This window comes from Boleophthalmus pectinirostris, unplaced genomic scaffold, assembly GCF_026225935.1.
Source record: "Boleophthalmus pectinirostris isolate CB_2022bp ecotype Guang Dong unplaced genomic scaffold, ASM2622593v1 HiC_scaffold_7, whole genome shotgun sequence".
NCBI lineage: Eukaryota > Metazoa > Chordata > Actinopteri > Gobiiformes > Gobiidae > Boleophthalmus > Boleophthalmus pectinirostris.
This window is the reverse complement of record NW_026571473.1, coordinates 19,518,785-19,640,680: the sequence shown is the minus strand read 5'-3', so window position 1 is coordinate 19,640,680 and position 121,896 is coordinate 19,518,785. Positions and strand designations below refer to the sequence as shown.

General features: G+C 39.0%; 11 protein-coding genes across 14 annotated transcripts in view; 4 read left to right on the top strand and 7 right to left on the bottom strand.

The window, feature by feature from the left end:
• Positions 1-22,403: 22,403 nt before the first annotated feature.
• Positions 22,404-29,266, bottom strand: tmem59l (transmembrane protein 59-like). Its single transcript, XM_020940050.2, has 9 exons — positions 29,256-29,266; positions 28,691-28,973; positions 27,507-27,612; positions 26,881-26,975; positions 26,475-26,627; positions 23,413-23,518; positions 23,220-23,331; positions 22,995-23,112; positions 22,404-22,636 (listed from the first exon to the last, which is right to left on the bottom strand). The coding sequence occupies exons 1-9, from the start codon at positions 29,264-29,266 to the stop codon at positions 22,478-22,480; spliced, it is 1,143 nt and encodes a 380-aa protein (XP_020795709.2). The 3' UTR covers positions 22,404-22,477.
• Positions 29,267-29,488: 222 nt separating this feature from the next.
• Positions 29,489-38,901, top strand: crlf1b (cytokine receptor-like factor 1b). 3 transcript variants are annotated; one of them, XM_055165232.1, is made up of 8 exons: positions 29,489-29,766; positions 31,264-31,542; positions 32,775-32,904; positions 33,093-33,265; positions 35,829-35,986; positions 36,531-36,699; positions 37,530-37,711; positions 38,584-38,901. In XM_055165232.1, exons 1-8 carry the CDS (start codon positions 29,709-29,711, stop codon positions 38,605-38,607), a joined length of 1,173 nt encoding a protein of 390 aa, XP_055021207.1. In that variant the 5' UTR covers positions 29,489-29,708; the 3' UTR covers positions 38,608-38,901. The 3 variants fall into 3 exon arrangements, with proteins under 3 accessions (XP_055021207.1, XP_055021208.1, XP_055021209.1); XM_055165233.1 differs by having other exon boundaries at positions 37,530-37,715; XM_055165234.1 differs by having other exon boundaries at positions 29,705-29,766; positions 31,287-31,542.
• Positions 38,902-39,034: 133 nt separating this feature from the next.
• rex1bd (required for excision 1-B domain containing) lies at positions 39,035-41,307 on the bottom strand. Its single transcript, XM_020940151.2, has 5 exons — positions 41,116-41,307; positions 40,756-40,838; positions 40,414-40,618; positions 39,643-39,731; positions 39,035-39,388 (listed from the first exon to the last, which is right to left on the bottom strand). The coding sequence occupies exons 1-5, from the start codon at positions 41,116-41,118 to the stop codon at positions 39,316-39,318; spliced, it is 453 nt and encodes a 150-aa protein (XP_020795810.1). The 5' UTR covers positions 41,119-41,307; the 3' UTR covers positions 39,035-39,315.
• A 51-nt stretch (positions 41,308-41,358) lies between these two features.
• fam78bb (family with sequence similarity 78 member Bb) lies at positions 41,359-44,434 on the top strand. Its single transcript, XM_020940155.2, has 3 exons — positions 41,359-41,383; positions 42,980-43,247; positions 43,912-44,434. Exons 2-3 carry the CDS (start codon positions 42,982-42,984, stop codon positions 44,432-44,434), a joined length of 789 nt encoding a protein of 262 aa, XP_020795814.1. The 5' UTR covers positions 41,359-41,383; positions 42,980-42,981.
• A 1,918-nt stretch (positions 44,435-46,352) lies between these two features.
• On the bottom strand, positions 46,353-51,757 carry slc35a3a (solute carrier family 35 member A3a). Its single transcript, XM_020940089.2, has 8 exons — positions 51,363-51,757; positions 51,082-51,296; positions 50,777-50,931; positions 50,583-50,705; positions 49,511-49,685; positions 47,865-47,983; positions 47,241-47,374; positions 46,353-46,818 (listed from the first exon to the last, which is right to left on the bottom strand). Exons 2-8 carry the CDS (start codon positions 51,269-51,271, stop codon positions 46,728-46,730), a joined length of 987 nt encoding a protein of 328 aa, XP_020795748.1. The 5' UTR covers positions 51,272-51,296; positions 51,363-51,757; the 3' UTR covers positions 46,353-46,727.
• Positions 51,758-52,098: 341 nt separating this feature from the next.
• Positions 52,099-84,166, bottom strand: notch2 (notch receptor 2). Its single transcript, XM_020940126.2, is given in 36 exon segments — positions 52,099-54,088; positions 54,090-54,914; positions 55,000-55,097; positions 55,167-55,314; positions 55,397-55,716; positions 56,132-56,285; positions 56,351-56,432; positions 56,512-56,716; positions 56,827-56,969; positions 57,064-57,399; positions 57,476-57,984; positions 58,217-58,329; positions 58,412-58,663; positions 58,746-58,878; positions 58,964-59,154; positions 59,258-59,411; positions 59,495-59,696; positions 59,782-60,010; positions 60,117-60,269; positions 60,362-60,481; positions 60,555-60,668; positions 60,762-60,907; positions 60,993-61,185; positions 61,283-61,393; positions 62,012-62,245; positions 62,762-62,875; positions 62,950-63,063; positions 63,146-63,331; positions 63,412-63,567; positions 63,824-64,057; positions 64,850-64,972; positions 65,787-65,917; positions 66,255-66,462; positions 67,097-67,374; positions 77,650-77,731; positions 83,806-84,166. Coding segments are annotated over 36 exon segments (7,440 nt in total). The 5' UTR covers positions 83,879-84,166; the 3' UTR covers positions 52,099-53,512.
• A 10,062-nt stretch (positions 84,167-94,228) lies between these two features.
• Positions 94,229-97,446, bottom strand: sec22bb (SEC22 homolog B, vesicle trafficking protein b). Its single transcript, XM_020940106.2, has 5 exons — positions 97,224-97,446; positions 96,152-96,261; positions 95,911-96,071; positions 95,584-95,730; positions 94,229-95,177 (listed from the first exon to the last, which is right to left on the bottom strand). The coding sequence occupies exons 1-5, from the start codon at positions 97,296-97,298 to the stop codon at positions 95,023-95,025; spliced, it is 648 nt and encodes a 215-aa protein (XP_020795765.1). The 5' UTR covers positions 97,299-97,446; the 3' UTR covers positions 94,229-95,022.
• A 298-nt stretch (positions 97,447-97,744) lies between these two features.
• ttll9 (tubulin tyrosine ligase-like family, member 9) lies at positions 97,745-101,553 on the bottom strand. Its single transcript, XM_055164795.1, has 14 exons — positions 101,539-101,553; positions 100,922-100,965; positions 100,745-100,840; positions 100,558-100,669; positions 100,305-100,490; positions 100,159-100,227; positions 100,003-100,084; positions 99,568-99,608; positions 99,392-99,479; positions 99,158-99,216; positions 98,835-99,031; positions 98,636-98,749; positions 97,977-98,101; positions 97,745-97,896 (listed from the first exon to the last, which is right to left on the bottom strand). The coding sequence occupies exons 1-14, from the start codon at positions 101,551-101,553 to the stop codon at positions 97,820-97,822; spliced, it is 1,305 nt and encodes a 434-aa protein (XP_055020770.1). The 3' UTR covers positions 97,745-97,819.
• A 224-nt stretch (positions 101,554-101,777) lies between these two features.
• On the bottom strand, positions 101,778-104,931 carry npl (N-acetylneuraminate pyruvate lyase (dihydrodipicolinate synthase)). The gene is made up of 12 exons (XM_020940015.2): positions 104,771-104,931; positions 104,551-104,629; positions 104,344-104,417; positions 103,858-103,945; positions 103,716-103,773; positions 103,293-103,368; positions 103,098-103,190; positions 102,854-102,999; positions 102,696-102,742; positions 102,541-102,625; positions 102,420-102,459; positions 101,778-102,350 (listed from the first exon to the last, which is right to left on the bottom strand). Exons 2-12 carry the CDS (start codon positions 104,619-104,621, stop codon positions 102,196-102,198), a joined length of 933 nt encoding a protein of 310 aa, XP_020795674.1. The 5' UTR covers positions 104,622-104,629; positions 104,771-104,931; the 3' UTR covers positions 101,778-102,195.
• Positions 104,932-105,405: 474 nt separating this feature from the next.
• On the top strand, positions 105,406-112,400 carry edem3 (ER degradation enhancer, mannosidase alpha-like 3). Of its 2 annotated transcripts, XM_020940013.2 has the most exons (21): positions 105,406-106,288; positions 106,361-106,406; positions 106,500-106,600; positions 106,732-106,771; positions 106,886-106,998; positions 107,122-107,275; positions 107,380-107,514; positions 107,832-107,937; positions 108,066-108,163; positions 108,305-108,430; positions 108,538-108,621; positions 108,724-108,807; positions 109,254-109,378; positions 109,476-109,647; positions 109,718-109,863; positions 109,950-110,094; positions 110,189-110,380; positions 110,495-110,660; positions 110,820-111,005; positions 111,260-111,307; positions 111,597-112,400. In XM_020940013.2, the coding sequence occupies exons 1-21, from the start codon at positions 106,200-106,202 to the stop codon at positions 111,959-111,961; spliced, it is 2,721 nt and encodes a 906-aa protein (XP_020795672.1). In that variant the 5' UTR covers positions 105,406-106,199; the 3' UTR covers positions 111,962-112,400. The 2 variants fall into 2 exon arrangements, with proteins under 2 accessions (XP_020795672.1, XP_020795673.1); XM_020940014.2 differs by lacking the exon at positions 111,260-111,307 and having other exon boundaries at positions 105,407-106,288.
• A 391-nt stretch (positions 112,401-112,791) lies between these two features.
• Positions 112,792-121,896, top strand: part of zgc:92140 (uncharacterized protein LOC447854 homolog) — a 28,516-nt gene continuing 19,411 nt past the window's right edge. The window contains exon 1 of the mRNA XM_020940111.2: positions 112,792-113,270. The gene's annotated coding sequence lies outside the window, so the exon portion shown is untranslated. The remainder of the gene's footprint in view (positions 113,271-121,896) is intronic.

Below are 121,896 nucleotides of genomic sequence, written 5' to 3'. Positions count from 1 at the left end.
GGCTGCGTCTACCGAGGGGGAAATTCGGCAAACGCTCACCAGGGCTTCTCCTACATCCCTGCCACACTTTCAATGGAAGCGTCTTAAAATAAAAAAAAATAAAAAATGAAGTTGGATGTTTTTTGTAACTGGCTGTATCTATGTCTTGTGTGAAGGGGGTGTGAGCCTTGCAGAAAATAGGTTGACGTGACCTACATATGCAAGTGGCTTCTTATTAGCATACGCCCATATTTTACATAGACACACTGTAGCATGGCAGATAACACTGACTTGTGTCCTGGAGAAAGCCAAGAAGGAGGCTATTTACATTATTTGCATAGTGTCCTTTGTTTGACTTCAACACCACTAGGACAGATGGCAGTCCCGCTCTCTCTCTCACAAACCTAAAAGTGGATGTAATGGGTGAAAATATTGTCAACAACCTCCACTGGTGAGGATTACACGGTAAACATTGTACAGCTAAACAGGATCGTCACATGTTGATACAGCATGGGCAGCATTAGAACAGATTAATCCATATTAGCGTGGTTAATGCTACAGATGTGAGGGCACACAGAAATATGGGCCAAAAGTCAGTCAGGAATCACATCTCTATGAGCGGCACACAAGGGGATAGGAGAGTTGAAATGATGCCCCTGTGATTATCTGATGGAGAAATTCAAAGTAAACATATAATGACCTCATTTAAATAGGCACATTGGGAGCAATTATTTGAAAATATGAGCACAGAATGTATATGCTATCATAATTCAACCAAGATAATTGATTCTGAATTTCTACATTCCTAAAATCTGCACTGTGAAACTTTTCTAGTGAAGGGTCTGCCACCTGCTTGTTTCCATGGAGATGTTATTGCTTTGCCTTTCATGTGCTGAGTATTCTTTTTGTCACACAGGAGTGTTTATTTACCTGCTTTACATGTTTCAGCTGCTTTCTGTAGTCTTCCTCAGAAGCGTTACATAATGGTGCAGTGATGTATCCTGACAGCAGAGGAAACATATGCCCCTACTGTCTAACACCTCCTTCTCGACTGCATCCCATGGCCATGTGTGTGATAAGTTGCAGGCTCCCTTATCCCGATTTATGCTGCTTGGACCTTGTTTGCCAAAAAAAAAAAAAAAGAAAAACATATCTAACTTCTACTTAAGTTACCTTTTTTTTTGCTAATGTGGTCGATATCTCAATGGAAACAAGCAACAAGTGACAGATCAGGTCTGTGGAGACATGACCCTGCTCATAAGAATGAATGTTTTTAAGGGATTTTAAGTAAATGAATGCAAGGCAGATAAGTAAAGGCTGTGGTACATTTCAGGGCAAGTACATCTCCATGGTTCTGTTGGATCTTATACGTGCAACAGAACCATCAGCTACCTCATTCTTCCCATCTGCTAACCAGGCAAGACCTAAATTCTCAAGGAATCTTAATTTGGGGCAGGCCAAAATAATCACATATTAAAATGCACAAATATCAACATTTTGAGCATTGTGTAAAAGCAGCTCAAAATGGAGTAGGTTGTCAGTGAGGAAGCTGATGGTTGCACATATCTTTGAAGGGCCACTTCTTCCGATCACGTACATGTCTGGAGAACGAGTCAAACGTATCTGTATACTTGAGACAGTGCATGATTCATTTCAATAGGTCTGCTCTATTTATAAATGCCTTTTCCAATCCGATGACTCACGATGCCTCTGGCCAAAGTCTTTTGGAGAGAATCTGCACCAAACAATGACCACACACTTTTCATTGTAGCAGCTTAATCATCACCTGGTGGTGCAAGGTGTTCGAAACTCACATAAGGGGACAGGCTTCAGAACAAAAACAACCAAAACAAAAGGTGCCAAGGAGAATGTATCATATTTAGGAGTGGAGTCTGCGTCATCGTCTCTGGTTGTTTACCAAGAGCCTCAAATCTGCCTGTGTGTGTGCAAAATGAGAAAAAATGTGTGCCCTTTTGAGCCATTGGTCCCTCTTTTCTTTGTGAATAAATATGCACAGCACATCTAGTGTTTGTACTTAGGCAAAATAGATGGCATTGCTGGTGAGCAAAACATCTATCATTTTGTGCCTCTGATTAATAGTTGTCCTGGGGATGGCTGCACTGCAATGAGAGAGAAAGAGGATAGAGAGAGAGAAGGATAGAAAGAGAGAGAGACAGAGAGAGAGAGAGAGAATACTGAAAAGAGTGAAAAGGAACAGCAGTAGAGCAGGAATACGTGAAAATCACCTCCTGCAAACATCTCTGAAACTGTTGAACAAGTGAAAGGAAATTTGTGGATGTTGTTGTTTTAAAACATTTTTTTTTTTAAAGGTTTAGTTATGAATGTTGCTAATGTCTTCAACATTGTAGCTTCTTTGATTCATAAACACCACTTGAATGCACAGTATTGGTCATTTAAATAAGAGGACAGCAGACTCCCTGAATTTAATACATAGTAAAGTCATTGCTCTTCTATTCTAGCTCATGAAACAAGACACTAAGAGTAGATAGACAGATCATGCAGGCATAAATATTGCTTAATTTTAAGTGTATATTTTGGTCACTCACAAACCTTTTGAGATGCATCTGATCCTGCAAATGTGATATGAGTTGATTCATCAAATTACTATTGCTCTATGATATCCTGATAAAGATTAGATTAAGAATTATTACTGAAAGTTATTGTTGCATATTACACATTTAGATTCATATTATAGACTTTGTCCTTGATATGATCACTGATGATGTAATGCAAAAAGACTTTGATGGATAGATGTTTTATTTTGAATTACGCGTGTTAGCATGCACATCCTGCAGAACAGTCCATCATGAGGGAATGGATGTTGTGTTCTTGCCTTACAATGTCAGGGTCAAGGAGACATCTCTACATCGTTGTTTTACACATAAGATAACAAATCACACTAACTTGTCTTACATTGTTTTCTACATGTGAGCATAAAGACAAGAGAAATACAGTGGTCAAATACTCATGGCATTTGTGGAGGAAGGGTGCAAGAGACAAATTACAAATGTTGGTAACCATTTTTCCTCGAACCATATATGATGAAATGTTGTTTCTTCATCATAAACATACTTGGAGCTGTATTTTGTTTCATTCACACATGTTTAACACACAAACTCTGCATATTTAGGCCAAGTTCTTTTCTCAAACAGAAAACACTGTTCCATTTTGTGATGTCATGTAGTAATACATGAAGTACTCCACTGTGTTTTTATACTCCATACACCGTCAATAGAATCATTTGGATGATTTTAGCCCTGCAATTGTCATTGTCTTTGAACTATATGTAAAAGTGAGCTGTTAAGTTGAAAAATACCATTACATGACATCTCAAAGTGGAACAGAGCATTTTGAGCTTTGGAGATGTAGACATACTAATAATAAAGGATTACTCAAACATGTGTGAATGAAACAAAACACAACTCCAGGTATGTTTCATCATTAAGCTCACATGAGTCCATTTAACATAATATAGGACCTTTACACTGCTTCTTAAAGGCCATGTTGAAAACTCTTCAATTTGAAATGCTACATACACATATGGAAGCCACATAGAACGCCAAACTAGTGCTAGAACAGGAATTTCTGTTATATAAGTTATTCATTTTGATTTGTTCATTAACATGTTTTTAGTTTGTGTTTTTGGTTAGTATACAGAAGCTTAGGCCATGGGCTACATAATGGATTTACTCATCACATCCAATCTAAAAAGCTCAATTGTATTTAAAGACAAAATCAAGCCATCTTTTTCTATTTTAATGACCTACTCACCCATGAACTCATTTACATGAGGGAAAATCAGCCTTCCTCAAAAGAAAAAACCCAAATCAGTCACGCTTTATAGACCCTACAAGAAGATGGAGGGGCATGTCTTCGGCGAGCTGAGAGTATGAGCCAACATTATTGTAGGAATATATCGATAATGAGGAGAAGACTGTGGAGTTGAGCTTCCTATGCCAGCATTTGTCCATGTAGATAAATCAGAAATAATTGCCCGGATCCCAGGATTTCCGAACTGCACAATGCAATACTATCAGACATCAGTCACTTTGCAGTCTTCGTGGGTCACTGGTTAAAACAATGGGAGACGTAAGCCAATTATTAGGCATGATTTTGGATGCAGATCTAATATTTTCAAGTATTTTTTCATAATTTGAGAATTATTGAAGTCATCCTGTGGGCTATTGTGGTCTGTTTATCATGCATTTGTCCAAATATTTAATTTGTGAAGATGACTCCAGTGAAAGTTGGGGAATATCTGGGTTCTTGGTTTCAAATCTGTAACGCAGTGTCAGTTGTAATGGCAAACAAGAGCGTGGTTGAAGACAGTGTGTGCCTGTTAGGGCCCTCCATGCTTTTTCAAACTGTCAAAATTCTTCACAATGTCACAGAAGATACAGAAAAGTGTCTCTTGAAACCCAAACAAGAATAAACCAGCTCGGTTGTGTAACAGTTGTTGAACAAAACCATAAATGGGTGTGTCTACAACAAAAGTACGAGTGAAAGTTGAAATGCAAAATGGTGTCTTATTCTTGGTTATGCAATGATGTTCATTTTAGTTGAGGCCTCTATGGACAGCAGCAATAAAAAGCACTACATTTTTTGAAATGTTACAATAGTACTGAACTGTTTTATCTGCAACGTCTAGAGCTACATAGAACAAGACTCTAAACTGAGATTAAGTTTAATGACATTTTTGCCCATGTCAGGACAAGATCTAATGTTAAAATGTGATCTGACAGGTTATCCGTGTGACTGTGTCTGATTCAGTCTATTTTTGTGTATAGACTGTAAATCTAATTGATGTGTTTGAGGGCGAGCCTGAATATAATGTTTATAACCAATCAACAAAAGGATGCATTGTGGGTATTTTGTATGTTATTATAAGAGGCATGCTTGCATGCAGACTAAGTGCCTGCGCTAAGCTTGAATAAATGGCCTATGACGTGCAATACTAAATCAATAAATACATGCTGTATACATGCTTTGCTGTTCAATTAAAAACTCAAAAGAAAACAGAAACTTAGTTAAGATGAAGACATAGCTTTTTGAACATTTTACCAGTTATACAGTTTTTATTACTTTCATTTGCAGCATAGTCCATTATTTCTATAAAAGACTGAGAACCCAGTTACGTCAATATATTGCCTAAGAACATCCATTATGCCTCAAAGGAGATGTGTGCCTGGTGTATTCTTCTGCTCCTGACTGATTTCATTATTTATTAGCTTGACTCAAGGACACTCCACAACTTCAACCTGTTCTTAATAGGCCACTGAATGTTTTGTGTGGAAGATACAGTATGTGTCACTAAACTGCTTGGCCAGAGCCGCAATGAACACTTTGTTCTCATGTTCTATAACGCGCTACACACTTCCTGTGCATTCCTGTAATAATCACTTCAGCCAGTGTGATGTATAATAGCATTATATTTAGTCTTAAAAGCAACTTTTTGATATAAGGTGGCAGCTCTTGATTAACACTGACCAATATTTGAACATATACAGTATTTAGATATAAAGAGAACATATACAGTATTTAGATAAATAGAGAACATACACAGTATTTAGATAAATAGAGAACATATACAGTATTTAGATAAATAGAGAACATATACAGTATTTAGATAAATAGAGAACATATACAGTATTTAGATGTGGTTAAACCAGCGAAGCTCGCAAGGTTGCTGATGCTAACACAGAAATGTCTAAAAACTAAAAAGTAAGAACCAAAGGGGGACATTTACTTTCATTTTACTTCTCTCAAGCTCATTATTATGAAAAACATAAATACATGTTGCCTAATGTTACTTTTTCATTGTGGTTGGTTTCTACTGGCAAATTTTATTAGAAAATCTCAGGCACATAGTATGCTAATGCTGTATGCTAACAGACATACGATCACTCTTTGTGTTTTAACACTATGGGCAGCAGCTAAACCGATGGCGATTCGTTAGTGTTAAGTTAATTAGTCGTGATTTGGTACAGGGTTCAGATGTGGGGGGAGGAGTCATGCTGATGAAGGATTAGACCAAGGCTCATACGCTCTTACCTTTTGATGGGATTATTATGAAAGGGCAAAAGGGGGTGGCTTTTAATGATGGGGACTAAAGTGACATTAGAAACAAAAGAGGCACCAAATGAGGAAGAGGGCAAGAAACAAAGACATAAATTAATTCTATCACATATCATTAAGTGAACAATGTATTGCAATTGTTTATTTTGCAAATAATCCTTTAAATGCAACTCTAACAGTGGTACAGTGGGTTAAGAAGGCTACACCAACTAGAGCAGGGGTGGGTAATTATTTTTTTCATGGGGCCACATGAGAAATAGAAAATATTGTGCAGAGCCAGGCCAAAATGCTTGACCCAATTCTGCATAATATTAATTGTATTTCTTTATATTATTTTTAAATAACATTGTTTTGACAAGCTGGTAAGACTGGTAAGAGTATGTTATGACTAAGCAATTAAAAAGTGAGGTCGCCTTTAAAAAATATCATTAAAAAATACATCTAAAACAAAAGCAATGCAGCTTTAGTCCATGCATGAGATAAAATTATAAAATATGTTTATTTTGTAATTCCAGATGATCTTAAAGGGGCTGGTCAGAGTCCACAAAATGGCCGCATATGGCCCAGGAGTGGTACAGGAGTGGTACAATGCCTATGTCTGAACTAGAGGTTTTGGCGGTTCAAACCTTGCTATGTTCTGTTTTGTTCTTGCAAGGTGTCCTGTATCATTTGACCCATGTGTGAATAACAATATTCAACAAACATTTATACATTTTACTTCTATACAGGTTTGGTTCACGGCTATTGCCTTTGTTTTATATAGAAGCAACAATTCATTTAAATAATAAGAATAGTGCACTGTAACTGCTGCTCACTGCTGTGATCAAAAACACCATAAATCCCACCAAAAATCTAAAAGAAAAAATAATATCACAATAAAGAATGAAAAGACAATGTGTAAAGACAAAATTGTATAGGACCCAAAAGCAAAACACAACAACACTTATTTAACAGGTGAATTGGGAGCTGGGAGGGTCCAGACAAAGGAGCAGGTGGGTGAGTACAGAGTTGGAGGGGCCACCAAACAAACAAGTGAAGACTGGGGATGGATTTTATACACACGGTAAAAATCTGTGAGGAGTTACAATCAGGAACAAAGAAAAACTGTGGAGAAACTTGTTGAGGTTTATTTAGGCAGAACTGATCTCAGATGGAGGATATGGAGGAGCAGGTGAGTAACTGTTGTGGACCGATGGATCCTCACAGGTGAGACTAAACACACAAAGACACAAGAGGGACAGGGACAAACGCATAGGATCAACAGACATATATTGTGAATCTATGGCAGTTGTCATGGCAGCTCTGTTCTCATTGATATGCACACCAGCTTATAATTTCAGCTTGACTGACTCTCCAAACAGGATGAGTCACACCTACCAACTCCACTCTGCAGATCCCAGAGACCAGGAGGGACAAGTTTAAACCAATATTTTATAATAATTTAGTTTAAAATTTCATAATTTTCTTCTGAGATATCTGAGCTGTATATATTTTCAGTGCCACAATCATAAACAATATTGTGCTGTGTTTTAGTCAATTTTGTTCAGCCAAATATCTGATGCCCTTGCAGTAGTTTTACTCACCCACGCTTGAGACATTAAAACATTTCAATTTTAAAAGAGTTGTTTTGGTACTTGTAACAATGAAAAGAAACAAAAGAACTAATAGAAAAGACAGATTTACCAACAAACAACTATCCCTTTATTGTTACTTTCTTATGAAAATCAAAAGTTTACAGCCAGATGCTTTCACAAGCATCTGCAAGTTTGTATAAAAAGGCACGTCTTTTTGCCATAAACAAGATATGCAAAATTGGAGCATTTAGAAGTACCTATATAATATTGTACATTTGTAGTCTGAAAATATCAATATTTGATTGCATTATTCAGTTGTGCCACTGAACATGTCAAATCTCCGCACACTCTCCAGATACAAGCACAAGCATAAGACGGATTAATGCTACAATGCATTGTGGTAGTGCCATAGCAACCGTGACAAGCTCCTCCTCCCACATGATTAAAAAGATCTGGATGCTGTGAGTAAATGGACAGCAAACACCTTTAGCTCATACACAATGGTGTACAGCTGGACTCTTTGGTTTGTTTTGGGGGCTTTAATTTTGCCTGTTGTAAAATTACCCATAATTGCCACTTGCGATCTCTCCTCTGTCACTCACCATTAACATGCACAAAAAAATAGGTGGTATAAAGGCACATTTTTGTGCTGTCATATTGGAACATAACTAGCCACACATGCAAAGCACCACAGTCACCCTGAGGTTCATAATGAGACGTGGGAAACATGATTTATGTTTCAGAGTGCAATCTAATTGATATAATTAATCACATTCTTTTCTTGACTAATTAAATTACCACAACAGATTACAGAATATTTGGCCACAAACATGCCCGGCGGCCATGCTGTTTGCTCTCAACACAACACTTTACACTACATGTTTCTGAAGAGCTGTGATCAATGGATTTTATGGCCAATAAATCACTCAGGATCCACTCCTCGGGCACTAACAAAACGCACAGCACACAGAGGTCTTTGAAGGCAGCATCCAGGCCAGCTCTGGTGTAGGACGTGAGGCCAGTCAACACAGATGATGCAATGTGTTTGTCACGCTGCTTCCACATATGCTCCCAATAATGTACACTGCAACATATTAGCATAGCGGAGGGTCCAAAACATCACATCTCTGCAGCCATTTTCATTCACCTCTTTGTTCTCTCTTACTCTACATATTTTATTATTTTATTTGTGTTGTTTTCAATATTAAAGCTTGTGGAAGTGATACACATGTTTATAGAAAGGCCACAAACAAATTCTCATTCTCCAACAAGTTGCGAGCATAGCAGAGTGCATACCTCTGCCAAAACCTACTCTCTTGCAACGGCAAAGTACTAGCTGAACTTTTGAAATTACTCAACTCGTCCATCGGTAAATATTCATTATCTTCACAAAAATGTATGATTCAAAAGAAATTTGTCAAGTTAGCAGAACAGTTGGGCCATATTGATCTAGGAATAGTGTATAGTTACCCCATAAAAAGAGAGGAGTGAGAATAGAAAAAGAGTCACACAGTAACAGTAAACTATATAGAAGACATTATGGTCCAAACTGTATAGGAGAGAAAGAGGAGTAGATGGATGCAGAAAAGAGGGAGATATTCAAGAGGAGAAGAATAAAGAGGTCAGTCAGTGGTTATGAAACTAACTGTGACCTAATCTGGCACATGTTTATGACTGTGTTTTTGCAGGAGCTGTGATGCAGGCTGGAATTAGACAAGGCTTATGAAACAGTGAGATCAGAGCATGGAGTGTCCATTTGACTTTCAGCCATTGTTGTCCTAGATAACACAAATCTGCCTCGAAGAAGCAACACAAAAATCTCTTTAATACATATATAGGTAAGAACAGGGTTTTGGCAAGATAGCTGAAGCTACTAGAGTAATGTAAATGGTTTAGCAAAATTTGATCTAGAGTATTGATGGCAATGTTTTTTAATACATTTTGGAAATTTTATCAGTATAACAACATAAAAATAATCAACATCATTGTTAGAGAAACTGTAATTCTATGCTGTACCAAGGACACTCAATGCCAGTTTAGTCCTTGTTATCTTGGCCTGTGTCATCAGAAGTATAATACTCCCTACAACAGAAGTATAGCCAGACTGGATTGAACTTGACTGAAAAGGACAACACTATCACGATGTTTATGTCTCTAGGTGCTGGGTCCTCTACTGATGGCAAATAAACTTCTCCAGCATTAGAACTCCAGCATCTTGCCTCTTCTCTTTAACTCTTGGACTACTTACATTTATTCTACAACAATGATTTTATCTGTGATTTAATCAGTAAACAAAATATATATTGAAATTGATGGTTTATTGACAGGTATGTATGCAGGTATTAATATATAATTGGTTGTAAATATAAATAATTTCTAATGCATAACAATTAATTATAATACATTTCTTTGTTATATATAGGCATCCAGATAAACATCATAAGTTCTTTAATGTATATCCTTTGATTCGCATATCTATACTGGCCTGTTGTTATAGAAAATAAATGTGAAATCTCTGAACAGTAAAATGCACACATCTCTCCAGTCTGTCGCGTCCTGCTCTTACCTTGTGCTTTTGTCGAACGCTCTCATGGACTACTCCAGCAGGCCTTTACAAAGTGAATTATAGATTTAACATCACATTACAGTTGACCTGCTGTCTCCCACTTGGACTGTGAAAAGTGCTGCTTTTTCTGTAGGCTCATTGCTGCATATGGACCAGAAAAAGCAGTCATTGATCTCTTCATTGTGATACGACACTAATGCTAATCTAATGCTCCTTAAGAGAAAATCCACCTGAAACATGAGGAAGACTGAAGCACAAATATGCAAATCTGCCACCGTGTGTCACTGGTCTGTGCTATAGGAGCGATTTAATAAAGCTAAATGTCAAGGATGGCATCATTAAAAGCTTCTGAAGTTAGCCATAGGTACATTTTATAAATACTGGACAACACAGACTGAAAACTACTAGTATCTTAAAAAATGCAGAATGATGCTAAAACATCTATTTTCAAATCAAGCTGTATTGTAAAAATGCTTTCTTTCATTCCAAGTAGAGTGCACAGATCTGAATAGGAGACAGAAAAATGAGAGCGGACAGCACTAAATTACACTGGCTTGTGATTCTCCTGTTAGGCTCTAAACTATATGCTTATCAATTATCAAGACTTAAAGGAGCATTGTGTAACTTTTCTGGTGAAGGGTCCATCAAATGCTTTTCACTGTGGAGATGTTATTGTTTTGTCTGGAATGTTTCACAGTATGGCATTAAACATTTCTATCTACATGGAGACCAAACCAAGGTCAAGTTACAGGTCAGATATGTGGAGTGGCAACCCCACTCACAGTCAGAATGCCTGTTTTTTGAACTATAGAACCATCTGTAATTGAATAAATTTAATGCAAAGTTGTTTAATGTCATACTGTGGAACATTTCAGACAGTGCAATGACATATCCATAGAAACAATGCACCTTTAAAATGGTAGATATTAGAGATGAAACGATATCCAAATCTCTCGGTACGACATTATCACGATATGCATCTCATGGTACAGTACTAATTGCAATATTTTGGAGACGCAAATATAAATGTAGATACAACTTTTTTGTTTTTAAAATACATTGACAAGATTTTGGTGTGAATTATTTCCGTCATAATCCCAAGAATTCAAGTAAAAAACATGTCTTCATGTTGTCTGCACTGAAATGAATCATGGGATATGTAGTTTCTGATGTCCTTAAGATGTTACTACTATAAAACCATGCATTTAAGGAAAGAAACTTGTAATTTGATATATTTTGACAGCCCACGATATTATTGTGAGACTTCTGACGATACGATCACAATATTTCAGTTATTGTTTACATCCCTACAGATTACATTTTGCATCAATCCTCAGCCTTGTTATACAATTTTGCTGCTTCAAGTTGCATCTAACTTGTAAGTTTTGCCAGACTGGTTCTCGTCATCTTGTACAACAGATGGATCTAAAAACATTCAAGCACATGTCAAAGTTTAAAAACAAGTTTGAGCAGAATTGTTAGAGGGCAGTAGTCCCAGTCTGTGCTCTGTGCAGTAGAGGAGCTCTCCTGTCTGTGGTTACTCGTGCACATACCACTAGAGGAACAGAGGAATGTCTGCTTATGTGTTTCTATGTGAATGTGGCCTGAACCTACAGAGCACAAAGAGCACAACACTGTGACTGCAGTGTCTGTGTGAGACATGAGATGAAGAGTTTTTGTGGAGAAGGTGGGGTCGAGAGGCCCGGAGAGGGAGAAGAGGCAAACCTGACTTTAGTTAGTTGCTCTGTTGAAAATGCATGCATCAATAAAGGATGAAGGAAGAAGTATGTTTCGATTAAGAGAATAGGGTGGTACTGTCAGTATACGCAAAATGTGAAAAATGTGTTTGGATTTTTCATGGATTTTCTTAGGTTGCATTTTTTTCTAACAGTGATTTTTTGTTTTTTTATGTTTATTTTGGAGTCAAGGTGTCAGAATCCTTCCAAAGATCCATCTGTAAAGTTGTTTTCTTTTTTGTCTGTTTTTAAACTAAAATGAGCTTCCTTTAGGGTGAAGATAGGAGCTTAACATAGAGCTGCTGCTCCATTATACTATGGGGGCACCAACCGCTCTCTGTTATGGATGTCTCCTGGACTATATTTTTGGGGTTGTAAATATCCATTTGTGTCTGTTAACACAATTTTAAAATGGATACAAGTAACCTTTTTTTTTTTTTTTATGCAACCCTGACTTATATTTAGACTTAAACTTAGACAAACTTTTATGATCTACAAGGGAAATTATTTGAACACAGTAGCTCAGACATCACAGTATATTATAATAACAAAGAGCAAAAATATAAATAGTAATAATACATTCAAAATAAGTAGCAAAAATAACAAGAGACTGGTGTCAATAAGGCATAATTATATTTTACAACCAAAAATAAATTCAAACTTTGGGTATTATGCATATCAAGCAATTGGTAACCTAATAACAAACGGATTTTACTGTGTTAGAAGTACTTCACATTCTTCACCTTGTATGTAAAAGTGTCACTTCAAAACCAGGGACAGCTTTCATGCATGAAGAGCTTTACCTACAGACTCAGTTAGGTCACAGGACAGGACAGATTCATTAAAGCAGACGTCACCGTGCCTGGGTTGTGTTACAGCAGCTTGGCATGATCCCTGGGCTGATATGAACGCGATGAGAGGTTGTGATGACAAGTCAACACAGAACATTTGGTGCCTCTCCAAAAATGTCACTGTTACGATAACCCACTTAACATGATGCTCTGATGATTTAGCAAAAGCGCTTATCGTGTCATTGCTGTCTGCTAATAAATAAAATACTAGAATAAATAACTAGAATACCTTTTTATCATTTGGACCATGGGCAGGTAAAATTCTGAACAGTGGAAAAATAATGAAGTAATATAATGAGTCATTGGAAAGGTCTGAATGGCCATAGAGACCAAAGAAAGTGTATCTTTTGTATAACATATTTATTGTGGTAACTTTGGGTATCTAGGGATTTTTCAGATAATCCATGACTACATTTGCACATTGACATTTTATATAGTCCACCTACACAAAGCTGTAATTTTAATTAAGCTAATTGTAACTATGTATGAAAACAAACATTGTGGTTTACAGACCTTTAGAATAAGTCCAGATGACTCAATGGAAGTCTTGTTTTGTGTTCTTTGAAACATATTTATTGAGCAATTATTCTTACTGCTTATTCTCTCTGCCTTTCCGTCGACATATTCTTGTCTAACTTTGCAAAAGACCGATACTGCTTCACACAGCCTCACTACAATCTCTATGCAACTTTTCCTATTTTGGTGAAAGGCAAAACTCTGGAGCTTGGCATCATTTAGGATAATGCAAAACTGAAAAACTCTCCCCTATTTGCATGTATATTGCCACATAGAGATGCACATAGCCTACAAATTTCTCAACTTCTAAACCTATCTCCATCCTCTGCATTTTCCACAAAAATGGTAGCAAATCTCAGTGCCGCCATGCTGTCTGAAATCCTTTTTGTTCAAAACATATTAAGACACTCCTCCATCTTTCCTCATTCTTTCACTTCTCCTAATGCAGCTTTTATCGTCAGTCCTGTGCGCATTTTATTAGCAGTCCAGAAAAGCGTGACATTTATGTGAACTGGCATTGGCTCTATTGTCTATGAGCGGAGACAAGCCAGTGCTGTGTGTCCGTAGAGGGTCACTTTTTGCCCCCTCTTGCCCATTCATAATTCTCATATCAGCTGGGAATGAAACTTCATATCTGCGTATCAGTACATCAGTGATCCGTGCCTTTTAATAATACAGGAAATTGCTGGTCTAGGTAGCCGCTCGCAACGAATTATCTGGATCAGTTGCATTCATTAAGTCAGAGAAATGAAATGGTGCTGTGTTGTTTTAGACAACTGTGAGTTTGTGACTATTTTCTTAAGTTTGACATGCAACTTAGCTAGATAAACAACAAAAAACAACAACAAGATATTCTCACTAAAAAAACAGAAAATAAACTTTTGCTAATTTGGTTTGTATAACGTCATGAGTGCATGAGTCCAGTTGATAAACGGATAACATGAAAAATCAAACTGAAGCGAACTACAATGGAGAGTCTATCTTAAAGTAAAAGGTAATATTGAAGTCACACACTTTTTATTTTGTAGATGTGTTATACAAAAACATGATAACTAGGCCTACAATATACTATACTAGAATATTTAAGAGAGTTGCCCATAGGAATGAAACAGTTTGTATGAGGCCAAAAACAATAGTTGCTATGAGTTTTCAAATGATCCTTCTTGGGTTAGGATTATTCAAATGTGTGAATGAAACAAAAACACACATCTCCATAATAAGAACATTATAAGAACATTACAACGTAGAAAAGAAAAGTTGCACATTCTAGCTTTAATAGACTGTGCCTGTGACTGATCTGTTTAAAGACACACCCGGTGCACTGATTACCTACTTCATAGCCCGGCCATAAATAATGAGATTTAGCTCAATTAGTCTCATTTTGAGGTGTTTAACGAGTGGAGAGGCCATAGCGGGTGCAGTACTCTGTAATCCACATAGCTTCTGCGCGGCTCGCTAGTGGATTACAACCCCAGGTCAGTGTTTATCCTTTAGGTAAACTGGCCCCTGTGTGCACATGGCTCAGGCAGACACCTCCAGCTCTGATAGCATCGGAAATCACCACCACTCCATGACATACTTCCACCTTCCCCCAGTAACATGTACCATCACCGCACAACCACCATCCATCTTCCTGCTTTACCTCGGGATCTCTGTCTCAGCGGCGTACACACAGATTCAGGGAGGGCAATTAAACCTCAGTCATATGGGCTGAAAAATGGTAATACTGCTTGCTCTGTGCAGTGTGTGTGGCCACTGGTGATTTGTGCACAAGAATACCAGACAGAGACAAAAAAGGAGATCTACACAAACCGTAGCATGTTTTAAATGGTTGACTGGAATATGTGCACGTACCAAATGTAGACTTGTTTCAACTTGAAAAATGTTTATAATTCTTTGATGAAAATGCATGTTATGTATGGATATTTGGTTATACTTTTACTTATGTACGTGTCTTTACGATCACATTTGAAATAAAAAAATAATTAATCAGGACAATTCACTTGTCACGAGTCTTTCACACAGCATGGAGAAGGAAGTTCTTCTGAAAAATATGTGATCATCTTATTGTGAATATGAATATAATTAAGATATATCATTTTTTTCTTTTTAATTTTATTTTTTGTTTATTGTGTAGTCATCATCTTGCTTATGTTTTTGGCTGTTTTTAACTGCAATGAGCTTCCTTTTTTCTGAGCTCAAAATAGAGCTGCTGCTCCGTCACACTGGGAGGTGCCAGCAGTGGAGTCTCAGTCTGGCCTCTGTTTTGGATGTCTCCTGGACACTGTTCTCTGGGAAAGAGTGGGGACACAAATGAGAACTATATCTCTCCAGTCTGGCAACACCTCTGGACCTGTGGAAGAGCTGAATGAAGGGGCCTTTGCTTCAGCAGCTTCTCCTGTGACCTGGGTTTTGTCTGAGAGAATACTGAACTGTGTTTCCAATGCAATAAATGTATCTCCTTCTTGTGAGAATACAGAAGAAGCTCCAACAACATTACCAATGCTCAAGTTACATTATAAAGAATCACACGGATCATCTGGCCATTCCACAAATACCACTCAACTCTTCACATGTACAATACTCCTCATCCTCACTGTATACTATATAGTGTACTTTTGCAATAGGAAAGGAATGTCCTGTACAGAGGTGTGGTCTGCCTGGGTGCTGTGCTCAGGGCCTGTGTTTTATGGCGTGTTGGTGAGGCCGGCTCAGATATGGTTTCACTCGTCTTGCCAGTGCTTGGACGCAGCCACGCAGGTTTTATTTGATGTGGATGTCCAGTGTTGGGTTACAGCGCTGGCTTCAACATATGATCTGCATTATGAAGCTGGGAGAGCTGGTGGATGACTGGTGACTGGGCCGACAGACAGGAGAGAGAGTGAGAGAGAGGGGGAGAGAGAGAGAGAGAAAGAGAGATCAAGGGAGGGAGAGGGACAGGAAGGGGCAGAGAAAGACAGAAGGGGGAAAGAGATAGAGAGAAAGAGAAGAATGAGAAGAGAGAGGGGGGAGAAGAGAAAGTGAGACAGTGATAGAGGGAGAGAAGAGGGAGGGAGAAAAATAGATAAATAGACAGATAGAAGATGGTATGTATGGAGGGATGCCATAAGAACTGTCAAGAAGATAAAGAAAGAACAGATTAGTTGAAAAATAGAGGAAGAAAATACAGAAATATCAGAAATGTTTATTAGAATCTCCATTAGCTGCCCACCTCCCCAGTTTTTTGATAATAATTCATCACAGTGTAGATAACAGTTTTAATAATGATTAATTATTAATAATTAGTAATTATCATAATGTAGTAATAGATTACAGTAGCCTACATTTTTACAGAAATCTGCATGAGCATTTGTTACACCAGTGATGACATTGGACTGGGCCTCCACCACAAGCATGGTTTTGAAAATGAAATGTCCACCTCATCCCACATTATATTATACACTTTACTGTAGAAATGAGACATAAGGTTATAAAGTTAAATTTGTACAAGCTTAACAGTAAAGGACAACACACATGTAGATGGAACATATTTGGGTGTGTAAATAAAAGAATGATAATACAAAGCAGTGACATTAAAAGCAGTGGAAACAACATGACCCAAAGAGTTGGTGTAGGGTCAAGAATAAAAATATATTTGCATATGACAATATTTTATGAAGCCAAAGCTGATCGACTCAATATCAGTCAATGCAACGATGCCAAAGATGGGACAATTGAGGAAAAGCATTAAAGTTACTAAACCATAACAAACAATGCAATGGTGTACAGGTCCTAAAGCCCTCACAGCCACCTGTACTCTACAAACACATATTAAACATGCATACATTGTCACTCTCAGGTAGATTTCACAGTTTCTCTACAGATTTCTCTGAGCAAAAACCTTATTTGTTTTGGGATGAAATAGCTGATTAGCATGTTGAAACTCCCCATATGGACATCATACACCATCTGTTCCATGCATACAGATAAAGGCTGCGACAGTAATGGTAGTTGTTTAGTACATACAGGTCAATTGGCTTTTAATATAACCTTAATGAAATCAGTAATATGTTTGAAAGCAGTCAAGTGAAGTTTACATTATATTCAACGAACTACACACTTACTAAATTATTCTTTCCCACACTAAAATTTATGAAGCATAACTTAGCCACACCAGATGGCAATCAGAGCTGCATATATCTCTCCAGCATGTATGGCTCATATACTTGGATGTACGCTGGCACAGTGCTCTAAACTCACACTTACTAAAACCTGTGTGGTGTGTTAAAGTTATTCAAAGTGTTGGATTGTAGCCTATTTGTTTAAAGCAGGAAGACTAAATTTTGCAGAGAAATACCTGCTGTGAAAAGGTCAAAAGATAAGGGACTTAACTAAGGCAAACAAAGACTCCACTCAATAAATGTGTTAATGTAATATTAGAGGTGTAATGTGCAAAAGAGCAAGATATTTGTACAACTCTCAGATATTAAACTGTCATGTAACTGGTGCCACCATCTTTGACTGAATAAACATGAACAGTAATAAAGATGTTATTAATATTAGGCTACACAAACACAAATGAATATCAATTGCTGATAGAAAGTGTTTCACCTTGATGGCCTTCAATTAGCTCAAAATTAACAAAATTAATTATATTGTGAACAAACTGTGTACATGACTAAAGAGGAGCCCAACAGTATCATTAATGCATGTAGGCACTATATGTTGCTAAAGCCCTAGTCCCATCTTCTCCTGTTGATAAGACCAGTGTATTTAATATTGTGATGGAGTTGAGGTGTTGGGAGGGGTCATATTTATATGATTTAACTGTTTTGAGGCTTTCTCGCTCTGTCAAATTGAGCCTGCAGACCATTCTATAATTCTGTCTTATCAGCCAGAGGCTTTAGTTATTTACTTTAAAATGGACTAATTTCTTATTCCAGCGGAGGGGGTAGTGGCTGCTGACTTGAAGAGCTGCTTCATGACCCAAAAAACTGTCAGTCTTTCCCTGGAATAAATTGTGGAATGTTCCATTTTGCTCCTCGGGGGTGAACCAAAAGTAGAGGGCCCAAGGTCCTCAGATCTTATTCTCGCTGATACTCTCGTTTCAGACACACACAGTGTTGTTTGGGATCTGCAGACTCTCACAGTTTTCTCGTGTTCTGTTCGCTTTCTGGACCGGTCTGGACCGGTTGTTTTGCACTGCTCACCCCCGCCTCTCAGAGCACAGGTTCGTGTAGGCTCATAGTAGAATCAATTCACAGAGAGGGCAGCTTGAAACCGCCTGCTCATGCCTGCGCGCTTAGTTTGGGGAGAGTGGCGTGTCGAGCAGCTTGGAGTTTAATAGTCCTGGTAGCATCCGTGCAGTATGTACATGTCTGTCTCTCCATGTGTACGTGCGTGGCGGTTACGGCCACTCAGAGACAACGATGTGCCCGGAATCTTGATTTGACGTTTCTGAATTGCCATCTTGTCTATGCGTAACGATGTTCACGACAGATGTCGAGAAATAAAGTTGCTACAGCTTTCTGGTCTATGGATTAGCCTAATATGTTTGTGTTTTCACTTTTATGTGTTGCAATGAGTTTATGTCTGGCTAAAGCTCCGTTGATGCCCAAAGAGGTTTGACCATGACACTGTCCCCATCATAAATTAGACATTCCGCTAAAAGCGCACATATTTAGTCTAGACTAACATATACATCCCCAGTTCACCGAAAACTATACACTGAAAATAAAGATACAGTAAAAAGTGTTTGTGAGTAAGTTATTCAAACCCGTTTCCCCTCGTACTCATGTTTGCGTTCCTCAGTTCTGATTGTGCGTTATTACGCAGCGTTTGCGCAAGTTGAAATGTTCAGCTTTTCTTAAACTGTTTTGTGGTCCATAATCTATGGACCATGTTTGTATGTGTATTTATTATTTACCTTTTCCTGAAAACGTGTGATGGTGAACTACTGACACCATTTTTAAATGTTCTGATGTCAAATTGATTTAAGGACTTAAAACTTTGTAAAGCTCTGACAGACATGCCCAGATCCTCCCTGCGTGTCACTGGCAAACTTTTGTGTCACTTCTAAGTTAGAATAAATTTGATTTTTTCTTAAATTGATTTAGCTTTCTGATGCAATGTCTATCAGAGCGGTACGCTAATTGAGCATGATGCATTTATGTAATTTCTAGCAGTGTAGCTGAGATAAATTATTCACAAATGTACAGTAGTGCAATAGACTGTCCAATCAATTCCCTGATGAACTCTACTCCTCCTTTACTTCGGCCCCTCTCCTCTCTCATTATTTTGTTCATTTCCACAGTCACACACGCTCCTCTCTGCGTGCATTTACGTGCGTGCGCGTGCGTCTGAGGTGGTGGCTTGTTTAATGCACTGCAGGTTGGCTCCTGCAGCAGGTCTGGCTAGATAAGAGCAGCACACGCTTTCAGAGGGGAGGGAGGCAGAGAGAGGGGAACATTGCCTCCTCACTCACATAAACCATTAAATTGTAATAATGGGGCCACCAGCGTTTCAGACTGAATCCATAGCGCCCCCTTTGGGTTAATAAAAAGGACCGCCAATGCACCTGGATACTGCAAGAACCCTGGCTTGTTAATGTCTAGAATTCACAAATTTAAATTTTACACTTTATTTACACGGGTGTCTGGACTGTTCCATTGTTTTGGCCAGTTATGATAAAGTCTATAATCTCGTTGCAGCACCAGTGGCACCTGGTATAAAATACCTTAAATCAAGCTTTATAATCAGAATGCCATTGTCTCTTTCTTGTCATTATGTCAGAGGCCCTTTACTCAGAGTTTACTTGACTTACTGTTTCAGACATGTGATTTAAGAGTAGCATACCCTGTTTTTCACAGTCAGTGAGGGATCTCTCACATTCATCATTCATGTAGGCTATGTACTGTTTGTATGTATAATGTTCGAATGTTGATTAGACACTTCACTGCAGGGTAGGTCTGACTTTTTGAGTTTGTCAAATGAAACTGGACCAGACCTCATCTTCTACCCCGCTCTTTCTCGGCGATGACAAGAAGTTTGGGTTTATTATAAAACCTAATTGTCTTTTATCTGTCATTTCACAGACAGCCTCCTTCAAATGCATCCTGTCTGTCAATTAAGAAAACAACATGAGGATGGGGAAAAATTTCAGGCTAAACTTGCATTAACAGCAGATGTGAGAGTGGTCTGTCAGCATTATCCAATAGAAGTTACTCTAGGGCCACCAAGTGGGCATTAGCCATCATTACACACCCTCGCAGCGAATGGGGCAACTATGCCCAAACAAGATTAAAAAATACCTTTTTTTTTGTTCATTTGTTTTCAGCCAACTCAGTAAAAAAAGTTTTAATTAAATTTGAGTTCAACTGCTTTACACCTCACACTGTAAAAAACACGAGGGAGATAGTGTAAATTAGGAGTGACTGAATGAATACATAATACTATCACAGTCATTGTGATATCCATACTAATTAAACACAGTTATAACAAAGTTGGAGTTGTTCCTTTATTTACAATGAAAACACTTTATTGGTGATACTGTAAGCATTGTCTTGTCGAAAAGGAACAGACTAGTAAAAAGAAAGCATACAGATTTTTAGATCAAATCCTTCTACATTTTTCCATCCGGAGTAGACATTGAGTATAACCGAATCTCCCTTTTGTTAATCATATTCATTCAATATTACACATTCTATTCAATGGCTACAGTTAATAGTAACACAAAAGAGTCACAAGTCTACAGCAGAGTCGAGTTGTACTGGCATGGGGCTATATGTTTAACTACCAAAGCATCACTCGCATGCACGGTTTATTATTGTCTACACAGCCAGGTTAAAAGAGAGCATTATACAGGACACTGAAAGCACTGAAAGAAATCTGTCTATAATAAGACTGTGTAACTCTGCCCCATAAAAAAGTCTATGTCAAAAGCTTTGCAATACATACAGTGTACACTAACCAATACCATAACATTGTGACCACTGATATTCTGTTCCCCACCATATATTGGACTGCTGATAGATACTGACCACTACATACCAGGAACACCCCACATTGTTTTGGAGATGCTTGGCAGTCTAGTCACCAAATTGTGCCCATTGTCAATCATTTTCAATTCCTAATGCTTGCCACATTGTTAAAGATTTGTGTTTAACTCTATGGTTCAGTGGTCCCAATGTTATGGCAGTTCAATGTTGTTACCGTTATCCTTCAGTATGTGCCCTAGGACATACAAAAGCTATCAGAAAGCACATTGAACAACTAAGAACTCTGGTATAAGTGATATAATAGCATTTTTATGATATAAGAGAATACCCATTATAACAGTAACAGGTGCAATCTTCCATGTCCACACTGTACATACTGATTTAATGCAGTTGTCTGATGATGGAACTGTACATGGCACTTTGATAACACTAACTCTGTGGTTCTCAATAAATACAGTAGAAAATAAATACGTGTTTGAGCAAATGGATCATTCAAAGACTTTCAGCTATTTGTGCTATATCAAAAAAAAAAAAAAAAATGTAATAACAAGATGCCTTTTAACAAAATTAGGAAATTCCAGTGTACTCTCTGTGCCAGTCCCAAGACAAGATAGGTGCATTGGGAGGGCATCAGGTGTAATCCAAAATCAATATGAAAATGTGTCCACACCAAGGGCCAATGGTTTACTCCAGAGTGGAAGAGCTGAGAGGGACTTATAACTATCCTTAAGAGACTTGATATTAGAAGATATTCAAAAGTGCTCACAAAGCTGATTATGTAAACAGACCATAAAGCTCCTAAGAGTGCTCTCAAAGGTATTTCTCTCACTTTACCTGTAATTTATCTTTTCTACCACCCACCTTTTACTTTCTCCTAAGGCTATTAATTAATTGTAGCGTAGTTATTCATTTGTCTGACATTGTTTACACAGCGTACGAAAGATGATAGTAAAATGCACAGCTGTGAATTACATTTTCTGCTTGTCTCTGGTGTTTGAGAGACATAAATTCAGAGTTATTTATAAGTTAAATAATCATGACTGTACAAGAAAATGACAGAAGAATGAAATGTAGTGAGTAAAATCCCCAATGGCAGCGGAGACCCCATATCACAGAGGCAGCAAAAAGACAAATTGATGCCATCCCTTTTCAAAAATCTTACTCAGATAAATAATAATGTCATCTAAACACAAGTTTTGTTGAGATCCACTTTGACTGGCAGGGGGCCGGCCTCCTGACTCTCCTCTGATTGTTTCATAGTAACTGCAATCATTGGGCTCAGATGGAAAGGGTTGACTTTCTGGGTATTGTCCAGAAACTCCTTATCGCCATTGATGCTCAGCTGCACAGAAAAACACAAAAAGAAATTATGCTACAAAGCTATAAAAAACACCTGTAAAAAGCACAATAATTTAAAGGACCTTTATTAAAAAAAACTGATTCCTGCAAGCTTTAATCCATGTTAGAATGTGGTTATCTCCTCAAAAACATAGCCAGAGTTTTGTATCTGTTTGAGAGAGGAACTCAACTTAAATAGGGATTGGGCAGGGTTTGTGCGTTAAGCATGTGTGAATGAAACAAATCACAACTCCAGGTATGTTTATGATGAAGAAACAGCAGTGTAACATGCATACATCAGAAAATAGTGTGAAGTGGGCCCTTTAAGAGAGTGAGAAGAGGCTAAAAAATCCTTGTCTCACCTGAGTTTTGATGTGCTGCTCTGGTGCAGTGACCAAACTGGCACAGCTCAGCCACAACATCACCATGATAGACAGGAAGAGACACGCAGCTAAAATCCAGCGAGGAAGACCCGAGCGCCTGCAAAATAAAACGTACATCAGAATCAGAAAAATGTTTACTGCTATTGTCAGTGGGTCCAAATCACAGTGCTTAAAAAGAGTGCTTAAATACTGAACTATATTTACCTCGACATGCATCCAAGGAAGTCATGTTCAGCAGATGGGTCCTCTGAGTGCTGCACTGGATGCTTCCCTTTTCCGGGTTTAGGAGCTCCTTTCTCTCCGTGTCCCCTCAGACCTGTCCCAAAACATTTAGTTTGGTTTGTTTTCAAAGACCTCATAAAACATACATATTATTCAGTCGGAGTGAGGCAGTCACCGTGGGGTCTCTGGGTGTGAGAGTGGACCTGGGGCCAGGGTTTGTCCGCCACATTGGAGCGAGGGGCCTGAAGTTCAGGGACCGTGTACTCCATCTCAGGCTGACTCTGAAAATAAACAACAGCCATAATAAATGAATTAACATGAGTGAAGAGCAATACCATTTTGATATATAGAGCGTAGATTATACACTGAAGAATACTGTACTCAGTTATTACACTAACATTGGACAACATGTTTGAAATGCAAAAGGATTAAAAATCTTTTTTGTTGACGTTTAGCACAAGTTACATTGCTTTCAAGTGGGATAGTTGTTCTGTCCTCCACAGCTCACTGTTTCCAACAAGGACTCATTAAAAGAGGATTTAGGTTCCCCACTGATGCCTCCTCCCTTCACTACAGTAGTAACACTCACAGCAGTGGTCCCCCTGTTCTCAGCAACACACATTTATACAACATGACACATTACTACAGTCGATCAACACTGCACCCTATGCCTTACATGAGCATTTACCTTTTGCTATTAAAGACACAAAAAATATTTCTCTGGAGTAAGGTACAGAGGGAATGTGACTGGCCCTATTCCTGTTTCAAATTCTACAAACCTCCATAGTCGAAAAAGTTATTTCACAATGGCCTTTATTACCCCTAGTGTGCAATGTTTTCTGACAGAGTGCATTAAAACCAGATGCCGCACCAGTGTGAAGGTTTTGGGGAAGAGGGCACATATGAGGGGGGAGGCTTCTGATTGGTTGAACCCTGACAGGATCTAACCATCAGAACGAGTGAAGTCCGGGCTGCATCTGCTAAGCATTACCAAAGGGGATGTAAAAGGTGCTCTGCTTTAGAGCGGAGGAGGGTTTATGCAGTTCAGAACTGCTAAAATGGGTTGAGGAAGGAAGACAATTAAAATTATGTTACTGGTTTGTGTTTTTATTCCAATATATTGGGCCTAGTAAAGTAAGTCTGAAGCCAAATGAAGTTTGTAAATTATACCTCCTGCTGTTTGCAAATGAAAATTAAAAATTAAGTATTGTACAACACTATAGTCAAGAAGTTTGGCATTTCTTTATATCAATGCCCATTTCATGCTGCTCGCACTCAAAACACTGTGAAAAAGCAAACAAACAAACAAACAGAAAAAGATCTAACAAAAAATTTTGAACTTTAAACCGTAGGAAATGGTTTAGGAACTGTGGCATTGACAATACATCGGTGGATAGAGTGGAAGTTAACAGGACTAAAAGGTTTGAAGATTCTGTTTGACAGTGGGATTGATGGATACAGGATTAGGGATGAGCACATCAGGACAGCTCATGTTAGAAATAACATCAGAGAAAAAAGATGGATAGAAGTGTTTCATTAGCCCAAATATTCAGGCGTCTGTTTACCTCAGTAACTTCACTGTCATGATGTTTTGTGCATGTGCGAAACATCTTACAGCCCTGAAGTGCGTCACGTGTGGGTGCAGCACATTGACTCTCCAGAGGTGAGAAAACATGACGTCTCATTTAGAAGTCGGCTTCACGCTCCTTTAACAAAATCTGACAAATCACCACCAGAGCGTTTTGTTCTGTTTCTCTTCTGTTCACACACACATTCATTTTGTTCCTTTCAAATCCACTCTGCCAAATTGACAAATGCAAGATGAAATGGGTTGAGGAAACTAACTTGTGCACTGTTACAGCAAATATAATGACCTCAACACACCATGGCTCACTACCAAGAAGTATTTAATCAAATGACCTTTGTCCTCATTGTTACTCTATCTCATTCATGAGCTAAAATTAATTCTGAATGGCTGTTATAGATTGGTTATTATTTGTATCATTTTTATTGAACTTGAGCAGAATCCTGATAATGAAAACCTGCCAGAACAACCACCTTCTGTCTCAGCCCATTAATGACATTCATTAGGAAGGGGGTGACATGTGTGACCTTGAAAATAATGAATAAGGATGTAGAAATAATATTGTATTTTGGATACAGACAAAATAATGCATGGTAATAACCCAACATACTATAGTACTATTCCCAAACCTATACTATGAGATTTGAACATAGAGGTAAATTATTTACAGTTCTCCCTCAATATACAAAACCAAAACAATAGTGCAGTGCCTAAACCAAGGTATGAAATAAATATATATATATATATATATATATATATATATATATATATATATATATATATATATATATATATATATATATATATATATATATATATATATATATATATATATATATATATATATATATATATATATATATATATATATATATATATATATATATATATATATATATATATATATATATATATATATATATATATATATATATATATATAAAAACTTAGTAGAAGTAACCAATAAACTTTACTGCACTCTGCCTCAGTCTGCCTGTCACTGCTAAAAAGAGCACTCATCTATTACTCCAACTGAAATGTTACTAATTTCATGTTCTGTGGCGGCGGCATCTGAGGTTTCCCAGCCTGAATACTGCTGCTTATATCTTGTAATAAATCTCAGCGTACATAGGCACTGTTCTTGTCGACAGTAGGGCCTTTTGTATGGACTACGGTGCACAAAGACTATAATTTCCCATAGAGGCCTTTAATTATGAAGCTAAATTTACCAAATAGTCACAGAATGCAAACAGGAAAAAGCCTCTGACAATTAAACACGTCTGGTTTTGTTTTTGAAAAACAGGATAAAGTAGATAGAGCAGTTAGACAGTTGATTGTTAATTGCCAAATGAAAATACTTAGCCTACATGGAGACAAAATATTAACGTGTTCAAGCTTAGGCTTTGACATACAAGAAAATGTCCTAAAAATAGGCTCACACAAACAATATAACCTATTCGAATCCAGACCAAAGTTATGTTTTACTGACCATTTTGCTGTATTGTGTTTATTCATTCAATCTTCAATGTCTAAGCCTGTGAGATGATAACAACAGCCACACTTCATACGCATAGGACTACTTATGACTGCAGACATCCAAACAATAATGGTGGAAAACATACAGTATACGGACAACCAAAGCAATATTGTACCTGGAACACTACAACTTTGCCATCGTCCGCCTGCAGGTAGAAGGTCCAAGTGGAGGAGATGAAGCTCTGGGCTGAGCTGACGATGTCATTGCACCAACTGGATACAGCCTCCATCACCGAGGGGGCCTTGGGGCGCAGGGTCATGGCCTTCAGCTGTGGGGAGTAGGACAGTTGAATTCTAATTATTTTATGTGTGCTGACTAAGTGTTCTTAGGTAAATAGATAAAAAATATAGTTTGTGATAAATCTTGCTCTCAGATTGAAAAAAATATATACACATGTTGTTGTTGTTGTTGAAGTAAGCAATACTTCTTCTAATCTATTCTAATTCTAATTCTATCTATCTCCATAGTATCACTGTTAAATATGTTTCACTATATTGTATGTCTGTGAGAGTGTCCTTCACCTTCCTCCTCTGGATCTCTGGTTCAGAGGGCTGACTGGAGCAGCCTGTGGTGCAGGCCTCCTGCTCCAGCAGTTTCATGTAGGCCTCCTGGCACGCTGCAGAGGAGACACAAGCAAAACTATGTAAATAAGAGAGATAATGCATAGTAATTTATGAGATGAGGTTTCACAGTAAAAGGCGTATGCAGGCAGAATACGAACAAGCTTTTTATGTGATAGATATAAAGACAGACTGGCCCTACAAATGTGATTTACAAGGCGTTAGCACTTGAGAAACAGGGGGCAATGGGGCATCTGCTGTCTGGACAGCAAATCACATCATTGATTTCCAATTCAGCAGTCTAACAGACGAAACTGCCAGAAAATACTTCCTGAGTCTGCCACCTTCACTGACAGCAGCAAAAACAAAGAGTAAAGGGTTTCATTTGTTCTCAAACCAGGGTGTGTAAAGTTGATATATACATGAAATATTAAGAAAATAAATAATTGTGTGATAAAACAAAATTTGAGGAAACTTGAATAAAAATACAAAAATTACAAAAAGGTGCTATAGGCCCTTAGAAGTTCTTTCACAGTTCACCCCCTTTGTTCACTATAACAGAAAACTCACCTCTATAACAGACTCACCTCCCTGACACTCCTCCTTGCTGGTATTGAAGCCAGCGTTGCCATTGACAAACTGGCAGATGGAGTAGAGACGACATCCACGGTGACAGGCGTTCATTATGGAGTCCTACAGCACCCAGTCACACCATACAGATGAACAAACAGGACAGGGGATGTTGGCATTAGACATGTCCTATAGGCTTTTGGATGGACAGACCTGTGTACTTTTGGAGTGTTGTGGATGTTTTGAAATTGGACAGGTAATAATATACAGGATTTACACATTACGCACTCACACAATGGATTCAAGTTTGCGCCCACGAGAAATACAAAGTAGCCTATGTGGATAGGTCATTGATCCAATGACTATGTCTAATTTCTGTATTTGCAATGTGAAGAAATTGCACCCTCTGGTGGTTGTTTTAGAAATAGACTAGACAAAGAAATTCTCGACCGTGAAGGGTCCATAATTGTGCCTGTCAACATCGTCATCGCGGTTTTCTTCTTTATAAACAAAGGGCCAAAACTCATGATTATTTCAAATCCAGAAATTGCACCCTTTGTCTTTGACATTTGACAGACCATCTATTTCAGTTCCAGCGCAGCTCCAGTGTGAAACAGCAGGTGACAGGGCCTATGCAGCTCCTGCTCCTGCAAGATGTCTGAACCACACCTGAAGTCACACAAATGACAAGGTGCCTCAAAACCTCATTGAGACCTAACACAGATGCTGCCATGGCCTTGTGTACGGAAGAAGAAAAAACATGAATTTCTGAAAAGTGGTGGCCCAAAGCTCACTAAGGGCTTGGTCGAGGGTGTATTGACTGTCATATCAAAAAAGAATTGGAGCAGGATTAAAGCCAATACTACAAACTAGCATGTTAAAGGTGAATAAAAAATAATCTGCATCCATTTACGGCCTGTGCGTGTTATAGCATCCCTAAGATGCGGAGACAGACGGGAGGCTGCAGAGGCACCGTTATTACGCACATAATGTACACAGATGTAGTAGGCCTATGTGAATACATGAAATCTACAATGTAGAAAAGCCTGACATATTGTAGCATACAATGTTTCGTTGATATAGTTCGCCTAATATAGCCTAGGCTAAGCGCTGAGGTTGAGATGCAGTTGTAGTGGGTGCTTGTAATGCGTTCTCTGCAGTGAGGTTACGCGATAGCCAGGAAGAAACTGGAATAACTTACTTTAGCTGGGCTTTTGTTTTTGATGGTCAACTGGCATTGCTTTTTGCAGTAATTGATGTCGCCGAGTTGGTTGTCAAAAAGATCCGAGGACTCAGCTGCGAGTGCAGCGAGGAGCAAGGAAAGCAGTGCCGAGAAGCAGCGCATGTTTCCGCCTAGAAGGAGCCCAAAGCCGAGGAGAGAAGCGCGGAGAGTCGAGATCGTAGCAACACTGAGCTCCCTTTGTGGCGGCTCTGGCGCTGCTGCTGCGGATGCTGCTGCCTCAGCTCGCCTCCTGCTCGTGCCACTGATGAGCGGCGGGCCGTGGCGTCACCATCATCATCACGCACGCTGCCCCTCCAAAAGTACACAACCGCAAATGAGCCTCCACTGCGGTGCACTGTCCCTGTCAGGGATTAAAGCACAAGGAATATCTTAAAAATGTCTCTCATAAGAGAAACATGGGGCCCACATACATGTGCACGGATAATGAATAATAGGCAATTTAAGAAGACTGTTTCCTTTGGTTTGTATCTTTGTAAAAGGAAACTATAAATCAAGGAGAGCCTAGTGCTTTTGGCTTTAGGGCCTCTGGATCATTGGGACCCTCGGACTACAGACAAAAAATTTTCTTCAAGGGTATTTTCTGTTCACCAGTTTGTTTGTGATGTATGCTAATTTCGTATAATACACTGAGCCATTATTTTTGCCTATATGTACGTGTTGTGGGAGTGTGTCTGGGAGGGACAGTATTGAGCACTAATCACTTGAGACTGAGAGAAAAAACAAGGGAGGAGCAAACAGCATTAACCTGAGCGCTGGGTCTGCCGCACAACCACTTTGGGAGTTTAAATGGACCCGTAACTTCTCGTGTTTCCACAAAGTACAGCCTGCTTTTAGCTTCGAGACTCCCAACTTTCTCAACGGAGCAAATGTGATCTGAAAACAGGAAGTACCGCTGCGTCTCTCACTCGGGGTCCCCCTTCCTCGCGCCAGGACTACAATCGTACAGGACAGTCGAAAACCAGAGCGTAACTTTACCATGCTTTGCTACTACTTTCTCCTCCTACTCGCTCCACATGGGTTACTCTGCTCGACACGTAAGTAGCCTACTGGTCTTTGAAGTTTTTTGGATAGAGCCTATGTTCTGTTTCTGTGCTTTTTCACTGTCAACATTAATGCCATGATCCACTTTAGGGCAAGATCTTGCAAACGTCTCTTATCAATAGGCTACATCTCAAATTAATCATTATTTATGTCTCTTGTTGATCAAAGAAACCACAAAAGTTTCCTTGGCTTCTTCTAAATCAAAACACCGCACCTTTAATAATTATCATAGGTGTGTAACTGTGCTCCTCAGGGACTTTGTTGGTCAAAGTTTCTAAAGGATAGTATAGCCTACAACACAATGTAAAGGGGGAAAATACACACATGGCAGCCATTTATTATGAAGTAGTGCCAAAGACTAACAAATATCAACTATTACACTGCAATACCAAAATATATTTCTGATTTGATTTGCGGCAGTTATTACATGTGCTGTCATGCTCCTGGAGGATAATGACAGTGAACAAGGACTGTTAATCATTGAAATATTATAACTAATGAGACTAATGAAAATGAACACTGTTCATTAGCAATGTTGCATGAAGGTAGACTCACAAACAATTACTAGCCAATATTCCTGCTATTAAAGAAAATATAACATGTTTCTTTTATGCTAACAATACTTTGGACATTATCATGGTCATTTATAATATGAGCATGACAGCCCTCATCCATAAGGCACTTCGAAGCTGTTGTGGTGCATGTGTTAAATTACTTGCTGGCGCCCACCTGCAAACAGATCATAAACCTCACACATTAACCTGTGTATAAGTGTGAAACTGTCCACTGGTAACATTCAGACACACTGAGAGTGTTCCCAAAAGCATCAATCATAAACTCAAACTGACAGGACAGACCCAAGGCAGGTCACTGAATGGAAAAACATTCAAAGACGCAACTGACAGACTGCACTGACCTTTTGGGGGATTCTCCTGGACCATCATAAATCCCTTCATTACAAGGTCATAAATATGCACAGCATTCTGCTGCTGGCTGACTGCAAACTAGGACTGTGTGATAATCAAATAATAATAATCATTATTATTTAAATCATAATTGAAATCACAGTTATCTACTGGGGCATTAGTGCACCTAAAATGAAGAAAATGAACTGATGAAATCAAAGTAGGTGAAGGTGATGTATCTTACTGAAATAGACTTTTGCCAACACACTCTAAAATTGGAAAGGGACAATCTGTATTTCCACTCAAGGAAACAACTATGAGCACACTGAACATGTGATTTTATGTTCTGTCTTATTAATTAGAGCAATAATCATGAATATCAATGTAAATTCTATTCACGCTGAAAATATTTCAAATATTTTAAAGATTTTTCTACATTAAAGCAAAAGTATGATTCATGCCATTTAATTGTATTATTGATATGATATAATATTAAATCAAGAGCAAATGGTTATTGTATGGACAGACAGTTATAGACAAAAAGTCTAAAAGTGTATTGGTTTTAATGTGTGTCTTTGTTATCAGACATTGCAGTCATCTCCCCTCAGGATCCTGTGCTGTTGATGGGCTCCTCTCTCACAGCCACTTGCACCCTAAGTCCGGCGGTGAACCTCCATGCTGGCTCTCTGTACTGGACACTGAACGGAGCGCGTGTGCCTAGCAGCGCCTACAGTGTGCTCACCCCCGACTCTCTCAGCGTCACCCTCCAAAACCTGAACGGCTCCAGGCAGCAGTCTGGAGACAACCTGATGTGTCATGGAGCAGACGGGCACATCCTGGCCGGGTCCTGTCTCTACGTGGGCAGTAAGTGTTATATGAAGTACAGGTGTTCAATTCAAGTTTATGTATATAGCACATTTAAAAGTACTTCAGCTGACCAAAGTGCTTCACATAAAAAACAATAAAAACAGAAGAAACAGATGTACAAAAAATACAGGTGAACTACAGTAAAACACCAAGATATCCTGTCTAGTTAGGTGTGGAACATATTGAAACATTTATAATATCAAAATGGATGTTCTCGAGGTATGTAAATTTGTACTGAGTATTGAAAACAATTGAAAACAAAATGGGATTAAAAATATAAAAATAAAGTGAATTTGGTGCAGGTATGAAGTAATTTTTCACTCTTTTTTGGTTAATAATACTCAACCCAAGACATTTACTGGCACATTTTAGCACATTTCTGATGGATTGCCATAATAAACTCTGAATTGCCATAAACCTTTGCCATAAAAGTTTCTCATTTTGCAATATTGCCCTCACCTATTATGAACAAAACTCCTCAGTGTGACGCTTGAAGGAGCTTTGTGAAACTCAGATACTGTCGTTGGAAAAAAAAAAAAAAAAACATGGAAAAAATATATATTGTTATTTTAAATCACAGAATGACGTTCAAGTATTAGGTCAAGCCAGGCTTAAACAGTGGTATTTATTAATGATGGTATGAATACTAGCTCCATATATGTCCATATGTGAATAATTTTAACTGTTTTATTCATTTAGTATATAGTATATGGGACTACTCTGGATTTTCTACAACATTATGTATTCCTTGCTACAGTATATGTGTAATATTAAAAAACACATTCATGAAGGAATATTTAAAGGGCCCATATAACACTTTTTCCCGATTTATGTTATAATGTTGTATCCTCATCAAAAACATACCTGAAGCTGTGTTTTGTTTGATTCACACGTTTACCACTCAAATCCTGCATATTTAGGCTGAGTTTTTCTCTCTGAACACTCTGTTCTATCTTGTGATGTCATGTGGTAATTCGGGAATTGCATTAATCATTACATCCCTGGAATTCATAATATCTACTGAACTACCACTTCATGACAGCGCAACTCCAGATATGCTTTTAATGAGGTAACAACATTCTAACATGGCTTAAAGCTCACAAGAGTCAGTTTCACTTAATAATTTAAATGGTATTGAGGTTCACATGAAATGAAAACATATTTCTAAAAGGTCTTATATTTCGGCCGTGTTGTTGTGAAGCTGTTTTCATTCTTGTTTCCCCCGACAGTGCCCCCAGAAAAGCCAGTGAATTTGACATGTTGGTCCAGAAACGCTAAAGACCTGAGCTGCAAGTGGAGCCCTGGGGGGAGGGGTGAGACCCACATCCGAACCAAGTACACCCTCAAGTACAAACTGAGGTGAGCGCCCAGACCGGGATCACCGCGTCCAACACTATGCAGGTACACTAAGAAGCTAATATGCTACATTTAGTTTAGTATCTACCACACCAACACAGTTTTCATTCATTTTGGTCAATATTGGTACATAGAAGATGTAACGTAATACATAAGGACTTTGGTAGGGATTTATTTTTTCTTGTGTCCAGGTGGTATGAGAGAGAAGAAGAGTGTGGTAATTACAGAACAGGAAAACAGCGATATTCCTGCTACATTCCTCGTAACCCTGCCCTCTTCACTCCATATGAGATTTGGGTAGAAGCAGCCAATCTGCTTGGTTCCTCCATTTCTGATATCACCACTTTGGACATCTTGGACGTAGGTGAGAAAACTAAATTTAAAAAATGATTTGTAAAATTTATTTTCATTGCTATCCTGTGGCAAACATGTTGTGAATGCTTACTACTTTGATAATTGCAGACTCTTACATTTTGTCTAATCAAATATAAAGATGAATATATCTATCAAAAAAACAATTTGTTATTTTCTCTGTTTACAAGAGACAATCTGCATGCAATAATGCCTTATAATTAATAGGAATGTAACTATAACTGTAACACTGTAAAAACATTGTGCACAAAGCAGAGCCGGGTGATTTTCGATTTGATCATATATTCTCTTATTAAAAACCCATGAATATGGCTTCCAGTGTTTATTTTAAGAATATTAATTAGACAAACAAAATTGTTAACACAGTAAAACTACTAAAGGAGGATTGACCTCTCAAATAAAAATGCACAAACATATCATTGCAAATCTGAAATGATGTCCCTGTGTTTAAAATCTGATACATTTTTCAGCCCTAGTTAGCAACATAGAACATGTTTTTTGGTGCAGCTTACAGGAAATTCCTGCTAGTAAACACTAAACAATATTAACCATTTAATATGGCAGTAATAACACTAAAGGCCCGTTCAGACCAAAGCGTCAAAGCGTCCACTTTCTATGTAAAGTCTATGTGGACGCGCGACTAGAGCGTCCTGCGTTTTTGCGGCGCGTTTTCGGCGTCAGCGCGGCGCGAATCTGGCGTCGACGCCTTGACGCCTCTATTTGGACGCGTTTGCATTTGAGTTTAGACGCCCCCGACGCGCGTCTTTGACGCCGTGAACAAACGGGACAAAAATACTTGACGCGCGTCCGTTGCCCTGGAAACAAGAGCCCGGTCCCGGTCTTTTCCCGAAACAATATCAGACCAGACTGAGAGAGTGTTTTTATGACATAAAACATCAGCGGAGGAGATCGGGTCGACGACTGGGGCTTATATATATTTATACTCCGCTAATGACACTGAATCAGTCCCGGTCTAGTCCTGGTCGAATACCGGTCTAGTCCTGGTCTAATCACGGTCTACTCCCGGTCTAGTCTCGGTCTAGTCCTGGTTTGGTCCCGGTCTAGTCTCGGTCCAGTCTCGGTCTACTCCCGGTCTAGTCCTTGTTTAGTCCCGGTCTAGTCCTGGTTTAGTCCTGGTCCGGTCCTGGTGTACTCCTCGCGATCGGCTCGGTGATTGTGGTGTGTATATTTATTCTCCGCTCATGTTTGTGGTTCTCGTTCTGGTTCTCGGGTCTTGCTTCCTGATAATAACGTCGCTGCGTCACTGGATACTCGTCCCTGATTGGTTGACGCGGCGCGTCTGACGCGAAAAGTTCAGCATTTTCAACTTCTTGACGCTGCCGCTTCGGACGCGCGTCTTGGCCGCTGACGCCAAAACGCTCAAGACGCGCCGCGCTGACGCCGAAAACGCGCCGCAAAAACGCAGGACGCTCTAGTCGCGCGTCCACATAGACTTTACATTGAAACTGGACGCTTTGACGCCTTGGCGTGAACGGCCCTTTAAAGGCTCATTAGGCCATTTTAGTGAAAGACAGTATTTAGCCACAGTCTTTTCCTATCACAATAAATGAGATTTGGATATTGTTACATTCCTATTAATTACAGGAGTCTATCTTTAAGTACTGTAGTTAAATAACAAATAGTAGCATTTATACTCCCTTATAATTTAAATAGCTTTCTTCTTTAAACACAGGGTAATTCTTGAGGATGTCCTTGTTGTACAAACAGGAACCATTTTTACAAGACATTTTCATAGTTCTCTTTCTTCTCTCATTTCTTGTGGCATCTTGTATTTCGTTGGCTGTGCTGATGTGTGTGCAGATTTTATAGCAGAAGGTAAAAATGGTATTTTTCACTGACTGAAGGAGAAGTTGAACAGGAACCACTGACTAAGCCTTTACAAAGCCAGTAGTCTGCAGTTTAACAGCTGGGTACTACCAGAACCTTCCTAAAAAACAGTTCACACATTTTAGGGTGTGCACATTATAAGAATAGTAGTTTGAGTAGTTCACATTCATACTATCAGTCAATGTTTTATAAGTTATTTAGTATATATACTATATTATTTTAGATATAGGTGTTGTGTCTCCACCTGGCTCCCCCTAGAGGCTGAATGTGATGCTTGGGTTACAGGACACAGAGGAGGGACACTTTTTTTGTCCTAAGGGCTGTTACTCTCCTTACACTGGATCTGATGACCTGTTAGGCTGCACTTTTGAGACCTATGTTTGAGTTTTTCTATTATTACTGTATTTTACAGCTCAGTGTAAGCACACTGAGCTGTTAAAAAACAAAAATTGCCATTCGGGGACAAATTAAGTGATATTGACTGAATGACTGAATGTAATTTCCTGAACTTATACAATAAACACTTTTAATCAATGCTGTTTTACCAAAAACATGTCAAATTTTTTCGGCCAAAATATGAATTACACTTTTACTGACAGAGGAATGGCTGTTAAAACACTCATAATATAATTGATGATTAGAAATGATAGAATGTTGAGAAACACAGTCCTAGATTACACACATTTAACTATGTCCTGTATGTCCAGTGACCACAGACCCTCCAGCCAATGTCCAGGTAAGTCGAGTGGGAGACCTGGACGACCAACTCACAGTCCGATGGGCCAGCCCCCCTGACCTGAAGGACATCCTATTTCAGGCCAAATATCAGATCCGCTACAGGCTGGAGGACAGCTCTGAGTGGAAGGTACAGTTCTACAAGGGGAACAGCATAAATAGACACACATATGCACACATACACATACACTCACACACACAGACACATACACACTGTAGTTATGACAATTCTGAGGTTGTGGCGGAAATATCTGAGGCGCAGCACAATCAAACTAGAGAACTTGCCCTTCATGCATTTATTCAATCTTTTGTGTGATTTAAGTAAAAGCTTCTTGTGCAAAATCTGCTGCTGGTGATTGTTCAATAAAAAGTCTGAAACATAGTACCTCTGAAATGTACTAGACAATGTACTAGACAGATTTTGTCATTTAATGCCTCAGTGTTTTGATGATGTAAAATTTAAAAATTCACCCAAACCCTTGCATGCAAATAGAGTAGTTACCTATTGTTCCAAGGTAAGTATGAAAATGAGCACTCATATTCCAGTAGAGTGGACCCCTGAGGGATGTCCTGCATTGCTAATTTATGTCCCTTTTCACACAGATTTGTATTTATCCTGACTGTGACAAAAAATAATCAAATTCTTTTTCACTTTGTTCCTATTCCTCTCTCAGATTGTGGATGATATTGGTAACCAGACGTCATGTCGCCTGGCAGGGCTCTACCCTGGGACAGTGTATTTCGTGCAGGTTCGGTGCCGACCTGTGGGCATCTATGGGTCCAGAAAACCAGGCATTTGGAGTGACTGGAGCCACCCAACAGCAGCCTCTACTCCCAACAATGGTGTGTACCAATGTTGGAAATGTCTTATTTTGCAAACATCTGAAACATTCTTACAATTTAATTTGTGCCTCTGTTCTACTAATGAAGATTTCCAACACAATTAAAACAAGAAAACAATGTGCTTATCTGTGCTTTAACATCCTGACTCCAAAGATGCAAACCGTATGTGACCCAAGAGGAGCCATGGTAAAATTGGCATCATACTTTGATAGAGATCTCAGAGCCGGGGATCAGAGGCAACTGCAGGCAGCCGTGAGGACATTTGTTAGATTTTTTTTAACAAAACAAACATTGATCAAGTTAAAAAGCTGCTTGTCTGTCTGCAACATAAGCTGGTCTATAAAGACTGAGTGGAAGCAGGTTTGTGACCAAGAGCAGCAGATAATGAGTTACATGGGTTATGTGGTATTTACTCTCAGAGGGAGGAAGTCATTATCAGGATCTGTTGTGTGCCTTAGACAATTTACTGTGGCGGACTTACTGCATTCAGTAGTCTTCTCATCTTATTCATTCATCTATTCTGAAAGTTTTATTTTGCCTGTTTAGTATCTTTTCTGGGTGTTATGTTTACCTATAATCACAACTAGACTTGACTTGTTTTGTATTTGTATTTTTTGTTGCATTGCCATTATTTAAAATTATTAAAAAGTTTTAACAAGCTATAAGAGAATAACAAAAATGACTATTCACCACAGTAGTACCCACAAAAAACAAGAGCAGATAATTTGACTGTATTGTGTTAATTTGTGTATGGTCCTGAGCATATTCATGCCGCTCACATTTTCTCTTTGTCTCACCTTCACACGTTTGCTAATCCCTCTCTTCTCCAGAGCGGCTGTATACGGCCTCCTGTGATCCTAAACCAGGTGACCAGAACGCCACTCTGCGCAAAGAACTGAAGCAGTTTTTCGGCTGGGTCCGTAAACACGCCTACGGCTGCAGCGGCATGTCCATCAAACTGTATGACCAGTGGAGAGTGTGGGTCCAGAAGTCTCATAAAACAGGCAACCAGGTAGGTAAGCACTATCCTTATTAACTACAACATTTACAGTTTGGCTTTGAGTGAGGTAGAGAAGGGGGCATCAGAAAGGGCTTCAGAAAGAACAATGTGCAAATTACTGCAAGCTATGTTGATGATATGTAGAGGAAAATCAATTAGGGAAAATTCTAAGAAAAAAACAATATATCATAATGGAACGTACACTACTGGAACCAGGCGAATGAGCATTTACATGGCTGCCTTGAGCTGAATTTGTGACCTTGCTTCGTTAAGCCTTGTGGTTTCATTTTTAAAAACAAAAGAAGACATTCGCTCATATAGACCGTCTGTGTAGTTTCAGTCTGTATTTTCTTATCAGTTTAAATGTGTGGTTTTGACTTCACTGGCCTAAAAGAAGAGGCAGAGAAGTTTATATTGATTTTTACCATGTTCTCTTTTTACCACAGCAAACAATATGAAGTAATGTAATGAGTCTGCTACATGAGTTTCTGTTCAGTTTTCTTGGCATATAGACCCTTTCACGAAAATAACTGAGCACATGTATGTGAATTTGGAGTTAAAACCTTGACCTCACTGAAGCCACCCTGACATCCTCAGGATCTCTCTCTCCAGCAACCCACTTTTTAGTAAACCACATAAGCATTGTGGCAGGTTTAAGATATAAAGTTAGGCTTTTTAATTTATCGACATAAATCTCAATAAATATATAAATAAAATTAAATTAAATGTAAATGTCGAAGCTAACTACAATATAGTATTTCACTCCTTCATGCTACTACTTTTCTGTAGATATGAAATAACACTTAATATTATTACAGTTGAGGATATAAATTACTGCCTTGTTTAATTGTCCCAGTATAAAACATCTGCTCTCGCCTCTTTAGATTCTACACGACGATAATTCATAGCACAGCTGTGTTTAACTCAAGACCAGCATCGAGCAACACTGACAGCTAACAGGCCCCCAGAGTCCCAGCTGCGTGAGAGGTCCAACGCCGGCTCAGGCATACCGCAGTCTTTGGCCTAAGCGCCTTAACTTCACTTTAAAGGACCCAAGTGGAGGATAACGGAGGAGACAATGCAGCATTTTTCTGATGGTTACTTCAAACACTTTCACAGCTCCTCTGTGACTGCACAACTTTAAGGACCACTACAGTATGAGCAACACACATTCTGTGATGTACTAAAAAAATATGTATGTTAACATATAGTGAAATGTAAAATGCTGCTTATATTAATAGTATTCAATCACCAGTCTACAAACAACATAAACATGGACAGCTATAAGTTATATTATTTTAATGTGAAATGTATTGCACAATATAAATGGAAAGCTATTTTTCTGAATTTTGTTTATTAAAAAAAGTGTGACAGTAAAGGTCCTTATAATTTCTATATTTACAATGTCCATTTGCACAAACTCAAGTCAAGATAAACTCCACACATAAAAACTGTGTAAAAGGCCCTTGGGCAGATGAGACTGCAGCAGTGAACAGGGTGGAGCCCAAAGGGAGATCAATAAGTGCAGCTGAGAGGCTGAAGTTGCAGCAGTCAGCGTCCGCCCTGGGTCTGTGCTGTGGGCGCTAGCTTTACCTCTCCCAAGAGGCCCACAAGTGTCAATCACCCTCCTCCGAGTCGTACTTAAAGTCCTGCATGATCTCGCTCAAAGCTTCTTTGTTCTTGATGATTCTAAACAATTAAAAAAAAAAAAGACAGTGAACGTATATCATTAAATCAGGTCCTATTTTTTTTTTTCATGCTCATTCATTTAAATACTACTCATAGTACACATAATTTAATTAATGTAATTTGTTTCAATTATAAAGGTTCTTTAATGAAAGATTTTAATATTATGAGAAATTATATAGCTTCATAGGTAGAAGTAGTCAGTGGGGAGTGAAAGTTGCCGTAACTATACCACTATGTTATGTATCAGTTCTTACTTGTGCTTGAGTTCTTGAATCTTTATCTGACCCTCCTCGTCCTCTGGATGATCCTGGGCACACTGTCTGGCCAGCTGCAGTTTGGCTGTCTGCAGAAGAGGCACATCACATTTGATTTATGGAAACCAGTCATTGAATCTGGGAGAGACTGATAATAAACTGCGAGTGCAACAATAAAATCTTTTTAACCAGTCACAAAGAAAGACCAGAGTTTATATAATGGAGCAGTGTAAAAATACTAGTGGAACACATTGACACAAGGTACCAGATGGAGACATGGGCAGATTTCAGATACTTTGAATTGTTGCCCTGAGAGGGTCAAGAGTTTAAACAATTCAGAGAAGAGGGAAATCCTGTTTTGACCTATGAAATATTACACAAAATTGTATTCCTAACACAGTGTACTGTAAAAGTCAAATTCTGACTATTTATTAGGCTATTTTTGAACCAAACACTACCCCCTAGTGGTCAACTATAATACTGGAATTTTTAATCTAAAAGGGAAAAAAAACTACATCTACAAACAAGACTTACATAATTGGGAATAATTACAACAAATGTCATTACAAAGACACATGGAAAACAAGATGACCCCTGGACCCTGCAGCAATTACAGGTGTCAGACGGCCAATAGAGGGCGTTCTTTTATCTAAATAATTGTGATATATTGTGCTGCCCTAATGTAATCTTTAAATGCTATGCCTAAGTTGGAAAGATGGAGTGCAGCTGCTTCTTGTTTGTCCTCCCTACTGTCTGTAAAAATACACTCACAAGTTCAAGCTTCTCCTTCTCTTTACTTTGCAGCTTTTCAATGTGCTCGGAGAGATCTGGCCGGTCAAAGTCATGGTGCAACTTTCCCTTGATCACCAGTACTTCCTTTGAGATGCCGTTAAAAGCCTGGGTTATCTCATGCACCAGCTGCTTGTAGTGGTCAAAGTCATATTGAGGTCCTGTCCTCAAGTATGCTTCATGTCCTCTGGAAAGAAGGCAGACAGCAACAAAACACAAACGTGAACACTGTGTACCGTAAAGTGATTTTATAGTCAGTGCCCAAGTCACAGCTGTATGTTTAAGCTGCTCTTTCTTTTTATTGTTTTGCTATTTTTAACTTACTCTTCAAACAGCCGATATGTCTCCACCCGTTCAGCCTGAAGGTGATAAAACCTCTGGATCAAGGCTTTAAAATCTGAAGGGACCTAGGAAAATCATTAGAGAAATTAAAAAACTTCAACCATAGTTACATATTACATGCACACAGACTGATATGTATGAATAATTAAACAGCGCATTAATCGCATCATAAAAAGAGTATTTACATATGCCTCATCATCAGACAAGAAACTCCCAACAGAAGCAAAAGGTTAGCATTAGCTTTAGCTCCACTTAGCTTTTAGCCAAACGTAGCCTTTGAAATACAAATTCAGTTTTCTTTTCAGACTGCCCATGAAAATCAGTAAAGCCTCTTAGTCCTACCATTTCTCCTGTTATTACTCCTGTCGATGCTATAAATGACACATTTTACAAATATTTCGGTTTTGTTTATGAATCCACGACAACAGCACGCTCATCTACCCGGAAGTGTTGTAGCCACGTGATCACAAAGGCGTCGAATAAAATCAGAATTAGAGGAGCTCACGACGTTGCATTGTGTTTCTTCTTCTTCTTCTTCTTCTTCTTCTTTTTCTTCTTCTTCTTCTTCTTCTTCTTCTTCTTCTTCTTCTTCTTCTTCTAATAGTTTCCGGCAGGCTACACGCTGCAGTGCGCAATGCATTGTGTTTCATGATACTCGTTGTCATTTCATTTGATTAAGTACAAATGTCTGAGCATGTATGTGATAAACTGTAATTGTAAATCTCACAGATTTGTTTGTTTACTTATAGGCTTTGTGATAGGCTAGATAACATTATTAAGAAAAAATGTAGTTGAAATTTATGGGCCCTGATCCCAAAAACATCTATACTTGTTCAAATGACAAATGCACATTACAGACTTTTTGAGGGACCCTTTCCTGCATCGGGCCTAATGACCCAAGAGGTTTGTGTGGGTTTAAACACTCATTTTATCAGTGGTTTAAAGACAGAATATACAATGATTGTTTTTACAAACAATTTTATAGAAGTAATCACTTTAAAATTAGATGGGACACCTAAAGTTCCTAAAGTGGTCTCTGTTTGAGGCCAGAGCATAAAGAACAGCCATTCCCATCAAATCCTGTAAATTGTGTTAGTGCTCACACATAGTCGTTTCAGTTACACTTTTGGAAGGTTAGGCAAATTAAGCGTAGGTAAATTGCGTGTGCTTTTAATTCTTTTTCTCATTTTCTGGAGATATCTCAGACAAACCAAGATCATTTACTTCATATTCAAGACAGAAGTGCAGATCCAAAACACACAAACCTGCTATTTTATTTTTGGAAAACTACTAAGTAACTAAACTGCAGTGTCACAACATGCCCCTACACAACTTGTTTCCTACTTTTTGGAACACTTAAGTTACAGTACCAAATATCCCTGTTCTAGCTAACCCATTGCACAGTAGATTAATACCTGCGTAATTATGTCTTTGAATTCGAGTGATTAGACTGCATTATTGCAATATGGTGGAAGGAGGTTGCACTGAGGTGCTACGAGCAGACAATCCTGCGCCTGTGTCTTCCTCGGCCTGTGATTGGTCCGTGCAGCATCTTCAGCACCGTGCAGGCTGAACAGCGACACACACGAGGATGCTCGCAGACCTGTGCGGCTCAGCTCATTCAGGATTTATTTTGCTTTAGCGGCTTATGGCACTTTTAGACTCGTTGTGCATTAAAAGTGTGATTTCCGGGGCATTATCAAGAGGATGTCGCGCTCCAGATGCTCGTGATGTGCCTGTTTTTCACCGGGGTATACCGCCCTGTGTGAGCCGACAGGCATGACGGTCCAGCCCGTCTCCGGCTCTCAGGTTGAGCAGGTGCAAGCAGCCGGAACTTATTTGCTTCAACACCTCTAGCAGCTATCCTGGTCTCCTCCTCTGATATGCATACCAAAGGGAGAAAGAAGAGGTTCAAAGGTTAAGTCGGGACACAGAGGACGGGGTAGCATACCCAGGCACCGACAGTCATGGATTCATAAATCCACAATATGACGATTGTAACTGAAAAACTGTGTGGTGTTACTGCCACCTCTTATAAAGTCTTACTTTGATTTTAGCCCTGAAATCCTGCAGCGTGGTAGCCTCCCGCACCATTGCCTTATGGTTTCCCACACACATCACCGTGTGTTGTCTTTCCCGGGCCTGTCAAGTTCAGTTGGCAGCTTTGGAGCCGTTGAAGCTCGACAGGCGCTTGCTCTTTTTCAAGACATGGGGTGTATCCAGAGCATCGCGTGTAACAAGAGCCGCATCAAACGGGAAAACATTGTGGTGTACGACCTGTCCGCCACTATAGACCATTGCCCCACTGTTATCGAGGAAAACTCGCCGATAGTATTGCGGTACAAGACACCATATTTTAAAGCTTCAGCGCGGATTATTATGCCCCCGGTACCTCGCAATGAGACATGGGTGGTGGGGTGGATCCAGGCGTGCACCCAGATGGAGTTTTACAACGTATACGGAGATATAGGCATGTGAGTAGACAACACTGTCATCTCTGAACCCACTTGCAATCATCAGCGCCGTGTTTGTGGTGTGCGCTGTCAAAAGGGGCTTAATACTGAGCGCGCGTAATGCCGGCAAACAGGTTCACACAAACTGCACGGTACGATGCGATAAGGAGCATTTGGGCACGCAGTAGGTTAACTGGCCTCAATGAAACGCCAAACGAAAGATTTTGGTCCTGTGATTTTGCCACCCAAATTGAAAAGCTACTATTTTCAGGAGCTAAACAGCAGTTGCTGTTCTCAACTGTACACATACTCCTCTTCACACCAAAAACCGTCAGTCCGCATGTGAGGGGTGTCTGCTGATGTCATGGGGTGAAGGCAGAGGTTTAGGGAGTCTGCACTATACACAGGAAAGAGGCACCACATGACACAAGCATTCTGTACCACAGTGATAATCCGATCTACCGAAAAGACCATGAGACAAGATGATGCTTCCTATCATAAGGCACAGATATATGACAAGTTTCAAAATTACCATAATCTATTGTGATGACGACAGGCTAAATCAAAATTAATATGAAGCTGTATAAAAGGCATTTTAAAATAGGACAGACCATATTTATTTCCCTTCTCACATTGTAATATTTTATAATCAGGTATGATATTATGCCATTCTGCTTCTCTTTAGGTCGAGTTGGGAGCTGCCCCAGCTACGGGACGGCCTGGTGAGAGCCATCAGTGACTCGGATGGTGTGAGCTACCCCTGGTATGGAAACACAACAGAGACTGTGACTATAGTTGGCCCTACCTCCAAGCCCTCCCGCTTTATAGTTAGCATGAATGACAATTTCTACCCAAGTGTCACCTGGGCTGTGCCAGTAAGTGAATCCAATACACCTTTATTGACTAACATCAAAAGGGACCAGAGCTTTACCACATGGCTGGTGGCACTCAACACCACAACCAGGGAGAAGATCTTGCTCCACACCATAAAGTGGAGGATGAGAGTTGACATTGTTGTAGATCCCTGTCTGCCTTTGGGCTCCAGAGCCCACCTGGTAGGCAGGGTACATCAAGACCAGCCCCGGGTACTCACCCGAATGGAGGCCATACCTCCCAATGCCATGGGACGACCCAATGCTAATGATGCACAGGTTCTGATGTGGAGACCAAGAAGAGGCCCTCCATTAGTGGTTATACCACCTAAATAAAGTATGTTGGCACAAATCAATCAACAGACTAAGCTAAATTAAAGACACAACTGGATGGACAAAGACATGCAGAATAAGAAGCAGGCAGACACCATGCTCACCTTATTATGTTTGGTGTGTTCAATCTGACGGGACAGCTGCCTTAAAAGCCCTACTGCTGCCTTGGTGTTGGTGTTGTTTTGATCCTGGTGGGTGCTCTGTTTCTGTACTGTAGCGATATAGAAGATTTAAACCAGAGCCTGTTCATCAGCCTTAACATGACTGAACTACACTGCAGTGTCAGTGAGTTACTGTTTGCTTAAGAAGAAATCTCTACTGCTTATTTATTCAACAAAGATAGGTGATGCTTTTGTGGTGCCATGTTTCCAATATTGGAAGTCAGGATTAGAGATTGACCGATATGCATTTTTTTTTATGGCTGATGCAGATACTGATGGTTTAGAATCCAGAGAAACCAATGGCCCATGACCTCTGCCAGTATTTTTGGGCTGTTATAGATCATTTTTCCAAAATTATTGAATAAAAATTTAATACAAAGTCATCAATAACCTTTTACTACAAACTGTTTAGAATCCATTGTGGTCTTTCAAAAAATTTTAAAAATTTTGGATTCAAGTGTTCAAACAAATCTTTATGCATATATTTATTTATATACATATTTAGGCTACTGGAGATTTCTGGCTAATAGCCCATACACTAAACAGGGCAAATATAGGCCCAATATATCAGCCATCCTATATATCGGTTTATCTCTAGTCAGGATCACAGTCGGGTTTGCTGCTTGTCACACCATTCTGCCTCACACCAGAAGCCTCATTTGCGCTATTGTAGTTTAGATCACCTGAATCTTCACTAAATGAAGACTGTTTACATTCATAGTTTTGACATATCACAGGGATTTAAGTGGCCCATCTGAAGCTTATGTCATAGATAAAAAACAAACCACATTTGTAATACCTGACTTAATCAAATTTAACTTAAAACTTAACTTAAAATGTCCTGTATTTGACATAATGAATATTATGTGTTAAATACATTTAAGTCTTTTCCTAAAGACATTAGCCAAATAAGCCTTCACACATTCACCTCATCAGCATTACAACCACTCTGCCTTCTGATAATGGCAAATCTCAACAAGCACACAATATAGAGGCCTCAATATAAGTATTTTTGGAACTGGCCTATTGTAGCTATGACATGATTGAGGGCAGCATGAGAAACCCCACACTGACAATCAAAGGCGAGAGCAGCACTTTGAATGCCAGAATCTACAGGTAATGTGTCAGTGATTTTACATGTTGTGTGAATCCTACTGTTTTAATGAGAGTATTTATTATACTTGACTATGAGACGACTCAAGTGTCTTTAACAGATGTGCCTGAAGATTTGACAAGGACAAAGCAGTGCACAGCACAGCAATCACAAGGATGCTTGGACTCATTATTGTAATTCCGTCCTGCGTTAAACCTAGTGATCAGTCCAAATGAATGGGGTAAAATGGTATGATTACAGGAAACTCTGGATCTTGGTCTTTGATCTCAGTAAATCTGTGTGGTCTTTGCATGGTGTTTTTAACTGATTAAAATGAACAGATTACAAATATGCAATTTCCTTTCCTCTTTGGTACTTACTTTCTGGATTCAAATTCAAGTCGGCAATGTTGTAGCATGCTGTTAGAATAACTGAGAAGACACTGCTTAGTCCACACATTTGTTTTATAAAATAATCAACCGTTGTAATTAAAATAAAGATATTAATTATAATCTCATGTTCCAAAAAAAAACCAAAAAAACATACAGCTGAAGTACTGTATTTAAATAACCCCACACATTTGATCAGTATTTACACTATTGAAACCCCGGAGCAACAATATTGATTTCTTTACCCACAAATAAAAAAATACATGAGTACAAAGATATATGGAATTATGCAGTGAAGGAAAAAAGTTAAATAACAAAATATTTTTTCAACAACGCTAACTCTGAGGATTTGAATATAAAATATAAAACAAAAATATTTAGTATTTAGAGTTATTTAAATTTTTTTTGCTACATGATTCTATATACCTTACTTCATATATTTGATTGATGTGATTGATTGTGATTTATATGTACCAGTATATAAAATGCAGAAAGTAGTAAAAATTAGGAAACAAACATTGAATGAGATGGTGTGTTCAAATGTTTGACTGGTCCAAATGTTTGACAATGTTTGACTTTTCCCCTTGTTTTTCTGCACACTGTTCCCCTCTGCTCCAAGGGTTCATACTGCTGTAGTGTCCCTCTGAAGAGTACTATGCTCTGCTTGGATTCACAGCAGGCTTAACTTCATACCCATACAGAAAAGTAGCCACAATGACTAAAATTGCTCCCAGGAAGAACACCCTGTGAACAAAAGACAACATGAATAAATGTAATATAAAAGCAGTTTTGTTTAGTATTTACATAGAGCACATTAATACACTAAGCTTGCACGTCCTTTTTGCTGGATAGAATTTAACAAAGTTCAACTTCTTTAAGAGTTTATATGGCAAATTTGTTGAGCAAGTTAACAAATAAAGTGCAACTTGTAAGATAGTATGTGGACAATTCTTTCAAAAACAGAAACCAATGGCCCCTGCACTCCATCTAAAATTATAACAGCATGAAATTCTAGTCCATAAACGCAATCTGTCCATAAACACAATCTATCCATGGGTTTCAGAATGATGAAAATAATTGTTACCTTAAAAAAAGTCCCCTATAACAACAAGAGGCTGAAACCCATGAGTTAAAAATGAGAAAATCCTACAAATACAAATGTTTACCCTGTAGGTTCAAAGTCCTGGAGCCAGAAGTAGGATATAAGAGTTGACAGGATGATGGAGAGGGATGTAGCGAAGCCCTTGAGGATGTTGTCTGCGTACTTTATAACTGCCGCTATGACCAGACCCCCTAGCGCCTGAAGAAACAAACACACAGAAACAGATGGACCAAGGCATGACCTGTAAACGCCAACAGGGAGTCCTCACATTGACGTACAGCTCTGTGCAAAAGCATTGGGCAGGTGGGAAAAATGCTGGCTTTACTAAAAGATAATGTAACTAATAAACCAAACTAATGCTGTCACGATGTTTACATTTCAAACTTTTTGATATTATGGAAAGTTTCAATAAGAGATGCAGCTTTGAATTTATTTTAGACATTAGAAAGTAAGACAGGACTGTTCTATTCTGGAAAGTAAATTTGATGTTATTTATGTGCTTTTCTTTCAATATTGATACTTGTTCAAATTAGTATTTGAGTATAAATCTTTTGAGAGTTTGAACCAAAGTATGCAGAGGGCCATTTAATTGTCTTTCTTTTGTTAACCTCAGATTTTAATTATTTTGAAATACAGACAAAATAAATATGTGTATAATTCACAAAGTGTCTCTGGTGTGAGGCATTACCTGAAGCGCCACAACTGTCCAGGTGAGTGTGTTATAACCCTGGAACATCCCAGACTCTCGGACCCTCTCTCCATCATAGAGCAGCATGCCAATAAGGCCAAATACCAGCCCAAACATCCCTAAATACAAACACATGTCATTGGTTTCTCATGTCTCGTGGTATTGTATCTTTTAGAAAACTTCAGCATTTATTGCAGGTGAAAAACATCTCTTAGCTCACATTGAGAGTCACCAGAGAGCTTACACACGCCTCACACGTACGGGGGTAAAAATAAACTAGACAGGAACATTTGTCTTAGCGGAAGCACAAGCTTTAACACCCAGCTGGTTCTGCAAGTCGTGGCAGTTTGTAAAAGATGCTCTTCAGAAATGCAGAGCCAGCATTTACAAATTCTCTGCATAGTCACAAGTATTACTGTTTGTAATTTAAACAAAATGCTTTGTGCTACATAACTGTAGCAAAAAGAGCATCTGAGCATACCTTCTTAAGAGTGAGTTTTGCAATTAAGTCAAAAAGCTGGATCTTCCAAAAAAACAACAACAACAACAAAAAATCAACACAATGAAATGTTCTTGGTGTAACATAAAATCAATCATATTACAATAATGGAAGCAAATCCTTTTGTATAGTATTAAAGATTATAAATGAGCTGATTGCTAAAGTGAGTTGGTGTCTTTTGTAGAGAGTAATACCTCTGTATGGCCTAAACCAGGGGTGCTCAATACGTAGATCGCGATCTACCAGTTGATCGCCAAGGTTGTGTGGGTAGATCGCCGTGTCTCGTCTCGGACTCGCGTTTGGACTCGGTCTTGTCTCTCACTAAAGGTCTGACACTCAACAAGTGCGATCATATTTCATTATGGCCGCTGCTGTTGGACTCTACGGCACATCACAAATACACACGCTCCCTATGCATGGCTCGTCTGCAACAGCGTGTGCCCTCGTGTACCAGCGTGCATCACAGGGCAGGTTAAACTTCCTAAACATCCTACCTGTCCATCTGTCTCACGTCAGCACGCCGCCCCTCGCCTTTTCACGCTCTTGCTCCTTCCTGCATACAGCGAACACAAGCCCCTTCCACAGTGCGTGCTGATTAGAAGAGCAAGACGAAACGTGAAGCAAAAACGAGACTAAATTTGTGTTCCAGTGTTGGCACAAAGCAGGTCTACAGCATAGAGCGGATCTACAGAACAGACCTACTGCCACATTTGGCTGAAGTTTGCCTAACAAAAGTGCACAAATGCATCTGTGTTTGTCACGATGTGCGTTTGGTTTGATAAACGTGCAGAGGCTGGTAAATATCACTGCAAAACCAGAAAAGAATGCAACTACAGTTTGGAACTTTAAAAAAACAGGTTTAAAAATCTTCCTTCACTTTTTTCACAGTTTTGTGTAAAGTGCCAGAGGAAGTTCTCTTAAAGAAGGGGTTCTCAAACTGTGGGTGAGGGTCCAAAAAAGGGGCACAGAGTGTTTCAGTGCAGTTTGCTTGGCCTTGTATTAGGTAGATCATTATGAATTGGTCATTTTGTAAGTAGCTCGCATGCTGAAAAAGTGTGAGCACCCCTGGCCTAAACGGTTACTACATCACAGGCAAACTGCACCACATTACTCAACAAACTTGAAACTGGGGGTGGTTGACACACACCTAACTGGATGTTGCGGACCCAGACGCTTTGCTTGCTTTCCTTCAGAATCTTCTCAAAGTAAACTCCTGCAAAGCCACTGGAGCAACATGCGACCAGGACGGCCGTCACTCCAACAACCTGTGATCCAGCCGACAGCACCTCCTTTTCTGCAGCCGATGCAGACTCAGATGGCCACTGCACACAGGCAAAATCAATTAGGACACACTATTTAGAAGACGTAGCACAGACTGATGGACAGTTTTTCATGTAGAGTTTTTTTTAAAGACTGAACTGAAATACATTACCATTACAGAGTCCATGGGGGTATAATGTGGTAATATGATAATGTTAATCCAACAACATTTTTTGTGACTCTTCATTCTCCAATGTACTTATGTAAATATGTGTTCTTGTTCATACAAAGAGATGATTATAAGATAATAAGAGTTTATCTGGTTGCCTGGCAAATCCAGAATGATAGCTCTCTATTTTTTATTATACAAATTAATACCGGTGTGGTCCCCACGCCCTCTGTCATGCCTCAAGCCCAGTCAAATGTGGTTGTGCAATCAGATTTTTTTTCAATGATGCATCAAAAACAAAGGAGCTCCTTGGTCTCAAATAATTTACCAATAAAATTTGTCTCCCCTCAGATTTAGCAGTGACCACACTCACATCCTTGTAAAGTATTGAAAAGTGTGAATTCTGGACCCCAGGCAAGAAGTAACAAAATGCCAACACACCAGTATCACTCAAAGATCAAAAACGTTTGTGTTGTATTGTAGTTTATCCCACTGAAACCTTTTTGTTGAGGTATTCTGTCTTTGGGCAGTTTCTGTGACAAACAATGCTTTTATCCTATATCACACTCTGCAATACAAGTTTAATTTGTACTAAACATTCTATGTACTAGTAGATGCAGTGTATACATACTAATTAGTAATTTAAGGAAAAAATCTGTGGTGTGCAAAAATACTGAAATGTTGATATATCGTATCGTGGGTTGCTGAGTATTTTTTGGTGTATTTTCTAAATAATTTTGTTACAGCGCTACAGTTTTGTTGCTTGCTTAGTGGAAAAACGTCACTATACCTGCACAAGTGCCACTCCGGTCATAAGAATGAGGAGCGAGAGCCACTGGTACACCCCTAACCTACGACCCAGCATGGATACGGAAAATAGAGCAGTGGTCAGGATTTTCAGCTGATACGTCACCTGACAACATAAAGCAATAGATAAGACACATACTAATGTACACTTGGATACTGGACGGGCTGCGACAGTACCTGGTAAGTGGCTGCATCCAGGTTGGATAGAGCCACGTACAGCAGGTTGTTCTGGAGAGTGTAGATGCCAGAGGGGATGGCAAGCTTCAGAGTCTCAATAGGTTTGTGTATGATTTCCTGACGGAGAATACTGTTCAGGGCTCGCATGCTATAACCTGAAAAATGGCATAGAATTATTATACAAGTTTATCACTGTATGCCTCTAGAGGGTGGTAAATGCAATCAAAAGCTTAGTAATGTGTCTAAATATTGATATAACAACATATTCTGAAATACTGAAGTCTCACTGCTTAATCAAAACTCACTGTGCTCCTTGAAGACGAGCAGAACACAGGTAAGGATCTTCAAGAGCTCCGCCACAACCACGGCGGAGGAAGCCAGGTACCGCGGACCCTCAGACTGCAGCGTCCGGGAGTAGCGCATGGTGAGCACCAGGGATGTGGTCTGGAACACCAGCACCCCCAAAGACATGTACTTTAGCCGGGAAGACGCCATGGTCACGTCTGGCTCAAGGGAGGGACTGGAACATACACACTTATACGATTAAAATGATACACAAACATGTAAAGAGACTTGAGAGATTTACCTTCTTTAACGAGCGTTAAAAAGCTGCTCCAAATCCAGACGCTTTCATGTGAAATCTATACACGAATTATTGCCTTAATTTATTCATGTGGGCCGTTTTTACTTATAGAGCTGATCTCTGACACAGACACACAGGTAGTGAAGCTTCAGGCAGCTGTCAAAACAGCAGCACTTTTCCTAAGTCATAAGTCCTGGCGTCCATTGACCCGCACAGCTATACACCGTCCACTCAAAGAGCGTATTTTCAAGTCAGAATCCCCAAACACAAACCTCTAAGGTAATCTGCCATCCCCAAACCATCAACCGACACTTTCTAAGCGACTATTAGAGACACAAAAGTAGCATCTTCAGTAAACTCCGAGCTCGAGCTGAAACCTCACTACTTCCGTGTACACAGTTCTTCCTCGTTCTTGACAAAATCAAATCTACAACAGAGCGACGCCTGCTGCCGTTCATCTGTAACAACATCACGTTTGGACGATAAGGGAATGTCCCAACCATAGGCTGTGTATGCTCCCAACCAAGCCTGTTCTGTGATATTATCATTGTCATGTAGGCCTAGTATTTAACAAAATAAAATGGTAATGAATATAGCTTAGTCTTATTAACATTTTGCCTTTGTAGTGAGCATACACACATTGGCATTGCATGCGTATTGATCAAGAGAAGTGAGCTATGTTCATGAGTGTGTAGAATTCTAAAAAAGATAAATAAATCTTGAGTAAACACAACTTCACTGAGTGTTTGCACTGACCTTTTATTTCAGTAAGCATTAAGATGTTCTTTTTTTTTTTTTTTTAACAAAATGTCTTTATTTAGTTCTCTACCTTATACAAATATGCTGACAACTACTTCATGTAACATGTCTATTATAGATTATTGGTAACAAAGTACAATGAACATAAAACAACAAAACATTTATATACAGAACAAAGAAGACAAGCTTTTGATGATACGTTAAATTACAAAGGATTGTAACGTCAGAATTACATTAAACTATTTGGTTTTGTTTATTTAAATATTGCTTTGCATATCTTTTTAAAAAATAATTGTAAGAAATTCTATTTTTTCATTCAAATTATTTTCACCCAAAAATTTGGTCAAAAATATTGTGGTGCTATTTTTTGGATTTTTGAATGATTGTCTGTCCATAATAGTCAACAGTCAAGGTGAATTATCAAAGGTGCAAGCAGAGACTGATTGTATTAAAGCGAAATCTGATTCATGACTTTGGAAGACACTAAAGAGGAAAACTAGCACCTCTGTAACATTCAAAATAACTGAAGTGCGAATTTTTCATATAAAACAGAAAGATACTCATTAAACACTGCTGATCTCTGTAAAAAAAACAAAACTAAAAAAAACAAGCAGAATGTGCTATATGTCTATGTACATGTTATCACACTACACATTAATTCATGTTTTTCTGTAAAGTTTGTCCAGCTTTTCAATTTCAGTTCCGAAAAAAAAACAAAAAAACAATTACACATTGCTGTAGCTGAATTTAGTAAAATGGGTACTTATGAAACATGAGTAATAAGACATCACTTCAACAAGTAAACATCATCTAATGCATCCGGTGCATGCAGATCTCAAGTGTGAAAATACTAAAAGGTTTTTCGTCATGGAACAGATTAAGACATACAAAGACGTGTGCATACATTTACAAGCATCATTCAGAGTGATCATCTTTCCTGTAGAAGTTCAGCTTTAAGAATAAAAGCATCATTTGACCCATCATATAAAAGCATTAGATTTAAAGGTTCCACAAGTTAGTATTGACATATTGTACACACAAAAAACAAACAAAACACCCGTTCTATGCAACAATTTTTGCTATTATGCCGACAAAGTCAGTGGTTTCTGAAGGATTCCACAACCCATCACCATTAAATGGCCCAAGACCAAAAAGGCAAGTTTTCAAACTAAAGCCTTTGAGATTACTGCATGAACATTGTGCTGATGAGAACTTGCGTATTTATGAGTAATACTTTTGGAAACAATACATAGACTTATCAAGTGCATTAAGAAAGAGGAAACAATCAACCTTTAAAAGATAAACAAATATTATACTGATAAAGAAATAGAGCAGTTTATGAGTCACTAATTCATGTAGTTAAACTACACAGAGTTCATCTGCTTTGGATAAGTCTATGCAAACACCTGCATGTTCCCAAGCGGAGCCTGCTGTGATGCTTGCTGCATTTGCTGTGACTGTTGCTGGTGCTGTGCCTGCTCTGGAATGTGTGTGCGATGTGAAGAGGCTAGTGCATGGTGGGCAGTGCCCAGAGGGGTGGGGCTTGTGGTCACATCTGACCAGTCCGAGTTGGAGTGTGGGGAGGAGGAGGACCATGGGTCTGGAGACTCTGGAGAAGGGGTGAGGTAAGGGTGCTCGCTGGCAGGATGGGCAGAATGACCCGGAGTGGTGCCCTCTGAGTTGGCTGGGGTGTAGCTGTGCTGAGACGGGGGTGTGGGGTACTTATCCACTGGGCTCTGCATAGTGGGGTAGGAAGGCAGTGCTCGGGACTGGCCGTCAATGCTGTGACCTCCGTGGTTGACCGTATGGGCGTGTGGGAGTGCGTGAGATAGGGCATGTGTCATGTTCATCTGCTCAGGCATTTGGTACATCTGGGAGCAGTGCAGAGGAGGGGGCCCGTGCTGCGGGGTTTGGGACTGTGTGACCTGGACCTGCCCAGGCTGGGGCTGCTTCAGCATGGGCTGTCCCACCACCAGTGGACAACATTTGGAAGGTGACGATGGGAGGAAGCTGCTCTCTGCTCATGGTCACATTCATTGGTGTCAACATTGCCCCCTGGCCGCGGTGTTGGCTCATGCCAGGGTGCGCCCCACCCATCTGGTGTGGCACTAAGCCAAACATGGAGCCGTTATACCCATGTTTGGGCATGCCCACCCAGCCCTGCTGCTGGCCTAGCATGTGGCTGACCGGAGGTAGCAGAGGTCTGCTGCTAGGGCTGTTGAGAAGGGGAGGGGAGTTTGCTGTAGTGGAAACAGGAGCAGACACGTCCCCAGTATATGAGTGAGGGGACTCCAGGGAGTCCACGGGGGACATGGTGATGGAGCTCTCGGGGAGTGCTGCCGTCTTCACACCATTTGTTTGGGCTCCTGCTGAGCTGGTCCCATTTCCTGCTGCACCTCCACCTGTCACTGGCGCTTCTACTCCAGTGGGCTTCTTTCTGCGCTTGGCCTTCATGTCCTTAAGCTCCTTAGGTCCTCCTCCAGCCACTTTTGCTCCACCTCCTCCTCTCCTACTCTTCTTCCCCTGTGGCCCAGTGCGCATGCCAATGTATCCACCTCCATTAGCCCCACAAACAATTGAGGAGTTTCCTCCCATGTGCTGCCCATTATGAGGACTATGAACCAAATTGTACTGGTCCAGCAGACGAACAATGTCATGGTGCATGCGCTCCTGAGCAGTATCACGAGGTAATCGGTCCAAGTGATCCGTTATGTCCCTGTTCGAGTAATGATCCAACAGTACCTGAGCAGCTTCAAAGCTGCCCTCTCTGGCAGCAAGAAACAAGGGTGTCTCCTCCTGAAATTCAGACAAATATTAAAGAAAATTCAGCCCAAAACAGTTTAAGCTAAGAAAAAAAAACATCAAATGAATATAAACAAACCTTGTTATCTTGCATGTCACGATTAGCTCCATTCTTGAGAAGAACCAGTGTAGCTTCTACATTGTTTACTGCTGCTGCCCAGTGCAGAGCAGATTTGCCTAAAATTAACAAAACAGTTAAATAAGGAATTCATATGGGTGATGTATAACACTGCGGAAAAGTCTAACCATGGTCATCTACTGCGTTAATATCAGCATGGCAGTGGATCAGCTCCTCTACCATGCCCTCCACAGCCAATCTGGCAGCTAAGATCAGAGGAGTGGTACCATCATTCATCCTGGCATCAAGCTCAGTTGCACGGTTACGGATCAGGATCTAAAAAGGAAAATATAACATTACTGTGAAATTATAATTATTTTATTAATGTGTCACTACTGTACTGTTTAGGAGTACAGACCTGAAAGACTCCTTGTGCATCTGCAGCCACTGCTGCATGAAGCGGAGTTCGGCCCATATTGTCATGAGCATTGGGGTCAGCTCCAGCATCCAGCAGGCGTTTAGCAGCATCAGCCCTAGCATAGCGTGCAGCTAGATGCAGAGCAGTTTCTCCTGTGCGGTCGGTCTGGGCCATCAGAGAAGCACCTTGAGATATCAGGTCTGAAATGACACTTGGTCCTTGTTCTTCACCTCCACTCTCCTCCTCTTCATCTCCATGCAAGCTACAGTCAAGACCTCCACCATTACGCAAAGATGCCAACATCAGTGGTGTGAAACCATCTGAAATGTAATGCACAACATGTTAGAATAATACTGCAGACATAGAGCCAATAAATACAACTTAAAACAGACAAAATAACTATCAACCATGCTGTAATAGTTTCCCCTCATCATTAGTTTACTCATACTAGCATCTGGAGCTTGAGCTCTCAGAAATTGTTTTAATTTCTGCCCTTTACCTGCCTACTTCTCTTTATGGCACTGGCGAAAGAATGTCAAGCAGTAATTCACTGCAGATGGTGTCACTTGTGCTTAGATCTATACTAACTTTCTATACTAACTTTAACTTTAACATATATTCCAAAATGTAATTTTGTGTCATCCATGGAACGCAATTTGCTGCATTTCCATTTTCCAATTAACAAGATGGAAAATAAAACAGTAGTAAAAAGTAGTAGAAAAAATATACACTCACCTGGGCCTTTGACATTCACATCAAGGCAATCAGTGTCCATATCGGCCTGTGGTGGTGTTAGAGTGATATCAGCAGCTTTGCGATGCTGTAGGGTCCATTGTCTTTGATCCACACTTCCATCCATAGCAATGGGCAGTAATGGTTTGTCCTCAGTCTGCAAAAAGCACATGTCTAAATACAATGACAACAAAAAGCAACTTGTTTTTTTAGATTGCTCACTCTTGGCTTCTTGGGTTCTGCTTCATCTTCAAGCCACCCCGAATTGTGGTCGATCACATTTCCATCTTGCGTCTTGAAATTTCTTAAAATATTAGAAACTGACTTAGTGTTTTTTGTTTTCATTTAATTGCAATCAGCATGTACAAAACTGATTAACTTACTTCAGATCAAAGTCATCCTGCCCAACAGGTTCTTTCCTCTTGTCATTTTTAGAAGGCAAAAAGCCATCAGGCAGCCACAAGATACCCTGTTTATGTCTCCTTTTGGCTGCTAGCATTCCCAAGACAAGGATGAGCAGAATAATTACCACTGCTACTCCAATTACGTACATCAAGTACTCTGGTTTTGGCACAACAGTTGGATCACCTAGGAGACAGATTCTTTTTTACTTTACTTACTACAGTAACATGGTGTATAATAGTAGAACAACAAGTACAAGTTATAATCTCAGTAAAGTCAACTCAATGTGAACTTACTGCCTATGGACACTAGAGGATATGGAAGATCTGCCTTTATGTGAGCAGCAGCAATGAAGGATGCAGCTTCATTTATATTTAAGAAACAAGTCGGGGATCTCTGGAAGCATTCTCTGTTATCTATTTCCAGATACACTTGACAGCTGTGAGAAAAAATAAAAAAACAATGAATGTTTTTTTTTTCATGGTGAATACAATGTTTGAATACAAGACCTAAAAGCATTATTGATATATTACCCAATCACTTCTCTGTCTAGTTCACGCTTGCTTCTGCGCTTAAGCAGGTGCCAACCCGCCTCTTGCCCATAGAAAGGATAGACCATTGGTTTATTATTTTCATCCAACTTTACTTTTACATTTGTATGCAGCAATGCCCCAAGAGAACGCAAGAAGCCTCTCAAGTCTCCAAGCAGCTCCTCAGGCTGCAGTCGCACGACAATAATCAGAACACCATCCAGTAATTTGGGTGTAGAATCCTTTGAACAGTCGAGGCCGTCCCAGCCACACGCCTCAGTGTAGCAGCTTTGGTCACAGTATCCATTATCATAGTGATCTGCACAGTACTTGTCATATCTGAAAACACAGAATAAAATTGCAATCTGTATATAAATTACGTATTTAAGTAAAGCAAACTAAGATAAAGACTTACTTGCAAGGCTCTGGGACATCCCCTCGACATTCAAAGCTGTCAAAGAGACACCCAGGGTTGTCACACTCCTTATCACAGCGTCCATTCTTGAACAAGTCCCAACAGGGGACACTGGCGGTACAGTTAATCCAGGGCTGTTTCCAGTTGAGAGAGCAGTCTCCACCATCCCACTCACACTCGTAGTTGTTGCACTGATCATCACATACTTTATCCTCTGTCTGGTTCTCACACTGGGGGTATGGGCACATGCGTTTGGGTGGTGATGACACTTGGCAAAATCGGCCAGAGAAGTGTAGGGGACAGACGCAGATGTGCTGATATGGGTTTGAAGGGTCTTTGGCGCATGTTCCTCCATTTTTGCATCCACACTTTTCACAGTGTGGACCACTGAAGACGGACTGGCACTGGCAGAACAGATGACCCGATGGCTGATCCACACAGTGCCCACCATTCAGGCATCGTAGTTTGGCACATCCTACTAGTTCACCACAGTTATATCCAGTGAAACCCTACATAGACAAATACCACCATTAAATAAAACTTACCACACAACAGTAACTATTCTGAGTATCTAATTTTCCCTAGGGCTGCATGCATAGCATACCTGTTTAATCCCTCTGAAGCAAATGTGAGAATAAGAAAAATATTTTGAAGTGTTTAGTGTAAAGAGCAGTGGCTGACTAAACAGATTGAAAAGCAGAAGGAGAGGTCTAGAGATGATAGAAGTTACAGCAGACTTACAGGGGCACAGGAGCAGATATAACCATGGACTGAGCTCATGTTCATAAAGCAAGTGCCACTGTTATGGCAGGGCTTGGACAAACACAGATCTACCATAGACTCACAGTGTCGCCCTGGAAATAAAGCATACAACACAGTTACCGTAAAAGCTGTTGTTACTACAACCATCCATGTTAAACACACAAACCAGTGTACCTGTGTAACCTAGGCGACAGCGGCACTTATAGTCGTTGTCCAGCTGCACACAGTCCAGGCTGCCAGGAGCATGACAGGGCTCAGACAAACACTCATTGAGATCTCCCTCACAGTGTTCACCCACAAACCCCGGAGGACAGGTGCAGGTGTATCGGCCGATCCCATCTACACACTGCCCCCCGTTCAGACAGCGCGGCTCAGAGGAGCCTGATTTGGGAGCGCAGTCGTCCTCGTTTACCTCACACTGTACCCCTACAGATCACGAGCAGATGAATGAGAGACAGTCTTACCAAAGGTAATGCATTTAAAATATTCTTAGCAGTATTATAGTTACCATGAGTTCCTGGCGGACATGCACAGGTGAAGTGGTTAATGAGATTGATACAGGTTCCACCATTGAGGCAGGGCTTTGAGTGACACTCATCCACATCATATTCACAGTTGACTCCCTGAAAGCCTGGTTTACACTAATAAAAAGCAATACAAACATATTAAATATTTTATTTCTGCTGAGAGAAAAAAAGTCCTCCAGAAAAAGTCACAAATACTTACTTTACATTCATATGTGCCCAGATAGTTGACACATGTAGCTCCGTTGCGACAGGGATTTGACTTACATTCATCGACCACATCTGTACAATAACTACCCGTGTATCCAGTTTGGCATTGGCACTGATGGGACTTTCCAACATTTATGCAAAGCCCACCGTTCTTGCATACATCCTCCACCTTCATTTTCGGATCTATGAAAGAACGCAAACATTCAAGTATTTTTTGGTAGCCTCTCACAATTAAATGCACTCAACACAAACATAATAAAGGCATATTAATGTTCCATTGTTTTACCTTTTATGGCAGCATAGTCTTCACATGACATATTAGGAACATCACAGTAAAGGCCAGTCCATCCCATTGTACAGTGGCAGGTCCAGGTGGTGGTTGTCTGAGAGCAGGACCCTCCATTGTTACAGTGAACGTGGGTGCACAGGTTTACAAGATTCTGCACACAAAACAAGATATATTATAAATATTACTTCAACCACAACTAGGTAGGTAGGTAGGTGTACAAAATGACACCTGTACCTGACAGTTGGGTCCATTGTATCCCGCAGGGCAGGTGCAGCGATAGGTGCCCAGACCATCAGTACAAGTCCCTCCATTCTTACAGGGCTGAGAGTCACACTCATTGTGCTCATATTCACAGAAAGTGCCATAAAAACCAGGACGGCAGCGGCATGAAAAGGTATTTATATCATCGATGCATGTTCCATTGTTCAAGCACAAACTAGAAAACAAGATCAGCAAGAAATGTGTTAATTCAAAAAACTAAAAAACACGGGCACAGAGTGTTTCTTAAATAAGTGTCCCACCTTTCTGTGCATTCAAGAATGTTACGTTCGCATAGAATCCCATCAAATCCTGGACGACACTCGCACACAAAGCTGTTAACATAGTCTCTGCAGCTGGCCCCATTCTTGCAAGGGTGTGAGGCGCATTCATCAACTTCAGTCTCACAACGGGACCCTTTAAATCCTGGACGGCAATCACAGGTGAACCCTCCCACTATGTCCACACATGATCCTCCATTTAGGCATGGGTCTACAAAAGAAGTAATTTGACAAATCAAAAATACGTGTAATCAGTAGCGTGATATACTTTATGAATAGATAATATTGATTCAAATAATATAAAAAGAGAAACTTACTGGGAGAGCAATCATCTATATCTGTCTGACAGTTGTGTCCACTATAGCCTGGTTGACATTTGCACAAGTAGCTGCCAGGACTGTTAATGCAATTCCCATTGTTTTTGCAAGGATTCTTTTTGCATTCATCAACATCTTCACTACAGCGTGGACCTACAAGAATTCACAAATAAGCTGTTAATAAGGCCTCTTATCCTACATTAGATCAATATGTATCAGATTACTTCATTTATAAAAACACATACCTTGCCATCCGACTGGACATTGGCAGGTATAAGATGTGTAGTCTGGAGTTGGACGACAAACTCCGCCTTTTTCACAAGGACGAGAGGCACAGGGAGCAAGCTCCTCTGAACAGTGTTTACCTTTGAGAACATGTTACATAATTAGATAAACCGCATACTAAATTACATGGTCACTATCCAGTTCAATATAAACCTGTGTAAGGTGGACTGCAACGGCAAGTGTAACTGTTGACTCCATCAACGCAGATGCCGCGATTCTGACATGGCCAGGAGGCACATTCATTTATATCAATCTCACAATTCATACCTGTAGGAGGAGACAGGCCAGGTTATTTGAGAACAGTGTTAATTACGTTCATATTATGAACAAAACAATACAGTAGTACATTTCAATGTTTACCTCTGTAGCCGGCTTTGCATTGACAGGTATATCCATTGTGATGGTCCACACAGCTGCCACCATTCTGGCATGGATGACTTTGGCACTCATCTCTCTCTGATTCACAATGCTCTCCTGTCCAACCAGGCTCACACTCACAGTGGTATCTATACAAAGAATAATAATGCATATTTACATATCAGCTTGTAGCTCCAAGAATTACAATACAAGATGACGTGTTTAAATGCTTACCCATGCTGTTGTTCAATGCACTCTCCATGAAGACAGGGCCGGTGAGCGCAGTGGTCCATCCCAGAGAGACACAGAGGACCGTGGGTGCCCGGAGGACACTGGCACTGGAAACTATTTACTTTGTCCACACAAGTACCGCCACTCATACACGGGTTTGAGGAACACTCATTAATCTCCACATTGCACTTTGCTCCTATATGGTTTCAACATTGATGATAAAGTGTAATAGTTACAGCATTGCAACAACAAAGAACTTAAATCCTTTATTTAATTGAGTGTAAAAATTATACCTGTGTATCCCGGAGTGCAGACACATGTGTACTCGTTGATGCCATCAATGCACACTCCATTTTCACAAGGATTACTAGCACAATCATCATCATTATACTCACAGTTCACACCTGAGAAATTAAAGACAACATATATTTACACATAATTTAACAAAATTTATGTTGTCATTGTGTATTGCTTTTAGTTATCCTAACTGTATGTAGTATTACTTGCCACCAGGGGGAGCTATACTCCATAAAAGTAGCTCATACAAACCAAAGTGACTTAATGAGTGTTGTAAGACTACATGCAGACATTTTTATGAGGTGAAAAAGGAATTGAATCAGTCGGAACAATAATAAAAAGGAACACGAAACTCCAGAAAAGCAGAACTGAAGGTATGAACCAAAAAACAGGACGTGACAATTTAAGCTTTTTGTGAGTGGGGCAGAGATTCATGTACCAGGGGTCAAGCTGGTACAGCACGCAGATCCATCGAGCAACATGGTTCAGCAGTCTTTGCAGTGAGAAATATTTATACAGTAGTATGTTTTGGCTGCACATTTTATATACTACAAGGCATGGTCACACTGAAGGATGCAGAGGACAAACTTTCTCTTAGTGTACCTTAACATTTCCTTAACAGTTCTGGCTATGATTTGAATATAGGCTTGAATTAGAATCAGTAATGAATTCTTGACATATAGAGAAAATGATTAACCAAATGTGCTTAGATTTGTGAGTTTTACCTCTGGTGCCTGGTGGACAATTGCACTGGTAAGCATTGACCAGATCAATACAGCGGCCTCGGTTCTGACAGGGGTTACTATGGCACTCCTGCACCTGGATGTTGCAAATGGAGCCGGTGTATCCTGGATTGCACTCACAGGTGTAGGTGGCGATGCCGTCCTTACACTCACCATGATGGCAAGGCTCGGGCACGCACTCATTAATGTTCTCCTCACAGAGCACACCCGTAAAGCCTACACAAGAAAAATCATGTACTTTAGCGATACACATCAAAAGTGGTGCAAAACATTTAAAGGTCATATGTATATTAAACAAAATGGATTATAGCCATGTTCAAATGCTGTTACCTCATCAAAGCCCATCAACCGTACCTGGAGTTGTGTTTAGTTTTTTCTATACAAGTTTAAGTTTATCTGTATCTCCAAAGCTCAAAATGCTCTGTTTCACCTTGTGATGTCATGAGGCAGTAGCTTTCAGGAACCTTTTACTATTAGTTCAGTAGAGATTGGAAATTCCAAGGCTGAAATTATCCAAAGGATTCTAGTTAAAGTGTATGCAGTTTAAAAATACAGTGGAGCACTTCCTGTATTAACACATAACATCACAAGATGTTTTCTTTTGAGAGATTTTTAGGATTTGTGTATGAATGAAACAAAACACGATTGAGGGAATATTTTTCATGAGGAAACAACATTATAACATAGAACAGAAAATAGTGTTCTATGGGCCATTTAAGCATTTGGTGGTACCTTCAGCACATTCACAGTCATATCCATTTGGCCGGTCAATGCATTTAGCCCCATTTAAACAGGGTGTGCTGGAGCATTCATCGATGTCTATTTGGCACATTTCACCGCTAAAACCTGCAGAAGAAAAGGGAAAACATTAAAGACAAAATTAACAGCTTTACATTATTCAGTAACTCAATTTTACTAACCTGCTGGGCACTCGCAGACAAAACGACTGACCTGATCCAAACATTTACCCTGGTTCAAACAAGGAGAGCTTAGACACTCGTTCATTTCAATTTCACAGTGAGTCCCTTCAAATCCTAGAGTGAAACAAAAAAAATACATATAATTTAGCATGTCCTCAGTGGTTTGACATCAAATTCTAAATTATTAAAAATTTACCAGGCATGCAGATGCATGTATACTCTCCAATGCGGTCCAAACAGGTGCCATCATTCTGACATGGGTTTGAAGCACATTCATTGACATCTTGCTCACAGCGAGGTCCAGCATAGCCACGCACACAGTTACAGGTGAAGGACCCGTCAGTATTGACACACTGACCCCCGTGCTCACATGGGTTAGCACCTGCAAGAAAAGGAGACAAGATATAAATATTTCACCCAAGATAAAACACAATTTCAGAGGAAGGTAGTATAAGCACTTACCAATACTGCATTCATCTCTGTCTATGTTACAGGTGCTGCCCATGTACCCTATCGGACAGTTGCAATTAAATTTGCCACTGATTGGGTTGGTGTCACAATGGGAGCCTTCTCTACACGGGTTACTAATACAAGCATCATCTCTATGGCACAACAAACCTAAGAAGAGCAAGGACATTAATTAAACCAAACCTTTTAACAAAACTACTGTAGTCTTACTAAATCAGAATATATTTCTTTTGGGTAAACAGTTTATGGTCAATTAAACATACTGTAGGACTACACACACACACACACGCACACACACACACACACACATCAAATTCATACACAGGTAAGGTGGGTAAAGTGTCTTGCCCAACAATACAATGACCGTAATGAAATATTGTTGGAGGGTGGTGCATGTATGGCATACCAGTCTTTCCATGCGGGCAGAGACAGATGAAGGAGGCTACGCGGTCGATACATGTGGAGCCCTGGGAGCACGCTGCTGTTGCACAGTCGTCAATGTTTTCAGAGCAGTCAGGACCCATCCAACCATTAACACAGACACACACGTAACTGCCTGGTAAGTTACTGCATGTTCCTCCATTTTGGCATGTGTTGGGCTGTAGTCGACACTCATCAACATCTTCAGTACAATGCTGACCTTCAAGTTTAAACAATGTACAAATTAATAATAGAGTCCACAGATACCACAATGATATTACTAGATCTTTCTTTAGACAAAATGATGTAATTTTCTATTCAAAACTAGCCTGATGTTGATCAAGATTATTCTACAACTATTCAGGAATATTACAGTTTTATCCAATTTATAATACTTCAATACTTCAAATTAGCATCTTTTACAATAGTTTTAGTATTGATTAGTCTCTGGGTATTGATTTTTGACAATCCTAATGGAGCTCAACAGTGACAGCCTGCACAGGTTCCAAAAGTAAAATTACAATTCATTTTTCCCATAGACCCGACATGCTAACTAATATCCAAAAAGGCAGTTTAAAATGCAAGATTCTGTAAAATCTTTTTAATCTTCTATTGCGGTTTATAATGTTTCAGAAACAGATTTAAAATCAAATTATAGGTCTTGTGGTCATTAGTTACCATGTAGTTGATTAACCTTGAGCAAGCTTTCAAACTTCTAATACTAATTTTCTTTTGGAAAGTCTATGAGAAAAATGAATGAACTGCAATGTGGGCGGTCGCTGCTCCATAGTGTCACCTCTTACGCCTTAGGTAGGGCTAAGAGGATTACCTGGGTTAGCATTTAATCAACATAACAATAAGTTACTTTCCATAACTTGTTGTACTACATATCTTGTTATGTAGTCATCAATCATTAAAACACTTAAAAGTTTATTTTGGTTATTGTTTGACTTGAATATATAACAATGCAGATACAATACAGACAGAATTCTGATGAATGAATATGAATTACCGGTCCACTCTGGCGGACATTGACAGTTGTAAGTGTTGACTCCATCCATACAGGTCCCTCCATTGGCACACTGGTGTCCCGGGCAGTCGTCTATGTTGTTCTCACAGTTTGTGCCATTAAACCCTGTCAACACAATCATGCATAAAAGTCAGTATTTATTCATTAATATGCTTTTACTTCAACATAAAACATAAAAGAGGGAACAAAATTAAAGGTAAGATTTGTACAAGATTAATACAGATGCAGATGTAAGATTAATACAGTAGTGACCCAAAAAATAGTGATTTCAAATTGAGTAACCCTATTTGATATCTAACTTTTGTAGACTGAGCTCCAAAGTGTTGTAATGCTGTAAAGTTGTAAAGTTTTTGATTCACTATATATTTGTTTTTGGGCACATGGATATCCTTTAAGTTGTGTAGGGATTATGACATGTCCTGGTGTTGTATAAACAGCATTCATTTACACTCTGTTGTGTCTGCCCTCACTTTACAAGTAGCAGAGTTATAGCATGCTCTTTGTCTGTGTACACGGAAACACCCCCTCAAGATCAGACTGTTTGCACCTTAAACACATTGTAACCGTTTCAAAAGTCAGAACAATTTTGGTGACACCTTCATATAAAAATAGGAACAAATCCAAAGCACTGTTTCAGAGTATGGCAGGTATGAGTAGTTTAGGAAGGTGTACAGGGGCCAAAGTGAGCTAGATGATTTTTAATTTTACTAGGCTTGAAAATGTAATAGATAAGCATATAAAGTGTATGTTTTAACAAACTTAAGTTGGTGACATTGGTGAAACTGACCATGTACCATCTTCTAATCCACTTACAAACAACATGGAAGCTAATGGACATTCAAGGATCCTAAATGCGCATTCACAGGTTGAACTGTTTTAAGGTGTTTTTAAATGTGTTTTTAAAGTTGTAAGGTCATACCAGGCAGGCAGTGGCAGGAGTAGCTGAACTCTGAGCTTTGGCAGGTGCCTCCATTGAGACATGGCGAAGGGGAACAGGGCACATAGGAGCTCTCACAGTGTCGCCCCGTGAATCCAGGTGCACAGTTACACCTGCAGCATGTTTTAATCAGTTACCATGGTTTTAAAAACAAAATTACAACTGAGCAAAAAAAGCAATGTTGCAAGTCACATTTTTGGGTAATTCATGACAGAATGTTAGCCAAGAAAACTCTGGACAGACATAACATTCTCGATAACACACACACACACGCAGTTTAAAAGTTCAGTATTTAAATATTCAAGCATAAATATTTAAAATCAAGGATAGTAGTTTACTAGCTGGTCTTCACATATACATTAGACGCTTTTGAGAGATGCGTGCCATCAACTGGATCATATTTAGATGTGAACATTTTTAATCTCACTTCATTTCTACTTCGAGACTCACTTGTAGGAGCCGGGAGTGTTGCTGCACAAGCCTTCGTTTTGGCAGATGGAGGGTGTGGCTGCACATTCGTCCGTGTCATTGAGGCATCGGGGACCTGTGTATCCTGAAGGACAAGAGCACTTGTAGTTCTGACTGGACTGAGCTGTGCACACGCCCCCATTAGCACAGGGACTGGAGAGACAGCTGTCCTCGTATTCACATCGGGGCCCTATGCAGTAAAGAAGACAATATTAGCATTAATGTAACATATATATACATATACACATATATGTAATATTGCCATGTGTAAGTGTATGCATGAGGACTTCATAATATGGGGATTTTTTTTTACTATTATAAGGTTTCCAGAAGAATAAATTATGAACATTTAAAACAATATAGTCATGTTAAAGGTGCACTGTGTAACTTTTCTGGTGGAGAATCAGTCATCTGCTTCTCTCCATAGATATGTTACCTGGAATGTTCCACAGTATGGTATTACACTTATTTATCTCAAAGGAGACAGCAGGTAACATAACAAGGCCATGTTATATGTCACATCTATGGAGAGGTGAGCCCATTCATACTAAGAATGCAAGTTTAGAGGTCACTAAAAACCCATGTTATTGAGTAAATACAAGAGGGACACGTTTAATGTCATACTGTGACATTTCAGACAAGGCAATAACATCTCCATGGAGACAAGCAGGTGGCCGAATATCCGCCAGAAAAGTTACACAGAGCACCTTTAATGGAAGTCTTAACAACAGTCGTTTTGTTGTCTCCCGAGGACATTCTATCATCTATCTAAATAATTTGCTTGTGACTAATTATGCAGCCCAGTTCCCCACATATTTTCTCACCTGTCCATCCTCTTGGACAGCGACACTTGAACTTGTCCAGAGATGTTACCAGCTCACACTTCCCATTGTTGATGCAGGGGTTGTTGGGGTAGCACGAGGAGTTTTGGGGCATCTGACAGTGTGCGCCTGTGTATCCGATGGGGCAGGTGCAGGTGGGGTTTCCTGGGACAGGTACACCCCCAGATAGCGATACAATACATTTACCTCCATTAATACAGTAAACAGGCTGGCAGGGGTCCTTGTATTGACAGTATTCTCCCAAAAAGCCCGGAGCACACCTGAACACACACATTGAAAAAGCACTGTCAAAAATAATGCAGAAATACATGTGGGGAAGTTGAAAGACCAGATAAACAAAAAGTCATTAGCGTTTGTGTTAAGAAAGACAAATATCCACAACAAAGAGTGAGTTTCGATCCAGCTCACATAATATAGTACCACATCAGAGCGCAGTGACAGTAGAGAGAAACATTTGAAGAGGATCCCAAAGCACATCAAACATCCACATGAATCAAATTATTGTATGAAACATGCATTGTTCAATCTTTTCTCACAGTTTAGCCATAGCTGTTCCATTGTACCTTCCATATTAACGAACGATGGAAAAACAGGGAATTTGTTTGGGGGATAGACTGTAGTGGTTACTGTTGGGAGTATTATAAGAGGCACTGTTTTTGGCTGGGTGATTCTCTATTTGGGAACTTTTGCCTTTGCGGTTAGATTAGTAAGTTAATTATTTTTGGTTTCTGTTCTCATTGCACATTTTAAAACGTTTCCAGGAACATTAGAAAGACAAAATTTCAATATGAAATGCTGAACTAATTATGTTTCAAATGTTTGTAGTCGTCTTATTTATCTTATAATATCATTACACGTTCTTGCCAAAAGACACCCCACAATAAAAATGCACTGCTTACTGCAAGACGACTACAGAGTTTAAAATGTGGTCTGAACCAAACAATCTACACATAGTGGACCCTGAAGTTATTGCCCCATCACCAGGACTGGGGTAAATGTGGCTGAGGAGGGGTTAAAGTGGGGTCACCGATGGCAAAGGAGAAGTTCAAAAGCAGAAGGACAAGAGATAGAGTCATATGGAAGTTGTTGACTGAAGACACAGAAACCAAAAAACAGCCAGTGGAAAGCCCCAATGGTTACTTGGTTAGTGAAATACATTTATGTCTGACACTTACATATATTTAGACGTCATCTTAGAATAAAACTATTTTCTCTTTATACTTGATATAATAATAAACCATTATTTAGTTTTATTTAGCAAAGTCAGTGAATCTAATCTGCACTGTATGCAAACTAGATTAATTTGAGATTAAAATATCAACATTACATAAGAAACCATCTCTTCTGCTCAAAAATGATTTGTTCCCAACTCCACTTTCTATTCCTCAGTCCCGCTCACTTTCACTCTACACTTCCCTCAGTATCACAGCTCTGTATCCCCTGTATGGATGTACAAACAAGCAAGTTAGTAGTTAGTTAAAGTATTCAACGTATTGCACCAGTTGCACAATTCACAATGATATGGGCATTTATTCAAAAGCCTAATCCACAGTGGCCTTTACAACATGAAATGCACAACATTATTAACACATGATTTAAAAGTCTGTATTTATTTTGGTACAGTACATAAATAAAGGTGCAAATAATGAGAATTTCACTTTTGATCCAAATAATGTTGACTATGATAACTCCATAATAGAGCGGTGCTAGCTAGTGCCCTGTAGGAGCTTTCCTTTGTATTTGCCTGTGTATTCTTCTCATCTGTCAACTGCAGAGGAGTGTATTGTGTGGTGCATGTGGCAGACACACAGTCCTGGGACTCTGTGCGCACAGGCCGCTCCCAGAGGGGGCTCAGGTGACACTTCCAAAGGCCCAAATCCCAATCTGGCTCATATCAAATCCCCTGTTCAGTGATCAGGTAGAAGTTCATAACGCAGCCTGGATGAATGACGATGGCAAATGATGGACGACCCGATGTTTTAAAACTTGTATTTATTTGAAGCTTCTCCGCCCAGAGACAGCTTGAAGATATTAGGCGAGTGCATGGGAATGCTGCAGAGAGCTATGAATCATGCCAAGTAGACTTCTACACAGATTGATCTAATCTATGTGCAGAGGATCTGGGGGTGTTTGTCACACAATAATTTAATCTCCATGAGAAACAACAGTCTGATGATGAAGCTTCAACCAACAATTCACTACACTAAAACTTCATATCATACTCACACGATGACTAAACAGCAAGGCCAGCAGTATCACATTCTTTGTGATATTAATAAGCGGTAGAGATAGTGATATAGCAATTAACCCAACTTCAAACTTGTACTCAAAATATGAATATATTATTTGTATATATAAATAAAAAAATCAGATATGAAAAATCATATATCTTATTGATAATTTTTTGCAATCCACTGGAAATGTGCTAAAATGCTGTACAATAAGTTAATTGACTATAAATAATATAAACACAAAAGTGCAGAATTATCTTTGTGCCCTTATTTGGAAAATCCACCCCAAGTTTGTATTTTTATGATTATTATTTTACTCTTTTTCAATTCCTCTTGCAACTTTCTGACAACAATACACAATATTCTTAAATACTTTCAAAGCAACATTTGGGATATAACCTTGTAAACAATATATTGGCAATGTTTTATTATTAAAGCAATATAATATCTTCAGGTTTTGTATAATTGTGTTCTGCCACATGTGCTCACTCCCTCTGCCCTCCCTTTTCCTGGTGTCTATAGCTGTCCAAGCATTAGGAGACATAAATACTGTCCCTCCTCCTCTGTTTAAACACAAACACAGCTTTGGTCGTGGTATCACAACAAGAGGCCGTCCTGCTCCTCCGCCCCCTCCCTCACAGTACTGACAAGGCCCTGTGCCCTGTGACATACATCACATTAGCACAAAGAGGGTCCAGTCACACTAATGTCAGGTTTAAGTTTCACACAGAACAGTTCACACATTTCCACTGTTACTGTCTACTATGGGGAACATGACAGCTACATTATGTCTTATATACAATGACTTTGAGGAGAGAAAATGAATTTTACATCTGCCGCCTTTTGTTGTAAATCCGCTTTGACATAAGAAATGATTATGATAAAATCAAAGAAATATGGTTCCTATATTAGTGTGATTAAATACATACACTACATTAGTCTGACTAAACACTGAAAAGTCTTTGAGCTGGTTTTGAGGAAAGAAAGATGTGTATAAATATAAAAGATTGCTAAGTGACAAATATAATCAGTGCCAAATAGCAGAAAATAAAATACACTGAACTAGATGACATTGAAGACCATAGATTTCTTAGACACTTATTGTGCAATAGTGGCCAGACCTGGTCAACGACTGGAAGAACTTCCAGTTGTAAGATTAATCCTCTTCCCATTGAGTAATAATCTTAAATTATTATCAAATTATCAAATTAAAAAAAACTTTGATGAAGTATGTTTATTACTGTATAGTATATCTAAACTGATAAGTAGGCTACCCCCCTATCTTAAAACATGAATCTTAAAAAATATCTGAATGTCTGGATCCACAAATTTTTTTCCCTCTACAATAACACATTTGCACAGCAATAATAGTTAACAGCATTTTTTTTTTTTTACTTAAGCTTACAACTGTTGCACTGTTTTTGTACGGAGACACGTCCCTTAATGAACAGTGAGGTATGGCAAAGCCTTTTAAAAATCAATCCCTCTCAAGCCTCTGTTGACAGACCCAAATACCATGGCGTCAGGAAGTGATAGCAGGCCGTCCTTCAGGTTTTGGTGCCAGATAAAGACTTCATTATTTGCCTTTAGGCTGCAGTGACACAGCCTGGGGCCAGCAGACAAGGCAGAGCATGATTCATATTATTGTGAGGGAGTGGTGTCTCTCAGAACAGAGAAGAAACACAGACAAACTAGCCTACTTCTGTAGCAGGAACACATTTAATCTCCACTTTCAAGAACAACTTGCAGAGAGAGGCTTTTAGCAGCCAAAATCATCTATGGGACTCTTTGTTTTACTCGACAAGTGTTTTTTTTTCACTTCATCCTTCTTTTGCTCTGTTTCCTGAAGGCCTTCTTTCCCTCCTTTTCTCACTCCTCCACCTCTCGTCCCGAGCCCACTCAGGAGGTGTCAGGTTTCTACAGCTGGTTCACATTAGCGGCCCATCTCACCCCTGCTCTCAGTGCAGTCGTCCTGTGTGCTCTCCTCCTCTACCTCACAATGACCCCTGACGGTCCTGTCTATAGTCATGAGGGCTTTCGCCAGCGTCATTTGAGTTTGCTGCATTTTTGATTTTCAATGTCACGTTCCGCTTTCGTCTCCACAGCCTCTCTCTCATTCCTCCACATCGAGCTCATTTTCCACCTTTCTGCCACAGTTAAGCCCTCGCCCTGCCCCCACCTCATCCTCCTTTTAATAACATAATCACGCTTCCACCCCGCGGCCATCACAGACACAGTGGGAGAGAGGGAGAGAGCGCAGAGGGGCTCACATTTCAAACTCTGGATCTCTCTCTGGATCTGACTTAGTTCAGACTGGAGCAGAGGTGGCCTGTTCACTGTTCAATGTGTGTGTTGGCGAACTACTCAAGTCACATGATGCCTTTTCTTCTTTACTTTAAAAATAAGGTAGACATAGGAAGAAAAGAAATACTGTTATATCCATGCTATCAAAGAGAACATGTTTTTGGACTGAACAGATTTTATTTTCTTGGTTTTATAACTTTTTGCAACACAATGTATGATTTTACTACAAACATCAGATCATAGTTTTAAAACGTAATTCTTAGAAGTTGTCTTTTATTTATATTACTCCACAACTCACCACATTCTCCCAAAATGAGAAGTAACTACCCCAACAGAGAAGATCACCAAAATCACCCTTTCATTGTGTATTTCATGCATAAACGCATGTCAGTGTACAACAAAATGAAAACTGCAGAGTTAACTGCTATGCATCAGTTAACCTCAATAAACTTGGTCATGAACTGTGATACAATGACAAGATTTAGATATTGATTACTATTATCTCTAAAGGAAGGAAACTACAGAAGGCTGCTTGAGATGATATGAATAAGTAGCAGAAACTGTGTGAATTTTCAAAAGGCTACAGTTTTACTTGTAATACCAGAAGAGCATGTCATTTACAATACAAATGTTTTCTATAATGACAAGCTGGCAAGAGAAGAATACCTATTTTTGCTGCTGTGTTCCTGTTACGAAATGGAACAATAAAACGTGCCAAAACATTCAATTAAAGTTTTTTAGTCGATGGAAACTATGATTCTGTGTGGTCTAGTATAGTAATGTGGGTTCACAACAGGTATGGGAGGAGGTAAAGTATGCTAAGTAAGTAGAGGAAAGACCAAAAAGACAAAGAGGAAATAAAGCGGTGGAAGGTTTTGGTGAAAGCCCCAAAACGTAACACAAGAACGAGACAGAAGACAAAAACAGAAGAGGAAATGGGGCGGACAGAGAGAAAAGTGTGAGAGGAGAGTGAAGGAGCATAGACTTCAGGGAGGAGTCGGCAGCGGGGCCATGTGGTAAAAATCTGCACTCAGAGAAACATGCTCCAATGTGGTGGAAAACACAGCTCCCATTTTGTCTGCTCCACGCTGCTCCATCTGGCTGCCTCTCTGTCATTATGCCATTGGAGAGGTTATTTTTGTTTTTAAGGGCAATTATACTCAATTCAGACTGACTCTTTATTCTCATCAACCTGACATGGGCTTTACTCAGCTTTGAGTTTGTTTGAAAGGTCTACCTGAGTGAATAGATACCCACTACTAAACAAGATACTTTTTAGATTTTCTCGATACTGGTCACAATTTACAAGTTTACTTTCTTTTATAATTCTTTTCAGTTGTATCAAATTAGTATAAGACCATACGGTAATAAAAGAATCCAGGAAACAACTGTGACCTCAAAAAAAACCCAAAAAAAAACCTATTGAGACCTCACTACACTTCAGATAGCCTAGTAGGGTTGTGCAATTAAAACTACCAACTAAATTAGATATTAATAACAGAAATCTGTTTCCATGCTGTCAACATGATGGTGCATCAAAATAATAAATAATTTTTTAAACATTCAAAGATGCTACAAGTATCATATAGATCTAAAAATACATTCTTATGCTGAATTCAAGTTGAGCGGCACCTTTGTTTTTTCCTTTTTACTGTAATGTTAAAAACGTATTCAAATTCAAACTCTACATCTTCCACAAAAACACACACATTAATGTATTTCTGGTTAAATGTAAGCCCATAACGTTTGGTTGCCATGGTTTTCCTTGTGTTGCATTCACCGTTATCATAAATTAGACAGGTCATTGAGATGCCACATGCCCTGGGTGTGTGACATCGGGCCACTTGTCACCTCTCTGTCTGTGGGCTTTTGGTCTGGTTGCTACATTCCCCACTGTTTTGTAAAACTTCCTCACACCTACAAAGAGTCACTCAGGAGGCCAGCCAGCAGCGACTCATTGTCTGTTTCTTTGTAAATGCTAAGTGACCATAACGATTACATGGAAGTAATCGAGTCATTTACAAGCCAATCCTTAATAATGGATGGGTACGGAGCTGTTGGAGAATGCCATCCTTATTTGACTTCACTGACCATAAAAAACAGATTACTGTCACAAAAATTCTAATTCGACTTTGATACTAAAGCAAAAGGTTGATAACTACATACCAATTTCAGTACAACAATGAATATAAACAATGTTTCATACAAAATTAAGAAATTTAAACATGAAACAAATGCCATTTCTCTAGTTGTACCATATAGGTGCTCTATCTATTTAGTCAATTTTGTCACATACCTGTTCACAATCGTAGTTTTGATATTAGTTTTAGTATCAATTACCCTAAGCTCAGACCTATATATTAATGAACACGTGATCTTCTGGTTGGTGCAAATATTTGAGTTCTTTCATTTTCTAAGTTTCAATAGTTTGCTGGACCATTGTTGATGGAGTAGAGTAACTGGTAATATTTCACAAGTAAATCCTCCTCCTTTTATATTTCATACTTCTTCTAATTACAATACAAACTAATCTTACTTTTGAATTCTTAGTATTAGTGTATTGTCTTTATGTTCAAGGTGCCACAATCGCACAGAGACAGGACAAAAGCAAACAAAGACACAAAGAAACTCATATCAAAATCATATCACGGCAGCTCCGCTATGAGCACACAGCGTGAGAGGAGAGTGTCTGTGGGAAGGTGATAAGTCCGGCCAAGTGCCTGAAAAATCACTGTTTGGCAAGCCTGTAATATTAAGTCATAAGAACCACCACCTACAGGAAAGTCATCTGCAATCTTTTATCTATCAATTTTTTATTTGTCATTTCAATAACTCTTTTGTGGTGCAAGGTGACGAAGGATGTGAACTTCACTTGGTTCATAAAACAAGCACAAGCAAGACATTTTAACAAAAGTCTGGGGATCTGTAGACGGAGATAGAGCGGAATGGCCTTCAGACAAGCCCGCAGATGTTGTCACAGGCAGAAGAGCACATAAGCATAAAGAAGTGTAGACAAAAGTGGTTGATCTGAGTAGTTTGTGGGAGCGGGATAATATACGACCAGGTGAGCCATGCCTGAGGGGCCAGTCCCTGTAGCTCAGGGGCTCCATGGCTGAGTGACAGTTTGATGAAGGAGGCGTAGCATGAGGGAAATTAGAGCGCCCCCCTCCCGCTCCTCTTCTCTCTCATCATTAGTAAGGAGTTATGCTCTCAGGCACTCCGCATCAAATTACCCAAAAAGAAGACATCCTCTTTTCTTTTGGCCCTTTCTCTTCCTCTGTCTGGCCCCAAGCAAAATCCAACCTGTCAGATCAGAGACACGCAGGCCTCCACAGCACAGAATGAAAACTCTTAGTCATAAAAACAGAAAGAGTGACAGTGATGGATTAAGAAAAGGGCAGAACTCATTTGCCCTTTCACAAACCAAAAGATACAGGAACTCTGAGAAAAGCTGCACAAGGCATTATTTAAACCTTGGACATTGTCATGTTAAGTGAAATAAAAACTTTCCGACAAAACTTTTTAGCAATGCGTATGTGATGAGCCTGTAGCAATGATGTAAGTTACACATACCATGGAGCCAGCGACATGCACTAATCTGGCCGTGCGCACACCTCTTTCTCAGAGCTGAGGCTTGCTGTGTCACCGGTTGGACAACTCTGCACCCAGCCCTTCAGGCAGCCACTCAACCTCTCCCATGCTCCCCAGCTCTCGCCTCAGACATTTTCACATGCTCAACGCGGTACCTGAGTTCATGTCCTACATAAAAACGTCTCAATGTTTATTTTTCTGAGTAAAAAAGTTAGTCTGGAGCAAAACTCACCAAACCTGCCTGTTTCAAACCTAAACAGTCAATGATGAAACACTCAGAAGATAGAAAAATGTGTGGGAAAATTTGCATTTGGGACCTAGAGGCAGTTTCAGACTGTTAAACATGCACATAGGCCCATTCTGTGCCAAAACAGTTTTATTACAGACACAGTGTGGAGAGTGTAGGTCTAGCTGTGTCGTACTAAATCTTCTCATGTTTTATTTTGATGTGTCACATAAATAGTTTGACCACTTCAACACTGACCTCTGGCTCGATAATTACTGCTGTGCCAAAAGGCCACAGAGGCTGTTTATCCACGACCGGCTGTCTTTAATACACTCAGGAGCCTAACTACCACATAATTGGATTTTTATACAATGAATCTTTTGAGGCGCAGCACAGTGCTGAGCAGTCAGACAGGAGCTATGAGAGTGTGTATGATCCTGTGTGTGCGTACTTGCACATGTTGCATGAGAAAAGAAAAAAAATGTCAGACTATTGAATCAGTCTAACAGTAGGCCTGTGCTCTGTCAGCTGACTACACAGAAGGAACAACTCCCCTCTGTCTCCAGGGCAGGGCAATTCTATAAACCAATAATACTGTTTTACTTTACTCAAAAGTATTGCATAGTATTGCAGCTAATTTTTGTCAACTTTGAATTCAGCCACAGAAATGATTTTAAACAGTGTTATCAAATGTGCCCGATGATCTAAAGCTGTGGCCTGACTATGTCATGAATGAACTTAAATTAATGTTTTTTTTTTTTTTTGTTTTTTTTTTATTTCGGTCACAGGTATATTTTGACATTAATTCATAAACAGTCCTATTTAATATATACAGACCGAAAAGGTGCAGGCTGAAGCTTAAGCTTATTATGCCTACCCTTTATTCCTTTGTCAGAGCGTCATCTTGACATCAGTTCATCTTCATAAATACAGCAGGAGGAAACAAGCTAATCAGTAACAGAACAACAAAGTACTACAGCACAAACTAAGTCTCATATTTCATGTATCTGTCCAGAGTTAACATTTAAACTTCTTTATGAAGTGAAAGAAAGTGGTGCACAATTTTAGGTTTTCTGTACAGTTGTTCCAGAGCTCCACCCCTTTAACAGATATACAAAATTTCATAATGTTTGTTCTGATTTTCTTTTTAATAAACATGGTCGTGCCTCTGAGCTCATATTGGCTCTTTCGGATTTTGAACATGTTCTGTAACGATTTTTTACAGGAGATTGTTGTTTACTTTGAACATGATTTTAAGAGTGTAAAGGTCGACTAAATCATAAAATTTCAGCGTTTGAAGGTTTATAAATAATGAATTGGTTGGTTCGTTATAAGCTGATAATGTTATTGCTCTTATTGCCTTTTTTGCAGGGTAGAGTCCCTCAGGTCAGTGATCCACAGGTGGTTTAGTCACAAACAGATGCTCAGAAACATGCCCGTTTGCACCTGCAGCCGTCTCTGTTTGACCTTCAATCAGACTCATTAAGGAATGCTGCTCTTTCGGTCCCTCACTGTTGAAATTCCAACAGCTCTGGGAACAGACATGCCGTGTGTTTCACATCAAATCTGATGAAATATGATCAGGTTCATGAACTAGCATTGATGTTTTCTTTGGAAATTTTGGCTCAGGAGTGGTGAGGTAATTAAAAAGATAGCATAGTTAATTACAGACTGAGCTAAACTGTCAGAAAAGTAAAGATATGCATCAAACAAGCCAATCTCTCCTAATGATGCCATTACAACAGAAGGAGCAGGATAAGTACTGACAAATAATAATTTGTGTCTCATTCAGTTTAATGTGTGGTACTTTCCTGTGTAATAAAGTGTGTTTAAACTACAGACCCTTGCACAAGCAGGTTTCAGTTATTCTATATGCACTAGTTCTGGAGGTGACCTTTGCAGTGTAATGGTGGAAACCACTTAGCTGTTCTAAATCCCATTTAGAAGGTGGAAAAGTGTGTGTTTGGTATTGTTCCCATGCGGAGCTGATGTGCTCGTCAGACAGAGTGTTCCTTTATTCCCCTTTCGTGCCTGAGCAAAACTTCATGGTCCCGTGGACAGGCTGGGGCGTTTATAAAAACACGGGCTCTGGCCTGTTTTTACTTCACTTGGACCACTCTGTGTTTGAAGGGTTTGAATGTAGAGCCACTGAACATGTTTAGTGGTGGAAGGTTCAAACTCACCGGCAGTGTCCAGTTCCATTGTTAAAGGTCACACACGTCGCGTTGTTCACACAAGGTTTCTTATCGTCCACACATTGCAGAGCTGCATGACACAACAGACTGGTTAGAAAGTGTACATTTATGTACATACATGAATATATGCAGAAAGATGCTATGAGTGTGACTGTTCCAAGCAGGGTTCAAAACAATCAAGAATCAGATATTAATCAACACTAAACTATTATCAAAACTAGATACTCATTTGCGTATAAAACCTCATAAACTAGTGTACACACATTATGTAACCTACCTGTATGACTGAGGGTTTACATAGATTTAAAACCACATGGTAAAATAAAATAAAGTACAAGTATTTAATGTTGAAAATCACATAACATTGTGGTATCAGTAAATTTACTTTTAGTATGACTGGCAATACTAGTTCCCAGTTTTACATCATTGGCCACATTAACAATATTAGGAAACAATATTTGGCGGTGTGTTTTTGAACTGATTTCAATAATAATTTAAAAGCCCATTTTATCACTTTAGCAGAGGTGTGCTAAGAGCCCACACGCATATCCAAATGCTCCAAAAGGAAACTCTTTATCCCAGAGAGGCTGAGATAAAGCTGCGGTCCAGCCCGCTGTGCAGAGGCAGGTCGTGGTCACAGGGCAGCCGGATGGGCAGCCCCACAGAAGTGAGCCTTGAATGAGACAACAAAGCCTGACTATCTTCACACCAATGAGACCATCCTTGGTCAGACACATCCGTCATTGTGTGGTTGAAGACGATACAGACACATGCCTCAAGTGGTCTTCACACACTTCATGCAACATGGCATGACATATAGTATAATTCTAAGAATATTTGGGTTTCATGCATAAAATATAAACCTGTAATACATGCAGCACTGCACTACACTTTTAGTAGGTCAGCTGACTTCAAAGAAACACAACCTTTTCATAAGGCATTACAGGAAGTGTGCTCAGTCAGCAGTAGTGTTACTTCCTGTCCCTAGATTAATCACAGTGTCACAAGAACAGAAGAAGACAGTGGCTAAAGAGGCTGGTTCAGCTTCTGCTCTACTGAAAATGGTGGTCTGTGCTGAATCTTGGAAACAGGCTCACAGACATAGTCCATTAGACATGGGGATAGTCAAACATAAACCACTGTGAAATGAATAATCCCACCAAGAGCATGCACACTCACACATGCCACCAAGAACACACTGGCATTAAGTGTTAGGGGAAACTGCCTGCTGCCACCTACACACTAAATATGCTGCAACACAAAAGGACAATTTCTGTTGTTGCTTCAAACTAAAATTAAGAAATAAAGACAGCAGAGTGTAAAGGGATTTTCTCATCATTCCCATGGACAAGCTTCCCATGCACTCATTTTATACCAAACACAATGGTCTTAACAGACACAGGACAGACCTTCTCTCCTGTTTCCTCATACTTCCAAATCAGTGACTCATGTTTTCACAAAGGGTCAAATCAACAACAAGCTACCTGCTTTTTCTCACACGTCACTATCGATTTGCTCTATTCATGGGTGTTTTTTCAGGCCTGGGAGTCTTGATAAGCACTGATTGAATGAGTCAACAATGTCACTACAGCTAATGTGTGTGTGTGTGTGTGTGTGCGTGTGTGCATGTGTGTGCGTGTGTGTGTGTGTGCGTGCGAATGTGCGTGTGTATGAAGCATGCATGCCACAGCCACTAATGACTAATTCCACCAAAAACACTTTTATTTATTATTTCAACTGTCCTTTCCTACAACAACAGTGAAGAGAAAAATCCAAATAGTTTGTGAAGGATGGTGTCACTTAAGCTAAAATGTTTTGATACCCCTGAACCACTGTAACAGAGGAAAACTTTACACTGTGCTACTGCTGCTGCTCCTGGTGTTTGGAAAATCCCAAATACTCGATCCAGGCATTCACTGATATTTCCAACTCTGGACCAGTTTAAACCAGTCATATGGCAGATGCATTCATGGACATAGGTTTTCTTGCAGCCACATTTTTTACATTGGAAAAGTATATAAAAATGTGAAATAACATAAAAACCCAATTTTGCCCAAAGACACAAAATTAGAGAAGATAAAATACTGCATAAAATTTAGATGTACAAGGGCCTCAACTGCTTTCACTCTCACTTCCCTATTCTGTTGCTAGTCTCCGTCATCATTTCCAGCCTACAAAGTACTACAAGGCTCAGTGAGGTCACACTACGAGTGATAACGTCACGAGATTGGGTGTTTTGAGGGCAAATTCTTTCACCCACTAAAAATGTTTAAATGTCGCCTAAAAAGCCCCGGGCAAACTAGTGCCAAAACTGTAAATTCCAGCTGTAAGTTGTGTTTTTTCTGTAATACCCTTCTTGCGGCTACAGCGTTGAAGGAAAAAGACACAAAAGTTGGGGCCTATAGATCAAAAGGTGATTTGTAAGATTGTGGTTGTTTGCAATCATTTGGCATTACGCCTGGTACTCCTCTGCACCCACCATTGCCTTGTCACAGACACCACAATAGGCCCCTGGAGAAATGCAGCCATGTAGTGAAATGAAAAAAACTAAACAAGAGAAAGGAGGGAGAGAGGACAAGGGAACGAGACAAATAGACAGGCTTTGAGTTAATATCTGTGGATTGAAATGAGGAAGTCATTATGAAAGGCCTGCACACGAGCACACTGGCACACTTCCACGCGGCACAGGCCAGGAAGTTGTTCGCACCGAGTGAGGAAGTGACTCCATTTCCTGGAATTGCCCGTACAAGCCCCTCTCTTGATCCAGTGAACCTTAGAAGAGTTGTCATGGTAACAAACACGCAATGAAATACCCTTAGCTCAGCATGGAGGAGGAGAAGGGGCTCAAACCAAACACTTTCACCCGGAGGGGAGATTTTTGGGCCCACACAAACAGGCAGATGATAGTGGAGGTAGATGGAGGGTTTATAAGGAGAGGCCTGCCTTACTCAAACACAAGGGTGGTGACTTACTGTAAGAGGCTGTTACAGCCCATAGAAAGAGCATTACAAAAAAATCCATGCATAAGTAGAATGAAGGAGAACTTACTGAAATATAATAACGAAAAGGTTGAGAGAGTTCGATACAATAGTGACTTAAGCCTAATTTGCATGTGGCTTCTACAGGTCATTACTATAAACCACAAACTGTGAAAACCCAATTTAAAATATTAAAAGTAGTTGCTGTAATTAAATCTTAATAAAACAACCAAAACATATTTAATACCTATTTAAATAAAGCTGTAATTGACCATCCAGTATCCAGCTATTTCATACCCACATGAAAATATATCAAAATGTTTAAACCAAAAATAAGAAATCTTTCAGAGCCAGTTATTCCAATTATGTCCATGGTATTATATTGCTACTATTCCTAAGTGTAACAGTAGTGATACAGTTTTGCTGACAAGTTAGCAAGAAACAACTATTTGCATCTTAAATGTCTTGGTTGTCACACACTTACTAGAAATGCTGACAAATAAGTGCTAGAGGTCACTGTCCGGCCTCCCTGTATTTTGGACCAAATGGGTCAAACAGGTTAACAAGTGTATAATTACTTGTAATGTATTTTACTGCTTTAGGATTGTAGAGTGTTCAGGAAAGTGCTTTTAACATGAATTATTGCTAAAATGATTCTAGTAGTTTTATTGGCAATAAGAACATTTTTGCCTTCCCGCTGTGGGCCGCTGGCTTCATTACTGTGTGCCAGCCTGTCTCCAGGATTACGGGACTGTGTTGGCCAAAGAATGCGGACAGCAGTAATTCCCTGTTAATTTGCTAACCTGTTCAACAGTGCAGACAAAACGCTTTGTAATCCTTTCGACCTTCACAGCCCCCCAACACCTCCTCCTTTGGTACCAGTGAATGTCGAGCATGCCTCATCCTCATTTTAAGTGCTGTTTTATTAAATGTGCAAGGATTTAGTATTGAGACAAGTTATATCTACAAAGCAAAAAGAAAAGATCGAAAGGAAAGTCAAGTGTTGAATTACCCATAGGTCAGACAGATCGTCTATATGACACCACTGTAGCTCTATTGCACCTCACTTTTCCTTGTGCATCAAGTTAGTTGATTTGTTTAAAATTAAGGATAAAAGTTAAGTGCGTTCTTTGGCAAAATGCTATGCCAATTGCCCTGTTAAGGATACTTCCAAACACAAACTTCTGCAATTATCCAAAGGACTGACAATTGAGGTTACGATAATGAAAAAGATCAATTAAAGATTCCTGGTAAATCTACACTGCAGTGCTCTGTAGTCTGTCTAATTGTCTGTATAATTTGTTCCATGTCATTTGCCATGGCTTATTCAAGATTATTCTTTGGAGCATTTAGTCTTACCATGCAACAACTGTAAATGTTAAGTTGCATTAACTTATTTCATAGCCGATTCTAGACCGGCGCACATGGTGTGGTCTGGCTTTTTTAACTTTAGACTACTAATCAAAAGGGTGGAGAAGGTTGATCCAAGTGTGACCCTGCACTTAAAGAACCAGCAAATGTATCTACAAGTGCTGGGGAGTAGACGAAGCAAATATAAAAATCAAAGAGGGAAATTGGAGGGTGCAGCCACATTTATAACACACAGGGCAGTGGGCAGATCTGGTGGTCAGTAAATAATGCAGTGTTGTGGGTAGCTCAATAAACAGCTTTGTCTTTAGGACACAGAGCAAGGCCTGGCACGAATAAAACACATTTCACACCAGTTTGGGTCAGGGGCGGCACAAACGCTGGTCTCTGTATTAGACTCCAGGCATATGCACATGCAAGTACGCCGTGTGGAGTATTCACTGAGTAAATACATGCAGCCATCCACAGGCCCACGCCGAGAGGACAACAGTTAGTCGTGTGGCGAGGAGATGGCACCCACACTTCCTAAAAACACAATGATTAAAAGTGCCAAGTTTAGGATTCAGAAAAATAGAAATGTGCAAAATTTGCAGTGAGGTGCAAGTTTTCAGTTCTGTCAGCTTGAAACAACATGAATATAAATTCAGATATAGATTGTTTAGCGCTTTAATAGATTAGAAGTCATTTGAGGCATAGGCTAAACACTCAAATAGAAAGGAATTTTACTGTAACATAGCCACTATTAAAAGAGCATTCTTCTTGTATTCATTCATTTATATCACTGTAAAGAGAATTTAATGTCAGGAGTCGAGTCAAGTCAAGTCCAAGCCAAGTTATCTCAGTTTTTATTTTTGCATATCATGTTTTGACTTTTGTATATCATGTTGACCTGCAGAACACATTCTATAGTTTCAGAGCAGATTTACCAGTCCCTATGGGCCCAGCATAGCCACTAGGTGTGCGGTGGTGAGTGTGTGCTTAGTGTGAGAGAGGAATGTCAAACACCAACAACATTCCACGGCTTCTCCTTGCTTTTGGCCTGAAGCACTTTGCATTGTGTTTTCTCCATTTGTGCCACTTTTCTGTCCACGAGTCATCCATTCACTATCAAAGACTATACGAATATGGCACGACTGCAGTATGCACGCAGGTTTAGTGAGCTACAATTAAAAAAACAAACAAACAAAACAAACCAGAGGCCTATAGCATGACTAAAACTGCAGTCGAACGTGCAGGAGACGTGTGTAGTCAATTACTGACTAATATCTACCAAATACTAGGAATTCATTACAGCGAGAGATGGCACGGGTGACACTTACGAAGGCGTGAATCCCACACACGCACATCTGGGCAGCTCAGAGAAAGAAACAGTGGGATGACATGCTGACATAATACGCATATTACTGAGCAAAAACAAAACAATGCAGCAGTTTCAAAATGCATCCTCACATACTTTATTCTGACCACGTGGTAACAAAAAATATGTAAAGCGCAATGAAACTTACAAGTTTCTCACAAATTCAAAAATGGACAAAATATAAAAATGCAGCTACATTAGAAACTCTAGTCTCCTGAAAATTGTACACATAAGAACAAGCAAAGTCACAATAACCACTAATGGCCAATTCTGTAAGTCAAGTATATATTTTTCTAGACTAGAGATAGAGAGCTATTACTAATGTACAACAACGTAGTCCAGCGGTGAGAGCGCCTGGGCGCTGCGCAGATGCAAAAGCAGCTAAAACCTGAGCTTAACAGTTGGAAAAAAAATGAACTAATCAAGGATCTCAAAACTTACCCAAAGAGACGTGAATGAGACACGCCACAAATATCAGTGATTTTCCCGAGGAGAGACCGGGGAGCTGCTCCATTTTTTCCTTAAAATCCACATAAGGTCGCTAGCCCAAAGTTGAGTTGTCTCCCGGGACGGTAAGTTCTTCAAAGTCCTACTATAACAAACCTACGGCTGAAGAAATGATGAGACACACATTCCAGGGAAGTCTACAACATTTTTAAGTCCTTCTTTACTGTGTTCAGGACGCGGTTTAAGTGAAAATCGCTCAAAAATTTCTACAATTACTTGTCCGCCTCGTTAGGAAACAGCGGTAGAGTCTCTCAGCTCCGTGCGCTCAGCAGTCACTCACTGAAGTCACTAAAAGTGAAGAGACAAAAAGATATCCTTCCGCTCCAGTCAGCGTGGACCTATGGCGCCTGGAAACTGATGCCTTTGAAACTAAACCAACGTGCAAAGGCATGACATAGCCCTTTATGCTACATGCATTTATTTTATTAAGAGACCCGAGGCTTTTCTTGTTTACACTTAGAGGTGATTTTATAGTGATGTCGAACTTTTTTCTTCTTACCCTCGGAGTGGCGGAGGAATTTTTTACTCATTTTTCTACTTCTCAAAGCCGTGAGTCAAAATTAACCCGTTCAGTGATTTCTGCTCTCTTCGTTCAGGCGTGATGTGCATGTCTGTGTTTTTAAAGCCAACAAAGCCAACACGTTTCTGCATACATCCATTTTATACAGTGAAGTCAAACCATGTGTCATTCTATAAACAGCTGAAATAGGTTAACTTAACAGCTGTAAAATGCAGTGAAAAATGGGGCTGCTGGTGCAACCATTTTAACAATGATAATCCTTCTCTTAATTATGTTTGCATTATAATTAGGCTGACATTTAGATGGTTCTGAATACATTCTTAAAGGTGCACTTTTTAACCTTTTAGAGGGCAGTAGCCTACACTACCTGCTTTTCTCCCAAAGCAGTATTCCACAGCATGGCTTTTAAGGTTAATGCCATACTGTGGGACATTCTAGGCAAAGGAAACAATTATTTTTTAAACAACCTGGTACACCATCGCCAGAACATTACATAGGCTATTGCATCTCAAACATATTGCCAAATTAGCCTGCAGTCTTGGCAAATCCTCCCAGTACCATAAAAAACAAACAAAAAACAAATAAAAGTTAATTTGTATGCTGACCTATGATATTTAAAGAGTTTATGCAAGCTGGGTTACACATGATCAATTACTTCCTGATTTACAAGGACTCACATTCATAGGCTTTTTAGTCTGTTGGTGTTACACTAATACTAACCTAATTATCCACTATCAGCACAAATAATGCAGGTGTAAATCCCATGCCAATCACAATAACAAAAGAGTGGTGATTTGTTAGTCTTTACACCCTGTTAGAAAAACACTACAGACCCCCTGCTGATGCCACTGCCCTCTGTGTCCTCCACTCAGCCCCCGGACCAAGGTCTCCACAGGGATCTGTACCGACAACGCTTTTGTTTAGGAGGACGGGATCAACCTCTGCAAATGTTAAGTGTCAAGTAAGACCATGACAACAAATGATCAGCTCACATCCATGTTTGTTAAGACTGCTAATAGGGGCTTGGAGCTTTGAGGGAGTTGTTTATAGTTTTACTTGGTAAAAAGGGGGATATCTCTTGTTGTGCTCTTGTTAGGATGTGGTTTATCCACGCTGAATTCAGGTAATTCAAATAGTCTAAGTAGTAATGCCCATATGAGCTATATCACTTGATTAGACGTATTAGCCCACATTTAGGTTCAATAAATCTATACTACAAATATTACAAATTTGGGCTGCAAAAATATATATAAAAAAGCTGAATTTGACTGAAATTTAAAATCACAATTATGTCAAATGATTACTTCTTTACTGACACTTTTGTTTGATTTTAAAAGAGATAAGGATTTAAAGAGATTAGAAAGTGATTTTACTTGTAAGATTCATGGCGCTTTCTCCATAAAAAAAAAAAAAAAATGGAGAACCACTGCAAGACATTGTGTCCTATACCATTAATTGAGCAATGCATGTTTTGTACTCAGTTGTGACATTGGCCTTTTCTTTGTAGTCATCAATTCCCAGAGACAGTAAATTCCACTTTTATGCTGCTGGTTTATAGGAGTCTAATGTAACGCGATATAGATCACTTCAGAGGATCACTGTCTGCAGGCCTGTTTTCAGAGGTGACGTCACTCCAGATGTGGGCTCACAGTTTGGGAAAGATCCCTGGCTGCGAAGGGTGTGGCTGTCTACAGTTCATAATTTCTGCTGATGAAAGAAGACTGAACATGTGACCCAAAAATCTGTCCAAAATATATAACAGAGAGTAAAGCGTATTCTGTACAGACACATTAGACACTTTATGTACAAATACAACTTAGTTTCAATGCCAATGACTCAATGGGTTCACTGCCTGCGTCTACAGTATTCAGTAATTGTATCTACCCATACTGTGGCCATACTGGTTTGTCTAAGCTTGAGCTTGTCTGGTCTCAGAAGTTAAGCAAGGCTGGGCCTGGTGAGTACCTGTATGGGAGACCTCTGGGAATTCCAGGTGTTCCAGTGGGGCACCAGTGGCAAAAGCTGACATTGTGTCCTTAGGCAAGGCACTTCACCCACATTGCCGAGTATGAAAGTGGTGTGTGCGTGCATGTGTGTGTGTGATCGGTGGTGGTCAGAGGGGTTGATGGTGCAGATTGACAGGCTTTCTTCCATCAGTCTGCCACAGGGCGGCTGTGGCTACAATAGTAGCTATGGATATGGAGTGAATGAATAATGCTCTGTAAAGTGTCTTTGAGTATCCAGAAAAGCACAATATAAAACGGTTATATTATTATTATTATCATTATTATTATCTCCACGGAGACAAGCAGGTGACGTCACCAGGCAAAGAAACAGATGGAGAAGCAATCTTGCTCACAGTGAAAAACAATGCGTGTTTTTCAGGGTATCTTTGAGCAGTGCTGTATGTGGAACATTCCAGACAATGCCATAACATTTCCATTTAGAAAAGCAAGTTGTAGACCTCAAGAAAAGTTAAACAGCGCATCTTTAAGTGCTTGAGAGAGGATTTTCATACCAAATCAGAGCTCATCAGTCATGGTGACGCTGTGCTGACTGAGGCCTTAGGATTTATTCTGTGAAACATACAGACTACAGAGCAGAACCAGAGGCAAGGCAAGGCAAGGCAAGTTTATTTGTATAACACAATTCGTACACAAAGTAATTCAAAGTGCTTTACAGAATAAGAAATACATTAAAATCATAATAAAAACAAATCAAAACATAAATAATCATGAAGATTAAAATTAAAAAAGAGAGACATAAATTGGAGAGAAGAGTGCGGAATAAAACCTTTCAGTTATAGAGCTGTTTAAACTGTACAAGTCTTGAATATTTCTCCACTTTCAGATTTACAGTACAGTTTGTTTAATCCAGACATACGAAGTCACTAGATACATTTTTTATTCACTTGTTATAAATATAATATGGTTAAATTCCAGACTCTGTGGTAATTATAAGACGTGATATTTCTTCACTTGTTTTTCTGCACCTGAATCAACTATTAACCCATATTTAAATCATGTTGCTGCCATTATGGTGAAAACAGCAGGACATTGTAAAGGATGTTAGTTTCAACCACTGATATTAAAGGTGCAGATAAGAATTTAAAATAATTTGATTCTGCTTTCGTTACATTTGCACAGTACCCCCAACTTTGTTCTGTAAAATGTGTACTTATGTCCAAGAGTAACATTAGTAGCAACCACTAATCATGGCATCTGCATTCTTAGAAGGCAAGCAATACGCCTCTATCAAGTGTGTATATGATGCCTTTCTATATTTAGTTATGGCAAGAGGCTGATTCACTTCTCATTACCCCACAGTGCACCACAGCTGATTAACTTACATAAACACCACTAAGGCATATCAATTTCTATACACTTTCAAGGTCCTCTCCAAAATATGATATCTTTTTAGTTTAATGTATTTAAAATTCAGCTGTCTATTCACCGCCAAGATTAAGTTTGCATAGGTGTTGACTGTAAAGCATGTTGTAGTAGCTTTTGCTGAGGTCAACATTTGTGAATCTTCAGCTCTTGGTGTGAGGATCCAATGACCTCTATGCCTCTATAAAGACCCCTACACATGCAGTTGCCGGATGCATCATCTAACCAAAACCATTTTACAGTGTAAGCAGATCTGTCAACAGGAAGCAGAAGGAGTATATTTAGAGTTGATTATCATGTCTTGCGCAGTTCTTTGCATACAGCAGGTCAGGCTTGAACATGATCTCTTATTATTGTTAATATTATATTTATATAAAGCTATTGCTCTGGGCATGTATAGTCAGTGAGAGTGGAGGGATCTACTCTTAGCCCCACCCTGTTCAATATCTGCACTGACAGAACCACACAAGCTGCAGGACAATCTTATATTTTTTTATATATACTATTTTTTATGCACACAGTTCTTTTCTCCCTGCTCCAAAACAGCTTCATATTGCTTCAACATGTGTTTTCTGACCTCCACTTAACACTGAACATGAAAAACACAAAATGTATGATCTTTAACAGAAACCTTCCACCAACAGACAGAGCTCAAACTAAATTGTGGTTCAGAGATTGAGATATTCTGTCACTACAAGTACCTCAGCATATGGCTTGATATGATTTACTAAATCATGAGTAGGTTTTCTATACTGCCACAAAAAGTGCTTCACACACCCCGTAAAAGAGCTTCTGGTTAAACTACAGTCCACCTAATCCTCGATTACGGAGACATAGTCTATAGATCAGCATTAAAGTTTATTTCACAAGTTCGATGTGATTCATTATGCAGCCATCCGCTTTGTCACAGCTGTTTACCACCCATCACTGCACACATGGTGAAGTGTCCCTCTCTCTACACCCACAGACAAACCCACTGGTTATTGTTAATTTACAAGTCTTTAATCAGTAAAATCCCATCCTACCTCAGCTCACTTCTACACATCTACAGCTCCAGCCACAGACTCTGCTCCAAAAGCCCACACAGTTTTTACTTTTGTCTTTTGTTAAAAACTTGATCCAGAATATTTTCCAGGATCATGTACATGCTTTTAACACTTTTAAATCTTCATCTGAAAATGTTTCACTGTCCCACGTTACAGTTCACTGTTTCATATTATGACTGATGTGTTTGTGCTTATATTTGCTTTTGCTGTTTTATACAGTTTCTTGGGCAGGTCATCATTGCAGATGAGAATGTGTCTCCAATTGACTTACCTGGTGATAAATAATATGCCACACCATAATGCAACTGCCACCTGTGCTACACAGTATCAGAATCAACACTTTGAACAACATTTCTATGGTAACCATTGCTACCCATTGTTTATTTATGCAAGAAGAACAAAATGTTCACTTGTCAGTGTATTTCTCATCTTTGGGAATAGAAAGTAGCATTCCTGTAATATTTGTCATATACTCATATTGTGTGTATGGGTGTATATCTAAAAAATGAAGAGACTTGACTGTAGACTATAGATAAACTGTGATATGAACTATAAGAGCAAACATGTCAGATAGCATTAACGACAGCCTGCCCGCAGAGGTCACATCATTAAGATGAGAAATAATTTTCCTGTGTGAACTCGAGGTTATTTGAGCCAAATGTCAACATGTGCTTGATAACATGTATGTCATTTAATCAAACATCCACACCGTCACAACATCAGAGCAATTATTGACACGAGATAGTGCTGAGAAAAAGTCAACATGCCGCTGCTAGTGATTTTTACAGCTTTGTCTTTTATTGTTGTAAACGACTTCACAGATCACTACGGGGAAGTACTTTACTCAAGCAGCGTATATATTTGGGCTGTAATCTATGAAATTCTCCAAGTTTGATCCTGGACTGGGTGTCTTATGAACTCATGTTATTGTATGGCCACTAGAATGCAGTCTTTTAGTAATTTAGCCCATGAGCATATGCTTTAAACTTCCCTGTAGAGGTGACTCAGGGATGCAGAACATAAGCTGTAGTGGGGCATATAGAAGGTGTAAGGTGACGGTGGGTCTGGCAGCACCAGGTGCACAGGAATGTGCTGTTGTGTGATGGATCCTGAGTGCCCCACGCTGCCAGGCTATTTATACTGCCCTGTGGGAAAAGAACAGCCCAGCCCAAAGCATCAGAGTGCACGGTTTACAGTGCACACCTACTCACACACAAACATGCCCCTGACACGCACTCGAACATTCAAAAGGCCCGTGCACTTATTGTTATTTCCCAAAGATCTGGTTTAAATAAAATGCACTGGTGAAAGACAATGAAAGCCAAAGCTTTTTTTTTTTTTGTTACTGAAGGTAGCTACTTTTTAGTAACAAAATAAAATGCACTGGTGAAAGACAATGAAAGCCAAAGCTTTTTTTTTTGTTACTGAAGGTAGCTACTTTTTAGTAAAGGGTAAAGGTATCGATACTATTATCCTGTAATAGCCCAGTATATTGATGTTAAAGGCTGTGCTAATGTCAGTTGTCAATGAAATATACTGCCTAGCAACCTTTTGTACTTTAACTGGTCACTGGTCATACTACAATAAATCACTGCAGACTATATGACATTATCTTAACCTACCTCTCATGTATTTTGTATTGTCACGAATGGTATAAATCATTATTTGATTGCAGATAAATTATATCAACAAAAGAACAGAACAAAGTATATTTACTTTAGTACAGACTACCACCTCTAGTACTCAACATTGAAATTTGACCTTGAGAAACACGGTTGGTAGCGTCTTAAACTGCTGCTCTGTGTTTATGTGGTGGGTGCTGGGAGTAATGGTAGAGGACCTGAAGTTAACATCTTGACCCTAAAGTAATCCACCATAGCAAATCTACACAATATGGCACCGGGGACGTTTGCCTTTTCACAGGGTTTCACAGAGGTCAGATCCATTCCCTACAAACTCTCCATCTCTCTCTCTCATACATTATCACATACAGATTCACATGCACATAGAAGCACACATGCACACTGACAGATGCCAAAACATAAACACGCCACAGTACTGACATGCACAGTTAGGACGTCTATCATTCCAATTCTGTCAGGTCCCAGGGGCACTTGGGTCAGAGTCAAGGGTCATGTTTATCACACAGATGGCACAGAACAGACTACGATATGTGGGAAAATCCTCAAATGTACTGGTGAAGTCAAAATTGGACATCTACTGGTCCAGTTGAAGCCCTGATAATTTTATTGACCTGTACAATTTTTGTTGTTAATTATATATACTATTTATTTATAATGTATTTAAATGAATATAACTTTTTATGTGAAAAAGACTTCAAATTAGAAAACATTCAAATGACATTTAACTGAAAATGCTATATCTATTTGTTTGTAACCTTGATCAGAATACACTACATACTACAACACGCCAATGAAATATGTTTCATGATTGTGAATTTACAGATCACATATCATATAAATAAGTAATTTCAAATTTATTTATATATCAAAAAATGAACCTGTTCATGTCACATTAACTGTATTTCATTTTTCAAGTTTGATTTCAGAGCTGGTCTCATACTAGAGAATTTTTTTTTATATTAAACATTGTAGGAAAGTGAATTAAGTATATAAGTGTTGTATGATAATGATGTCAATAATAATAAATAAACATAAAATTATGTTTTGTAATTTTCCTCATGCTTAAATTAGAAACATTAGCCAGGAGCACCTTATATTTGTCTCTGAAAGTTCCCTGTCTGTAAAGTGAGTGTGCTCTATACATCTCGCCGGGTTAATTGTATCATAAATTCACAAGCTGCTAAAAGACAAGCATGGCTGGAATTCACACCTCAGCGCCTCTCTTTCTCACAGTCACAGTCGTGCATTGTGTGTGTCAGACATAGAGCAGCTAATAAATCTGCTATGTTATCTATTTGAAGAGAGATGCATGGGAACCTGACTCATGCCATCAACACTGGTACAATCTTCAAGAATTGTTTTGAGTGTCATGATAGAAAAACTGGTTGTAACAAGTAAGTAACAAGTAATAGTTAGCGTTATTACAATATTACATTTTAAATTAGATTTTGTTTATCAGGTTATCAGTTGTTTTTTTTTCTCTAAAATTCCAAAAAATCCAGGAGAGATATAATTACAGATATTACAAAAGAAATATTCAGTTCATTTAAAATATATATTGCTTATCCCTATGTTTAAGTTACACATTCTTTCAAATGTGTTATATACTTTACACTGTGTTATACTTGTATACTGTTCAAAATAAAATAACTCTAACTCTACTAACTTTAACAATTTTAGTTATTTGTGTACTGTTCTTTGCTTTGTTTTGTTTTCTGTCTTCTTGTATTGCTCCTCCCGTCTCCATACCCACTTGTTGGCATCTCAGAGGAACACACGTGGGTATGATGCGTAAACAGTCAAACAGAGAAGTTCAAGTTTTATTGTCCCTTAAAACAAGTGGTGATAAGACTGTCCTTATTGTGCGGATAGTCCATCCTGACCCCTACCCCCCCACTCCCACAGATAAGCGCCCAGTTCCCAGGATGGTGTGTGTATGGTGCAGGGCAATAACCTGACAGGTCCCACAGACTTCCTCTTTTTGGTCCTCTGTATTTTATGGCCTGCTCCTCTGCAGTACAGCTGCTGTGGGTGAGCGCAGCTTCCCTCTGCTCTGATTGGACAAGACCTTTGCTTGTGGTTGTACTGATGGGTAGAACATCATACTGGTATCACTCCTTGACTTTGATACAAGTAAAATGGATAGAAACAGTATTGGGAACAGTTAGGCTATATAATTTATTTGGGTTTTAATAATTGTATTTTAAGGAAATAAATACTATTTTCAAGCTCTGCAATAATGTACTTTACTTGAGGAAGACTTACAGCCTGCACTCAGACGAAGGGAGACTTGGAAAATTGTGTAAGTTGAGGAAATACTTGGATCCAGACCTTGGAGTTTTTAATACATTTTTGACCAAGGTTTATTTGTTGCCAATGTCTGATGAGTGTAGCAGAATGTATTCAGTGGTTAGATAGGCTTATTTAAAATGGTGTATTTCTTTTTTGAGCAGACACGACCCTTTAACGAGACATCTTCTGTTACCAGGAGAAGCTGAGAAGAATCAATGATCTTGTAAACTTCAGCTCAACAATGGCTTCCTTTGACTGTCTCCTCGTGACGGTGTGAGACGATGGCAGAAACCTCACGTGAGACTAAAGTGACATTGAGAGTCTGAGGTTTAAAGTCACGGTGAAGGTCGTGTCTCTTTTTCCTGTTCCTTTAAGATGGTCTTGTGGTTACGGCTGTGTCTCAACAGGAAACTTAATCAAGGTTAAGACATTTTTGGTGAGACACACATACCACAGATTTTGTCCTTGAAACTCGATAAATGCAAGATGTTATATCCGCTTTTACCTGTCTGGGCATGAGTTGTGTTGATATAGGGCTAAGCATGTGTGTTTACGATGTGTGCTGTATTTCTAACTCCTGATCACACAAAGTATTTTAATCCAATCAGCTTCGTTTTCACATGACGGTCACACACTGCCGCTGCCATGGAAACGGTGCAGGAAGGAGAGAGAGCCTTAAATTACTGTGACAATTACACTTTTGACTGAAGTCTACATGGAGTCTCAAGTTTCTCTTCCCTTTTTATCAATGGAGGCTATATACAAGCATGGAAAATGATTGTTACAGTTTTTTCCATGTTTAAAAACTCTGAACATGTAAACAGTGATGGGAAAATAGGGAAAACGTGTGGATGAAAACTCTTATGAAAAAAGTGTTGGTGATTTAAAATAGTTTAGCTCATTTATAGGCTATGTCAAATTAAAATACTTACTAATGTAACCCTACTGTCTGTCCAAGTTATCCCCACACAAAAAATAATAGAAGAGGTACTGCAAAAAGTTAATAAAATATAAAATGATACGCTCCAATTACAACTTAATAAAGCAAATAATATTTTGTCAGCACAAATCTTTCAGTTTTCATTTTCTATACATATATATTTTTTCCCAAATGGTCAATTAATTTGAGACAATGACCCTTTTACCCCGGATAATCTTATGTAAGTGTAAAGTAGCCTAGTAAAACCAAATATGTTTTCTGTAGACCTACTTCAGAAGGTTAAAAGGTGAACTTTGTCTGGTGGTTTGCAGTTGGCACGCAACTCTGCAGCTTCTCATTTTTGTTTACTGTCATTTCCTGCTATACCTAGACTTTTAAACACTCTCACAACACATACACACATATGAGCAGGACCCAGATCATTTTTTGAGTGTCACGCTACAAAGGGAACGGTGCAATTTTAGATGCAGGGCTCCCTCTGGTGGTTAAAAATAGAAGTATCAATCAATTCCAAGGATTTGGCGAAGTTTGAAGCAAATTACTTTATTATTTGAAAAGAGAAAGAACAAAATGTGTCCTTTACACATCCTTTGCTTTTTACAGTCTTTAAATTGCACTCACACATTTATACAGCTTACAATATAAGTAAACAGAATTGGGTATTTGTTATTTTCAATACCTGCCTTTTCTACAAATTTAATTGAAGGACTGCCTAACGACAGAATAATGTGACCAATAAAGGATTAATTAACAGTATAGGAAAACTGAATCTGGATCAGAGAACACATAAAAACAATCAAAAAATCTTAAATTAGTTGCCTTTAACATTTTTGAGCATGACAAAATCAGTATATATATTTTAAATTATTGAGTCATTCTAATGGTCATTTCTGCTATGTGAGTTATATCAGCACACATATTTAATTGTATGCATGAACCAGCCTTTAGACATATCAGTCATGAAGTCTTCTGACAAGACTGCTGTTGAACTTTGCAGACTTATAAACAAGAAAGGTTTGTACACTTCCATTTCCACCACAGATTACACAGATTAGGAGGAATCCACACGAAACTTCATTCATCTTTGCTTTGCATTTTGTTAAGATTCTGATTTTATGTTCTACCTGTAATAATAAAACTTCATTTGTGTTGAAAGCACACATTTGTTGACAGTCAAAAACAAACTGACTGGATGTTGGTAAAGTCTTATTTAGCGCAGGGATCCTTGTTTTAGTTTGTAAGTGGTGGCTTTTTAGTGTCTACTGATTCTGTGTAGCTCAGTTTGCTTTGATACTCCTTTTCCTCTTCTTGAGTTTCTCTCTCAGAGCCACCAGAAGCGCACATACACAATGAGCATGATGAAAAAGACACCACCAGCAGCAAGCTTGGCGTAAGTAGAGCGGGTGTTTAGATACTTGGCATCACTTCTGTACTTCTTTGACAAGGATGACAAGTTAATGGCCTTGGAGTCCAGAGCTGCAAGAAAAAACAAAAAAACACCAATAGATAATACAGTCCACAACATTTACATAGGGTTAAATAATGGCTATTATGCTAATCTGAATAATGAAGGCAACAATACTGGTTTCTACTCCACCATATTCATATTGGTTCAAGATTAGGCCTGTAAATGTCCTTCACAGGCTGTTATTGGTCTCATTATGAGTTTTATTTTCTGTATAGTGCTGCTCTATGGTTATTTGAGGAACACACAGCAGTGGCATATCACAGAATGGTTCAAAATGTGTTTTGTTATTTTGAGTTTGAAGGAAAAAAAATATTGGTTGATATTATAAAGACTGTCAGCAGATACTGGTAGTGATACTGGAACAGAAAATGCTGGATCAGTGTTCTCTAATGTGAAGGGAAAAAATGTACACACCAGAGAGGGCCTCTCCTCGCTGTAAAACCTCCTCTATGTTAGCAACCATAATTCTCTGAACATCCTGGAGTTCTGTGTTGATGCTTCCCAGATTTCTTCGTGCTCGGCTGTCGATGTAAGACTTTTTGGTTTTCTGGATGTACGAGTCTAAGAAAATATAAGAGGGTATACACAATGGAATGGCAATCTGAAGTTTCGCATAATTGCATTCAATTTTAGTTACATTTTAGGTTATCTTTGTCATTTCATGTTTTATTATAACACATATTATAAGACAGAAAAAGTGCATTATAAGCTGTAACAGGAATGAAATATTAATTTGCTTACCAAATTCAATAAAGGCATAAGGTCTGGACACTGAGTGAACCCTTTTTCCGTGTTGCTCATGAAATTCTGCCTGCAGGTCTTCAAGGTAAGCAAAAGCTAGCTTCTTAGGGAAACTGGCCTCACATAACACCAGGTAACACACACCTTTCTCTATACAATAACTATAAAAATAAATAAATACAATTGTTGTAATAATTTATATATTATAGTTTTTGCCATTTTAACAAATATGAAAACTTACTGGAAAGTGACTGAGCCAGCCTCCAGTGTGCAGCGTGTTGGACTCTGTTCATTGAGTTTCCTGAAGAGCTGCTTGGCCTGACTCTGGTATTGCTGGATGTCCCGACCCAACTAAATAAAACACAAAAACACCTGCTGTTAGATTTAAATTTAATTAAACAAGTGTTTGTATTTGGGGCTGAAAATGACTGTAACAAAAACTCAATACATTACAAATACATAAAAATACCTGGACAGAACAACTGCATTTCCACTGTATGGCCTTGAAATCAACTACAGTGCAGGCAGACAGTCTGTGATGCTACATTGGAAAATGTACATTTTCTGACTGATGTAATAAAATTTGAACTGCAATCTAGCATCACAGATTCATTAATTAGAGCAGAGACACCACAAACCTTTTCACTCCCCTTTATGAAAGCAAATAAGAGAGTAGAGAAAAATATTAGACCATAACAGAACATGCAAGTATAACCATACCAGATCATGTAATTTCATCACCACTAGAGGCTGCTGGGAGTTTTATTATTTTGTTTTATATTGAACTATGACAGACAATGTGTGCCTTTTTCTTTTCGTTTTTCTTCCTACTATGAGACAGGAAAAGCAACAAATCTATAATATTAGCCCAAGCTATATAACTGAATCCACCTTCTGGTCTAACAGTTGTTGTAAAGAATGCTAAAGTAGCAACTACGAAACCTAATATTTATTTCATATAAACAATTACTGCATCAAAGTCTTCATGTAAACAACAAACTTTGTATTATATTAAACTTAATATTGAGTACTAGATGACGAGTGAGGTCCTTAAGGTAAATAAAGGCTGCTCTAAACCAGGTTGGCCTACTGCCTCCTGACCGCCTAAAAGTATAACAGCACCTGGGTTTATTTATGTTCAGTTATGCAATAGGTCCAGATAATGAAACAATATTTACGTGGTTTGAACTGACAAGATTTGGAAATGGCATGGAAGTGAAAGAAAGTAAATTTTTCTGGAGTAGTCACCCAGCTTTGATCAACAGTACACAGCATACAGGGGCCACATAAGCAAAAAGCAGTGAACATTATACCTGCTCGTCCTCCTGCATTGAAGCGGCCAGTGGGAGCCCGTCGGCCAACCGGGCTATCATCGTCAGCAGCACCATGTTGTCTCAAGGTTCGGTTCTGTTCTCCTAACAGACCCACTAAAGCCCAAAGGTATCTGCTACCTTTGCCTGACAGCCTGTAAACTGACAACACCGCAGGCTTACGGCTGACGCGCTGAGCTGGCCGGAAGCGCTATCGTTCTGTGTGTAACTTGTAAACCTTTCCCCTCAAGAACTGTAGTCCCTAATCTAAAGTTCCATGTGTTTGATCTGTTGATGAGTTGTCATTGCTGTGTTGTTATACATGAGTAAAATACAAAATGGAAGTGATGAAACTTTTATATGGAGACTGTGATTAAGTTAGAATGTCAACTAGGTCTTATCTTCATAGAATATAACAATTAAATAGCTGTAAAGAATAATGTCAGAAGTCAAAAATTGTTTACATTATGAATTTTAAATTTTCATTTGTGTCTGTGATTAAGGGAGTACCCATATAGACATGATTGAAGACAATGCTTGTTTATTCATACAAAGAAAAAAAATCTGAAGAGGCAGCATCATGAAGCCTAAAATTAATATTATATCCTTTTTTGGGTCTGAATTTGTCTTTGAAACCGTTGTCTACGAAGGTGATTCTCCCTGTCATTTATACATCCTGGAAAAAAACATACATAGGCCAATTTATTCTCAAACAGTGACACACTTAAAATATAAAAATGTGTCTTACAGCTTTACCCAAATGTGTATTGGCCGTAAAGAATGTACTGCCGTAGGTTTCTAGGTTGAGGTCCTCTCTGTAGACAGGCCCATCATTCCACATAAGATCATACCCCCCCACTCTCTTTTCTTTGCCACTGAGCCTGAGAAAAAAAAAAAATATGGCCACACAAATGAACAATAACTTTTAAAAATGTTTTAAATATGTTCATTTTAAAAACATAATCAGACTGGATTAAAGTGGATGCTTTGAGTAGAAAGGAATAGAAAGAGTGGGAGCAATGTGTTCTACTATAACAATATAATAGTTTTCATTCCAGGACAAGGCACAGCAGTGGGTGTGGCCATTCTCCATTACATGTTGCATGATCAAACCATCAAATAAATCATTAATGATTTTAAACCTAATTAAAACATAATATGCAAAAACAATGCTGATATTGCATACTATGTGATTGTTGGGCAGGGTGCTTTTAAAACAAGCATTATGTATAATGTAAACTGAATATGTGGCATGTATGTACCAAGTATTATGCACTTTTAGACTTTCTCAGCTTGTTGACAAACAAAGATGTTAGTGCTGCTAAATACTCTTGACGTCTTGAGGGCAAAATTAAGAGAATATTCCTCACCTTTTTTCAGCAGTTTAATTAACAGGTTTCATTAAAACTACTTACCTTCCTTCCATATCAACAACATTTAATGTATCTTCCAGAAGATGACACTTCATCTCATAATCCTCTTTGCTGCTGGCTGTGAGAGATGGAGAAGCGTTCACTTCGATTAACCACCTTAAAAAAGTCAAAGACAGAAAAACAGAATTTAGTAATCAACATGACCCATACAAGATTTAAAATGAAGAGCTGTGATACTGACGGCTTGAGGTTCTCATCCAGAAGAATGTCGTATCCATAAAGCTCAAAACAATGTTTATCATTATTGATAACTTTCTGCACACTCTGTAAGCTGCGGACAAAGATGTTATCTATGTCTTTGAAAAGGGTCTCAATCTTCTCTCTGCCATGTTTGGCTGTCAGATATCTGCGAAGCTGCTGTACTTGCCACTTGCATCCCTGAATAGAAAGATAAATTATACTTAAAGCTGAAGGTACAAAGTTAAAAACACAGATACTGCATAAACAACAAGCAATAAATGTAATTTACAGAAAATGAAATCAAGCCATTAGTCAGTTACTCACCTTCTCAGGGTCATAGTCAGGAGCAGTTTTTTGAACAGCTACATTGGTCAGGTGCATATCTAGAATGTTTTTATAAAGGAGAACTGACAAACTTGAAATAAATGAATTTCCTGATATTTTTTTTTGTTGATATCATCTACTGAACTCCCATAAAACATCTCTGTAGGACATGTGCTTTGGTAAAAAGGTAAAAAACATAATCATTATAAATACGGAATCTTTAACCCAGGATACATTTATCATCAATGCTGCTCAGAGAGAAACGAGTATTTGCGAAGCGTGCAAAGCCATCCCTGTAGAGCCAGGCCTTCAAGGGAATGTACTGGAAAACAAAACCAGAACAAGCCTCTGTTTCTAAGTACACTCTGTAGATCAGTATTACAGCTTAAGTATAAAAAAGTGGTACATACTGAGGTGACCAGTACATACACCCTCAGGTCAAATTTTCTTCCTGGTCAAAAACAAAAAGCAATGATTCCAAAGTAAAAAATAAATATAATCATTATTGTAGCATCCAGTCGAACCGAGAAGGCCAGAACTGATGGTTAAATGACTTTTAATCTTTCCTTGCCGTGTCATAGAACCAACGTAAGAGCTTGTTCCCCTGTCGAATGTAGCTATCTTTACTTTGTTTTATATAACTTTTCTCCGTTGTTTTGATTTTCACTATTAACGTTGCCGTGTTTACTGTGCGTCGTTTCTTTATAACGTTTTTTCCTTCACTTCCGTTCACACCGGAAGTTATCAAAATAAAAGCGCAACCTTACAATTAAATGCCATAAACCGCGTGTTAATGTATATAAGAGCTAACTTGACCTTTACAATTATATTACATTTGAACTCACCATTTATAAGATATGGGTTCTCTATATAGCGCTGTGCAACATAGCTCTCAACTTGAGCTGCATCCTCTGAGCGATTGCCATCCTATTCAGATTCAGTTAAAAACATAAGAAACATAAAATATAGAATGGTTTTGTGACTAGGAATTTCAGCTTTACCTTCTTCCAGTCTGTGACGTCTTTTAATTTCTTAAACAAAAAAATACCTTTCCCTTGAGACTTTGCAACCTGAAAGAAGAAGTCCTTCTTCATATTGTCAATCTATTAGTGCAAGTCGTTATGAAAATGTTAGCTTGTTTACTTACTGGTTTCATGATCCAGGTGCTGCCAGGGCTTCTTTTAAACTCCTCTACAAAAAGATGATATTCACTGGGAAGTGTGAAAGTACATGGAAAAAAATCACATTTGGATGCCTCCACGGGGCCTTCCTCTTTTTCAGTGCCTTTTCGATACCTCTTAAGATTTTTCACCATGAGGTTTTTGCGAGTCAGCTGTGAAACAAAACCTTATCATTTGTAAAGGCTGATGATTAGGTTTTTATCACTGAAAACCTCTCACCTCATAATAGTTGCGGAAATGGTTTATTCTTACATGCTTCTCCATGTAAGAATGATCAAAGTTTTCTCTTAGCCAGCCCACATCGCACCAGTTAAAATCCCACTCTCCATCACTAGTTGTTAAAGCTCACCATTAAGATGAATAAAATTAATAGTATTTTATTTTAGAATTTTATTACACCACTTACTCTTTGACTTCTACCCATCCTGGTCTCTGCCTCAAGACGTCCTGTATGGTGTCGTTCATCAGGCCACATTTGTAGTACACAGGTATTCGTCTTTCTCTAGATTCAGAATGAAAAATAGTACATATTACTTGGCTAAGCAGTAATTTACCCCACACAATATTACACATCAACACTCACTGCTCCTTTTTGTCACAGTCATATGAGCCTTTGTTTCCAGATACCTAAGCAGACAAAGGTCCAAATGAGAAAGGCTATGTTAGGAGGACTGCACAATAATCAAAATAAAAAAATAAAAAATATTGTCACAGTTATCAAATCACAAAAACTATAATTGTTGTAATGTGTTCTCAGTAATGAAACGCATTCGATTAACACGTTCAAACTTTGTTGTTATGATATGCAGGAGATTCTTTATCTGGAAAAAAAAAATGCTATGAAAATCCTGATTTGAAATCAACGCGGATCACTGAATCGAAATCGCAGTACATAGAAGATCGGACAATCGTATTAAACTCTCATCAGGAGATAGTTCACACAAAACAGTTTTCAACTAAACTAAATCAACCTCTGGGTAACACCACAATAACAACCTAAACCTAAATTATATTATTAAAAAATAAAACATAACACTAACATAATACAAGACAACAAGACTGCAGCAGCTAGCAAAGAGGTCAAAGCTACGTAGTTACACATCCTCCATGGAAATGCACACCCCTATCCATACATTACACACAGCAGTTTATCTTAACTCACTAACTTCAGTGTATTAATTTGAATATAAGATACATTACCTTGCCTTTTGACATTCTGGATACAGTTGATAGTTTGCGTAAGTTAATGTAGATTAAGGTTAAATGTGTTTGGAGTTAACGCAGTAGCGCGTTTGTGTGGCGTTGCTATGGTAACCCTAAAGAGGGAGTAGTCCGATCATCGGCGTACACAGGTTATTTTCAGAAGTTTAAGAGAAAACGTTTTAAAAATTGCTCAAACAGACCTTAACCAACTTTAAAACAAATAACCTTGCACAATGTTGTCTTAAAGTATTTAATGAACATAACGACAAAGATAAATTGTTTAAATGTTACAGTATAGTCATAAGCAAAATATAAGAGTATCATGGGAAAAACACGTTTCCTAAAAGCAGTTAAATATGGCGTCATTTACAACTCTAATATATCTTAGTAATATGGGTTAAAATAAAGACTTGGCAAAACACCTTTTTTTTTTTTTTTTTGGTATGAAATAACAAATTAATACTGTTAATTAAAACAAACACAAAACACATTTCTAGCTGGAATGTAGTTGCAGTTGCATCCTGAAATGAAGTACAGAATTTGCGAGGACAAGGAATACGAACACAAAAATCATTAATGTGAGTTCAAAGTACATTAAGCCTAATTTCAGTGTCTACCCGTGCACCACAATATTTGTATGGCTCACATTCATCTTCACATTGACCTAGAGTCTTGAAAGAGACTGTGATATTTCTGCAAGATGGACTTGGCATATTCTTGTGGACACTGAACCAGAGGAAGTCGAGGGGGACCAAGGCTCAAGCCAGACACCTCAGACATCAGCTGCTTGTTCACTCCTAAGTCAAATCCTGCAAGAGTGCAAATATTTTAACCACACATAGAAAACGAACCCTCAGTAACCCACAAACATCACCTACTGTTTTTCATGGCAAAACTTAGAAGTTCTTGCAACTTGAACTAAAAAGAAAGTATAAATAGCAATATTGGATTATTAAAAATATGAGTCAATCTGATTACAAATAATAATAATGATAATACTTGTATTGCCCGAGCTTGCAGTTGGTCACCATTTTCAAAAGCAGTTATCAGCTTGTTCGCATAACTTCCCATATAGTTGTAAGTGCTATGAGAAAAAGAAGGAAAGCATTCAGTTTAGGATAAGGAATCTTATCAGTACATTTATTAACACTAACCTGCCTACTGCACCATTTGCACCCATCACGAGACCAGCAAGTAATTGCTAAAATGCAAATTATGTTGGATCTTTTAATTCATTATGTTTGTAGTGATGGTAATCAAAATATAAAAACAATAAAACATAACATTAACATAAATTTTAAAAGATGCTGACCTCATCTACGCCATAGACCACAGACCAGTTTGGTTGACTGTTGCTCACACACTGACCAAAATCCAAAAGGTCATACCCACTAAACTTTACTCCTCTGAAGGATGGAATAAGATCCTCAATGTCATTCAGCACATCTCGTACAGGCACTGTTGGGAGCATCAACCATTATATATTAATGGTAGATATATGACAGTATATTATTCTTCAGCACATCTATGCAGAGTTGGCAAATGTAGACAAATACCATTCACGCCAGTTATGGCTGGCATATGATAGTAATAGAAGGGTAAGTTAGGAGCTGCTGAAGCCACCTCTCGCAGAAATGCTTTTATGTCATCTGAAATGCAGAGAACAATTGCTTGTGATGTTTTGTCAGTATAAAGTATAATGCATTAAACAAAAAAGGCAAAAGAAGAGCACTAGCAAACAGGGGATCAACCTGCAGTGCCAGGTTTGAAGAAGGATGGGGAAATGACAGCTATCCCATCTGCCCCGATTTGAGCCGCATGGCAGGCCTAGAGAAAATGTTTACAGACCAAAACGTAAACTAACATATGAACGCTATTCGCATGGAATTAGAAACACAAATGACATATGTAATTATTACAAATTTTCCAAGGTTTCTAAATAATATCATATGCAAATAGCTCATAGGGTTGATCATCAAAATGATGACTTTTTCTAGCAGTATAGATAACAAAACATAGTCTACTATATCAATTGTTACATAATATAGTGTATAATCAAATCAATAAAAAACAAAATATATTTATAAAAAAAATTACAAATAATTGACAGCAGAAAACTTGTTTTGGGAGCATTTAAAGATGAATTTGAAATAAATCATTCACCAACAACTTACTAAATCCTGAGAATCTTTGAGGCTCATGCAACCAACATGCACAAACACGTTATCCATTCTGTACAAATACAGAGGAAAAAAAAAATAAAATCAAATGATGGATTTTTTAAATCAATATAATACAGAATTATTGATTACATACTTTCCTTTGGCTTTACGGCACCAGTCCTCAGCCAGTGCCTTCCTTTCAGCCACACTTAAAGACACGCTCTCGCCAGTTGTACCATTCACTGTAAAGAGTTAGGAACATCTTTAAAATGCAAAGTCAGCATTATTTAGCACAGAAAGGACAGCCTTCATTAATAAGGACTTCAGTATCAGAAAAAGATCAAATCAAGAAAGAAATAGTTGTTTACTAGAGAAGAGTAATAGTTTAGGAGGGTGAGTTTATGCATTTAAACCTATTAATAGTTTATAATTTGAACTTGTTTGTTCATTATGAAAGCAGTGTCAAATTTATGATGACTCAGACAAAGGTTGAGACACAAAAATGCTGATGTGGAAGTGCTGAATAATTTGTTTTGAAATTATGAAATTTGAAATTGTTGAAAAATGTTAAAACACACTTCGTTTTTTTCTGAAAAGCATCAATTATAACCAATTCAATCACCAACTACATTATACTCACCAAATATACTTTTTACATTTTGCTTGTTGATCAAGTAGTCAATGTAGGGTTCAATCACAGACAGATTGATTTCACTGTTGGGAGAAGGATTATATTTACACGTTTAATAATACTCACTGAAGAACTTAAAACCTGAGTTTGTGCGATTTTAAGACAAGCAAACAGGTCAGCAACGCACTGTCTAGAGAACTGGTTTCAGATACATACCCTTCTGACGTTAATGGAGTAAATGTGGCTGCAACAATTCCTGACATTTTCGCATCCGCAGCAGGAGCCATTTCTCGCGCTGTATATTGTAGTGGGACAAAAACATAAAAATATAAACAAGACAAGAACAAAAACAACCAAATGTCATACTTAACCACCGTACAGTGCGCAACCAACAAACAGCCAAAATCTATACCAAACTGCTCATAAAACCGCGTACCTTTCTCTCTTTGCTTGGAAGAATGAGGAATAAGATGAAGCCAGAGTCTTTGGAACAACTCCGAACTTGTTGTTGACGTTATAAGCTCACATGCAAAAGGTTTGTCATGTGAACAGTGCCAAAAATCAAGTGACGACGCAAGGCTTCTTGGGAAATGTGGTCCAAAGGTTAAAGGCGAGACGGACGGGGGAAAAAATCATTCAAACATTCAACTGACTGAAAAAAAAAAAAAAAAAAAAAAAAAAAAAAAAAAAAATAAAAAAATATAATATATATATATATATATATATATATATATATATATATATATATATATATATATATATATATATATATATATATATATATATATATATATATATATATATATATATATATTAATTAGAGAAGACTAAGTAAAAACGTCAGACCCGTGTTTACAAATTTGTTGGGTGAAACGAAGAAATATATTCTTTCTATTTGTGGGGCTGAAATGGGCTGGATGAGCAAATAAATATTTATTCATATTTCTTAATTAAATACATATATATGATTTTTTGTGTGTTTGTGAGTGTGTGTGTGTGTGTGTGCGTGTTTTTTTAAATTATTTTTTACTATTTTTATCAAGACTTACTTCAGGAAACGGATGTTGTTGACGTATTGACCCAAAGTAGCATCCGGTTTTTCTGGACAGGCTAGCCAGAGATGCTTGAAATGCCGCTGTGTGATCGACTGAATTATCCTCATTTCAAATCGAGAAATTAAGCAAACTACCAGCCTACACCGCTTTCTAAAATGAACGTTTTTTGACAGCTTCTTTTGTTATTCGAGCCTCTTTGGCCTTCGGTAGCTTTAAGAGTTAGCACATCTGGCTAACTGGCTTATCAGCCTTTTTGCTACTGTCAAGTTTCTGCCTCCTGCTTGGCCGACAGCTGACAGAAACTCTGCTCTTGTGGAAATAATTAACTTAGCCTCTGTTTGGACCTTTACTCGCTGCTGGTGGCTGTTGGGAGGAGAATGTAGCTGTTAGATAGCTGGATTCATTGTGTGATTGTAAGATCCATAAACGCTTAAAAATAGATTCTTGGAATTTGTCGCGTATCACAGGGTTTTTATTTTATTTTTCCAGTCTGATACTTAATTTGCCAAAACGTCAACGTGTCTCAGCCTAATTTGTTGCAGATCCGGGTGACAAGATGGAAATGTAAACAGGTGTGACATGTATGCATAGCACAGCATAGGTTCTTTCATAACGGCGAAGAATAGTTTTTGTAGAACCTGATGGACTGGCTATTGCACATTGACGGAGGAACAGAAAATTGTTGTTTTCTTCACTGACCAAGTTGGGGTCTGGTTAGAGTAGTTGAATTGTAATGTCGGGGTTTCTAGGACCAAGGAAGACTGGCTGAAAATATTTTGCATCGAGCTGAAGTTAAGCCTTCCATTCATAATGCTATTCGTACTGTTGATACCAATGTTTCTTGGGGCATTGTGTATTCATGGGGAGGCAATAACAAGAGAGGAGAAACGCAAATTAAAGTAAGTATCAAACCATCTCAAAGCAGTTAATACATACCTGTATACAAAACCTGTTTATTTTCTTTATAAAAGGGACCAAGTGGTGGAGATGTTTGACCATGCATATCAAAATTATATGGTAAGCATTTACACAGATCTTCTCTTGACTTGTCCTGTGACATAACCCTGTTTTGTGTTTTTGATAAGTGATATCTTATTTACACTTCCTCAGGACCATGCATATCCGGCAGATGAACTGATGCCTTTAACATGCAGAGGCAGAGTGCGAGGTCTTGAGCCCAGCCGAGGTGACGTGGATGATGCTTTGGGCAAGTGCGTGAATTCACTTAATTCTGAATTCAAAATCAGAATTTCAGAAAAAAATAAATCCAAAGCATGCTTTAATATGAGTAATATTAAATAGTGCCAGAAATATAAAAAATACACTATACTCTCTTTACTAGGTTCTCTCTGACACTTATTGATACCCTGGATACTTTAGTGGTGAGTTACAACATTCTTTTTTATTGAAAGTTTTGCAGCTTAATGTGCTCTACCCTTAATCAATTGTGTTTTTGTTATTTAGCTAATTGATCTGATGAGATTTTTCATTTTTAGCTTTTAAACAAAACAACAGAGTTTGAGGCTGCAGTTAAAAGAGTCTTGTCTGATGTGAGGCTGGACAATGACATTGTGGTTTCAGTATTTGAAACTAACATTCGTGTTCTTGGGTAAGCTTTAATGATAATAATATAAAGATATAATAACAGATAAATAAATACTGTATTTGAGCAATGTTTTTTTTTCAGTAATGCAGGCTTGTAATTGGTGTCATGTATTTATGTTTTGTGAAGTGGTCTTCTGGGAGGGCACTCCATGGCTGTGATGCTGAAAGAGGAAGGACAGCTCATGCAGTGGTATCAGGATGAGCTTTTGCACATGGCCAAAGACGTCGGCCTCAGATTACTGCCAGCCTTCAACACCAGCAGTGGCCTGCCGTATCCTAGAGTGAGACATCCACTCAATACTACTGAATCCAGCTTCAAACATAACCAATAGTATTGTATCCATTTTGAAAGGATTCAAAGCAGAATTAATTAGCTTTTTTGCAGGTGAACCTAAAGTATGGCGTTAGAGGCCCTGAGACAAGAACAGGCACAGAAACGGACACCTGTACTGCATGTGCTGGTACCATGATTTTGGAGTTTGCCGCCTTAAGTCGTTTTACTGGAGATCCAGTGTTTGAGGTAACAAAACACGCTGATAACTATTTCCTTCACAGTGGCTTTGGAAACCTTATAATAAATATATCTTTCGTACAGATAGAGTTTTTCAGATATGTGAGATGAAAACTCTTTTGTGGCAAATATTAAACGGAAGACGCATTGTGTCATGTTTCAATATTATGTTTCAAAGCTGAAGGCAAAATATTCTTTCTTTCTTAGTAACCTCTGTTCTATGATATCTTTCACTTTATATCTAAACTATTAGGCCACTGAAACTCCCACACCTTGTTTCTTGTTTCTGTAAAATTTTCTCTTCAATCTACTTGTCCCATACATAGGCTCATGCACGGAAAGCCTTAGACTTTCTATGGGAAAAGAGGCAGAGAAACAGCAATCTTGTTGGAACTACAATCAACATCCACTCAGGGGAGTGGGTCCGTAGAGGTGGGTCCAGTAAAAAAATATTAATACAAGGCTTAGTAGAGTTAAAAAAAAAAAACAGCCAGGCCCCTATCCATAAAATCGATTGGCTTGAACCTGTTTATGTTGAGATGTTTACTGTGTGTTCGCAGACAGTGGAGTAGGAGCTGGAATTGACTCATACTATGAATACCTGCTTAAGGCTTACATCTTACTGGGAGATGACCAGTTCCTTCAACGCTTCAATATAGTGAGAGCTCACACAAACACACAGTGTATCCTGAACTGGATTACACAATGATTCAGACCTAATACTGCTGATCTTTTGCTTTGGCCATATAATTGTATTACATTTGGCATGACTACTTTTTCCCTTTCCAATTTCATTTAGCACTATGCATCCATAATGAAGTACATTAGTCAGCCTCCACTGCTGCTTGATGTCCACATCCACAAGCCTCTGCTCCCTGCTCGGACATGGATGGACTCTTTGCTTGCCTTCTTCCCTGGTCTTCAGGTTTATTTGAAATCTTTTTAAATTATGAACATTAATTACTCTCTAAAATATGGATATTTATTAATAATTTCTCTTTATGTAACGTTTATAACTATTCTATTCTTCAGGTGCTAAAGGGAGATATACGTCCCGCTATTGAGACACATGAGATGTTGTATCAAGTTACCAAAAAACACAACTTTTTGCCAGAGGTAAAAAAAAATAAAAAATCTCAACCCCTAGATGAAAAGTTTGTATGCAGTAACAAGTAATAAACACACAAATGAATCTTATTAATGTTTGTCTATCACCAGGCCTTCACAACTGATTTTAGGGTACACTGGGCACAGCATCCCTTGAGGCCAGAGTTTGCAGAGAGCACTTATTTCCTGTACAAGGTAATTTATCTGGGAACCTTGTCATAATAGATGGGTTAATGTAACGGAATACTGGTATGGCCCAGGCATTGTTTTTTCTTTTTTAAATTTAAAAACATGCATGTTTTCCATTAATCAGATTGTTGCACAAAAATAGAGCAACAGAATAGCTAAACATTCAAAATTACTTCAGGAGGATGATAATTGTTGTAATGGTATGGGGCGTGGGGACAAGTAAGTGTTTACTTCTCCCCTGATCTTTTTGGAATTTTTGAGCATATGCTATGGATTTAAAATCTAAAATATTTCGCCTACATGTGTATTGTTTGGTTATTGTTTAAACATTAACATAATTTATCAAACATCCAAAATTTGATTGGTTGAATATAATAAAAACTGTGAATGTGTGATGTATCTGCCAGACCCTATTTTTGGATAGCAGTCTTATCATTTATCATTTTTTGCAGGCCACAGGAGACCCGTATTACTTGGAGGCAGGTCGCACCATTCTGGACAACCTAAATAGATATGCTCGTGTACCCTGTGGATTTGCTGCGATGAAGGACGTACGCACCGGTAGTCATGAGGACAGGTCAGAAAAAATCATTTTATGGAATAACATCTTGATGGGATGTGCTCAACCCATTGCAGTTCATTTTTTAATAAACCTTTATCCAACTTTTCTCCAGAATGGACTCATTCTTCCTTGCTGAAATGTTTAAATATCTGTTCCTGCTTTTTGCTGATGCGGAAGATGTACCGTTCGATGTGGAGGACTACATTTTTACTACAGAGGCTCACTTTCTTCCTTTGTCCCTTTCCACTGCTCGCCAATCTTCATCCATAACTCTGAATATAACAGTAAGGACAAGTGCATTTGATATAGGCTGAGAAATATAAAAAATATGAGTTATATTATTATTGATTTTAGTCTGAAGAAGAATTGGATGACTCCAACTTTGACTGGACTTGTCCCAACACCCGGCTACTGTTTCCTGATCCTGCTTTCCCTCGAAATATCAGAGAACCTATCCGCAGTGTAGTGGACAAGAGCTGCCCTCGGCCTGCTCCATACAGGTTTGTGAATCCAAAATGATAATAATTGTTAACAATAATAATTTTTTCCTGTGACTGTTTCTAAATAATTTGTTTTCACTATGCAGAGAGCCTGGTATAGGCCGTCCTCCGCTGAGAGCTCAGGATTTTATGGCAAATAACCCTGAACATCTGGAGCTACTCAGAAGAATGGGCGTCAGTCTTATCCACCTGAAGGATGGACGAGTACAGTTGGTTCAACATGCTACACAAGTAAGTAATGGCCAAAATAGATATTAGTCTTTACAGAACACATGGAAGAAGGTTATATTTGTATCAATAAAAATGTTTTTTGTTTCATGTCCAGGCTGTGAGTGCAGTGGCAGCAGAGGACGGAGTACGGTTTATGCAGGAGATGATGGAGTTGTCCAGTCAGCAGCAGAAAGAACAGCTTCCCCCCAGAGCCATTCAGATTGTCTCACATCCGTTCTTTGGCAGGGTAGTGCTGACAGCAGGCCCTGCACAATTTGGCACAGACCTGTCCAAGAGTGTCACTGGGGTAAATTTAAAGTTGTCCAGTTTTGAATTATTCCATTTCAGTTTCATATTTTACCTATTATAGAAACGTGCATTCTTTGTGTTAATCATTCTGCTCATTTGGTGTCCCGTTCAGGTAAGAGGTTTTGTGACTGTAGCTGAACCGTACAGTGGCTGCAGTGAGATTACCAATGCTGAGTATATCCAGGGCCACATTGCACTGCTCCAGAGGGGCCAGTGCATGTTTGCAGAGAAAGCCCGGCATATTCAGAAGGCTGGTGCCATCGGGGGTATTGTAATTGGTGAGGATTTTACCATTGAGCATAAAGCTGTACACATTATTATCCAACCCATACATATAATTCGCAATGTATTAGTCACAACCAAAAATACAATTAAGTCATGCTATCATTTCCTTAAAAAGTGTGTGATTGAAAATGCCATTGTTTCTCCTTACACAGATGACAACGAAGGCAGTAGCAGTGACACGGCTCCCCTCTTCCAAATGGCTGGAGATGGACGCAGCACTGATGACATCACTTTACCTCTTCTGTTCCTCTTCCACAAAGAGGGCAACATACTGTTGGAGGCACTGAAGGAGTACCGAGAGGTGGAGGTGCTTCTGAGTGACAAAGCTCGGGACAGAGGTATGACTTTGGTCTGATCAATAACAGTATTTGATTTTTTAATAATGCTCGAGGCTGGCTGAGGGCAAATGATTCTGAATTTAGAAAATCTAAATTAAAAGTAGAAATTTGTCTCTGTAGCTACTGCAGCATTACTATATCTGTCTTTCTGCTTTTGACTCAAGCCCCTTGTGCTCACTGTAATCATGGCTTGTCTTTTTCTTTCTGTTGTGTTTCTCTCTTTTTAAACAATCCTTTAAACTTTGGATCAACAGCAACTATATTTAAAGGTAAACCCCTTCCTGGCAGCTTGATTGAAGACAGTAAGTTATTTTAATTTAACTGGAATCAATGTATTTATTTACGTAACAATAATAATTGTCCTCAATCGAAATGAGTTGATTTTAGTATTTCATTATCCATTTCTGTAAGACGTTTTCATCTGAGCAACATGACTCACCATCCACATTCTGCTGTGTTATGGTCAACAACCAATCTATAAAAACTGTGCTATTTCTGGATGAAAATCGCTAACATAGAGTTGCAGAGGACTGACTGAGGAGGAGTATGCATGTGTGTCTGTGTATACAGTCTAACTTGTCTCCTTTTCAGGTGTGGATACACAAGAAACACAAGAGGACTGTGTAACTGATGCAACAACTGCAACCTCCTTTGAGCCTCTGGGCCTATCAGACTTAACCACGACAGAGCGAGCTGAACCTGCTCCTCAAGTTGTGACGTCACCGGAGGAAGTTGATGGGGCAAATGAAGGAACCAGCCCTGCCCAGGATGTTGACCTTTCTGAAGACTTGACTCCTAAAGAGTCTCATTCAGCTGAGGCAAAAGAGGAGGTAGATTCTGAGCCAAAAGAGGAGGCCAAGGACCGGACAGAAAACAGGCGCTCTGTGGAGTCGCTGCTTGCTGACTGGCAGGAGGACTTGGAAGCATTCCAGCAGATGGAGAGGGATGAACTCTGATGTCACATGTGACATGTTGAGCCCTGAGACTGTGGTGGGAGCAGAGAGGGGCAAATATCCGCGTGACCAGCCTTAACTAACTAGTCACTGAAAACAAGGGTAATTTTTAACATAGTTGTCTATGTTAAAAGCTGCGTTATGCATTTTACACTGTAGATGGCATTATGTGCCAAGGCAGCCCACATATTGTATTTCTGGACCACAAGGGAGTTGGTTGCCTGGTTCATGGTGATTCACAGGCTTCTTACCTCATAAACCTCATAAATAGTTTTTTTTTTTTTTTTCCATCAGTCACATATATTGGACCCAGACTGTACTGTATGTGACTTGCCACTTCCCATGTGTCTCACAGTGCAATTGATATTTTAACTCTTTGCTTTTTGAATGCTTGTTCTAACTTGTTTTACTAAATAAGTCTCTCCATTTGATTTTATTTAAATGTGATCATAACTGTGAAACTGTTGCATTCTCAACTAATTACTTTATGGATAAATACAGAAGTAATGAAGAGATATGAAGAACCTGTTGCTGTAATATAGATCTAAAATTAAAACATTTTAATATAGTACTGCTTTGCTCAGGTTCCATCGAACAGGAATGATTATCCCGCAACCGATAAACCAAACCACGAACTGTTCCCGCACTGCACTTTCATGAGCTGCACATACCGAGGCTGCCATGTGAGGGCGCTATATGATCTGTTGATTTGTCTGTCATGCTGATTATTTTTAATGGGAGGGGGAAAATTGCTGTAAGCAATAAAAAAGAAAACCAAACAAAAATGTTCAGTTACTTTTAGACATAAAATACATAAGGACGGTTGGCCTGGAAAATTTGGTGTTCAAGCAAACGTAATAGCTAATTTCACATTTCTTGTAGTTTTTATTTCAATAGAATATGGCACAGATATAAAAATTTAAAAACACGTTGGTTTTATGACATTCAGTTGGTTAATTAATCAAATAGCTGAACATAATCTTGACTTTAGAACCATCTTGTTTTGTTTAATTTTGTGTGAAAAATTTGTAAGGCAAAGATAAACTACCCTTCTACGAGCAAAATTCTCTGGGTTCAGACCATGGTTCAGACCACTGATTGGTGAGTCGGCAGGGCAGTCCTCAGTAAGATGGCTGCATTGCTGCGCGCATTGGTGCCATCCTGGTGAAATGACGCAAGCTCCAGTTTACGCGCAGAGCTCGAGGCTCCTGCTCCGGTCTCCATAGCGCAGCGCAGAGCACATCCCGCCCGACTCAGAGCCGGAAGAGCGGCGGCTATCCTCCTGTGGACCGAGCGGAACCGGTTCGACACAGTAAGTACAGACGTGTAGCCTTGTTAATGGACTCCCGGAGGTGTCATTTACGCTTTAAAGACACGCGCCGCGTCTCTCGTGGTTTCTTTTTCTCTTTACTCGTCTCTTTTGTTGTTGTTTCCTGAGTCCACCGTGATTAGCCGGGCGCTTTCCTTCCTGCACACGGGCTTTACATCTATCGATATTTGGTACGATTTCTATTGACATGCTTGTTCCAGCTGCTTCTTTTGTATGGCTGTTTGCTTGTTCAGTATAGTGTGTTCAACTCATGAGGTTTAGTTTTCCTTGCTTGATGTGTTCTTTTCGCTTACCCCTGAACAGGATTGGCTTTTTCAAATTTTCCACACATCCTGGTTGGCGGTGCCAGCCAGTCCCGCTGCTCCTCCAGACTGCTGCTGGTCTAGGCCCTTTGCTCTTGGAAACACTAAATAGAAGAGGGCCAGGGGCTCGTGCTCTCCCAAGGCTAAAGACGGTTAATCTTTGTGGAAATGAAACTATGTGTACACAGTCGATTTCCCCTTAAAACTGCCTCTCATATGAAAACAAAGCTCCCTGTGTCCATGTAGCGCAGCTGGACACAGCTGTTGATCCAGTCCCAGCCCTAGTGACCCCAGACCGCTCTGGTAGAAGGACTACTGCTGCCCTGCCTACAGCTGGTCCGGTCCACATCTCTATGACCATGGTCAGCACACTGCAGGCTCTTTCCCACTTGGACATTGCCAAGCTCTAAAGGTTGCTCATTTGACTTGCTGCCTCTGGAGCAAGACCACTACTGCAATTATGCTATTACTGTTCTATATAAAATCATAAGCAGTTTAAGTTTGGCCTGCAGCTGTAATGTTGACATTGTTATTTTCTTACATCAAGTGAGACTGAATAAGTTGCCAGCTCTGGCTGTGTGGAAACATGCCATATGGCTTTTAGCAGCTGTGATCTCCACCACATCACTGCATCCATTTGGTTCTCGTGCCAGCCCCCTGGTGTGAATGTAGGTTGGTCTGGTTATGGTCTTGCAGCATCACATCCCTGCCAGCTTAATACAGGCCAATGTAGGTTATACATGTACTAGCAATCCCCCTCACTGCTTTATTCTCCCATCAGTCATTCTCCATCTGCCCCCTCTTTCACCCACCCACTACGAGTTCTTACGAGCCGGTGCTTACATTGCCTTTGATTCTGGCTAGCACATAGCAGCCAAGGTGCACGGCATTGCTCCTCGTTTCTCTTCATCTGTGTCACTTTCCAAGCCAGGAAGGTCTATTCTTAGCCTCGTCCTTCTTCCTGTCTCAATCATCATGACTGTCTCTGCCCTGTATGTCCACCTGTGGCCTCTTTAGTAGGTTTAGTGTCTATCAGGTGCTGATGGTTTAGCCTGTAAGGCAACAACTCGGAAACCCCTCTCCACAGTAAGTGACACCCATAGTGACCAGGATGCCCTTGTCTGCTTGTGTGGGTGTAGGAGGGACATCCCATGATTTTTGCCTTGTGTTTCAGTAAAGTTTATTTTTAACAAATACAAGAAACACTGAAACTGTAACGTATTCTCCTTTTTTATTAAAAACACTTGCCAAGTCAGATGAAGGTTAAACAGCACAGGTAAATGAATGGCTACCATTTACAGAATTTCTCATAGATTTTTTTAAGCTTATGGTGGCACAAATAATTTTATTTGAATAATAGAAATATAAATTTCACTTTCTGCCTGTATTTAATCTTTCACCAGTCATTTTTGACCAGTGTACTCTTTTATAAGTTTATCATAATACAATGAGCAGTGCCAGTATAATCCAGGTTGTGTCTAAACTCTGGGGGAGAACTTTAAACTATGTGGGCCCAATACAGTCTCTTGTATTGATGGGAAACGCTACATTTGACAGGCTTTTTGTAAATGGGCGCCATTTAACTTTTCTGCTGGACATCTACACTTGCTCGCGGACCCTATGCCAGAAAAGTTACATAGTGCAGCTTTAATTTTGTTTTGCATCTGCATTGCCGTTGACATCAGCAGATGTGGTTTCTTCTGACAGATTCTTCAGTCAGCAGAGGTCAGCAGTGCAGTCTCCGCCTCAGTGCTTTCTGTTTGTCCTCAGGTTGTGTTTCAGTGACAGTGACGGGCACATCTATAGTATGTATCTGTAGTATGATTACAGTGCACAGTGTTTATAGATGTGCTGTTAGAATATGGGCAGAGATACAACAGCTCACATCAACACCAATCATGTCATTTATTTATTTTAATGATCAATGCATTGAATTAGTTGTTGCAATCCTAGATATTTGCAAGTTTCCATGTCTAATAGTTTGAACTAATTAAAGCCTCTTCTCCATCCCATTTTCATGCTCTGTGAAATGATATAAAACAAAACAAAAAATATATACAGCCCATAGAGTAGTCACAAAAGAAGATTCAGTGTTCAGACGTTTTAATAGTTTCCTGCACAAGCTGTTTGTCTCTGCAAGTGAACAGTCTCTGATAGATTCTCTGCAGGCTCTTTACTTCATAAAATTTCAGATTGTTGTGGAAATGGAATTAAAATTTTAATACACGTTATACTAATTTAATATGAGGTGAATGTGAATAGAAATGAATAAGTGCAGGTGCAGAAAAGCAGTATTTCCTCTGCTGTAATTCAATTTCATGTTTTCGCTGCTTTTAGCCTTATGGGTATTATGTTGTTATTGGTGAACTACTTTACTAAAGTCTCTTTTCTACATTTTACACAGTCTGTAACTCAACTTGAACACTGGTTCCTGGTCTGTATATAGGCTGTATAAGTGTCAGTCCAGGAGTAGGAGTCAAAGTTCATTGGTGATTATTTTTAACTGCAAATATACATTTGAACTTTAGACACTGCATTCACTAAAATCAGTAAACAATAACCATGCATTCTTATGAACTGACTTTTGCAGAAACACAACTTTTTTTGTCTGTCATGGTTTATTTAATGTTTTCTTTATAATTCAGACAGTTCAATATGACAAGTGTGAATCCATGTGAATGCTGATCAGCACATTATTTTCATTAGCCAATATTCAACTGCAAATGCCAATGTTCAATACAGAAATAAGATGCACTGCCCCATTGTCAGTTTTGTGTGCACTCTCCCGTTAATCTGCCTGGAAGTAAACTTGTCCTCCAAGACTATAACTTTTAAGGCTGTATAGACAGTCTTCACACTTACTTTTGGTCTGTGTGAGAATCATGCATTTGTCCATTTCTACCAAGTGTCATAGAAAACAATGTTGTGCTGTTGGCACTAATAAGTTTTACATGACACATATTTGACACAGTGCATGACCCGTGTTGATTGCTGTTGTTTAGAATGAGATGGAGGATGGTAAAAGTAGCTGTTGTGTTCTTGCTAGCATTGCGGCCAAGTCAACTGATTTTAGAGGGCTGCATATGTTGATAGGACAAAAACAATATTAAGTCAATTAGGATAATTTTGAAGATGCCACAAAAAGGCTGCAATTCATCCGTCTGTTATGACAAAATTGGTATTATCTTGACTGATATTCCAACAACAACTGTGCAGCCCTCTTTTATCATTGATCATAATAGTTTTGAATAATCATTAATTTAACTGAAGTTGAATCACCATTCTTTATTATTTATATTTGAGTTAATTGTTTTGCACCTGAAAGCGGCTCATGTGCTGCCAGGGAATGAAAGGCCATACATGTCTCACAGGAAGCAGTGCTGTTGTTCAGCATCATTCTGGCCAATTACAGATAAGTGCTATTTATTCTCATCAGATGTGTTAATATCTAATGAATATTAATGCTGAGTTATTTTCATTTTGCCAGTTGTGGGTTGCTCTGTTAACAATTCAGATTTATCTGGATGAAAAACCATAAACATGCGTGACCTTGCTTGTGTGGTGGTTGTTGTTGTTTGGGAGCTCACTCTATCTGCCATGTGCAGCCTCCTGCCAGTAATTGCAATGAGCTAGCACTTTATATGCAGCACAAGCAAACTGAATTTGAATATTCAATGATGCTATTACAATGAATATCATGGTTGCTTTCAAGAGCGACAAGTGCTCAAAAAAAATAAAAAAAAAATAAAAAATGAAATCATGGATAAACCTGATCTATATTTTTAGCCTCCATCTACAAGACCATAGTGTTATTGATACTTGGGATGTACCATTGCATTACTGGTATTGGATGGCCTAAAAATTGCTTGCAAACCTGTAAACAGCTTAAACCCATATTTTTTTCAAAGCTGCTACTTTAAATGATAAATTAGTTACAAAACACATTTAAACCATGTTTTACCATACTCTGTTTGTGTTTAAAGGAAATAAATTATATTTTCATCTACCCTAGTAGTATCGATATCGAACAGGAAAAACTGGATAAGTGCATCCTTAATTGATACCTAGGTTATTAGTTCAGATATGGTTGCTGTGTTGGCAACAGCAATTACAGCTGTATTTTTTTTTACATTATGCACTGAAAGCTGTACCTGAGGTCTGCTCAGCTTGTGTTTTCACCTTAGTCACAGCAGAACACTGGAGTTTCAGGACTGAAGAAGTTATAAAAGCTCGCTCTGACTTTTTCTGAAAATCTGCCTCGCTCTTTACAGCACAGTGGTACAAAGCCAACAGCCCTCAGAGGAGACATTTCATCTGCAGTCTCCAGTCTATTAGCGAGAACAATCTACTTTCCTATGGCTTGGTCTTGTATAAAGCACTGGGCCATGTCAGTTATGCCCATGTTCTGCCATTAGAGCCAAGAGCAAAGAGGCACTTTCTGACACTGTTGACTCTTTCCTTCTTATGGTGATGGTTTTGTGTAGAATAGCAGTACTGGTGACAGTTCTTGAAGCTTCACAGACCACCAAACTGATGTGAGTAATTGATTTGTTCACACCTGAGCAGATTTTGACAAGGAAAGTAATGCAAACATGGGAAAACTAATGTGGCAAAGACAACAATGAAAAGAATAAAGGTTGATAGACTTACTTTTTAGAGTTAACAGTTACTAAAGTCACTAACAAACTGCATTTACTCCATCCATTGCATAACTGACACATGTCACCATGGCACTTTTTGCATGAAACATACACAAAAAATCTGATCTTGTTATTGAGTTATCTAATTATTTTAGTGATCTGATTTTTACTGGCCATGTGTACCCAGTGACTAAAGAGGAGAGACCTGGCTATACTGCACAATGAGGTAAATGACATGGTCTGAAGATGTCCCCTGTCCAGCTGTGTTTGTGTGTGGGGTCGTTCCCAGGGCTGTCAGGCTGATGGAGTGCCTGACGTGGGACCAGAGGAGTGGTGCAGCATTTGCAGCCTGGCCTAGAGTAAATATTATGGTGGATGGTCCTCAGAGATACTGCACTCACTGCAACAGTCAGGACTTGTGTTTTGTTTTGCTGGGTCCTATAGTGTTGTTCATGATTTTGAGTCTCATTTTATTTTTAAGAATATTACCTAATATTGTTACAGCACAATTACATTACAATTAGGGATGCACCGATCCAAGTTTTTCTCTTATGATACCGATGTCGACACTTTGGCTTTAAATACTGAAAATATAATTTATTCCCATTAAACTCTCATTTGAAACTATTAGTAACTTACTTATTGATAGACCTATTCATATTTTGTATATTTGAAAAATGTCAATTTTGTTGCTTAGAGATTGGGAAATCCCTAGCTGTCATCCACTCACATTTTCACAAGTGTTCATAACTAAAACCATTTGAATTCCATGTCAACACTGCATAATTGATAATCCTTTGTTGACAATGCGTAACTGTGTACTGTTAATATTTAATTGAATTACCCACCTCTGTCACTCCCCATAGGGATGAGCTTCAAGTCTTTACTGGTAATTAGAGAAAGGTTATTTCCCCACAATATTTTTAATTGAATATCCCCAAGCTATGGCATAGACTTTATATAAAATTGTTACATTATGTCAATGCAATGTTGAATATGGTTTACATAATTTAATAAATAGTATAAAATTCTCCAGAGACATGCTTTAGGCCTATTTCTATAGTGATGCTAAAAACAGGCATTGTCCTGTAGCTTCCTCATTGGTCAGTGTGTAGCCTGTGGAGGATGAGCCGTGATGGGACACTCATTCACAGGTACGTCCTTAAAACAGCTCTGCCCTGGAGCCTCACTGTCTCCTCTAAGGATTTTAAAGGTCCACTCCCACTCCCAGGCTGAATCACTGTGAGCCAATGCTTTTAATAGTAATGTTATGATGGAAAAATATCATCCACACAGCATGGTATCAAATTTACACCAAAAATAGCCTCTGAAAACATACAGAAATTCCCAAGAGTATACAAGAGTAACAATATTCAGTGAAAGTTTATTTAGCAGAATATGAGTGACAGTAATGTAAGGTGAGTATAGTATATTTTAGTTTGTCTTATAGTAAACAAGCTCTCTCCAGTTTTCTAAGCAGCTGTGTATGGTGTGTGATGTGTCTGTATGGTTTATTCATATGTTACACAACTTTGTATCATTTATGATGTAAATTCATATGGGCCGGACAGTACCACATTAGACTGAAAATAACCTGTGTCACGCTCCTCCTCTTCTCTCTCTGTCTCCCTCCACAGCCAGTTTTTCAGGCTGGGTGGTGGTTGGGTGGTGGTTGAGTGCTGTGCCTGTGGCGTTGGCCATGTTTGACAAACCTGTGCACACTGCCCTACCTGTCTGTATTGCTGCAGTCTTTATGTGTACACGTGTGTACGTGTATTTGTATGTGTGTATGTGTATGTGTTCTCTCTCCTCTGCTCAGTGCCTCCTTTGACAAACCCACTCTGAGAGAAGACTCATTCACTCCTCCAGCGTCAGTCACACCTCCGTCAGTGCAAGCACGGGCACGTGTGGCCCCAGTGTAAGGGATAGCCTGAGTTTAAAAGTAGTCTAATGGACTTGATTGTAGCGGTGCCAGGAGAAGCAAAATGGGCCTGTAATCAAAGATGCCAAATAAATAAATCCTGATTGTACCACAATATCAGAAAGTGTAGAGCAGATCTTTCCTTTTTTTAGTAGACTTTCACTGTGCAGTGAATCAAATGATTTGTTTTTACTTTAAACAATGAAAATGTTTCTTTCTGACTGATGCTTCCATTTAGTCAGTGACATTTACAACTTTAATCAATAATTTTCACAGGTTTTTGATTAGGGCTGGGTATCATTAAGAAGTTGCCAATACGACACATACCTCGATACATAAGCCATGATATGATGCATGCAGTATCTTGATACAGTACACTTTCAATTCGATAAGATACATTTCAAATCGATTTGATATGGTTTAATAAAAAATAATAGCTAATGGCTGTGATACTAAAACTCTTTGTTAAACCACTTCTTGTGCAAAGTGAATATGAAACACACCAATTTTAATCCTCAAAACTGTGAAAATGTCAAATGTGTTGCATAAACAAGTTTCTTCCATTAAATAAGCAATAAAACTGTAGCGCTGTTTAAAAAAAATAATTTCGTAAAATATACCAAAAAATACTCTTGGTGATATATTGATACTGTGTCATCATATTAAATGATAAAATATATCAATATTTCAATCTTTTTGCACTCCCTATTTTTGATATGTGGTTCAAAGAATTGTTATTTAAATTATGAACAAAAAAATCATCATGCAGCCAACATTGTTTTCCAACTACTACTGATTTCTTGAAATCACTGTAGTTGCCTTGTCAATAGTTAATACATATATCTACCATAAAATATCATCATTTGTTATATTTTCACACTTGACAGTGTAACTCTTTTTCTCTGTCAGCTAATCTGAATCGTCTTGTTTTTGTCTGTAAAATTGGCCTCCTCCTCCTGGTCCTGGTGAGTTGCCCGTGAGCATGAGACAGACTGGAGCGTGCCCACTGCCCACTGTACGTGCCAGTTGGTCTCAGAGCCTTATCCCCTGCAGACATGGGCAGTTTATCAGATGCTCTGGCTCAGTGTACATGTGTGCGTGCCTGATAGTGCTGAGCTGCTGCTGTGGGGTGAGTGAACTTGAACCAGCCTAAGCTCGTCCTCCTGACACACTTCTGAAGGAGCAGCTCTGAGCACTGCCACCCAGCTGTGAGTGTGGGTTAAGTCTGTGCTCCTCCCCACTGCGGTCGCACATGTGGCACTTAGGATACTGTACAGACCAGATCCTCCTCTTGTCTGTGTGAGTGTGTTTGCAGTGACTTTATTGTAGCCAGTGTAAAGGAGGGCAGGTCTGTGGGACAAATTTAACTTTAAAGTGGTTCCCAACTTTCTTTGCTTTCCATGGGAGCTAGAGACCATTTTTATTTTACCTTTATTTCAGGCATAGCATTGTGAAGTAATTCTTTTTTTACGACTTTCTTGATGTGGAGTTCTGGACAAGTGGAGTTCTCTTTGGGCAAAACTGAATTTAAAAACGTATAATCAGATTTACATGTTGCAAGACTAGACTAATAATTACAATCTAGGATCGCCAACATTATTTTTTGCAATTTGAAATAATTAACAGAACTTTATTGCCATTCTTTCTGGATTAAATGCAGTATAATTATTTAATTGGTGACATTTATTATATGGTATGTATATTATTCATCAGTTGGCAGTCACATATGTGTTTTTTGTCCTATT

What these genes read in the sequence shown, in the direction of transcription:
- slc35a3a (XM_020940089.2), bottom strand. Translation starts at nt 51,271, where the DNA reads ATGGCGTCTTCCCGGCTAAAGTACATGTCTTTGGGGGTGCTGGTGTTC. An exon ending in CCGGAGTGGCACTTGTGCAG is followed by an intron (nt 49,686 to 50,582) that starts GTATAGTGACGT and finishes GCCTGTGTGCAG; the next exon opens with TGGCCATCTGAGTCTGCATC. An exon ending in CAGGACTTTGAACCTACAGG is followed by an intron (nt 46,819 to 47,240) that starts GTAAACATTTGT and finishes TTTTGTTCACAG; the next exon opens with GGTGTTCTTCCTGGGAGCAA.
- edem3 (XM_020940013.2), top strand. Translation starts at nt 106,200, where the DNA reads ATGCTATTCGTACTGTTGATACCAATGTTTCTTGGGGCATTGTGTATT. An exon ending in GAGGAGAAACGCAAATTAAA is followed by an intron (nt 106,289 to 106,360) that starts GTAAGTATCAAA and finishes TCTTTATAAAAG; the next exon opens with GGACCAAGTGGTGGAGATGT. An exon ending in TGTCCAAGAGTGTCACTGGG is followed by an intron (nt 110,381 to 110,494) that starts GTAAATTTAAAG and finishes TGTCCCGTTCAG; the next exon opens with GTAAGAGGTTTTGTGACTGT.
- sec22bb (XM_020940106.2), bottom strand. Translation starts at nt 97,298, where the DNA reads ATGGTGCTGCTGACGATGATAGCCCGGTTGGCCGACGGGCTCCCACTG. An exon ending in CAATGCAGGAGGACGAGCAG is followed by an intron (nt 96,262 to 97,223) that starts GTATAATGTTCA and finishes TGTTTTATTTAG; the next exon opens with TTGGGTCGGGACATCCAGCA. An exon ending in GCTGGCTCAGTCACTTTCCA is followed by an intron (nt 96,072 to 96,151) that starts GTAAGTTTTCAT and finishes TTATTTTTATAG; the next exon opens with TTATTGTATAGAGAAAGGTG.
- rex1bd (XM_020940151.2), bottom strand. An exon ending in AGAAGGAGAAGCTTGAACTT is followed by an intron (nt 39,732 to 40,413) that starts GTGAGTGTATTT and finishes CCTCTTCTGCAG; the next exon opens with ACAGCCAAACTGCAGCTGGC. An exon ending in ATTCAAGAACTCAAGCACAA is followed by an intron (nt 39,389 to 39,642) that starts GTAAGAACTGAT and finishes TTAATTGTTTAG; the next exon opens with AATCATCAAGAACAAAGAAG.
- crlf1b (XM_055165232.1), top strand. Translation starts at nt 29,709, where the DNA reads ATGCTTTGCTACTACTTTCTCCTCCTACTCGCTCCACATGGGTTACTC. An exon ending in TGGGTTACTCTGCTCGACAC is followed by an intron (nt 29,767 to 31,263) that starts GTAAGTAGCCTA and finishes CTTTGTTATCAG; the next exon opens with ACATTGCAGTCATCTCCCCT. An exon ending in CTCATAAAACAGGCAACCAG is followed by an intron (nt 37,712 to 38,583) that starts GTAGGTAAGCAC and finishes TCGCCTCTTTAG; the next exon opens with ATTCTACACGACGATAATTC.
- ttll9 (XM_055164795.1), bottom strand. An exon ending in ATTTCCGCAACTATTATGAG is followed by an intron (nt 100,491 to 100,557) that starts GTGAGAGGTTTT and finishes TTTGTTTCACAG; the next exon opens with CTGACTCGCAAAAACCTCAT. An exon ending in CTGACTATGACCCTGAGAAG is followed by an intron (nt 99,032 to 99,157) that starts GTGAGTAACTGA and finishes CTTTCTATTCAG; the next exon opens with GGATGCAAGTGGCAAGTACA.
- tmem59l (XM_020940050.2), bottom strand. An exon ending in AAAACAAAAGCCCAGCTAAA is followed by an intron (nt 27,613 to 28,690) that starts GTAAGTTATTCC and finishes TGGGTGCTGTAG; the next exon opens with GACTCCATAATGAACGCCTG. An exon ending in CAGAGATCCAGAGGAGGAAG is followed by an intron (nt 26,628 to 26,880) that starts GTGAAGGACACT and finishes TACTCCCCACAG; the next exon opens with CTGAAGGCCATGACCCTGCG.
- npl (XM_020940015.2), bottom strand. Translation starts at nt 104,621, where the DNA reads ATGGCTCCTGCTGCGGATGCGAAAATGTCAGGAATTGTTGCAGCCACA. An exon ending in CTTCAAACCTGGCACTGCAG is followed by an intron (nt 103,191 to 103,292) that starts GTTGATCCCCTG and finishes TCTGCATTTCAG; the next exon opens with ATGACATAAAAGCATTTCTG. An exon ending in AAGTTTTGCCATGAAAAACA is followed by an intron (nt 102,351 to 102,419) that starts GTAGGTGATGTT and finishes GCACTCTTGCAG; the next exon opens with GATTTGACTTAGGAGTGAAC.
- fam78bb (XM_020940155.2), top strand. Translation starts at nt 42,982, where the DNA reads ATGGGGTGTATCCAGAGCATCGCGTGTAACAAGAGCCGCATCAAACGG. An exon ending in GTATACGGAGATATAGGCAT is followed by an intron (nt 43,248 to 43,911) that starts GTGAGTAGACAA and finishes GCTTCTCTTTAG; the next exon opens with GTCGAGTTGGGAGCTGCCCC.